The sequence below is a fragment of the Heptranchias perlo genome, chromosome 24, assembly GCF_035084215.1.
Source record: "Heptranchias perlo isolate sHepPer1 chromosome 24, sHepPer1.hap1, whole genome shotgun sequence".
Taxonomy (NCBI): domain Eukaryota; kingdom Metazoa; phylum Chordata; class Chondrichthyes; order Hexanchiformes; family Hexanchidae; genus Heptranchias; species Heptranchias perlo.
In genome coordinates, this window is record NC_090348.1 from 1,264,618 (window position 1) to 1,408,796 (window position 144,179).

General features: G+C 46.2%; 1 protein-coding gene across 1 annotated transcript; it reads right to left on the bottom strand.

The window, feature by feature from the left end:
• Nucleotides 1–4,151: 4,151 nt before the first annotated feature.
• On the bottom strand, nt 4,152–88,623 carry LOC137341491 (DCC-interacting protein 13-beta-like). Its single transcript, XM_068004597.1, has 21 exons — nt 88,491–88,623; nt 70,584–70,682; nt 67,451–67,510; nt 63,841–63,912; nt 58,751–58,838; nt 51,753–51,794; nt 45,312–45,370; nt 43,071–43,217; nt 39,731–39,813; nt 39,297–39,458; nt 30,051–30,239; nt 23,606–23,648; nt 23,450–23,506; nt 23,259–23,350; nt 21,146–21,298; nt 21,003–21,055; nt 11,649–11,823; nt 8,411–8,447; nt 7,993–8,139; nt 7,628–7,675; nt 4,152–4,589 (listed from the first exon to the last, which is right to left on the bottom strand). Exons 1-21 carry the CDS (start codon nt 88,542–88,544, stop codon nt 4,467–4,469), a joined length of 1,983 nt encoding a protein of 660 aa, XP_067860698.1. The 5' UTR covers nt 88,545–88,623; the 3' UTR covers nt 4,152–4,466.
• Between the last annotated feature and the right edge of the window lie 55,556 nt (nt 88,624–144,179).

Consider the following 144,179-nt stretch of genomic DNA (forward strand, 5'->3'; position numbering starts at 1 on the left):
AAATGGTTTGTTTGCATCAGCAGCTTTCAGGCTCATATCAAACTACCAAGCAGATTTATAAAAATAAAACACAGCTTTATTTGGTAACCCTTCATACTGGTGCAATCACTTGTAAATAGAACACATTGCCTGACTCTACATCCGATTACTGCACCTCCCAGGTTAACTGTCCAAGCAAGACCCAAATCCCAGTTACAATCTTTAATTCTGTTGATGTGGAGATGCCGGTGATGGACTGGGGTTGACAATTGTAAACAATTTTACAACACCAAGTTATAGTCCAACAATTTTATTTTTAATCCCACAAGCTTTCGGGGGCTTTCCCCTTCCTCAGGCGGTTCTCCACACCGCCTGAGGAAGGGGAAAGCCCCCGAAAGCTTGTGGGATTAAAAATAAAATTGTTGGACTATAACTTGGTGTTGTAAAATTGTTTTAATTCTGTTCACAGCTGTGGGTCAAAGCCTCTGTGGTGTCTCCTGATTTATATTGTGGGGGGAAAAGAGATTCCATTCTACAATCCAGGGACAAGTTACTTTGATGGGGACTTGCTAAGTTTTCAGGTGGTGTAACTCGGGCGGTGTGATGAACAGAGTAACAAATAGTCAAAGGTATTGTTACCTTCCCAGGATCGGGGAGGGGGAAGAGTGAAATCTCATCTGATCAACAGGTCAGAGGAGAACAGGAGCGAGGTGGATCGGGGGACTTTACAAACTTTAATTGGAAGAGTGGTAAGTTTTCCACTCACTGTAGTGTAATAGATACATGCAGTAGAACATCAAAAGTAGGTGGTAATGCTCATTAAATCTTTATATAATCTTGTGAGCAGGATTGATAGGGGAACAGGCTGTTACTATAGCACTAGCAGTTTAATGTATGTGTATGCATTTGTGTATATGTATATTATGCCTTTCATGACCTCAGGAGGTGCCAAAGTGCTTTACAGTCACTGTTGTAATGTAGGAAATGCAGCAGCCAATTTGTGCACAGCAAGATCCCACAAACAGCAATGTGATAAATAACCAGATGATTTGCTTTTAGTGATGTTGGTTGAGGGATAAATATTGGTTAAGAGAACTCACCAATGGTCCTAATATCTTATGTGAAGCACCTTAGGATGTTTTACTATGTTAAAGGTGCTATATAAGTACAAGTAATAATGCAAGTCAGCTCACAGTCTGACTGTCACCTTCCTCTGTGCCATTCCCTTACTCTCGATTACACTGCCTGCTTCCCTCCACAAACTGGGATTCTTATGTCCACCTGAGGGGTTTAACAGAACATCTGAAAGACGGCACCTCTGACAGTGCAGCACTCCCTCAGTACTGTACTTAAGTGTCAGCCTAGATTTTGTGTTCAAGTCTCTGGAGTGGGATTTGAGCCCATGACCTTCTGACTCAGATCCAGATTATTTACTTGCAAAGTTTCTTCCCTGAAACTAATTATCAAGAGTGTTCTTGGCTTTATTGGTTGTAATTAGTCTCCTGTGGGAGACTGAATCAGTGGACAGATGTCCTGTCCCAGTTTGTGGAGGGAAGCAGGCAGTGTAATCGAGAGTAAGGGAATGGCACAGAGGAAGGTGACAGTCAGACTGTGAGCTGACTTGCATTATTACTTGTACTTATATAGCACCTTTAACATAGTAAAACATCCTAAGGTGCTTCACAGGAGCGATTATCAAACAATCTGACACAGAGTCACATAAGATATTAGGACCATTGAAAGAAGTAGGTTTTAAGGAGGATAGAGGGAGGGAATTCCAGAGCTTCGGGTCTAGGCAACTGAAGGCACGGCCGCCAATTGTGGTGTGAAGAAAACTGAGATGTGCAAGAGGCCAGAATTGGAGGAGCAGAGAGGTGTCCCAGTTGTAAGGCTGGAGAGCCATGGAGGGATTTGGAAACAAGGATGAGAATTTTAAAATAGATACTGGAGATAAATATTCAAAAAGCTAATGGCACTAAAAAATAGACAAGTCACCAAATCCAGATGGGATGCATCTCTGGATAGCAGGTGATTGGGAAGGAAGCACAGTGGAATTGTGAATTGCCCCAAAGGACTGTTCAAGAAAAGAATAGGCCAGTTAATCTTCAGTTGTAGATAAACTTCCAGAGCCCATAAGGGATGAAATTAGAGTAGATGGACAGGCAGCATGGATTTCAAGAGGACAGCTTATGCTCACTACACTTACTCCTCAAAAAGCTGTTAAAGACAAAGGACGTGCAGTGGATATCTGCATTCGTGGATTTTCAGGTGATTAATAAGGTGTCGCATAAGGGACTTGTTACAAAAAGTAAGATGTGGTATTGGGATGTATCTGGGATTGGTGGTGTGCAGCTCGCAGAAAGCCCCAGGGATCTGGGTTCAGTCCTCTTATTGCAGGAGTTGGGACAGTACTCAATTACAGATGGCTGCTGTCCTTCATAACAATTTGCTGTAATCTTAAGCAGGCTTAGTCTTTCACCAACCTCTTATTCCCATTTCTATAAATGGTTGATTTGTAGGCAAAAGATCATTAAAGTTTGCTTTTATTATATAAGGCTGTAGACCAGTGAGTGAAAAGAGCAGATGCAGTGCAGAAAATGTGAAGGAATACATTTTAGGGAAAAGAGGGTTAAGATAGCTTCTAGTGAATTGGTGAGAGGCAGGATAGAGACTGAGGAGAACAAAGCGGGAAATTGGAGGAACTTTGAGTTATTTGAACATGGAATACTTTCCCACAAACAACCACTGAGGCAGAGACTAACATTTAACATGGAATTCAATTGGTATTTGAAAAGATATAGAAGGAAATAGGGTTAGACAGCTCTGGGGCGATCGTACAGAATTCAGCCTGTCATTTCTGAGATTCTATGAACCCTGTCACTTCCATGACCATCTGATTTGGATTAGTTTCCTTCCATCTTGTGCTAGTTGAACATAACTAGGATGTGTTAATGCTAACCAGCAAGTTGTGCTCCAGTCAAGTTAAGAATTGTAATAACTTCCCCTAGTCCTGAAACAAGGCATAAAAGTAGCAAACTGGTATTTGGGATAGGCCCATGCCGACAGGAGCAGGTGGGCTAAGCTGCACAGAGACCTAGGGTCAGGTTCAAGTGCTGTACCAGCGTGGAGTGATTTTGCAGGAGTTGGGACAGTACACAATTACAGGTGGCTGCTGTCCTTCATAACAATTTGCTGTAACTTTTATGCAGGCTTAGTCTTTCACCAACCATAACACAAAAAGGACCTAATAATAGATGATTGAACCCTTCTGCACAGTTGCAAGGGAACCAGAGTCTGGTTAGTGATGGGGCAACTGGGCTTCACATCTAACAGCCTAGAGGTTTTCTATGGTTGACTGGATAGTGATTAAGGAAAGATTGATTAAAGGAAAGATTGATTAAAGGAAGGCAGAGTTATCTGCAGACTGCTATTCTGTGCAGTCTTTCCTCTCAAGGCCCTTGGTGGAGCAGTCCTTGCACCTCATTTTATTTACCCTTAGGCATCGATATGAACATTGAGGAATGTAGGATAACAGAGATTATTGATGCTGTGTCCAACAAGGGTAAAAAAACACGAGCCCACGAGCAAGTTTTCGGCAGAATCATGTCTATGCTTTTCCTTTTTTCCCCCCCCATCATTTTGCTAACTGCAAACAGTGGTGAGAGGGGGATGTGACCATTCCAGGGTCTCATTTACTGTAATGGGAAGAAATGATGCAGATGTGAGAACTTTCTACTGTGATGACTTATGATGCATTAACATTCAGGAACACGTTTAACAAATGTAATGCATGTGGTAATCCAGTAATGGTGTTCGACTTGTGAACGTTAATACTACAGGGGCTGTATTCCAGCTTTGTTCTGAACATGCTTTTCCCCACCGCCATGTACAATTAGAATTTGATGCCAGTAAGGTGCACATTTGCTACTAGTATAGTAATACTTAAAGTTAACAACACTGTTAATATAACTACTACACCAACAGCCCTGACTTTATTTGCCAGTTTGTAACCTTTGCAGTACATCTACTTATTTTCCTACATTACAACAGTGACTACACTCAAGTACTTCATTGGCTGTAAAGCACTTTGAGACGACCTGAGGTTGTGAAAGGCGCTGTAGAAAATCAAGTCTTTCTTTGTCAATAAAGGAAGAACAGCAGGATTCCTCAAAGTTTTTTAAAAGTTTAGGCACTTTAATCTGTTTAGTGAAAGTCAGTTTAATAATTAAGTTATTAATAAGTCAGTTCCAGATTGATTGCCTTTTTGCTTTTGAGTTTGATTGCTGGTGTAAACCAACCCTGAATTATACATTGAACACTGGGATTCACCATCCCTCTGCTGAAAGTACAGCCTTCATCCTTCATACAATTCACCGATAGCTTCATTCGTTTAAAATTCAAGAGAAAAATACATTTTACACAATGAAAAGATTGAACTGGAAATCAAAGAAATGGTTAAAGATTACAAACATTTTTTGCAGCAGATCCTAGGCTTCTGATTCTAAACCCTCTTCAGCCTCCTCTTTGTCTGTCGGTTGACTGAGTAAAAGGAACTTTCCGTCAGAACTGAGTGTTGTCGACTTCATGAGCATAGCTAACGCATCCGGGTCCTGAAACATAATTATTCTGGTATTAAAAAATGAAATTCACTTTTTGGTTCTAACTAGTCAAACTATAGCTTTGCAGCTGTAGTGCGTAGTGTGGTTCGTCCATTTAGCGCATGGCCCTAGTCTGCGTAGTGTGGTTCGTCCATTTAGCGCACGGCCCTAGTCTGCGTAGTGTGGTTTGTCCATTTAGCGCACGGCCCTAGTCTGCGTAGTGTGGTTTGTCCATTTAGCGCACGGCCCTAGTCTGCGTAGTGTGGTTCGTCCATTTAGCGCACGGCCCTAGTCTGCGTAGTGTGGTTCGTCCATTTAGCGCACGGCCCTAGTCTGCGTAGTGTGGTTCGTCCATTTAGCGCACGGCCCTAGTCTGCGTAGTGTGGTTCGTCCATTTAGCGCACGGCCCTAGTCTGCGTAGTGTGGTTCGTCCATTTAGCGCACGGCCCTAGTCTGCGTAGTGTGGTTCGTCCATTTAGCGCACGGCCCTAGTCTGCGTAGTGTGGTTCGTCCATTTAGCGCACGGCCCTAGTCTGCGTAGTGTGGTTCGTCCATTTAGCGCACGGCCCTAGTCTGCGTAGTGTGGTTCGTCCATTTAGCGCACGGCCCTAGTCTGCGTAGTGTGGTTCGTCCATTTAGCGCACGGCCCTAGTCTGCATAGTGTGGTTCGTCCATTTAGCGCACGGCCCTAGTCTGCATAGTGTGGTTCGTCCATTTAGCGCACGGCCCTAGTCTGCGTAGTGTGGTTCGTCCATTTAGCGCACGGCCCTAGTCTGTTCTGATCGATGATTCAAGCTGCATTGACAGTTCAGCTTCGGGAAAAATTTCTCCGGCTAGTCTGTACACAAGCACAAGGTGGGTTACCAGCTTACATCAAACTGAACTCCACCAGCTGGCAGGTGTTTGTTTCAATGACAACTTGCATTTATACAGCACCTTTAATGCAGTAAAACGCTTCACAGGAGTGTAATCAGACAAAAATTGACACCGAGCCAAAGGACATTAGGACAGGTGACAAAGCTTGGTCAAAGAGGTAGGTTTAAGATGCGTCTTAAAGGAGGAGGGAGGTTTAAGGAAGGAATGCCAGAGCTTAGGGCCCAGGCAGCTGAAGGAATGGCCACCACTGGTGGACTGAAGTAGGCAATGTATAAGAGGACAGAATTGGAGGAGCGCAGAGATCTGAGAGGGTGGGGCTGGGGGAGGAGCGCAGAGATCTGAGAGGGTGGGGCTGGGGGAGGAGCGCAGAGATCTGAGAGGGTGGGGCTGGGGGAGGAGCGCAGAGATCTGAGAGGGTGGGGCTGGGGGAGGAGCGCAGAGATCTGAGAGGGTGGGGCTGGGGGAGGAGCGCAGAGATCTGAGAGGGTGGGGCTGGGGGAGGAGCGCAGAGATCTGAGAGGGTGGGGCTGGGGGAGGAGCGCAGAGATCTGAGAGGGTGGGGCTGGGGGAGGAGTGCAGAGATCTGAGAGGGTGGGGCTGGGGGAGGAGTGCAGAGATCTGAGAGGGTGGGGCTGGGGGAGGAGCGCAGAGATCTGAGGGTGGTGGGGCTGGGGGAGGAGCGCAGAGATCTGAGGGTGGTGGGGCTGGGGGAGGAGCACAGAGATCTGAGAGGGTGGGGCTGGGGGAGGAGCGCAGAGATCTGAGAGGGTGGGGCTGGGGGAGGAGCGCAGAGATCTGAGAGGGTGGGGCTGGGGGAGGAGCGCAGAGATCTGAGGGTGGTGGGGCTGGGGGAGGAGCGCAGAGATCTGAGGGTGGTGGGGCTGGGGGAGGAGCACAGAGATCTGAGGGTGGTGGGGCTGGGGGAGGAGCGCAGAGATCTGAGGGTGGTGGGGCTGGGGGAGGAGCGCAGAGATCTGAGGGTGGTGGGGCTGGGGGAGGAGCGCAGAGATAGGGAGGGGCGGGGCCATGGAGGGATTTGAACATGAGGATGAGAATTTTAAAATCTAGGTGTTCCCAGACCAGGAGCCAATGTAGGTCAGTGAGCACAGAGGTAATGGGTGAACAGGACGAGTTAGGGTACAGGCAGCAGATATTTGTTGAGCTGAAGTTTACGGAGGGTGGAAGATGGGAGTCCAGCCAGGAGAGCATTGGAATAGTCGTGTCCAGAGGTAACAAAGGCACGGATGAGGGTTTCAGCAGCAGATGAGCTGAGGCAGGGGCGGAGATGGGCGATGTTACAGGGGTGGAAGTAGGCGGTCTTAGTGATGGAGCAGGTATGTGGTCGGAAGCTCATCTCAGGGTCAAATAGGACGCCGAGGTTATGAACGATCTGGTTCAGCTTCAGACAGTGGCCAGGAGTTTGTGGCGGGGACCGAAGACAATGGTTTCCCAATATTTAGTGGGAGGAAATTTCTGCTCATCCAGTGCTGGATGTTGGACAAGCAATGTGACAAATCAGAGACAGTAGAAGGGTCGAGGGAGATGGTGGTGAGGTAGAGCTGGGTGTCGTCAGCGTACATGTGGAACCTGACTTTGTGTTTTCGGATGATGTCGCCGAGGAGCAGCATGTAGATGAGAAATAGGAGGGAGCCATGGATAGATCGTTGGGGGTCTCCAGGGGTAATGGTGCGGGAGCGGGAAGAGAAACCATTGCAGGAGATTCTCTGGCTACGACTAGAGAGATAAGAGTTTCAGTCATTATCTTAAAATTGACATGTAGCTGAACAGGAACCTCAGGCAGCAGCTGACACCTTGAAGCTGGAGCAGATTCTACTAAATTGAAGTATGGTTAGGGTTGGGAATTGTGTGTAAGATGTAGTTAATAAATATAACCAAAGACTCATTACCATTTGTGTGCTATCTGAAGCACGTGTACAGCTTCTTACATCCAGATATTTGTCTCCGATGCTCAGGTAACATTTCAATCATCGAGGAAAGGTTAGGATTCAAAAACTGAACGGGATGTGGACTGCAACCTTCGCCTAAACGGGAGTGTTCCGACAGTAGTGAGTGTAAAACCGTTCTTTTAAGGTCTGCCTACTCCCAAATTGTAGATCTAAACAGTGCCCTGTAACATACACTCCTTCACTTACTAAAATCAGTTTAACACTCACCTTTTCCGCCTGAGTAATTTTCCTTCCAAGATTTATAACGGAACATATCTGGAAAACAAGAGACACGTGACAGCATACTGTTCATAAAGATGAGCAAACACACACAAACCTGCTGTTTATGATGGAAATAATTAACAGTTAGGGCAGCGTCATCGTGTCTGCCCTCCCACTCCACCCCCAGTTGACGCAGTGTCATCGAGTCTGTCCCCTATCCCAGTAAAAACTGGTTACAGAGCAAAGACCAGGTTTATCTCAATGGTGAATGTGGGGAGAGGAGAAAGAATCAATGGAGGTTCAGACATTGTAATGCAGGCGACAGGTTCTGAGCTTCTATACATAGTGAAATTGTACAGAGACTGATCTACCTTTTCTCCATCATCATTCGTTTCAAAAATGCAGCAGGTGAGTAACGCTTTGCTTTCTGTGTGGGAGTCGGGATCACGAACCACAAACCCAATTAACCTCTGGTTATCTTGATGAGTAGCATGCAGTGTCACGTCACTAAGGGCAAACTGGAAAATAGATGCAATTTTACACATCACCTTCTCTACAGGATTGTAACTTTATATTCCAACCCAGATTACAATTGTTGTTTCTTGCTTACATTGAAAAGGGGAAAAAATTCTTTATTTGCAAAGTGGATCATGAAGTTCCATGTACAAACAATGAGTCAAATGCCATTTGAATTAGAGATGAGGTCAGGACCATTCAATAATATTTGAAGACACAGTAGAGAGTAAACTTGCCCAGAAGGTAGAATAGTAACAGAATATTGTTACTCACACTTATTTTTGTAACTTGCGTTTGTGGATCAACGAACCTGCAATCAAATATAATTATTTATCTACCATCAGTAATCTCTAGTTGACAGCTAGTTACATTAATTACCTATTGCTTTTTATTCTGAATATTACAAAAGAATGGCTTACAGATTAATTAAATGCTCAAATCATGCTACATGTTCACAACTCAAACTATACTTGCTGTAAAATTAATAATTCAATCCTACTTAAAATAGCAGATTTTAGTTATTCCTATGCATACATCCTTTCTAAAAGGTTAAATTTGAAGAAAAATAACAAGTCATTTTAAAATGTTCAATTTGTATTAAAAATCTAGCACATAGTGCTTAATTCCTGTCCACAAATTCCTTCCAGTTACACTGTACGTAAATATTTCTTATGTTCTTATTTTGGACTCTAGGGGAATTGAGGGATATGGGGATCAGGCGGGAAAGTGGATTTGAGGTTGAAGATCAGCCATGATCTGACTGAGTGGCGGAGCAGGCTCGAGGGGCCGAATGGCCTACTCCTGCTCCTATTTCTTATGGTCTTAAAGATTTCAACAAGTAGTTTGTTGATGAACCAATCAAATCTCTCTTTCCTCAGAAATGGAATGAAATAAAAATTTTAAAATTACATATTTCACAACAGGATTAAATTAATCCACTGGATTATTTTTTGTATCTTTTAATATCTTCATTAACGCTTTAATTTGAAGGTCTGGTCTCTCCCAAAAGCATAGGCTTAGACGTGATATTTTTGCCTCGATTTGTGACTATCAACTGAAGGCAGCTTCTACAATCTGAGCTGGTGCAGTGTGTAGAATTTAAATACTACTAATGCATCTTAGGAAACTAGCCAAATGATAGAGAGCTTCACCTTCAGTCTCTAACTACATATATTTGGTTGTATTGCAAAAGATTTATTCAGGTAAAATTTATATATTTTTAAAAACTATACATAAGGAAAAAACATTGAGACTACTGGTTACATACCTGTTGTAACTATAAATTCTCTACCAACTTCAGAAAGCTGACAGATCCAGAGTTTAGGAGGCATGGTTAGTAAGTTTGCAGATGACACCAAGATTGGTGGCATTGTGGACAGTGAAGAAGGTTATCTAGGATTGCAACGGGATCTTGATCAATTGGGCCAGTGGGCCGATGAATGGCAGATGGAGTTTAATTTAGATAAACGTGAGGTGATGCATTTTGGTAGATCGAATCGGGCCAGGACCTACTCCGTTAATGGTAGGGCGTTGGGGAGAGTTATAGAACAAAGAGATCTAGGAGTACAGATTCATAGCTCCTTGAAAGTGGAGTCACAGGTGGATAGGGTGGTGAAGAAGGCATTCGGCATGCTTGGTTTCATTGGTCAGAACATTGAATGCAGGAGTTGGGATGTCTTGTTGAAGTTGTACAGGGCATTGGTGAGGCCACACTTGGAGTACTGTGTACAGTTCTGGTCACCCTATTATAGAAAGGATATTATTAAACTAGAAAGAGTGCAGAAAAGATTTACTAGGATGCTACCAGGACTTGATGGTTTGACTTACAGGGAGAGGTTAGACAGACTGGGACTTTTTTCCCTGGAGAGTAGGAGGTTAAGGGGTGATCTTATAGAAGTCTATAAAATAATGAGGGGCATAGATGAGGTCGATAGTCAAAATCTTTTCCCAAAGGTAGGGGAGTCTATAACGAGGGGACATAGATTTAAGGTGAGAGGGGAGAGATACAAAAGGGTCCAGAGGGGCAATTTTTTCACTCAAAGGGTGGTGAGTGTCTGGAACGAGCTGCCAGAGGCAGTAGTAGAGGCGGGTACAATTTTGTCTTTTAAAAAGCATTTGGACAGTTACATGGGCAAGATGGGTATAGAGGGATATGGGCCAAGTGCAGGCAATTGGGACTAGCTTAGTGGTATAAACTGGGCGACATGGACATGTTGGGCCGAAGGGCCTGTTTCCATGTTGTAACTTCTATGATTCTATCTCAATTTGAGGGATTTTTAAAAGTTGAATTTTGAAAGCGAACAGGCAGTCTCTAATTATCATGAGTATTGTTGAAAAAAACCATTTTAGATTACTGAACATAAGGCATACCCAATCTTTTCTCATGCTACTTTGATGTACAAATGAGACAAGGACCAATCACAAAACAAATTTAACGTTTGCAGAGATATCTTAGATACACTGTCAGGTCTATGCCCATGTCCTGCTGTGCCCCTCCCCTCAGCGCTGACAGACAGCAGGAAGACACTAATTAGCCAGACTCCATTATTATTGTCAGCCGGAGCTCAGTGGGTCACACTCCTACCTCTGAGTCAGGAGGTTGTGGGTTCAGGTCTCACGCCAGAGATTCGAGCCCATAATCCAGGCTGGTACTTCAGTGCAGTACCAAGGGAGTGTTGCACTGTCAGAGGTGCCGTCTTTCGGATGAAATGTTAAACCTCTCAGGTGGATGCAAATGCCCTCTCAGGTGGATGCAAAAGATCCCATGGCACTATTTTGAAGAAGAGCAGGGGAATTCTCCACCGTGTCCTCGTCAATATTTATCCCTCAACCAGCATTACAAAAACAGATTATCAGGTCATTATCACATTGCTGTTTGTGGGATCTTGCTGTGCACAAATTGGCTGCCGTGTTTCTTACAACAGTGACGACACTTCAAAAGTATTTCATTGGCTGTATAGTGAGGTCGTCCTATATAAATGCAAGTCTTTCTTTCTGCTAGTGAGCCAGACCCCACAGCAGCCCCCTCCCGAGATAAACCCCACCGTCCCCTCCCACCCCCCAAAAGTATCACAGCTACTTGAACTAACCAGTTAATAACCTCAGTGATCCCAATCTCTAGCTGCTCATTTCTCCCAATTTGTTCAATGTTTGAGCGATACGTAAAGTGCATAGTAAAGTACTATGTACATACAGGACTACGGATCGAGTGCTGGAAAGTGGGATTGAGCTGGATAGTTCTTTTTCGGCCAGCACGCACACGATGGGCTGAATGGCCTCCTTCTGTGCTATAACTTTCTATGATTCTATAGCCCAAATTCTACAAATGAAAGCACATTGTGTTTTATTATTACTGCTTTTATCTTTAAAAGCAAATCTCAAGCTACAGTGTTTTATTAATCTTTGCACATATTGTATTTAAAGTCTGATGAAACTTCAGTTCCATATTTTCTGGATTGAGAGGAAAGTGAAGAGAGTAAATAAAATCTTTATGCCCAAGCCTTCTATTTACCTCAGGTTCCTGGAGCTGACAACCATCTGAAACTCCGTCATACGGAAAACATTATGGATCGCCCGTGCGGCCAAAACCTGTCTCATTGTCTCATAGATTAACTCATCATTTTGGTCAGTTCTTGCTTCTATGGAGCCTAAAAACCTGACTGTAAACACTTGGTGCAGAAGCAAATCTGTGAAAAGAGTAAATGTGAAATACATTAGAATGTTGCTGCTATAAAGCTTAATAAAAATTAAATTCCGTTCAATCTGTACATCGTCACAGAGAGAGAAACTAAAATCAGTGGCTTCAAAGCTATATCTGTAATACAAAATTGGGCTAAGGGACAGAAAGCAGAGAGTAGTGGTGAACGGATGTTTTTCAGACTGGATGTTTTTGAGAAGTGTACAGTGGTGTTCCCCAAGGGTCAGTATTAGGACCACTGCTCTTTTTGATATACATTAATAATCTGGACTTGGGTATAGAGGGTATAATTTCAAAGTTTACAGATGACATGAAACTCGGAAATGTAGTAAACAATGTGGAGGATAGTGACAGACTGGTGAAATGGTAGATATGTCACAGAGAAGTGTGAAGTGATACATTTTGGTAGGAAGAATGAGGAGAGGTAATATAAACTAAATGGAACAATTTTAAAGGGGGTTCAGGAACAGAGAGACCTGGGGATCATTCATAAATCTTTGAAGGTGGCAGGACAAGTTGAGAAGGCTGTTAAAAAAGCATATGGGATCCTGGGCTTTATGAACAGAGGCGTAGAGTACAAAAGCAAGGAAGTTATGCTAAACCTTTATAAAACACAGCTTAGGCCTCAGCTGGAGTATTGTGTTCAATTCTGGGCACTGCACTTTAGGAAGGATGTCAAGGCCTTGGAGAGGGTGCAGAGGAGATTTACTAGAATGGTGCCAGGGATGAGGGACTTCAGTTATGTGGAGACCCCGGAGAAGCTGGGGTTGTTCTCCTTGGAACAGAAAAGATTAAGGGGAGATTTGATAGAGGTGTTCAAAATCATGAACGGTTTTGCTAGAATAAATAAGGAGAAACTGTTTCCAGTGGCAGGAGGGTCGGTAACCAGAGGACACAGATTTAAGGTGATTGGCAAAAGAGCCAGAGCTGACGTAAGGAAACATTCTTTTACACAGCGAGTTATGATCTGGAATGCGCTGCCTGAAAGGGCGGTGGAAACAGATTCAATAATAACTTTCAAAAGGGAATTGGATAAATATTCGAAGGGAAAAAAATTACAGGGCTATGGGGAAAGAGCAGGGGAATGGGACTAATTGGATAGCTCTTTCAAAGAGCAGCACAGGCACGATGGGCTGAATGGCCTCCTTCTGTGCTGAACCGACTATGATGCCATGATAAATTATGATATAATACACTGCAAATTTTAGCAATAATACGTTACCCTCATGAATGTAGACCCCTCGAACACCTCCCTTCACTGATCTATCCTCCGTTGTCCAAGAAGAGTCAATCTGATCTCAGGACAGTGTCAATGCCATTTTTTGGTTAGCTGCCAGGAAACTAATAGAGCAGACCGCCAGAGACTCTCCGTCTGATTCTAACCTTCTCCCTCCCAGGAAGGCCTCTCAGTGTACCCTTGGGTGCTATATCGAAGTGCGCTAGTTACAGGTTTGAGGCCATTCTTGGATATTCTCTCAGGTATACCAGTGCAAGTTACTCCCGTAAGTGGTGCAGGCATCTTACGTTCAGGAATGTCCCCTTACTGCCCAATCAGATCGCCTTTGTGACCTGAGCTGGATATTGTGTCTTTTGTGCCTGATCTCACGTCCACTTCTCCGGTCTTTCAATAGAGAGACTGAGAAACACTTTAGTGAGACAAAGCCGACGGGAATCATTAAGCTGTTTTATTATACAGACAGCAAGTGTACAAACTGACTAACAGTTTAACCAAACCCACTTCCTTCACTCAATCACAGTCTCTCCCTGATGAACTGAGAACAATTAATAATAACCACGCCCGTCCCTTTCATGGGCAGGCTGACTTATGTTTGGCAAGATGTTTCCTTCTAGACAACTTCTAATTGGAAATACTGCCCCCTCCTGCATGCCCAGGCTCCAGGCCCACTGTTTAATACCTGACTCACTGCTCAAGTGTCTCCTTTTCCCTTTCTGTGATCTCAGCAAACGTAAGAAAAGGAACTGATTTTGAAAAAATTAGCAGACCCCCAAGGTGGGTAAGTCGCCGGGCTGCAGCCCAGTGTTTTCTTCACTACCAAACATCTCCGTAAACCCCTCTCCCCTGCCTCCTCCACCCTCGCCTCCAGTAAGTGCAAGGAGCTCAGGGGCTTCTTTGCCACTAAGATTGAGACCATCCATTCAGCTGCCTCTGCCGCTTCCCTCTCTTCCCCTAGCCCACCGAGCCAAACTTCCCCCTGCCCTAGTTCTGAACAGTTTCTCTAGTTTCTCTCCTATCTCGCCTCATGCCCTCCCCTTGTCCATCAGATCCACCTCCTGCTCCCTCGACCCTATTCCCACTAAACTGCTGCCCACCCAACTTCCCTTCCTGGCCCCCATGTTAGCTGATATTGTTAACTGTTCCTTCTCCTCAGGTACTGCCCCTCCCCCTCAAATCTGCTGTCATCACCCTGCTTCCTCAAAAAACCCACCCTTGACCACTCTATTTATAAACTACTGCCCATCTCCAATGTCTCTGAACGTATTGTCGATTCCCAAATCCGTGCCCATGTTTCCTGCAACTCCATGTTTGAATCCCTCCAATCAGGTTTCCGCCCCTACCGCAGTACTGAAACGGCCCTCATCAAAGTCACAAATGACATCCTCCGTGACTGTGGTAAACTATTCCCCCCCCCCTCATCCTTCTCCACCTGTCTGCAGCCTTTGACATGTTTGACCACACCATCCTCCTCCAATGCCTCTCCTCCATTGTCCAGCTGGGTGGGACTGACCTCGCCTGGTTCCATTCTCATCTGTCCAGTCGTAGTCAGAGAATCTCCTACAATGGTTTCTCTTCCCACTCCTACACCGTTACCTCTGGACTCCCCCAAGGATCTATCCTTGGCCCCCTTCTGTTTCTCATCTACATGCTGCCCCTCAGCGACATCATCCGAAAACATGACGCCAGGTTCCACATGTACGCTGACGATACCCAGCTCTACCTCACCACCACCTCCCTCGACCCCTCCACTGTCTCTGATTTGTCACACTGCTTGTCTAACATCCAGACTTGGATGAGCAAAAATTTCCTCTCACGAAATATTGGGAAGCCCGAAGCCATTGTCTTTGGTCCCCGCCACAAACTCCGTTCCCTCACCCTGGCCACTGTCTGAGGGATGGACCAGACCGTTCGCAATCGTGGCGTCCTATTTAACCCTGAAATGAGCCTCCGAACACATATCCGCTCCATCACCAAGACCCCCGACTTCCACCTCCGTAACATCACCCATCTCCGCCCCTGCCTCAGCTCATCTGCTGCTGAAACCCTCATCCATGCCTTTGTTACCGCTAGACTTGGTTATTCCAATGCTCTCCTGACCGGCCTCCCATCCATAAACTTCAGCTCAATCAAAACTCTGCTGCCCGTATCCTAACTCGCACCAAGTCCTGTTCACCCATCACCTCTGTGCTCACTGACATCAGCTCCCAGTCTGGCAACTCTTCGATTTTAAAATTCTCATCCTTGTGTTCAAATCCCTCCATGGCCTCGCCCCTCCCTACCTCTGTAACCTCCACCAGCCCTACAACCCTCCGAGATCTCTGCACTCCTCCAATTGTGGCATCTTGTCCATCCCCCACTCCCTTTGCCCCACCATTGGCGGCCGTGCCTTCAGCTGCCTCGGCCCTAAGCTCTGGAATTCCCTCCCTAAACCTCTCTCTCCTCCTTTAAGGCCTTCCTTAAAACCTATCTCCTTGACCAAACTTTTAGTCACCCTTCCTAATGTCTCCTCCTTTGGCACAGTGTCAATTTTTGTCTGATTACGCTCTTGGGAAAACTTCCTAAGGCACTTCACAAGTAAAAGGAGCTTATATAAATGTAAACTGTTGTTGTAGCATAGTCAAAGAAGTCGAGGAGATAGCAGAGACTCTGGCCACAATTTTTCAATCCTTCTTAAATATGCAAATTGCGCTGTTGGACTGGAGAGTAGCCAATGTAATACCTTTGTTCAAGAAGGAAGAGAAGGGGAAAAACAGGTAACTAGACTATTAGCCTAATGTCAGTTCTGGGCACATTCTTTGAATGTGTGGGTGAAATGAGTGAGCATTTCTAAGTTCATGAGTTAATCAAGGACGGGTAGCATGGGTCTGTAATGTAAATCATGCTTGACAAATTGAAGAGTTTTTTGACCAGGTGATGGGTTGGGTAAATAAAGAGGATGCAGTAGGTGTCTATGGATTCTCAGGTGTTCGATAAAAGGCTGGTTAGTGATATTTAAGTGAATGGTAGCGGAGGGAATGTATCAGCACGGATAGAGAGCTGGGTGACAGGAAACAAAGAGTTGGGGTAATTGGGTGTTGGAGTGGAGAAGGGTTGAAAGTGATGTAACCCAGGGTCAGGGCTGAGCCTACCTTTTGGTATTGATAGATATTTGGACTTGGGCATAGAGAGTACACTTAGAATTTGCTGATGACACAAGAATTGGAGGTTTGATGAAGAGTGAGGACTGTAAAAGACTTCAGGAAGATATAGATAGGTTGGCAGACAGGTGGCAAATACAACTTGATGTGTAGATGTGTGAGGGAATACATTTTGGGAGGGAAAAAAACAAGGAATGGGAGCATACATTCAATGGAAAGGCACTGAAGGATGTGGATGATGAGAGACACCCAGGGTTCAAATATATCATCTGCTGAAAGTGCGAGTGTAGGTAGTGTAAGAGTGGCTGCAGAACATTCTGGAGGGGGGAGGGTGAACAGCCAGAGGTCGTGGTCCATATCGGTACCAACGACATAGGTAGAAAGAGGGATGAGGTCCTTCAGGCAGATTTTAAGGAGTTAGGAAAGAAATTAAGAAGCAGGACCTCAAAGGTAGTAATCTCCAGATTACTCCCGGTGCTACGCGCTAGTTAGTGTAGAAATAGGAGGATAGAGCAGATGAATGCGTGGCTGGAGAGATGGTGCAGGAGGGAGGACTTTAGATTCCTGGGGCATTGGGACCAGTTCTGGGGGGTGGTACAGGCTGGTTACACCTCAACGGAGCTGGGACCAGTGTCCTCGCGGGGAGGTTCACTGGTGCTGTGGGGGGGGGGTTTAAACTAATTTGGCGGGGGATGGGCACCAGGATGTAGCATTCGAAGGGGGAAACAAGGGGCACAAAGGTTCGGGGGAGAAAGATAGCACTAGAGTAAGTAATAGTACAGTATTAAGTGGGGTCAGACAGAGAGATTACTAGAAAGTCTAGGACTGGTTTGCGGTGCATGTGTATAAATACACAAAGTGTGGTAAACAAGGTTGGTGAGCTGCAGGCGCAAATAGCCACATGGGAATATGATAACGGAGACCTGGTTCAAAAAAGGGCAGGATATTCCTGGATATAAGGTGTTCAGGAAAGGTAGGGAAGGAAAGGAAGGAGTGGGGGGGGGGGGTTGGGGGGGTGGCAGTATTGATTAAGGAGAATATTGCAGTGCTGGAGAGAGAGGATGTCCTGGTGGGGTCAAGGACAGAATCTATTTGGTTAGAGTTAGGGAACAATAGAGGTGCCATTACACTACTGGGTGTATTCTATAGGCCACCAACTAGTGGGAAGGATATAGAGGAGCAAATTTGCAGGGAAATTACAGAAAGGTGCAAAAGCCATAGAGTAGTGATAATGGGGGACTTCAACTATCCTAATATAGACGGGGATAACAATAATAATAAGGCGCAAAGAGGGCGAGGAATTTTTGAAATATGTTCAGGATAACTTTCTTGACCAGTACGTTTCCAGCCCAGTGATGAAGGAGGCATTGCTGGACTTGGTTTTAGGGAATGAGATGGGCCAAGTGGAGCAAGTGTCAGTGGGGGAGCATTTAGGGAGCAGCGATCATAGTATCATAAGGTTTAGAATAGCTATGGAAAAGGACACGGACCACTCAAGTAAAAATACTCAATTGGAGGAGGGTCAATTTCAATGGGATGAGAACAGATCTGGCCCGGGTAAATTGGAATCAAAGATTGGCAGGCAAAACTGTAATTGAACAGTGGGTGGCATTTAAGGATGAGATGGTTCAGGTACAGTCTAGACACATTTCCATGAGGCAGAAAGGTAGGGCAACTAAAGCCAGAGCTCCCTGGATGACAAAAGAGATAGAGAGTAAGATGAAACGAAAAAATGGGGTACACGACAGATGTCAGGTTGATAACTGGTGGCCAGCATAAAAGGGAATCCAAAAGTCTTCTACAGGCATGTAAACAGTGAACGGGTAGTAAGAGGAGGGGTGGGGCCGATTAGGGACCATAAAGGAGATCTACTCATGAAGGCAGAGGGGACGGCCGAGTTATTAAATTTGTATCTGTCTTTACCAAGGAAGATGATGTTGCCAGAATCTCAGTAAAGGAAGATATAGTTGAGATACTGGATGGGCTAAAAATTGATGAAGAAGAGGTACTAGGAAGGCTAGCTGTGCTTAAAGTAGTTAAGTCACCCGGTCCGGATGGGTTGCATCCTAGGTTTCTGAGGGAAGTAAGTGCATTCCAGATCATAACCACAGCTGTGAAAAAAAGTTTTTCCTCATGTCACCTTTGGTTCTTTTGCCAATCACCTTAAATCTATGTCCTCAGGTTCTTGACCCTTCCGCCAATGGGAACAGTTTCTCTCTATCTACTCCATCTAGACCCTTCATGATTTTGAACACTTCTATTAAATCTCCTCGCAACCGTCTCTGCTCTAAGGGGAACAATCCCAGCTTCTCCAGTCTATCCACGTAACTAAAGTCCCTCATCCCTGGAATCATTCTAGTAAATCTCTTCTACACCCTCTCTAAGGCCATCACATCCTTCCTAAAGTGCGGTGCCCAGAACTGGACACAACACTCCAGTTGTGGCCGAACCTCCTTGCTTTTGTACTCTATGTCTTTATTTATAAAGCCCAGGATCCTGTATGCTTTTTTAAACCGCTTTCTCAACCTGCCCTGCCACCTTCAACAATTTGTCTACATATACCCCCAGGTCTCTCTGTTCCTGTACCACTTTTAGAGTTGTCCCCTCTAGTTTATATTGCCTCTCCTCTTTCTTCCTACCGAAATGTATCACTTCGCACTTTTCTGAATTAAATTTCATCTGCCATGTGTCCGCCCATTCCACCAGCCTGTCTATATCCTCTTGAAGTCTATCACTATCCACCTCACTGTTCACTACACTTCCAAGTTTTGTGTCATCTGCAAATTTTGAAATTGTGCCCTGTACACCCAAGTCCAAGTCAAAGTCATTAATATATATCAAGAAAAGCAGTGGTCCCAGCACCGACCCCTGGGGAACACCACTAGACACCTCCCTCCAGTCCAAAAAACAACCGTTCACCACTACTCTGTTTCCTGTCACCAAGCCAATTTTGTATCCATGCTGCCACTGCCCCTTTTATTCCATGGGCTTCAACTTTGATGATAAGCCTATTATGCAGCACTTTATCAAATGCCTTCTGAAAGTCCATATACACCACATCAACCGCGTTGTCCTCATCGATCCTCTCTGTTACATCAAAAAACTCAATCAAGTTGGTTAAATACGATTTGCCTTTAACAAATCCGTGCTGGCTTTCCTTCATTAATCCACACTTGTCCAAGTGACTGTTAATTTTGTCCAGGATTATTGTTTCTAAAAGTTTCCCCACTACAGAGGTTAAACTGACTGGCCTGTAGTTGCTGGGTTTATCCTTACACCCTTTTTTGAACAAGGGTGTAACATTTGCAATTCTCCAGTCCTCTTGCACCATAAGGATGTTTGGAAGATTATGGCCAGTACCTCTACAATTTCCACCCGTACTTCCCTCAGAAACCTAGGATGCAACCCATCCGGACCGGGTGACTTATCTACTTTAAGTACAGCCAGCCTTTCAAGTACCTCTTCTTTATCAATTTTTAGTCCAATTTAAAATTGTCATTAAGAATGAAGAAAGAGGTGAGAAGTTTCTACAGTGTTATTGCAGGATGGATTGCTTTGCTACAGGGAGTGTTTGAGGCAAAGACCATTGCATCATTTAAGGGAAAATTGGATAAATATTTGAAGCAGTGGCTATGGGGCGAGCATGGGGCATGGGGATTGGATTTGGATTGCTCCAGCAGAGACACGATGGGCTAAATGGCCTCCTCCTGGCCGTGGGTTAACGTTATGAAAGGAACGGATGGAGTAAATACGGACAGGATGTTGAAAATGTGTAGTTGAAGTAAGACCAGAGGGTGAGCTGCAAAATACGTAGGCAGAGTCAGGAACGTGAGAGGGCAGGATAGGTAGTTCTTTTCAGGTTACAGGTAGATGGGTAACTTCGGATATATGACCGCCCGGTTAAAAGGGATGCAAGTTCCTGAGAGAAGGGGTCACTGGGCCATGTCAGGGTTAGTTAAAGGGACACTGGGCCATGTCAGGGTTAGTTAAAGGGACACTGGGCCATGTCAGGGTTAGTTAAAGGGACACTGGGCCATGTCAGGGTTAGTTAAAGGGACACTGGGCCATGTCAGGGTTAGTTAAAGGGACACTGGGCCATGTCAGGGTTAGTTAAAGGGACACTGGGCCATGTCAGGGTTAGTTAAAGGGACACTGGGCCATGTCAGGGTTAGTTAAAGGGACACTGGGCCATGTCAGGGTTAGTTAAAGGGACACTGGGCCATGTCAGGGTTAGTTAAGTTTGTCTAGTGATGTGCTACTAGGTTTGCCCTGTAATTTGCTAAATTGTACAAGGGAAGAATTTCCTAGAGCTTTTTCCCCCAATATTGGCCAGAGTTGTTTGTTTTTTTTAAGTCTCGCACAGGTCTTAGCAGTTGGGGGGAGGAGAGTGTTTGAGACTGTGCTGCCGGTGAAAGGGGGGAGTACTGACAGGCCTAATTTTCTCACCTTTCTTTTGTATACTTTAAGGAGGAATGCAATGTTGAAGAAAGGTTGCTTACTTTTTTCTTAATTTGTTCATCCTCAATTTATAATAAAGTTATGCCCACGTGTACAGGAAATTGAGGTGTACAGAGCTGGTATTTAATGTCAAACATTAAGCACCAAATTATGCATCCTTCTGAGTAAAAGAGCAATGTTTGAGAAGAGCTTGGAGCTTTACAGAAACCTGTTTGATGTGCAGTGGCATGCTCTAAACTCACTAGTATTCAATGTTTAACTTTCACCTTTAGTAGAATTATTTTGTGATAAAGACAAACTATTATAAACAACTGTTTCTTCTAAAAGATTTCTTACCCTCTGAAGTAGCAGCTTTGTCATGTTCCGATTCTCCAAATGGGTTTGTGCGTCTGAAAGATATTTAACCAATTGAAGTACACAGGTATATTTTCTGAGACTCAGATTTTTTTTCCCGTTTTTCAAATGTTGAATCCACATACCTGCTGACAGACCTGTCCTGATCAAAGTCTTCACTTGCTGTACACAAGTCAAACTGAATTGGGGTTCCAGGGATTATGAGTGGGTCTGCTGATTCTGGGGCATCGGTCACACTCTTCTCACTGCTTGCAGCTTCTATACGCACACTCTCAGCTCTGTAATGCACAGAAAACAACACTTCACTTGGTACAGATCCAAATCCCAGCAATCTTTCTCACCCTTGAAACTATGGAGAAGAATCAGCATCCTCAGGAATGCTTAGAGGTGGCAGACGGAATGTGATCAGGGTTACTGTGGGCAGGGACAGAATCTCCTGATCATTCAGCAGGGGCACAGGCTATAACATCTCTCTGATTCTTTAAGCACAAATGAAAAGTGACAATTTGGAGCAACAAAATCATATTCACACAAAATGCTACAGTGTGGGTCAGTCAATAACTCATTATTATTTTACACCCGGTGTTCAGTGTGTCTGTTGACTGGGTTCAGCTCACAGGGGGAGAGATCAGCAAAAGCTGCATCAAAATGAACTTGCCCAAGTAGCCCAATAATGAACTTGCCCAAGTAGCCCAATAGGGTACATCAGACACAGGTGGTGGGGGAATGACCTGCCTCACTCAAGGGGGACTTTTAAATGGGCAATTTTGTCCAGTAAGAACTGCAGATATATGGGTTAATTGCATCATTTCGCACCCCCAGTGGGGAGCCGTGTTTGAAGGGAGCATGTATCAGAGACAGGACTACAACACCACAGTCTCAATTCTCCAACGCACACTCCCTATAAACACACAATTCTGGAATTAGCCCAATAAAACTTTGATCTGAATGCGCTCCCTGAAAGGGCGGTGGAAGTAGATTAATAGTAACTTTCAAAAGGGAATTGGATAAATACTTGAAGGGAAAAAAATTACAGGGCTATGGGGAAAGAGCAGGGGAGTGGGACTAATTGGATAGCTCTTTCAAAGAGCCAGCATAGGCACGATGGGCCGAATGGCTGCCTTCTACGTTGTATCATTCTCTGATTCTAAAATTCTGTGAATATAAGAATATACTTAATTTAAATGAGTACAACTTGACTTTTCATGACTGTACGCCAAACTTAAATGTGTTATGGAGAATTGTCACAATTGCCTTTAGAAATTCTCCTGTGGTGACTTTCCTCCAGTAGCAGATTTAGTAAGTTGGACCGAGTCCAGGACAGTGTAAACCATACGTGGTCTCCTTCCATACTTTATGTCCGCTGTTTGTAATGAAATATGCAGAAGCGCAGCTGAACGCTGTGATGATGCAAGCTCGGTGGGCTCGCAGGCCTTTCTGGCCTACGGAGGAGATTCTTACGGCAGTCGGGGGCGTGAGGAACACAGGATGGTAATGTGAAAGGGGTCGAGAATGCTTAATGGGTTTAAGGCAGGGCCTGGTGGGGATACCTGACTCCCCACAAGCTGGGACATGGGTCAAGCAGTGGTGTTGCAGTTTCTGTAATATACAAGCCAAACCCCAGCTTGACCAAACCTCTGTCACCCCACTCCACCCTCAAGTCCAGCTCAACCATCATCCTTATCCTCAGTTACCTCCAGTGGCTCCGTCTCCCAGTGCAACAAGTTCAAAATCCTTGTTCCTTTATGTAAATCCCTCCAGTAACCCTCACTCTACGGTAAAGTTTCCCTGAACCTCTGTCTCATCACTTCTCTGCCAACCTCTAAAAGCCTCCTTCAAACCTGTTTGACCAACACTTTTTGAAAACTCTTCTAATGCTTCCACCAGCACTCGGCCCATTGGGCCTTTATATTACTTTAAAAGTACCATACAAATGCAAAGTATTGTTGTAGTTTTAAAGACTATTTGCGATTTGCATCAGATAAAACTCAATTTTGAATGAAGAAAGCTGATCCTCTGACGTTTTCCCATAAATGTATTAACGATCGACTGCATTTTCCTCACTCAAGAGGATTTAATAAAATCACAAGTCTGAGTTGTACAGACTTTGTTACTTAATGATAATGTGGATTTGAAGTTTCAAACGGGTCAGAGACTGAATGTTTGCAGATGGTTACTGTGCATTAATCACCGTCAGACAGTAACTGATGAACCAATTCATCACACTTCACCTCTTACCTCTCAGGACGAAAACTTTCGTGTTTTTTCTGAAACGTGGATGTAGGTGTCACTGCTTCCACTGCTGTCCGGTTCAGCCTGATTGCAGTCGCCTAGCACACAAGAGAAAGCGAGTGTTAAGGCATGAACCTTGAACTACTGACATTTTAAGGCAAAATACAGCAACATTTATACAACAATAAAAAAGTTACCTCTGGGTTGTCAGTGAGGTAGATCTGTCTGGAAATATTATTGATGGTGCAAATCCACTATGATGGTAATAAACAGAAACAAGAAAAATTATGACAATTCTTACAGAAATCAACATAAAGCAAAGAGAAATTCCTGAATATAATTTAATTTGATACCTCTTCATACTCCTGCTTGCCTTCTGCTTGAAGGATAATGCCCCTAGAATATAACCATTAATGTATGAATGTACTGCACAGTTAAGCCCATTACTGAACAGTCCAATGGTTACACAACAGTGACATCCTCATTAGCACCAGATATGCCCCTGCTTCTTTTTGGTTATAAAATGTAACTCTCCTGCTCCCATTGCTGAGACAAACCTATTTTGGCTTCATCCATGTTGCATTAGTTGGACTAATTGGAAGATGTTGCACAGCCTTACACAACACGATCAGACACTTATCTAGAGTAGACGCTCAGTGACAGGAAATCTGTAATAAGTAGAATATAGTAACAACTAATTTGATACTCGTGTTTGTAGTTGGGTGACAGGACAGTAAAGTAATTCATTCTACAAATGGTAATGCAAAGTGAGGGTGACATTATAACACCGGAGCACGAGTACGTCCACAAGTTCAGCCTCATTTCACCCCCTCTAACCCAGACACATACTGGAACTTTAAATTCAATTTACATCTGTTTCTTTTACAGGATTTTCCACTTTATATAATAGAAATGATTGAAGAAAGTGCTAATGGACTAATGGGTGAGGGCACACCAACTGACACTACACAGGCTGCAAATGTGAATAATAAGATTTTTGCCTCAGTTTTTACCAAGGAGGAGACAGGTAACTTACTTGATCAGGAAAGGGAACTAGAGGCTGTTGCGAAGGTGAGTTGTGACACTATTCACATTACCACCAGCACGGTTACTGAACAGCTATGTAAACTGAAGGTGAACAAATCTCAGGGGCTGGATAAGATGTATCCATGGATCCTTAAGGAAATAAAGGAGGAAATTGAAGGCACAAATCTTCCAGAAATCACTGAGTACTGGAGAGGTGCCTGGGGACTGGAGAAAGGCTGATGTTACTCCATTTTTTAAAAACGGTACCAAAAGTGACCTAGGAAACTACAGACCAGTGAGTATAAATCCTTATTAAAAATAAGATCATGTAGCAGCTGGATAGAAATAAAATCATAAAAGATATGGGTTGCCAATCTAATTTACTAGTTTTCTTCGAGGGTGTGACGAAGGAGCTCAACTGGGGTACGGCAGTGGACGTGGTGTACCTGGATTTCAGATACAATTCCTCTGGAAAGGCTAGTACTGAAAATAAAGAAAGCGGCAATCAGTGGAAATATTTCACAATGGATATGCAACTTGTTGACCAATGGAACCCAGAGGGTGGGGGTCCAGGGATTGTCACCAGCCTGAGAGAATGTTACCAGTGGGGTCCCACAATAAATGATCTGAAGCTAGGAGTCACAAGCACAGTGACTAAATTTGCAGATGATACAAAGCTAATGAAGGTGGTAGAGTCCAAAGCTGCACAGGATAAGCTACAGGAGGATTTCAATATACTCGGGAATTGGGCAGACAGATGGCAGATGGAATTCACTGTCGAGGGATGTAAAATGCTTCACATGGGGACAAAATATCCCCATGTGAAGCTATTACTTAAATGGAAAGAAAATAATCAATGAAAGAAATCTGGGGGTCCTGATTGACAATAAATTGAAGCTACTGCAACAATGCTCGGTGGCAGTGAGTAAAACAAATCAGATATTGAGATGCATTAAAAGGTCAATATTGAGCTGAAGTAGTGAGGTAATCCTGACACTTTATACATCATTGGTGCAAACACACTTAGAACACTGTGTACAGTTCTGGTCACCACAGTACAGAAAGGGTATTGCAGCGACTGAGAGGATGCAGAAGAACGTAACCAGATGTTTGAGGGGATGGAGGGATTGGATTATGAGTGATTATGTAAATTGGGCATGTTCTCACTGGAAAAGAAGGTTGAGAGATGGTATGGTTGCTATTTTTAGGATTCTAAAGGGACTGGATATAGAACAAGTTGTTTCACCTTGTCCAGAGCAGTAGAGCCAGAGGACACGGCCTGTGCTTGAAGGGGAGCATGTACAAAACTAATCCACGGAAACAATATTTCAGTGAACGAGTGGTCAATCTATGGAACAGGCTCCCTGGGGAGACGGTGAAACAGACAGTGTTGATTCATTCAAATGCAAATTAGAAAGGTTCCTTTCAGAAAATAATAGTTTAGGTTACAGTATATGAGTAATTTAAGACTCATGGTGAGTGTAACAGGCTCGGGAGGAACAGGTGACTTTAGACCTCTGGTTCCCAAAGCTCTCCATCACTGGGGGTTTTCCTCACCTCATGTCTGGGTCTGTTGGAGACTCACTGATAGAGATTGATCGCTGTGATTAGTCAACAACTCCATTATCATTGGATCATGTGATTACCAGGATGATAGAAGGTGAACTAGATGGACCTTGGTCTTTTTTCAATTACCAATTTCTATGTTTCTAATTGTACGTGTTCAGCCCTGGTTTGAGGACTTCTACTTCTTCAAAACTGGATGAACAAACATTAGCAGAAACTGAGTAAAAAGTCTTGGTAAAGCTTTGTTAAGGTCATTGATGGTGAAGTCAAGAAAGAAAGAAGAACGAACTTGCATTTATAAAGCGACTTTCACGACCTCAGGACGTCCCAAAGTGCTTTACAGCCAATGAAGTTCTTTTGAAGTGCAGTCACAGTTGTAATGTAGGAAACGGTGCTGCCAATTTTGCACAGCAAGATCCCACAAACAGCAATGCGATAATGACCAGCTAATCTGTTTTAGCGATGTTGGTTGATAGATAAATATTGGCCAGGACATCGGGGAGAACTCCCCTGCTCGTCACTGAAAAGTGCCATGGGATGTTTTACGTCCAGCTGAGGGGGCAGACTGAGCCACAGCTGACACCAAGAAGCATACTCCAGCTCCACAGTCAAACTGAGAAGTGTTTCCTTACTGCATTGCCTTAACAAAACGACAGTGACTATTGTTCAAAATAATTCATTGGTTGTGAAGCTTTGGGATGTCCTGAGGAAGTAAAAGGTGCTATATAAATGCATGTTCTTTCTTACTCTGCCGTAGATTCTTGGCACCACTGAGTTTAATGAAAGGGAAGATTTCCAAGTTACATCACAGCAGTTAAAAGGCGACTTGTACTGGAAAAAACATGGGTATAGTAGGTATATCAGTTTAACAGGACAGGAACGGATTCCCAGAGAGCAGTGGAAGTAAAAACCCTGCAATCTTTAAGAATCAAGTGCATGTTGCAATGGGGGGACTTTTAGGGTCAGTCTGGATGGATGAGCTGAGATGGGGCAGTGGCCTCCCCCATCCACAATTACCTTGTGATCTGTGAATGTGGTCCAGGAGGCTGAGGACACAGAAGATGCACGATTCTCAGGAGGTACTGCCGAGCAGCAGAGGATTGCAGTCAGCCGCCTGGGCACAGGAGAGGGGGAACGTACGAGGTGCCTGGGCACAGGAGAGCGGGAACGTACGAGGTGCCTGGGCACAGGAGAGCGGGAACGTACGAGGTGCCTGGGCACAGGAGAGCGGGAACGTACGAGGTGCCTGCGCACAGGAGAGCGGGAACGTACGAGGTGCCTGCGCACAGGAGAGGGGGAACGTACGAGGTGCCTGGGCACAGGAGAGTGGGAACGTACGAGGTGCCTGGGCACAGGAGAGTGGGAACGTACGAGGTGCCTGCGCACAGGAGAGGGGGAACGTACGAGGTGCCTGGGCACAGGAGAGTGGGAACGTACGAGGTGCCTGGGCACAGGAGAGGGGGAACGTACGAGGTGCCTGGGCACAGGAGAGGGGGAACGTACGAGGTGCCTGGGCACAGGAGAGGGGGAACGTACGAGGTGCCTGGGCACAGGAGAGGGGGAACGTACGAGGTGCCTGGGCACAGGAGAGCGGGAACGTACGAGGTGCCTGGGCACAGGAGAGGGGGAACGTACGAGGTGCCTGGGCACAGGAGAGGGGGAACGTACGAGGTGCCTGGGCACAGGAGAGCGGGAACGTACGAGGTGCCTGGGCACAGGAGAGCGGGAACGTACGAGGTGCCTGGGCACAGGAGAGCGGGAACGTACGAGGTGCCTGGGCACAGGAGAGGGGGAACGTACGAGGTGCCTGGGCACAGCAAGCAGCTTGCGATCTAAGTGTGCTATCTGGTCCATGACGACTTGCAGGTAAATGAATCAAATAACAGGCAGTCACCACCAGCCTCCACTCTGATGTTTAGTTTTGGTAACCGATGTTCTCTTTTCTGCTCAATGACAGACAAGATATATTGAAATGGAGCTTCATGTTTTCAACTTTTTTTGCCCCCCCCCCCCCACCCGCCAAGAGTATTTCCCAGGAATTTTTCAGTCAATCTTTCCAAGTTCACAAAAACATGTGAAAATAGATAAGAAAAGTACGAGACACAAATGTGTGGTGGAAATCAGGGACAGACTGATGCTGCACTTCTATTTAAGTAATGTTAGAATTTAAATAGAGAAATGTTTAAATATTTCATTGTTTTTAAAAGGAGGCCATGAGCAGATTATCTTTGTTGAATCACTCAATCCCCATGATCTTTTCTTGGAGCTGCCCAGGTGGTGCTGGTACAAGTTATTCTTTGTGTTCATTAGAAAACACAGCGTGAGCCTCAGACTGCGCTTATGGACTGAGTCAGCTGGGAGAAAAAGGCCTTGAAAACCCTTCAGAAGATTCTATTTCAAATTGTGTTCCAGTCGCCAACTTTCCTTCGCAATCAATTAGCTGCAAGGGGAAACCATCGGGGCACGCCATTGGCTGATCAGGAAAACCAACGGGGCACGCCATTGGCTGATCAGGAAAACCAACGGGGCACGCCATTGGCTGATCAGGAAAACCATCGGGGCACGCCATTGGCTGATCAGGAAAACCAGTAATGCCCACTGTTGGCTGAATGCTAAAACCAAGAGCAAATGTATTTGGCTGGTTGGGAATTCCTGTGCATGTGATTAACTGAAGTTTTGAACAGCAGCTGTAAGCAACATCTCTACTTTATGAAGCTCATGGAATAAAAGGGGCAGTGGCAGCATGGATACAAAATTGTCGAAGTGACAGGAAACAGAGAGTAGTGGTGAACAGTTGTTTTTCGGACTGGAGGGAGGTGTACAGTGGTGTGCCCCAGGGGTCGGTGCTGGGACCACTGCTTTTCTTGATATATATTAATGACTTGGACTTGGGTGTACAGGGCACAATTTCAAAATTTGCAGATGACACAAAACTTGGAAGGGTAGTGAACAGTGAGGAGGATAGTAATAGACTTCAAGAGGATATAGACAGGCTGGTGGAATGGGCGAACACATGGCAGATGAAATTTAATGCAGCGAAGTGATATATTTTGGCAGGAAGAACAAGGAGAGGCAATATAAACTAGAGGGTACAATTCTAAAGTGGGTGCAGGAACAGAGAGACAAATCTTTGAAAGTGGAAGGGCAGGTTGAGAAAGTGGTTAAAAAAGCATACGGGATCCTGGGCTTTATAAATAGAGGCATCGAGTACAAAAGCAAGGAAGTTATGATGAACCTTTATTAAACACTGGTTCAGCCACAACTGGAGTATTGTGTCCAATTCTGGGCAACTCATTTTAGGAAGGACATGAAGGCCTTAGAGAGGGTGCAGAAAAGATTTACTAGAATGATTCCAGGGATGAGGGACTTCAGTTACGTGGATAGACTGGAGGAGCTGGGGTTGGTCTCCTTAGAGCAGAGAAGGTTGAGAGGAGATTTGACAGAAGTACTTAAAATCATGACGGTTTAGATAAAGTAAATAAAGAGAAACTGTTCCCATTGGCGGAAGGGTTGAGAACCAGAGGTCACGGATTTAAGGTGATTGGCAAAAGAACTAAAGGCGACATGAGGAAAAACTTTTTTTACGCAGCGCGTTATGATGATCTGGAATACACTGCCTGAGGGGGTGGTGGATGCAGATTCAATTGTGGCTTTCAAAAAGGAATTGGATACATATTTGAAGGGAAAAAATTTGCAGGGCTGTGGGGAAAGAGCGGGGCAATGGAACTAACTGGGTTGCTCTTATAAAGAGCCGGCACAGGCTTGATGGGCTGAAAGGCCTCCTTCTGTGCTGCAACGATTCTATGACTAGAAAAGCTGAGGTTTGAAGCAGACAAAGAATTCAGGGTTTGTCACGGGTACAAATAGGCAGCATACATCCATCACACTCCGAACATGACACTTTGGAAAAAAAAGTCAGTCATCTAAGTGCAGCCCAAAATTTACAAACTGTTACAATTACCCTGTGATTGGCAACAGCATATAACTAAAATTACCCGTATTTCCCTATTTAAAGGTTAGCAGCTAAACATCACAACTCTTCTCAAGCCATAAGACTACCCATAAGCAACACCATTGGAGATCCTGCAGTATTAAAGTATAAATATTTAGTGTCATTGGAATAGAATCGGAGGAATGCTAATGCAGTAAAAATGACAACTTCAGTGGGGAACGTGGTGTAGGAGACGGGTTGCAGTAGCGACATACGTTTTGCCTGAAGGTGAAGTGATCTGGAAACAGTATCTTCTGTCCTCACAATCCACGGCCATGACAGAGCAATTGTCCAGGTCCAGGATCAGTCCTCCAGCCACTGCCCCTCGTGGCTGACACATCAGATTACCTCCTTGAGTAAAGAAGTACAACCTTTCCCAGGATGTAGACACCAGGCCTGTTTTACTAATGGGAAAAAGGGACAGAGAGATGGAATTATACCCGAGTTAACACATTGGGTAATATTTAGCAATAAAAATTCATTTTGTTTAAATTACACCAAATCATTATGCCAATCCTGGCAGTTGGTATATAGGTGACAGCTTGGCTCACCCTCAATATTGTACGGCTCGCCCCTTAACTGTAGGGTTGGTGCAAAGTGGGTTCTCTCCCCACTGCTAAATGCAGCCTGAATTCAGAGGCAGCAGCTGACCTGATATCAGAGTGAAGTGAACTGAAACTCCCTACAGGACGCAGTCTCACTCCGGTTCGCTTCAATCAGTTCGGGCCTTCACACCCGATCACGGCTACCATGATTCTCACATCCAGTGACATTCCAACCGTTTCAAACAGATAGAAAGTTAGGTGGAGAGCTCCTGGGGAATTCCAGCTATCATGTTTGACTTTAGCTGGTGACACTTGTTACCATGACAACCAATAGGGTTTAGAAGTGCTATAATGAGGTGCAAACCAAAACCAATGTAATCATTGAGGAGTATTTTGGAGACCTGAAGTACTAACTCTTATTACCTGGATCACTCGTATTTCATTTTGCAGTACACCAGAGATGTCCAAAATAGTCATGGTTTGTCCATAATATCACACTTAGCCTGCAAAGAATCATGTCTGCTCCCAGGATATGACATTAATATTGAAGTGACTCAAGTTAACATCACACAATATCTGCACATTGACTGAGTAATATCCTTCTCTATTTTTGGATGGCATGGCTTGGTCTGACTGAGCTTGAATGGGTACGTGTGGTTTTTAAAAATTTGTTCATGGGATGTGGGCGTTGCTGGCAGGGCCAGCATTTATTGCCCATCCCTAATTGCACTTGAGAAGGTGGTGGTGAGCCGCCTTCTTGAACCGCTGCAGTCCGTGTGGTGAAGGTTCTCCCACAGTGCTGTTAGGAAGGGAGTTCCAGGATTTTGACCCAGCGACGATGAAGGAATGGCGATATAGTTCCAAGTCGGGATGGTGTGTGACTTGGAGGGGAACATGCAGGCGGTGTTGTTCCCATGTGCCTGCTGCCCTTGTCCTTCTAGGTGGTAGAGGTTGCGGGTTTGGGAGGTGCTGTCGAAGAAGCCTTGGCGAGTTGCTGCAGTGCATCCTGTGGATGGTACACACTGCAGCCACAGTGCGCCGGTGGTGAAGGGAGTGAATGTTTAGGGTGGTGGATGGGGTGCCAATCAAGCGGGTTGCTTTGTCCTGGATGGTGTCGAGCTTCTTGAGTGTTGTTGGGAGCTGCACTCATCTAGGCAAATGGAGATCATTCCATCACAATCCTGACTTGCGCCTTGTAGATGATGGAAAGGCTTTGGGGAGTCAGGAGGTGAGTCACTCACCGCAGAATACCCAGCCTCTGACCTGCTCTCGTAGCCACAGTATTTATATGGCTGGTCCAGTTAAGTTTCTGGTCAATGGTGACCCCCAGGATGTTGATGGTGGGGGATTCGGTGATGGTAATGCCGTTGAATGTCAAAGGGTGGTGATCAGACTCTCTCTTGTTGGAGATGGTCATTGCCTGGCAATTATCTGGTGCGAATGTTACTTGCCACTTATCAGCCCAAGCCTGGATGTTGTCCAGGTCTTGCTGCATGCGGGCATGGATTGCTTCATTATCTGAGAGATTGCAAATGGAACTGAACAGTCCTGGGACTGAGAGGATTGGCCTCCAACAACCACTACCATCCTCCTTTCTGCTCGGTATGACTCCAGCCACTGGAGAGTTTTCTCCCTGATTCCCATTGACTTCAATTTTACTTGGGCTCCTTGGTGCCACACTCGGTAAAATGCTGCCTTGATGTCAAGGGCAGTCACTCTCACCTCACCTCTGGAATTCAGCTCTTTTGTCCATATTTGGATCAAGGCTGTAATGAGTTCTGGAGCCGAGTGGTCCTGGCGGAACCCAAACTGAGCATCGGTGAGCAGGTTATTGATGAGTAAGTGCCGCTTGATAACACTGTCGACGACACCTTCCATCACTTTGCTGATGATTGAGAGTAGACTGATGGGGCGGTAATTGGCCAGATTGGATTTGTCCTGATTTTTGTGGAGAGGACAATTTTCCACATTGTCGGGTAGAGTGGAATCGATGATGCTCTGCACCCAACTTTACTATAAGTGATGTGAAAATCCTGGACATACGAAAAGGACTCAAAGTCACTCTATCCTTAGGGTTAGATGGTATTTACCCAAAAGGGCTAAGAGACACTAAGGTGGAGATTTGTGAGGCAGTGATGGTCATTATCAGGGAGACACTGTACAGATACAAATAGATTGGAAACAGGCTAATGTGGTCACCATCTTCAAAAAGGGTGACAAAACAGACACAGGCAACTAGAGGCCCAGTAAGTCTGACTTCCATTCCATGTAAAATAATGGAATCAAATATCAGGAGTAAACTTGACGATTACCTGTACAATGATAACAGCAGTCAGCATGGATTCAGAAAGGAAAGATCTTGCTGACCAACTTCCTTGAGTTATTTGAGGAAGTAACAACACAATTAGACTGTGGAAAGCTCTAAGAAATGGTGCACCGAGATTTCCAAATTTGAAAGACTAGTTGTTAAACTAAGGCCATTAGTTAGTCAAAGCTGTAGGGACCAAAGGAAATGGATAAGAAGATGGCTGAGGATTGAAGACAAATGGGTACATGTTGTAGGTGTTATTTCGGGCTGGGGGGGGGGGGGCGCAATATCTGCAGGGTGCCCCAAGGATCGGTGTTGGGGCCACGAGTTTCTAATTTACGTTAATGATATGGAATCAGAAACTCAATAAAAACTGAACAAATTTGATGATTCCAAACTAGGAAGGATAGTGGAAGTGAAGGAGGCAGCTCAGAAATTATAGAATGAATGGGCAAAACAATGGCAGGTGAGATTTAATGCAGACAAGTGTAAAGTACTGCACATAGGACGGAAAAATGGTGAGACTTGTAGCCCATGACTGGTGTTGAACTAGCTACCGATGAACTTGAAAGAGATCTAGGAGTCAACACGTTCAAACAATCCAGAGCAGTGATCAACAAAGCCAATGGAAGATTGAGCTACATAGCTGAACAGTCAAATACAAGTCAGAGGTAGTCATGATCAAACTGTAGAGAGCTCTGGTCAGACCGTCCTTGAGCACTGCGACCAGTTCTGGTCAGACCGTCCTTGAGCACTGCGACCAGTTCTGGTCAGACCGTCCTTGAGCACTGCGACCAGTTCTGGTCAGACCGTCCTTGACTTCTGGTCACTGTGACACAAGGGAGACATCCAAGAACTCGAGACAGTGAGGAGAAGAGTCACCCGGCTGATCTCTAGTGTCAGGGGTCTGAATTACGCTGAAAGGCTGGAGACATTTGGGCTTTTCAGCCATGAAACGACAAGTCTAAGAGGTGATCTTTTAGCGATATAAGGGAGATGACAGTATGGAAAAAGTAAATTGCATGAATAGGACAAGGAAATGCAGGTTCAAACTAGTAAAAGGCAAATTTAGAACGAATATCAGTAAGTTTTTCTTCCAATAAAGAATGATTAAAACATGGAATGGAGTTGCAGATAGAATAGTGGAGGTGAAACCCTAGAATCGGTTAGATGCTACGATGGGGAGGTTTTGTATGGATGGATGAACAAAGATGGCCTTCCTCATCCACAATCATCTTGCAAAGCCATGCTGCTGTGGCTCAGTGATAAAATACACAGTGAGCGTGCAGCTTCGCACAGCGGCAGTGACAATCTGGATGCATCGATATGTCAAAGAACGACGGACTCCTGTCAAATTCCCCTGAGCAGGTTGAAGAGGTGTGATCATTTTAATGAACAGAGAGTGCTGTACTCATGGTGGATTGCCCTGCAACATCTCCCTGCTGTCACATGCAAGGAGCTGCTCCTCAGGGGTAGATGTATTCCCATAGGTGTATGATGCCAGAGACTGAGGGTTCTGTGCAGTCTGGGCCCCCCGTGTTTATACACTAAATACAATAACAATGCTGCTCACTGTGTGAATTGTGCAGCATTTAATACGCTCCCACTACTTTTACTCCAGTTCAAAGTAAAGGCAAACAATGACTGATTTCAGTAGGAACCTGTGTAGGTTGGTGCCGGTGCTACTGGCCGTTACAAGCTTGAAATTGGCCCCCCAAAATTCCTGCGAACGATTTTAGCTCCAATGGAAAGCCTCCATGCCTGACGATAATTTAAACAAGTTCCAGCCCCACCCTTACCGCTCACCCCATTAAAATCGGGCCTTTTTTTAAGCTGTGATGAAGGAGCTGAACATGCACCCACAGTGACACACTCTGCTGCCGAATCAATGTCTACGGTTCCCTGACAGCAGTGGGCACCAGGACAAGAACCTAGCAGGCAAATTAGCCCCAATATGCTTCTAAATGCCACTTCCAGATTTCCAATGCGTCCGTGTGTCTCACCCCTCCATGTCGCTCCTGATCAGCCTCATAAAATACTGTGGCTCCCACTCTCATGGCTTTCTTTGTACCCTTTAAAACAGTCTATTCCTTTTAGTGGGAACAGACCAATTCTGCACCCAGCAGAAGGCTGGGATAGAACCAGTGCTTCCCAGTGTCAGTCACTAGTTCACTTACTTCCTCTCTCAATGACAGATAGGAGCTGTCAGATCAGGAAAGGCATAGATGGGCAGCAGGCCAAGCATAGGATGGGCATTCTGTCTAATTATATGACAATTACATGGCTTATCATCAAGATTGCGGCCCATGGAATACCATGCAACATGGTACAGAATTGGCTACGGGACAGGAAAGAGTAGTGGTGAACAGTTGTTTTTCGGACTGGAGGGAGGTGTACAGTGGTGTTCCCCAGGGGTCGGTACTAGGACCACTGCTTTTCTGGATATATATTAATGACTTGGGTGTACAGGGCACAATTTCAAAATTTGCAGATGGCACAAAACTTGGAATTGTAGTGAACAGTGAGGAGGATAGTGATAGACTTCAAGAGGATATGGCATGGGCGGACACATGGCAGATGAAATTTAACGCAGAAAAATGCGAAGTGATACATGTCGGTAGGAAGAAAGAGAGGCAATATAAACTAGAGGGCACAACTCTAAAAGGGGTACAGGAACAGAGGGATCTGGGGGTGTACGTGCACAAATTGAAGGTGGCAGGGCAGATTCAGAAAGTGACTAAAAAAGTATACGGGATCCTGGGCTTAATAAATAGAGGCATAAGAACATAAGAACATAAGAAATTGGAGCAGGAGTAGGCCAATCGGCCCCTCGAGCCTGCTCCGCCATTCAATAAGATCATGGCTGATCTGATCCCAACCACAAATCTAAAGAACACAAGAAGTCGGAGCAGGACCCGGCCACATAGCCCCTGGGCCCTCTCCGCCACCCACAGGGCATTGACCGATCCGAACTCAGCTTCATGTCCAATTTCCTGCCCGCTCCCCATAACCCCTAATTCCCTTTACTTCTAGGAAACTGTCTATTTCTGTTTTAAATTTATCTAATGATGTAGCTTCCACAGCTTCCTGGGGCAGCAAATTCCACAGACCTACCACCCTCTGAGTGAAGAAGTTTCTCCTCATCTCAGTTTTGAAAGAGCAGCCCCTTATTCTAAGATTATGCCCCCTAGTTCTAGTTTCACCCATCTTTGGGAACATCCTTACTGCATCCACCCGATCAAGACCCCTCACAATCTTATATGTTTCAATAAGATCGCCTCTCATTCTTCTGAACTCCAATGAGTAGAGTCCCAATCTACTCAACCTCTCCTCATATGTCCGCCCCCTCATCCCCGGGATTAACCGCGTGAACCTTCTTTGTACTGCCTCGAGAGCAAGTATGTCTTTTCTTAAGTATGGAGACCAAAACTGTATGCAGTATTCCAGGTGCGGTCTCACCAATACCTTATATAACTGCAGCAATACCTCCTTGTTTTTATATTCTATCCCCCTAGCAATAAAAGCCAACATTCCGTTGGCTTTCTTGATCACCTGCTGCACCTGCATACCAACTTTTTGATTTTCTTGCACTCGGACCCCCAGATCCCTTTGTACTGCAGTACTTTCCAGTCTCTCGCCATTAAGAAAATAACTTGCTCTCTGATTTTTCCTGCCAAAGTGCATAACCTCACATTTTCCAATATTATATTGCATCTGCCAAATCTCCGCCCACTCACCCAGCCTGTCTATATCCCCTTGCAGGTTTTTTATGTCCTCCTCACTCTCTACTTTCCCTCCCATCTTTGTATCATCTGCAAATTTTGATATGTTGCACTCGGTCCCCTCCTCCAAATCGTTAATATAGATTGTAAAGAGTTGGGGACCCAGCACCGACCCCTGTGGAACACCACTGGTTACTGGTTGCCAGTCCGAAAATGAACCATTTATCCCAACTCTCTGCTTCCTGTTTGATAACCAATCCTCCACCCATGCCAGAATATTACCCCCAATCCCGTGATTTTTTATCTTAAGTAATAATCTTTTATGTGGCACCTTGTCGAATGCCTTCTGGAAGTCTAAATACACTACGTCCACTGGTTCCCCTTTATCCACCCTATACGTTATATCCTCGAAGAACTCAAGCAAATTTGTCAGACATGACTTCCCCTTCATAAAGCCATGCTGACTTTGTCCTATTAAATTATGCTTATCTAAATGTTCCGTTACTGTCTCCTTAATAATAGACTCCAAAATTTTACCCACCACAGATGTTAAGCTAACTGGCCTATAATTTCCAGCCTTCTGCCTACTACCCTTTTTAAATAACGGTGTTACATTAGCAGTTTTCCAATCTGCCGGGACCTCTCCTGAGTCCAGGGAATTTTGGAAAACTATCACCAAAGCATCCACAATCCCTACTGCCACTTCCCTCAAGACCCTAGGATGGAAGCCATCAGGTCCAGGGGATTTATCCGCCTTGAGTCCCATTATTTTACTGAGTACCATCTCCTGAGTGATTTTAATCGTATTTAGCTCCTCCCCCCCGAGAGTCCCCTGTTTGTCCAGTGTTGGGATATTCTTAGTGTCCTCTACTGTAAAGACTGAAACAAAATATTTGTTCAGCATTTTTGCCATCTCCATGTTTCCCACCATTAATTTCCCGGTCTCATCCTCTAAGGGACCTATGTTTGCCTTAGCCACCCTTTTTCTTTTTATATAACTATAGAAACTCTTGCTATCTGTTTTTATATTTTTTGCGAATTTATTTTCATAATCTAACTTCCCTTTCTTAATCAATCCTTTAGTTACTTTTTGCTGTCTTTTGAAGAATTCCCAATCATCTATCCTCCCACTAAGTTTGGCTACCTTATATGTCCTTGTTTTTAGTCGGATACTATCCTTGATTTCTTTACTTAGCCACGGGTGGCTGTCATTTCTTTTACACCCTTTTTTCCTCAGTGGAATATATTTATTTTGAAAGTTGTAAAATAACTCCCTAAATGAACACCACTGCTCATGTACCGTCTTACCCTTTAATCTATTTTCCCAGTCCACTTTAATCAATTCCGCTCTCATACCATCATAGTCTCCTTTATTCAAGCTCAGTACGCTTGTTTGAGAATCAACCTTCTCACCCTCTAATTGGATATGGAATTCAACCATGTTGTGGTCGCTCGTTCCAAGGGGATCCTTAACTAGGACATTATTAATTAATCCTGACTCATTACACAGGACCAGGTCCAAGGTTGCCTGCCCCCTTGTAGGATCAGTTACATACTGCTCAAGAAATCCATCCCTGATGCACTCAATGAACTCGTCCTCAAGGCTGCTCTGCCCAATTTGATTTGTCCAGTTAATATGATAATTAAAATCCCCCATAATTATGGCTGTTCCCTTATTACATGCCCCGACTATCTCCTGATTAATACTTCTTCCAGCAGAGTTGCAACTATTAGGAGGCCTATATACTACGCCCACTAATGTTTTTTTTCCCTTATTATTCCTTATCTCCACCCAAACTGTTTCATTATCTTGATGCTTTGTCCCAATATCATTTCTCTGTATTACAGTGATTCCTTCCTTTATTAACATAGCCACCCCACCTCCCCTTCCTTCCTGCCTGTCCTTCCTGATTGTTAAATACCCTGGCATATTTAATTCCCAGTCGTTGTCACCCTGCAGCCATGTTTCTGTAATGGCCACAAGATCATACCCATACGTAGTTATTTGTGCCGTTAACTCGTCCATTTTATTACGAATGCTACGTGCATTCAGATAAAGAACTTTCAAATCTGTTTTGTGACGCTTAGTTCCTGCTTTTTCCTTTTTTAACACTTTACCTATTACTCCATACCTTCTGTCCCTTCCTGTTACGCTTTCCTCTCTCTCCCTGCTCAGGTTCCCAACCCCCTGCCAAAAGGATGGAAGTCATGATGAACCTTTATAAAATATTGGTTCGGCCACAACTGGAGTATTGTGTCCAGTTCTGGGCACCGCACGTCAGGAAAGATGTGAAGGCCTTAGAGAGGGTGTAGAAGAGATTTACTAGAATGAATCCAGGGATGAGGGACTTTAGTTACGTGGATAGACTGGAGAAGCTGGGGTTGTTCTCCTTGGAACAGAGAAGGTTGAGAGGAGATTTGATCGAGGTGTTCAAAATCATGAAGGGTCTAGACCGAGTAGATAGAGAGAAACTGTTCCCATTGGCAGAGGGGTCAAGAACCAGAGGACATAGATTTAAGGTGAGTGGCAAAAGAACCAAAGGTGACATGAGGAAAAACTGTTTTACCCAGCCAGTGGTTATGATCTGGAATGCACTGCCCGAGGGGGTGGTGGAGGCAAATTCAATCATGGTCTTCAAAAGGGAACTGGATAAATACTTGAAAGGAAAAAATTTGAAGGGCTACGGGGAAAGGGCGGGGGAGCGGGACTAGCTGGATCGCTCTTGCATAGAGCCGGCACGGACTCAATGGGCCGAATGGCCTCCTTCCATGCTGTAACCTTTCTATGATTGTATGACACATGCACGCCCATGCACATATGTAACAGCCTAAAATTTACAAATAAACATCTTTAGGATCAACAAAAGGAAAATGTAATGCCCTTACCTTCGAATATTCAGGTAGCCAGCCTTTTGAAGGAGGTTCCTGTTAGCTGGTTTGGATGCAGCAGTGTTGTTATCAGGGATATAGATGGTCTCATTGGCTAACAGCAGCTCCTGCTGGGCCAATCTCATACTTTCAGCATCCGTGTCCAGTTGCCCTTGGATGCTGTATTAGATAATGTACAACTCTCACATTTAGTGCAGTGGACAGTTTCAACAGGAGACACTATACTTTAAATATTTGACAGTAACTATGAAGGATTCCTCTTTAATAAATGAAAGAAGAAGTTTTGTTACATTCAACAGATTTAAGCCATTTGTTGAATATCTCCTCTCTGAAAACTATAAAACCACCGTGAGGGATAAACCCCTGGAACCAGAAAAGTAAAAACGATTAAACATTATACTTGTAGTTGTCGGAAAGGATAATTTTCTAACCTTTGAACCATGGTTGCAACAGAAGACAAAAATTCCTCCAGTTTCTTAGAAAACATCTCCACTCCCATCTTGAAAAAGTTGATCTGAAATACACAAGAAGGTGAGGGGTGAATTCTCAAGTTTCAAATGTTCTGTGCTTAAAGACTGGATTGGTGAGACCGCACCTGGAATACTGCATACAGTTTTGGTCTCCATACTTAAGAAAAGACATACTTGCTCTCAAGGCAGTACAAAGAAGGTTCACTCGGTTAATCCCGGGGATGAGGGGGTGAACATATGAGGAGAGGTTGAGTAGATTGGGACTCTACTCATTGGAGTTCAGAAGAATGAGAGGCGATCTTATTGAAACATATAAGATTGTGAAGGGGCTTGATCGGGTGGATGCGGTAAGGTTGTTCCCAAGGATGGGTGAAACTAGAACTAGGGGGCATAATCTTAGAATAAGGGGCTGTTCTTTCAAAACTGAGATGAGGAGAAACTTCTTCACTCAGAGGGTGGTAGGTCTGTGGAATTTGCTGCCCCAGGAAGCAGTGGAAGCTACATCATTAAATAAATTTAAAACAGAAATAGACAGTTTCCTAGAAGTAAAGGGAATTAGGGGTTACGGGGAGCGGGCAGGAAATTGGACATGAATTTAGATTTGAGGTTAGGATCAGATCAGCCATGATCTTATTGAATGGCGGAGCAGGCTCGAGGGGCCGATTGGCCTACTCCTGCTCCTATTTCTTATGTTCTTATTAACAGAATAGCTGTTACATTTCCTCTGGTTCCATTCCTCCTAAACACTTCAGGAATCCATACATATAAGGAAGGTTTATTCTAGTAAAAGGTGAATGTAAAGAGGAGTCACAATGATTTTGCCACATTGACAGTACATCTAAAGGTGCGCTTTGGTCTTCACCTACGTGAGCACTGCAGAGGCTCACAGGCCACGTAGATCAAGTTTAAATCCCCGTTCGCACTAATTCCCTTACATCTCCAGCTGCTGATACTAACACATTTTGGTGTTCTGATTTAAGATTTACACGTTAACAGCAGCCAGTTCCAAACTTCCAGGCCCACAAAATTCAAACAGAACAAACCAGGGCAAATGACTGACTGACTTACCCCGGCTGTGAGGCTGGGCATTGTGGCCCACAGGCAGGTTAAGTAGCCCTTGACTACACTGTTTATCTTAAAACCAGATTATAACTTTTACCCTTTACTTGCTTTGTCTAGATTTCACCAAAATGTACAAAAAGAATGAGTATATTAGCATAATCTGTTTCATATACTTATCTACTAAAAATAAAAGTTTTCTTTGGCTTCCGTTTATATCAAGAGATTTGCCAATTCGAGGATCCTGGATAGTATCACTCTGCCGACAGACATTAGTCCATGAGTGAACCAGTTGTGAGCATTGAAGGCTGGTATATGTTGGGTGCCTCACAAGTGGGCTCAGCTGTGTTCAATGTCTCATTAAGTGAGCTTTTTTTGGGTGATGTTAGGCGCATTTTAATTTTTTGTGACTATCATCCCTTTTTGTCAGACCAGCTGGCAGTGGACAACTTGTTTTTCAGTTACTAGTTACTACAGTTTAGATATTGGACAGGTGTAAAAGTTGTGCTTATCGTTCACATCAGCTCTAAGCTTTCAGGTCATGAAAGAAAGTCAGACACAAAGCCTGAAATTCACATTAAGCCAATGTGTTGGGGCCACTGTGAGGGAGCAATGAATGGGTGAGTTTAACTGGACGGTTTGTGGTGAATGGAGCTCTATTCTGAGGTGGATCACATGAAGTGTAATGTTAGATTTTCCTCGCATTTATGAAATCATTCAATGAGTTCAGAGTGTGCTGCTATTTCTTGTAGTTACCAAGGCCGAGTGTAAAAGCATTACTTTTCAGTACTGCAGCCTTGAATATAATTCGCCAATGCTTGCAACAGGCAGAACAGTCACTGCAATAAGTAGTCAATATTTTCTTTATCTATGAATTCATTGGAAGGGGTGTGTTTTATGAATAAATCTTCTTGTGTGGGGTGGGGGTTTAATGAATAGTTATGGTTTTTGTCTTTTTTATATATATTCCACGGTGGGGGGCCTGACCCGCTGCACGGGGGGGGGGGGGGGCCTTGACCCGCTGCACGGGGGGGGGGGGGGGCCCTTGACCCGCTGCACGGGGGGGGGGCCCTTGACCCGCTGCACGGTGGGGGGGGGGCCCTTGACCCGCTGCACGGTGGGGGGGGGGCCCTTGACCCGCTGCACGGTGGGGGGGGGGCCCTTGACCCGCTGCACGGTGGGGGGGGGGGGGCCTTGACCCGCTGCACGGTGGGGGGGGGGGGCCTTGACCCGCTGCACGGTGGGGGGGGGCCCTTGACCCGCTGCACGGGGGGGGGGGGGGGCCCTTGACCCGCTGCACGGGGGGGGGGGGGCCCTTGACCCGCTGCACGGGGGGGGGGGGCCCTTGACCCGCTGCACGGGGGGGGGGGGGGCCCTTGACCCGCTGCACGGGGGGGGGGGGGCCCTTGACCCGCTGCACGGGGGGGGGGGGGCCCTTGACCCGCTGCACGGGGGGGGGGGGGGCCCTTGACCCGCTGCACCGGGGGGGGGGGGGGGGGGGGGAGGGGGGCCTTGACCCGCTGCACGGGGGGGGGGGGGGGGGGGAGGGGGGCCTTGACCCGCTGCACGGGGGGGGGGGGGGGGGAGGGGGGCCTTGACCCGCTGCACAGGGAGGGGCCTTGACCCGCTGCACAGGGAGGGGCCTTGACCCGCTGCACAGGGAGGGGCCTTGACCCGCTGCACAGGGAGGGGCCTTGACCCGCTGCACAGATGGGGGGTGGGGGGCCTTGACCCGCTGCACCGGGGGGGGGGGGGGGGGGGGGGGGGGGGCTTGACCCAGTTTTAAACACTGTTAACTAGTTGTAAGATTGTGCATATCATTGTACAGATTACCCTGGGACCTGTGCTGCAATGGAACATTATCAGCCTGCCAGCATCTACTGAAGGTACGATTCTTTATTATTTATAATTCTGTGCGCTAGTTTATTATTTTCCTGCCTCTAACGTTCTCAGGACACAGGAATTACAGATGCCTCATCAACACAGAAGAGTACATGGTGGGTTTAATCACTGTATGGATAATAAACTCTGATACTCTGGCTTCACTCTGAAGCTGAGATGCCAATACTTCAGGGTCTCTGATTGTTTGAAATTAGGTTCAGAGTGTAAAGTTCAAAATTCAAATCAGAATCCAGTTCTGGAGCATCCAAGTTGCACGTGAGGTCTATGTTCAGTTGTTCGTTCATTCCCAATTTAGGGACCCAGCAGATATTCCACATGTTGAGCCAACAGATTCACTAACCTGACCCTGTGTGAAGCCAAGCAACGGATCCAGCATCGCCACCCGTTTCCTGTACTGTAACGCGTTTAAGGCACAATAGTACTGTAAGGAAGACTGATGCTGTCTTTTCCTTGCAGCAGCTACTTCTGCTACTGCCTCCGCCTTCAACTGAAAAACAGAAGCAGCAAGAACAAGTTGGGTTATTGTTCCAATAAATGCTTAAAACCTTTTCCTTGCAAGTATACATTGGTAAAACATGAATTACCTACCACGCAAGCCTGACCTTTAAATTAAGTTACCTTACGGATACTGGAGGTTTGCCAGGTTAAGGGGAGGACTGATGCGCCTGTCCTTCAATGACATTCCCCCTTTATATGATGTGACCAGGATATCTATCATTTAAACTAAAGGCAGATAGAAAACATAAGGTTGCAAGAGAAAACCTAGGAAAGAAAATTAATTTAAACTAATAAAAACTTGTTAGATTAATATTAATTACATTTATAATTATAATGAAGTTTTTTTTCCAATGGACAAACCTAGATACACAAAGGATAATGAATTGACTATATGAAGTAACAGTTACTAGAGGTGAGTTCTGTTTATCCCATTCATTTAATATCGTAAACTATCATACACTTTAATTAGTTTAAATGGGGACTTTAAATGCAAAAGGAGCTTTCACACTCCCCATCATAACTAGTTGTCTGGCGGGATAGCTAGTAATAACACTTCTCCATTGCAGCAAGTTTTTTTTAAATATTGGTTTTATGAATGTACGGGGCAGATTACTAAATTTCAATGTGTGTTATTGAGTTATGAAACTAAAAAGTGCTCGAGTTCAGTGACTCCCCAGGAAACCAAGTACTGTTTGACCTGTGAATTTTTATGTGTAATCTTTATTTTGGACATTTCCAAGTTTGCACCCAAATCTGGAAAAAGGTGAAAACTGTATTCCCATATCCACCGTGAGCTCAGGCAACCCGGCCCAGGGATTCTCACCCCCATATCCACCGTGAGCTCAGGCAACCCGGCCCAGGGATTCTCACCTCCATATCCACCCTGAGCTCAGGCCACCCGGCCCAGGGATTCTCACCTAGGACCTTCCTGGTCGGTATGGATCAGCCCCTCACTGCCTTAACCACCCAGGAGCCTCGATACACACTCTACTCAACAGCACAAAAATTAACAACATTATTGAGAAATGCTTCTCTCCCTCGTGGAAGTAGCAGCAAGCAAATGATAGATAAATAACTGAATAAAGGGGCTTATAAAAAGCAGTGCAAGAAGAGGAAGCTGCAGTCTGTAGGTTTATACTCTTTAAGAGACAGGCACCCCATGTCATTTTCTCCATCAGATTATCCAATTTATTCAGGAAAATAATAAATGAACCACTGCATCATTTTAAAAATAGAAATTCAGTCGACCACAGTAACTAATTGCTTCAGTTATTAACTAAATTAAGCCTGTTCTTTACATTTACAAAAGCATTTTCAGTTGCAAAATATTTCATATTGCTCCTGGTCAGTGTAGTTGACAGCTTGTCCTCAATATCTCTGCAGTCCCACAGCAGCCCCTTCCCCACTTGTTCTGCTCAAGCTCCCTTCATGTTCAGCTTGCTAACTTGCGCACTCTGGATTTTGTATTCAGGAAAATGCTAACTTTTTGGATTTTCCTAAAGAGAAGGGAAAACATGCAGAAAAACAGATTCTGCCGCAGAATTACGGTAAAAATCTTCAGAGAATTCTGCAGCACAGGAGGCCATTTGGCCCATCACACCAGCTCTCTGATATAGCCATCCCTTTAGTCCCTTTAGCCCCATTCCCCCGCACTTCTCCATAACCTTTTAAACTTCTTTTTCCATTTCCCTTCTAAAAGCTGTTGAGGATTTTACTCCGCTGCTATTTCTAGTAGGACATTCCATTTTCTAACAACTCTCTGCATTAAAATCCATTCCATACCTCTCTCAACATCCTTTGATAATGATCTTAAACTTAGGCCTTCAGGTTACTGACTCACCGACAAGTAGAAACAGTTTTTCCCTTGTTTTAAACAATCCACCAAGATGTTTAACATCTTGTGTTGTGAATTATGTAAAGTTGAGGGGGTAGAAGTTGGTCTTGATGGGTAGTGCAAGCGGACGGTATTGTCTGGGCCGTCCGTTGTACTCCCCGCACGATATCCACTTCCATGCGATCTCACCCGTTTAGTATCACCACCCAAGTCACATTTCATCCCCATGGTGTGTAAAACATGGTGTACCTTTTCATTTTCTCTCTTCTTGGGCAGCTTGCTGTATTTTGCCATTGCTGCATCGTGGTCTACAAAAAATAGATACCAGCAATTTAATTCAGACATTGAATGGTTTAAAAAAAGTACAAAACATTGTGAGGATGGAATATTCATGTTTCACCCAATTAATAATCACTTAGTTACAGATTTATTCTGAATTCTTACACAAGAAACTACTTAAACATTGTTCTAACAAACACAGAAAAAGCTTAAAACACACAGCAGGTCAGTGAGCATCTGAGAAGAGAACGTTTGAGTCAACATTTCAGGCTTGGACCCTTCAGAACCCAAACCTGAAATGTCATCCGCCTGTTCTCTCCACACTTTTCTGCTTATATTTTAGATTTCCAGCATGTGTGGTATTTTGCATTATATTTGTGACTATTACTAAGTCCTGGCTTTCCCAGGTTATAAAATACCCACCAACGACAGGAAGTGGGTGTGGTGCTCGGAGTGATCGCTGGGTGATGTCATTGGAGCAGGGGGGCTCAGTTCTTTAAGCACAATAAATACTTTCAGAGCTCAGTGGAGGAACCATTAAAATTTCATTTCTGCTATCCTCACCCTGGAACAACTGCACATAAATACTTTCTCTTACAGTAACTTTACCCTTGCAGTGAACAAACCAATGCCAGTTCAGAGATTATAGCAAAGCCTCTTAGATCTACTAATTTTTGGCATCGTTCTATGTACTGGAACTGAAGTATTACCCAGAAGAAATTCAGTCTGACCCCTCACTTAACGAGCTATCCAATGGTCACATTTTGTATCATTACTCAGTAGGTTCACAAACAATTTGTATTTATATAGTGCCTTTAACATAGGAAAAACATCTGGAAGAAGGACCTACATTTATATAGCGACTTTCACGACCTTGATGTAGTCACTGTTATGTAGGAAATGAGGCAGCCAATTTGTGCACAGCAAGGTTTCACACACAGCAATGAGTTGAGGGGTGCAATTAAAAAAATGGATGCCAAGCCAAAGAAGATATTAGATGGAGTGACCAAAAGCTTGGTCAAAGAGGTAGGTTTTAAGGAGGGTCTCAAAGGGGGAAGAGGTGGAGAGGCGAAAGGATTTAGGGAGGGAATTCCAGAGCATGGGGCCTAGTTGTCAGCCGTAGCTCAGTGGTAGCACTCTCACCTCTGTCATCAAGAAGGTCACGGGTTCAAGCCCCACTCCAGAGACTTGAACCCATAATCCAGGTTGGCACTTCAGTGCAGTACTGAAGGAGTGCTGTGCTGTTGGAGGTGCCGTCTTTCCGATGAGATTTTAAAACAAGACCCTGTCTGCGCTCTCAGGTGAACACACAGGATCCCACGGACACTATTTGAAGAGCAGGGAATTCTCCTAGTGTCTTGGCTAACATTTATCTCTCAATTAATACCACCAAAAACAAATTTATCTCATTGCTATTGTGGGAACTAGCTCTGTGCAAACTGGCTGTCCAGATCACAAAAGTGACTTCATTTCATAGTATCATAGTATGTTACAGCACAGAAGGCGGCCATTAATATATTGGTGGCTTTTCTCTGCAATCTTTCAGCGTTAGTTATTGAACAGTGTGGCTACAATGTAAAATTTTACAAAAGAGTACTCGCAGGATGTTCTTTACACAAAGTGGTAAAATTGCCACAATCACCCTTACCCACATAAATGGAGAGTGGAATTTGAGTAGCAGAAGGAACTGTTCAATATATCCTCTGATTAATTACACATTTATTTTACAAAAGGCATCCCAGATAGCTCCAGGCATATTCTGGCTCTCCAGGAATGGAGGAAAGTGCACAAGGATGGGTACAGTTCGCAAAACTCCTACTTACAATATGCTATGAACAAATTGGTACCGAAAAAGGTGCAGAACCCATGACACAAGGCACAGGCAAAATATGGTGTTGCCAGTTCTGTACTCTTGGATGTGCATACATTTTGTGTTTTCTCAAATCCAGATCAATTCTATAAAAGTATCTCTTACCAGACAGGAAATGCCTTCCAGGAATATTATTTTAAAGCTACATATGCATGAGAAAAAGTCTACACACCAAACGCCTCCCCTGCCTTTCCTTCATCTTTAAGGGTCTTGAGGCATGTTCAATGGTCCTGCGATCCGGGGGGGGGGGGGAAATGAAGCCTTGAGGGGAGTGCGGGTCAGAGACTTGGCACTATGGGAAGACGACCTACCTCTGATCACCGCTCCTTTACAGGGTGGCATCGCTGAATTCACACAGCTATTTCTTTAAGGCACTTAATACAAACCATTAAAAGAATATGGAAATTTTATTCCTCACTAGAATCATAGAAAATTACAGCGCACACACACGCACACGTACACGTACACGCACACGCACACAGCCATTTGATCCATCACACACGTACTGGTGTTTATTTTTGACCTGTCTACTCTAATTCCATTTCTCTGCTCTTTCCCTATAAAACTCAACATTTTCTTGTTTTTCCAAGAGGGATGAATCATGTTTCCACTTCACTGAAAGGGAGACTAGAATTTTAATGTAATCTCTTATCAGTTCACCAGGAGCAGGTTGATAACAGCAATTAACTGAAAGATTATGAACTTGTACACTGAGCCCGAGGTTGGGCTTCAGCCTTATGCTGCAGTTAAAGCTGGAACCTCGGTATCGTTCTCAGATCAGAGCATAACCGTATCAGCCTCTGTTTCTACAGCTGGGACACAGACAAGAAGTGTACGTTTCTGGATCAATCACAAGTAGAGAAATCTACATAGGTCACATCACAAAAAGGTCATGTACAAAAAATGTTCCATTAATTTGAGGTAATGTACAAATATGTGGTAGGGAGGAGGGATAAATAATCTGTTAAAGAAGGGTGGATAAGGGAAATACTTTCAACAAAGCAATTGTAAACAATTTTACAACACCAAGTTATAGTCCAGCAATTTTATTTTAAATTCACAAGCTTTCGGAGGCTTCCTCCTTCGTCAGGTGAACGATGTGAAAATGACGAAGGAGGAAGCCTCCGAAAGCTTGTGAATTTAAAATAAAATTGCTGGACTATAACTTGGTGTTGTAAAATTGTTTACAATTGTCAACCCCAGTCCATCACCGGCATCTCCACATCATTCAACAAAGCAGTTTATAAATGGAACTGTTTTTCTTTTACCTGCTAAGGAAATACCTTTATGAGTGACATTGTCCCACCTGCGGAGACCCAGTATTCTGGGCTGCGTTGCCACTGGAGTTGCTCAGATGCTGTGGTTTGTGGGAGAAACCTGAACACGCCCCACAGCTTGGAGTCGGCATTTCGTACAGGTCTCGAGGATATTGTAAATACTGGATGTGTAATGTTGTACCCTCGGCTGGTACCAGTGTTTTCTGCTTCAGACACCTTCGGATTGGACTGAAGTGTCATCTCCCATAAACCACATCATTATTACAGAAATAGCACATAAAAAAAGAGATGAGGGTCTCGTTAAAAAAAATTATAACCTGGAAACCTTGAGGTGCAAGTGGTACTCTGTATGATTGCTGTTTCTCCAGACAGCTTTCCAGTGTAAATGGATTAGGCACGGCTTTTACAGACGTATTACCAGTGCAATGGATTTTTTACAGCACAGTCTGTTTAACTTGTGTTGTAGACATGGTGCAGTTTTAAAAAATCCAGCAGAGATTTTAAATAGATCTTTCATCACAAATCATTTCTGCCAAAGCAGCAGGGATATTTGTGAAATACAGTGCAGCAATCAGTGGCGAGCAGACCAGCTAATGGACTTTGTGGGATGCTGACATAACATGCACCTCATTGCAGTACTGCAACTGAAATTTTTGAGCAGTTTACATTAAAACCAATAGACTCAGCTACGTATTTATTAAACTCACTGCTTTGTGTGGGCCCAGAATGTTATATATTTCCTTGTTTAAAAGAAAATCACAGGTTGCCACATTTAGAATCATACAACTGACCAATAAGAGATCCTTGGCACATTCCTATCCAAACATTCACTGAAGAGACCAGTGCTCCAGCAACACAATTCTAATAAGTGCAGAAGAGTTAAGTGCTGGGAAGAGAGGCAATAATTTACTGCACGGCCCCACTTTTCCCATTCTAATAGCTAAAAAGGAATGTCTGTGATGCTGGAAACACATTGTGGGCTTGCTGTTGATGAATAAATTGTGGTAGTTTAGTCGAGGTCAAACCAGAACACTGAACGAAAAGCTGTTTAAGAAATGCAGAGCTGAGAAATTCCCCCTCCCATAGTTACCACATGGAATATTTACAGCTAGAGATTAGTCCTGGCCCATTCTCAGACCTAGACTCAGAGCAGCGGAAACAGCACACGGCAAATGCAAGAGGCCCGAGGATCGCTGGAAATTGGTCCTCAGGCCTCATCTGAATAATTGGGTGAGCTGCCCGGCACTGGCTGCACCTCCACAGGCAGCTCGCTCAAGTGGAGGCATCAATGTCGAACTGCCTGACTTGCTGGCCTCAGGTATGTCCCGGGAGCGAAGGGAATTGGAGCGGGCAACAGAGGAGGGGAGGGGGGGGAGGGGCGGTCATGACACCTGTGGAATCGAGGAACACTCCTGCACCCCCTGACTCGACAGGATGGTGTTTTCAAGAAACAAATTGCAGAAACTCACAATAGTTGGCACTGAAATAGCCTGAGTGGGTCAAGCATTGGGCCCCTTGAATATTTACATAAATATGCCTAAAAATGGGCCCCACAAAGTTAGCCGAGGGACAAACACCAGTGCAGATTGGGCTCACATCACCCCACTGCTAAATTGGTCTGCCTTTCACACCTGAAAAATGAGTGCAATGCACACCTTTTTCTAAACCTTAGTATTTTTATTTTTTTTAAAAACGATATTATATATATATACACACACATATAGGTTTAAATATGTTTAGAAAATTGGGATCCAAAATAAATGCGTAATTTGTGTCAGAATTCTATTCTTTTGGAAGACCAGAGACTTACACAGGCAACAATTTTAATCTATTTTATAATAATCTGGTAAAAGTTTTCTGACCCAGAGCACTGGGTGCTCAGGTCATACTGAAGCATCCCATAAAAATCTGATGGGCTACATAATATTTATACAGAGGGAATCATTTTGCATGTGGAGCCCTTAAAGTGATGAGTTAGTGTCATTGACAATAGGGGTGAGATCAGACAATGTCTTTCACACATTCATCCTAATGACACGTGTGCCCACTGTTGAAGTGAAGGTTTTATTAGCTCTGAACTTTCCTACATTTTACTACAAACAAAAGCAACAAAACTGCCAGGTCCCGCCTCATTGATCTTCATCGGCTCCCGTTCCCCTAATGCCCCAGATTTAAAATTCTTATCAGTGTTTAAATCCCTCTATAGCCTCACACCCTCCCTATCTCTAACCTTTTGCAGCCCTCACAAACTCCCCATTACTCTCACTCCAGCCTCTTGTGCAACCCCCCTTTGGCCCACCATTGGCAACCATGTCTTCAGCTATCTAGGCCCACACTCTGGAATTCCCTCCCTAAACCCCTCTGCCTCTCCACGTTCCTCTGCTCTTTAAGATCCTTCTTAAACCCACCTCTTTGACCAAGATTCTGGTCACCAATCCCAATACCTTTTTCTTTGGCTCAGCATCAACGGAGCCCATAACTGGAACCACAATGTTTTGAAAATGCTATATCTCTCCGATTACACATCCTGGTGACAGAAGGAAAAGTCCCAATCTTACAAAAATTCTTGTCAAGACTACATCAACTAATAATCACAGGGAAGAAATTTGTTTTTTGATCTGAAGTGGGAGTGACTGGGGGGGAAGAATTCCCCCAGCCCGGGACAGTATTAAACATCAGAGAAAGGACAGATAATGCACAAAGCTCACCCTACCTTATTCCACACTCAGTTATATAACTGGATCATTGCAATATTCCTATTTTCTATATGCTACAACCTCATATCTCCAAACAAAAAAAGGTAGATTAGCAATTAAAAACATAAATTCTATTTATGAACTCAGCTCCTGTAGGAATTGGACTGAAAGATAAAACATATTGTACATAGGAACCTTCAGAGCCACGAACAGATTCAATTCCATATTACTTGAGATGGATTAGAGTACAAGTACCAAAGGTGCATGACAACATTATAGAACATGACCTCAACCAGTCCTGAACTAATAGTAAACATGCCACATGTTAGCGAATGCTTCAAATGGCAAAAAACATCATCTTTTCATCCACGGAAGGTTGTTTGAATTCATCTTAAGATGGACAGAATGAGGGTCTCCCCTTCCTGGTGGCTGTGAAGGATTTTGTACGTGAGTGGTGCAGCTTGTGTACATGTGTGATAGAGACAGACCCATTTCCAAAAAAAAAACCATGGCTCAATATGTAAGCAATTAAAAATTAACAACTAGAAATGAAAAAAATTATACATACCATTACTAGCAAGAAGAAACAAATCTTTTAAAGTGCTTACTTCTGCAAATGATAAAAACAGTAATGTTCAGTGTAAGATACTTAAAAAGAAATTTTAAAAATACGCTCAGACAGATACCCATGTATTAAAATAATATTCAACATTCAGTCCTTGACTGACACAAATACTAAGATGCATTAACCAGCTGTATGTTTTGCCTGGTTTAATGCAATCAATAAAATGTTTCCCTTACATAAGACTGTATAAATTAATGGCAATTAATTGCAACAGGTGCAATTCAAAGGGGAGAGAGGAAATCAGTAAACTAAAACAAGGAACCATCAAATTAGTGTTTAATCCATTTTATGGTTAAAGGTAACTGTTTTAGGTTTCTTTTTCCTGATTTGCAAGGTGTAGTCTCACTAAAAGAAATAAAATCCACTTTAACTGCATTCCACTTGCTATCTGTAATGAAGTGATGATCACACACCAATCAGCGATTGCTTTAAAAGGACTCCAACAATGTGAAGGGGCTGAGTTTACCTCAGGAGCGTATCAATAATCCAGGATGCTTTAATGATCTGCTTATTTCAGTTGTATGTGTCAGTTCAGCTTTCATGCTGCATTGTGCAGCGTAACTCCTCCTAGCCACAGAGACTCAGTTTACACAGGCACAAAACAGTTGACATTAACCTTTGGTTAAATAATTTAAAAGATACCAATGAGGCATCTCCCTGTCCACCATGTTAGCTTGGTTTATCAAAGGTTATAAAGTTAAGCTGTTGTAATATTAGTAGAAAGCAAAACAATTATTTGTCCATATGTAGCATGGTCACCCTGCAGCTAGAGTTCAGGCAGAGAGGGAGTGGGTGACCACCAGCCAGACTAGGAGGAACAGGCAGGCAGTGCAGGAGTCCCCTGGGAGTGTGGCACTCACAAACTGGTATTCCAGTGTTGAATACCAGTGAGGGTGTTGACACCTCGGGAGAGTGCAGTCAGGAGCAAATCCACGGCATCGTGGGAGACTCAGCTGCACAGGGGGGCAAAAGAAAGTGTAGAAATGCAGTTATAGGGGATTCGATAGTGAGGCTTTTCTGCAACTGCAGACGTGAGTCCCGAATGGTGTGTTGCCTCCCTGGTGCCAGAGAAAAGATCACTGAATGGATGCAGAACCTTCTGTGGGGGGAAAAGGGGAACAGCCAGAAGTCGTGGTCCATGTGGGAACCAATGACATAGAAAGGAAAAGGGTTGAGGTCCTGTAGTCAGAGTTTGAGGAGCAAGGGAGGAAGTTAAAAAGCAGGATCTCAAAGGTGGTAATCTCTGGATTACTCCCAGAGCCACACGATAGTGAGTATAGGAATAGTAGGATAAGATAGGTAAATGTGTGGCTGGAGCAATGGTGCAGAGGGAGGGCTTCAATTCCTGGGGCATTGGAACCAGTTCTGGGGCAGGAGGGATCTGTTCAAGATGGACGGGTTGCATCTCAAGAGAGTTGGGACCAGTGTCCTCACGGGGAGGTTCACTAGTGCTGTGGGGGAGGGTTCAAACTAATTTGGCAGAGGGATGGGCACCAGGATGAAACATTAAAGAGGAGAAACAAGGTGCACAGAGGACTGGGAGGGACAAATATCACTGGAGTAAAGAATAGTTCAGAAATAGGAGAGATCAGACACGGGGCAAATGCAAGGCAATCTAAGATGAGATTGGAGTGCATGTGTGTAAATATACGGAGCGTGGTGAATAAGGCTGGTGAACTGCAGGTTCAAGTCACCACATGGGACTATGATATAGTGGCAATAACAGAGACCTGGCTCAAAAAAGGAGAGGATTGGATACTTAATATTCCTGGCTACAGGGTATTCAGGAAAGATAGGGAAGGAAAGAAAGGAGCGGGGGCAGTATTGATCAAAGAAACTATTATAGCATTGGAAAGGGATGATGTAGTTGAGGGGTCAAAGACAGAATCTATTTGGTTAGAATTAGGGAACAATAGAGGAGCTATTACACTACTGGGTGTATACGATAGGCCACCAAATAGTGGGAAGGAGATAGAGGAGTAAATTTGCCAGCAAATTACAGAAAGATACAAGAACTATAGAGCAGTGATAATGGGGGACTTCAATTATCCCAATATAGACTGGGACATTAACAGTGCAAAGGGCAAAGAGGGGGAGAACTTCCTTGATCAGTGTATTTCCAGCCCAACAGGGAAGGAAGCTGTGCTGGATCTAGTTCTGGGGAATGCAGTGGGGCAGGTGGAGCATGTTTCAGTGGGGGGAGCATTTGAGGAATAGCGATCATATCATCATCAGGTTTAGAATGCTATGGAAAAGGAACAACGAAGCATAAAAACACTTAACTGGAGGAGGGCTAATTTCAATGAGTTAAATAGGGATCTGACCCAGGTGGATTGGAATCAAGAATTGGTGGGCAAAACAGTAATTGAACAATGGGCGGCCTTCGAAAGGAGATGGTTCGGGTACAGAGTAGACACATTCCCACGAGGGGGTAAGGAAGGGCATCCAAAGCTAGAGCTCCCTGGATGACTGAAGATACAGAAATTAAAATGAAACAGAAAAAGGAGGCTTATGATAAATGTAAGATTCATAATATAGTAGAGAACCAGGCTGAAAGTACAGAGGAGATCTAAAAAAGGGAATAAGAGGGGCAGAGAGAGTATGAGAATAGATTAGCGGCTAACATGAAAGGGAACCCAAAAGTCTTTTATAAACATATAAATAGTAAAAGGGTAGTCAAAGGAAGGGTGGGACCGATTAGGGACAAAAAAGATCTTGTGGAGGCAGGGGGCATGAGAGACACTAAATGAATACTTCACATCGGTCTTCACTAGAGAAGAGGATGCTGCCACTGTAGCAGTAAAGGAGGAGGTAATAGTGATATTGGATAGGATAAAAATAGATAAAGAGGGGGTACTTAAAAGATTGGCAGTACTCAAAGTCGAAAAGTCACCTGGTCCGGATGAGATGCATCTTCGGTTACTGAGGGAAGTGAGGGTGGAAATTGCGGAGGCTCTGGCCACAATCTTCCAATCCTCGTTAGATATGGGGACGGTGCTGGAGGACTGAAGGATTGCAAATGTCATACCCCTGTTCAAAAAAGGGGAGAGGGATAAACCCGGCAATTACAGGCCAGTCAGTCTAATGTTGGTGGTGGGGAAACTTTAGAGACAATAATCCGGGACAAAATTAATTGGCACTTGGAGGGGCAAAGAAAATAGATTAGTGGCTAACATAAAAGGGAACCCAAAAGTCTTTTATAAACGTAAGTAGCAAAAGAGTAGTCGAAGGAAGAGTGAGACCGATTAGGGACAATAAAGGAAATCTTCTTGTGGAGCCTGGTGGCATGGCTGAGGTATTAAATGAATACTTTGCATCGGTCTTCACTAGAGAAGAGGATGCTGCCATTGCAACAGTAAAGGAGGGGGTAATAGCGATATTGGAGAGGATAAAAATAGATAAAGGAGGTACTCAAAAGATTGGCAGTACTCAAAGTAGAAAAGTCACCCGGTCCAGATGGGATGCATCCTCGGTTACTGAGGGAAGTAAGGGTGGAAATTGTGGAGGCTCTGGCCACAATCTTCCAATCCTCCTTAGGTATGGGAATGGTGCTAATTACAAATGTGACACCCTGTTCAAAAAAGGGGAGAGGGATAAAGCCGGCAGTTACAGGCCAGTCAGTCTAACGTCGGTGGTGGGGAACCACTTCGAGACAATTATCCGGGACAAAATTAATTGGCATTTGAAAAAGTATGGGCTAATAAATGAAAGTCAGCACAGATGTGTTAAAGGAAAATTGTGGTTGACTAACTTGATTGAAGTCTTTGTTGAAGTAACAGAGAGGGTAGTGCAGTTGATGTGTATATGGACTTTCAAAATGCATTTGATAATGTACCACATAATAGACTTGTTAGCAAAATTAAAGCCCATGGGATTAAAGGGACAGTGGCAGTATGGATACAAAATTAGCAAGGGACAGAAAACAGAGTAGTGGTAAACGGTTGTTTTTCAGACTGGAGGGAAACATACAGTGGTGTTCCCCAGGGTCAGTATTAGGACCACTGCTCTTTTTGATATATATTAATGATCTGGACTTGGGTATAGAGGGTATAATTTCAAAGTTTGCAGATGACATGAAACTCGGAAATGTAGTAAACAACGTGGAGGATAGTAATAGACTTCAGGAGGACAGAGACAGACTGGTGAAATGGGCAGACACATGGCAGATCAAATTTAACGCAGAGAAGTGTGAAGTGCTGCATTTTGATAGGAAGAATGAAGAGAGGTAATATAAACTAAATGGAACAATTTTAAAGAGAGTGCAGTAACAGAAAGACCTGGCAGTGTGTTTATACAAATCTTTGAAGGTGGCAAGACAAGTTGAGAAGGCGGTTAAAAAAGCATATGGGATCTTTGGCTTTATTAATAGAGGCATAGAGTACAAAAGCAAGGAAGTTGTGCCAACCCTTAATAAAACACTGGTTAGGCCTCAGCTGGAGTATTATGTTCAATTCTGGGCACCATATTTTAGGAACGATGTGAAGACCTTAGAGAGGGTGCAGTGGAGATTTACTAGAATGTTACCAGGGATGAGGGACTTCAGTTATGTGAAGAGACTGGGGTTGGTCTCCTTAGAGTAGAAAAGGTTAAGAGGAGGTTTGATAGAGATGTTCAAAATTAATGAATTTAAAATAAAATTGCTGGACTATAACTTGGTGTTGTAAAATTGTTTACAAAATTAGGAAAGGTTTTGATAGAGTAAATAAGGAGAAACTGTTTCCAGTGGCAGACAAGTTGGTAACCAGAGGACACAGATTTAAGGTGATTGGCAAAAGAACCAGAGACAACATGAGGAAACATTTTTTTAAGCAGCGAGTTGTAATGATCTGGAATGCACTGCCTGAAAGGGTGGTGGAAGCAGATTCAATAGTAATTTTCAAAGGAGAATTGGATAAATACTTGAAGAGAAAAAAATTACAGGGCTATGGGGAAACAGCAGGGGATTGGGACTAATTGGATAGCTCTTTTAAAGAGCTGGCACAGGTACGATGGGCTGAATGGCCTCCTCTGTGTTGTACTATACTAGTACTACGATAGAACTGAGGGTTATAGCCCTCCAAAAATGGATTAAGGAACCATTCGTAAAATATCCACCAAATCTACATTTTTTTTAAATGAGAGGGGATTTGCACATGCTGCTGACTGTCTCACTGTGCACACCAGACATAGTTCCTATCTGTTGACATATTAGACTCTGCCTTGTGCATGTGTGGTGATTTGGGACACAAGATAATAATCGATACAAAAGGCCAAGTCTGCTATAATGGAGTACCTTTTATAACAAAGAGAGTCTCTGAGATTAAAATGATACCCAGGGAATGGCAGATCTCGCAAGAGCCATCATCAAAAATTAACTAGATCAAACATTTGTACGGATTAAGTTCTCAACTACATTAGCTTCAGTTCAGTTGACCTTTTCCTCAGAGTTTAATAATTGCACGGAGAACTTTATTTCACGTGGATAATATAGATTTTTTTTAAATGTAAATAGTTTCAGATGCTGAGGTGCAGAAGCTGCCATTTGTTTTTCTACGTTATTCTTGAACTATCCTCGGCTTATGACAAATTGAAACACTGACCGCAAATAAATTTGAATAAATTGTATGGGAGAAAACACAAATTAAATCTATTCACTATAACAGAAACGAACAAATACATTTCAAATCTTCATGACTGCATTGGTAATGTTCCCCTTGTCATTTCTGCTACGTTTTACTCCATGTGCACAACACCCACAATCTCATCCAGTAATGTACACATTATGGGATTGACCAAGTTAATCCAATAAAAGAATTAACATGGTGTTTGGTGCATAACAAAAGTCAGTGGAGTAAAATAGGGTACAATGCTGTCTAGGCCCGATAGTACATAGTCCTTTATTTGCGCACAAACAAACTTCAAATTGTCCAGAAATTCAAATTAACCAATGCAATAAGTGCAAAACAATTTTTGAATTATCCAGTAATATGAACGAACCAACTTCAAGTTAAGGGTAGTCTGTACTTAAAAGAAGTGTCAGTAAATCAATTAGCAAGTAACAGCAGACAGCTTTAGTATGGCAATAGCTACAGGCATAATGCTGTATTCTCTTTTAGGAATGGCACTTGTTTTGTTTGTAATGTGATTAAATGTGTTTTTAATATACAATTATTATGAATTTTCCATTAACTGTCTTGAATTACTGGTCATCATTGAAGTGGAGGTTAGTATGTTCTAAAAGTAAAACTGATTGTCTAGGCAGGTTTTTTATAATATCCAGGGGAATACACATGCAGAGATTCATGGGTAAAGCAAGATTTTCACAACTTGCCCTGGAGCCGATCAGAAACATTGTGCACTTGGAACAACAAACTTTCCAAGTGACTTACTGGCTGCTTGAGAAGCACTGATGGGTCATTCTTATAGGTGCTCCGTGACTGGCTGTTAATTTTAATTACTTCTAATGAAATCGCATTCTCAGGAAACGCAGCTTTCCCTGTCAGTGAATGAAAAAGAACAGGGGGTTTTCTCCAACCAGAGAACACACCCCGTAATGATGTGGTATGATGGCCATTGTAACAAAGAACCATAAAACCAGCAGCAAGTGCAATGGATCGACAGGCAACACCCATACCCGACATTATACCATGGGATGCTAGTGTATAAGGCGTTAATCTCGACTGAAGTGATGGGAAGAATTTCACAGAAATGTACTAAATGTTCATTTTCTAGTATCACATGGTGAATTTTAAGGTTAGGTTCACTAGTTGAAAGGATCTTGTGTTAAAATGGTTCTGATAGTGTTTTCACTCAAGACAGGTAAATAAGGCTCCTTGCAATATTTGCATATCCAAATGATGCCAGTGTCAAATGCTGCCAGGCCAAGCAATGCAACATATTAAATATTATGCATTCCTAAGGTGAATCTAACAGTCCAAGAAATAGCTGATGTTCAACAATACCTGTGAGATCCCTTTCCCTGAACTGTATCATTGGGAATATCATTGTGTCAGCAACCTGTTTAGCTAGCTCTGTATGAAGAGAATTTAGCTGTGAAAAAAATAAGTGATTTTATTAGTTACTCACTGCCATTCAGTAATGAACTGACCAGTCAAATTACAGTTCTATTAAGTAGCAGGTTAACTTTATGCTGGAGGGATCACAGTGCACATTGCCAGTCATACACAAGGACCAAACATCTCAGCACAACACGGACCCAGCTTTCAAGTCCAGTCACCCAGTTGTATGTGCAGATCTCTCCTATCAACCAACACAGAAAGAGAATTTTCACCCTAAGCACACGTGCATCAAAGGTATTTTAATCAGCTGTGTGACTGCAGTTGTGGCTATTAATATGTACTGAAAATATACGGGAAGTGTTCATCATACACCCGATTCACAGAACAAGACAGAGAAAAGCTCCGGTCACTCTCAATGTAGAAAATGGGACTTTTTTGTTTGCGGCCCCCCCCCACCCCACCAAAAGATAAATGAGTTTTTTTTTTAAATCTTCATTTCTGGTGGGTGCAACTAATGCCCAGCTGTTAACCGGCCACAGAAGCCAAGCCCATGCACGTTGAAAGAAGTGCATTTTATTCTGTCTATCGATGCATCACAGCCCCTAAAGTAAATCACAGGTTGTACCCACACCAAAGCCTGGAGACGGCACCAAGGTACACAGGCTAACTGCAGAGTTAGCCTCGAGTTTCCTAGGCACAAAGAAAAGTTTCAAATCAACTGTTTAAAAAGCTGTAGAATTCAGCTCTTGCACAATGCAGTCAAATTCAATTGTAGATTCCAGTCCTTAAGGCTCAGAAATTGTGTCCTTGATGTTTATTTGGGTCTGTTGCACTCAACGTCAGGGTTCGGACAGAAAGGTCATTGACCTGAAACGTTAACTCTTTCTTTCTCCACAGATTCTGCCTGACTTACTGAGCTTCTCCACCATTTTCTGTTTTTATTACATTCAACTAGTGGCTGTTTTAGCAGATTGATTGTTTCAAGTATTGCACATTGGGCAAAATAAGGAAGGATTTACAACTTGTTAATCTCCTTGCATTTCACACCTTATATACTTACCTTCTAAACTGGACTCAGAGTTTCTGCAAAATCAGCTGATTGAGGAGCTGAGGTCATTGGGGTCACTTAATCCATGCACACTTCAGATACAGGTGAATTGTGCAAAATACAAAATTCAGAGAATTCACAAAGTGCACATCAATGGGGATTGAATGGTTGGTATCACCGGACACCATTTGGAATCAGAACACCAGGTATGGGCACATCAGCCACTGGTTCCAATACATTTACAGTGGAGAAACTCTAGGGGAATGAAGGGATACGGGGATCGGGCAGGAAAGTGGAGTTGAGGTCGAAGATCAGCCATGATCTTATTGAATGGCGGAGCAGGTTCGAGGGGCCCTGTGGCCTACTCCTGTTTCTGTTTCTTATGTTCTTAAACCTGGGGAAGGGAAACAACCAGAGTGCTAAATTCTGTGGCTCTTTCCATAGGCACAAAGTACTAGGAGCCCTAGCTGTGAAGAATCATAGAATCATAGAAAATTTACGGCACAGGAGGCCGCCATTCGGCCCATCGTGTCCGCGCTGGCTGAGAAACGAGCCACCAGCCTAATCCCACTTTCCCGCATTTGGTCCGTAGCCCTGCAGGTCACGGCTCTTCAAGTGCACATCAGATATTTTTTTTAATGAGTTGAAGGTTTCTGCCTCTACCACCCTCTCAGGCAGTGAGTTCCAGACCCCCACCATCCTCTGGGTGAAAAAAATATTCCTCATTTCTACTCTAATCCTTCTACCGATCACTTTAAAATCTATGCCCCCTGGTTATTGACCCCTCCGCTAAGGGAAATAGGTCCTCCTTATCCACTCGATCAAATCACCCTTCAGCCTCCTCTGTTCCATGGAAAACAACCCCAGCCTATCCAATCTTTCCTCATAACTAAAATTCTCCAGTCCTGGCAACATCCTCATAAATCTCCTCTGTACCCTCTCCAGTGCAATCACATCCTTCCTGTAATGTGGTGACCAGAACTGTGCGCAGTACTCTAGCTGTGGCCTAACTAGTGTTTTATACAGTTCCAGCATAACCTCCCTGCTTTTATATTCTATGCTTCGGCTAATAAAGGAAAGCATTCCATATGCCTTTTTAACCATCTTATCTACCTGTCCTGCTACCTTCAGGGATCTGTGGACATGCACTCCAAGGTCCCTCACTTCCTCTACACCTTTCAGTATCCTCCCATTTATTGTGTATTCCCTTGCCTTGTTTGCTCTCTCCAAATGCATTACCTCACACTTCTCCGGATTGAACTCCATTTGCCACTTTTCTGCCCATCTGACCAGTCCATTGATATCTTCCTGCAGTCTACAGCTTTCCTCCTCACTATCAACCACACAGCCTATCTTTATGTCATCCGCAAATTTCTTAATCATGCCCCCTACGTTTAAGTCCAAATCGTTAATGTATACCACAAAAAGCAAAAGACCTAGTACTGAGCCCTGCGGCAGCCCACTGGAAACAGCCTTCCAGTCGCAAAAACACCCGTCAACTATTACCCTTTGCTTCCTGCCACTGAGCCAATTTTGGATCCAATTTCCCACATTCCCTTGGATCCCATGGGCCTTTACTTTTTTGACCAATCTGCCATGTTGAACCTTGTCAAAAGCCTTGCTAAAATCCATGTAGACTACATCAATCACGCCACCATCATCGATCCTCCTTGTCACCTCCTCAAAAAATTCAATCAAGTTAGTCAGACATGATCTTCCCTTAACAAATCCGTGCTGACTGTCCTTGATTACTCCGTGCCTTTCTAAGTGAGAGTTTATCCTGTCCCTCAGAATTGATTCCAATAATTTGCCCACCACCGAGGTTAGGCTGACTGGCCTGTAATTACTCGGTCTATCCTTCGCTCCCTTTTTAAACAACGGTACAACGTTAGCAGTCCTCCAATCCTCCGGCACCACGCCTGTATCCAGTGAAGTTTGGAAAATGATTGTTAAAGCCTCCGCTATTTCCTCCCTGGCTTCTTTTATCAGCCTGGGATACATTTCATCCGGCCCTGGTGATTTATCCACTTTCAAAGATGCTAATCCCCTTAATACTTCCTCTCTCACTATGTTTATCCCATCCAATATTTCATACTCCTCCTCCTTAACTTCAATCCCTGTTTAACAGTGCACACAGCTTGCTACAGACAGTCAGGCAGTGGTTTGCCTTTGACCAAAGCAGAGGCCATTCTGGAGGGACAGTGCGCTGAAGCTGCACACCAGGAAAGGAAAGAGAATCATAAACTGGCAATCAGACTGCATCAACATACCTTGAATTCACCTGTCCTAAATGTGATTGCATCTGCCTCTCACATATCAAACTAGCAACTCATTCAAAAACTCAGATGAGGAGCATCATCATTGGTATGTGTATCAGGTCATAGCCTATGTCATTCTGGTTCACGATCAACTAACATATTGGTGAAGGGACAGGGAAATAGAACAGAAATAATTCCACGTGTAAAGGGGAACACCATAAGGTAAGGGAACGCAAAATATTACTTCAAGGGAAGGTATTGCAGGATATTACTTCAAGGTACAATTAGCGTGTCCCAGCCCAGGGTTTTACTTCCATTGACTGGTATTAGTCACCTTCATCACACGACCCTCTAACTGCTCCCCTTTGTTATCTTCCTTCAATGATCTACCACAATGCTCTACTGCATCTTTGTTCTTCCCTCTAATTTAATTTAGATTTTGGTTCATTGGATCACTTTTTGTATAGAATCCACAGCACAGACACAGGCCATTCGACCCAACTGGTCCCTGCTGGTGATTATACTCCACACGAGCCTCCTTCCACCCTGCCCCCCAATTCCGCTATTCCATTCTCCCTCATGTATTCATCAAACCTCCCCTTAAATGCATCAATGCTCTCTGCTTCAACCACTCCAAGTGGCAACAAAATCCACACTCTCCATCCAAACCCCCCCCACTCCAAACTCGCCATTTGATCTGTTGGTGGCCATCCATTTATGTGCCCTTGTTCCGGGTCCCCCACAAGTGGAAGCCTCTCCACATCCACCCCATCAAACCCCTCCACAATTCTACACACCTCTATAAGGTCTCCTCTTATTCTTCTCTTTTCCGTAACTTATCCCAAATCTTGTACCTTACACCCAGAGCAATTTGCTGGGACATTTTAATATCTTCAGTTTCTCACAGCAGGCATGCTTGGATTTCTCAGAGATTCGCAACCATTTTGCAATGTCAAAGGAACTGGCTGTCCTCTCATCTCCGCATTCTAATTATCAAGAACTTATGACGTTCAGTTGCTTCACTTACAACTTTAGTTTCTCACAAGTGAGCTCCATGCTCTAGTTTCACACATTCAACATTCTCACATATAATTGCCACTGTATCAATAATAAGTTACACAGGATAATCTAACCAGAACCTAAATCAGATCAGTGAAATCAATAACCAAACTGCACAACTGGACTCAATAGGAAACATTAGTCATTTAATTGTAAAACACAGCTCGCCTTGTACATATTTTTGCAAAAATTCCAATTCTTGATGCAACACAGTCTTATATTCCCAACAGAAAAATCTACTTTCTTGATAATTGACGTGGAGTATATCTGGAATATATGTGTGCCATTTTCATCCAAAACAAATATAAACGTGAAATGATTCCACTATTTGAAATACACCAGCTCCCAAAGCTGCACTTATTGTCCACCACTAGTCACCCAGCTTGCTAGGCCACTTCAGAGGGCAACCATGTAGCGTGGACTAGTCACACATTGGTCAGCCGATAAGAGTGGTAGTTTCCTTTCCCTGTAGGACATTAGTGAACCAGCTGGGTTTTTACAACAATCTGGCAGCTTTCATTACCAGATTTATTGAATTCAATTTCACACCTTGCGATGGTGGGATTTGAACTCCTCACCTGAGTTGCTAATCCAGCTGCAGGATCACTACACTACCATAACACCACTGTACTCAACAGGTTAAAAAGCATATCATTTTCATGTATTACCTCATCTACAACTCTGGCAAAACGCTGAAGGGTAGAAATCACTTCATCGTCCCCTTTGCTCAAGGCGAAATTCTAAAAAGTGACAAAGCATTTCAGAGTTAGATATACACAGCTATTTGAATTATTTTTTTTGCAGATTTCTGCTTTTTCTACCCTCCTTTGCAGAAGGGAACAACAGCTGGAGTCCAGTTCCAGGTGTGCCAGATGTCTTCCAGTACCACGTCCAATTGGCCGATCTACATTTGAGATGCTAGGTAACAGGGATAGATTATCCTCGTTACTAATTCTAGTGAAAAGGTAGGCACAGGTATAAGGGGTTATTCCCCATTTGGTACTCGCACCTACTTTTTCACTGAATTAGTGATCTGGTGGGAAAAGATGGTCTTGTCAGCAGGGTAATTGATGGAGCACAATTCCTGACCTCACCTGTACACCTCTGCCCAGTTTCAGGTGGATGTCAGGGATATCGATCAGGAGTGGGAATGTTAGCTGACTTTCCTCTCCATGGCTAATGAGGCCAAGGTTGGCCTTTCTACTGCTGCCCCAGTGACGCAGAACAGGCGGGCCTTTTGTGGGGCTCTGTGACATTTCCTTTACCTACTCTGCCAACAGGCAAGCTTATTTAAGTTTATTAGCGCACTGAAATTAGGAATACAAATACTAAACGAGTTTGCCTAAATTTTTTCTCTGGGTTTTTAATGGTCTAATGTAGACTACAGAAAAGAATTCCAGCTGAACACTTAAATATTTGTATCCTAAAAATCCATGGTATGATTTCAGGTTCCAAATCTATTAACTATAAAACAAACTTTGGTATGAAACACTCATTTTAAGATGCATTTGTATCAAGAAAATATTTGCATATTAAGTTTTTCAATGAAAAGATTGGCAAGAATATATTACATTATAATGTTACTGTATTGATTGGAGACCCTCTAAAGGTGCATGATTGGTTTGTGCTGCTGAAGCCCGAGATTGAGATTCTCTGTGTTTACGTTACGATTTGGTTCAAGTGCAAAAAAATGTAATTGGTGCTCAGCTATTAGCAGAAATATCATTTCTTTTGAGGTAGGACTGCTCAAGACTGCATCAGCTCAAAGTCATACATATGAAATAGGAGCAGGAGTAGGCCATACTGCCCCTCGAGCCTGCTCCGCCATTCAATCAGATCATGGCTGATCTTCCATCTCAACTCCACTTTCCTGCCCGATCCCCATATCCCTGATTCCCCTAGTGTCCAAAAATCTATCTATTTCAGCCTTGAATATATTCAACGACTCAGCATCCACAGCCCTCTGGGGTAAAGAATTCCAAAGATTCACAACCCTGAGTGAAGAAATTCCTCATCTCAGTCTTAAAATGTCCGACCCCTTATCCTGAGACTATGCCCCCTTGTTCTAGACTCTCCAGCCAGGGGAAACAATCTCTCAGCATCTACCCTGACAAGCCCCCTCAGAATCTTACACGTTTCAAATGAGGTCACCTCTCATTCTTCTAAACTCAAAAATATAGGCCCATTCTACTCAATCTCTCATCATAGGACAACCCTCTCATCCCAAGAATCAATCTAGTGAACCTTCGTTGCACCGCCTCCAAGGCAAGTATATCCTTCCGTAGATAAGGAAACCAAAACTGTACACAGTACTCCAGGTGAGGTCTCACCACACGACTAATCTACATTGACAGTAAAGCTGTGAAATCAGTTGTTTGTCATTCTTCTGTAATCAGTGAAGGTAGTATGTCCACAGTGGGTAGCACTCTCCCCTCTGAGTCAGACGGTTATGGGTTCAAGCCCCACTCCAGAGTCTTGAGCACACATCTGGGCCCACACTCCCGGTGCAATACTGAGGGAGTGCTGCACTATTGGAGGTGCCGTCTTTTCAATGAGACGTTAAACCGAGGCCTTGTCTGCCCTCTCAGGTGGATGTAAAAGGTCCCATGTCACTATTTCAAAGAGGAGCAGGGGAGTTCCCCCCGGTGTTCTCGTCAATATTTATCCCATAACCAACATCACTAAAACAGATTATCTGGTCATTTATCTCATTGCTGTTTGCTGTGTGTAAATTGGCTGCCACATTTGTCTAAACAACTGTCACTGGAAAGCAACTGATGATTATGCAATTGTGATGACAGGATGGGATACTGTATAAACATGTACCTTTTCTCATAACTGAACGTACCAATCTCTACACATAGACTAGTTGTTAATTTGACATCTTTAAAAGACAGCAATATGGATGTGTCTTCCGTCACCTCCTCCTCTTCTCCAAGCGGCAGGAGGCAACCTATTTCTTCCACTATTTTACATCCAGCAGATGGGTTGTTTCTGTAACAGAGACCCCTTTTACGTGGACAGGTTGTTAGTCTGACTCTCAGCCCCCTACCAAAAGGTCGACTAGATACGATTGTGGGGGGCGGTCACCACTCCACTCCCACCGGATGAGAGTACCTCGCTGGATGTCAACCAGTATTCAGAGACCAGAGCTCTAGTCTCCGCTTGCTGGGGCTCCATTACCACAAGGATGATGGTTGAGGATACTGCCCAGACTATTCTACAATCTTAATACTTCTCCACAGGATGAATTGATGGAAATGTAGAGACAATCTACCGGACATATTTGTCCCCCTCACCAAAAATAATGAGAAATAACAGCTGAGAAACAATTCAACACATTGGAGCGAAGTTTTTAACAGGAACCACAACAAAGATTTTCGATCTGAGACTTCAACAATACAAACCAAACATGGTACGGGCCCCGTCACCCACAGTACGGGCCCCGTCACCTTATAACTGTAAGTAATTACTATAAAGCCCCAGGTTCATGTTGTACTTCACTGGGTAATATTTAACTGTGAAGTTAACTAACAGCATATAAAAGACTGGATTTGGATAAATATCAATTGACTACACCCTAGAATAATAGTGGAATCTGATGATAGATTGATTCGACCAATAGTGATAATCAGTATACCAGAAAGCAGCGATCCACAGTGTAATTGAATGAAAGGAATTAGTTGCTTGAAAGAGGAATATTAAAAGGTGCGGGGAGTGAGCAGGAAAGTGACATCAGACTAGGTGGCTTGTGAGTGCTCGGCAATGCTGCTCCACACTCAGACACTTTAAACAGATGATTAATCAGCTGCTCTGCCCTGATCTCCAATGGGCTGTTATGTTATTGATATAAAAGGAATACGGCCACTTTTATTTTCTTCTAGTCATTTGAGCAGCATGCTGAACAGTGCTTACCAGCACTTCCATTAGATGAGTGGTGTCTCACTCGGTGTCAGTTTGCGAGCACTGAGTAGTGTAGCATTAATAGCAGCATATCCGGGAGGAGAGGCAGAGCAGCTGGTTAACAGCACTGCAATGAGTCATCCTCACGATCCTTTACAGTTAACCAGTTAGCAGCTTCTTAATGTAATAACCATTCATATGCTAGATCATTGAGATTACAACTATTTTAAATTCACAGGTTTTAAAACAGAGGAATTTTTCTGCCCTTCTGGTAGATTATCACAGTGGACTGTTATCTATCTGGCACGACTTGAGCTGCTTCAGAAAGTAACCAAGAAAGGAACATTAGAATAAAAATCTCTACCACGTTCTTACCTGTTTCTCATATGCAAGAAGCTGTTTGGACAGCTGTTGAGTTGCGATACTCATTTCATTCTGCAAAAACAAAAAGCTAACACATCAGCAACTTTCTGAGGTATAAAACATTCGGCTAGAGACAATACAATAGAATGTTTTCAGATAATTTGGCAAGAGGTTTGTGAAGTGCCTCAGTGCTCCATAATCTGCAGCCTGCAGAACGCAAACCCATCAAAACAACCATCAGTAAGATCAAACTATCAGTAAAAGCTCCCTTAGACTATGCATTAATTATAATTGGTCACTACACTATGACAATTAATGACATTACTCTTAATTCCAATCACTGGAATTAAGAATTTGTTTAACTTTTTGCTGTTATTTACGTTGCTTAATTCAAATTATTGGATAATTCACGTTCTTATCCATTTTTGTAATATCTGTAGTAGGCTGTACACAATCAAAACACACTGACAAAATCAATGTTGGCCTTTTTGCGTCATCTTTACAACCCCTGCATGTTTAATAGCTGTAAATACATTTGATCAGCTGAAGCCTCATAAGAACTTTGCTTTGGTGGGTATCAATGTTGCAATAAAACTGCAATGATATTTGTATATTTAATTTTATGCGCTTCCATTGTATCCTGTTTTTTAAAAATGAAACCTACCAATAAAGAATTTAGTGGCTATCTCTGCCTAAAAGACAACATTGATGATTTTTTTAAAATCTCATAGGACTCCAGTGCTGTGCAAGTACAGCAAAAAAGTATTTACCACAAACTTAAGCAGTCTTCCAGTAACCCAACATTCTTTAGTTGCACAACACTGTACAAATAGAAGTGTATCGCAGAGACTGGGGGGGGGGGGGGGGGTGAGGATTGTGATGTGCAGATGGGCTTGGAGCATTGCATTGCTGAAATGCTTATGGCCAATGTTCTCAGGAAAAGGGATTGGCCTGTGAAAGCACAGGAGCTAGTGCTACATTAGTGTTAAGTGAAACACATTTGTTATACGTGCATATTTGCTAAGAGATCGCCAAACATATGTAGAATAGGCTCCAAGTTCCTCAGCTGCTCCTGTGCAGTCAAGGAGTAGACAGCAAGGGCATCAAAGAGCTTTATTCCCAAAGAACCATGTTACTAAACTCTGCACAAAGGTCAGTGTTAGAAGTTGCACAATATCAGTAGGCGTGGGATCTGGGTGTTGGTAGTTAAAATAGGTGCATGGCATTTAATACAAATCTTGACACTGGGTGCCAAATAAACCAATGCCGAGGTTAAGGTGACCAAGAAGATTGAAAGGTAAAGAATCAATATGCTGTTATAGGAACACTTGGTAAATGTACATCGGCAAGTGTTGATGACTAAATATAACTTTTCTAATTATAATGGAAGTTTTAAAGCTTCTAAAAAAAAAACTTAAGGACTTTTGAAAGGCAAAGAACTAGTATCAAAATAGAAAAAGTGCAGACGACTTGTGTGTGCAAACAACAGCATGCAACTGCTGCTGATAATGGGAGCATACAGCTGACAGTGAGGCTTTATATACAAGGATAGTGAAAGAGCAACTCATGCAAGCATGGCAAGAAAGGGGCTGTGTCCCTAGTGCCCATAGGGTGACAGCACTTGTTATATGTGGAACTGAATGAATGAGGAGTAAGTTGGACTGATGTGAGGTCAAAGGTAAAGGATGGGTACATACCAGACTTTAAAATATTTAGAAGAGGAAGGGAGATGTATCATTGTCAGAAAGGAAGCACCTGGCAATCATTAGTACAGTATCCTTCACCGAAGAAAAGTAGAGGTCCAAACCAATTTGAACCAAAACCTGTTATCAATTACCAGTGTTAAATATTGGGACAAAAAAAGGAAACTAACATGGAGTTATGTGAAAATATAAGAAAATCATTAAGGAAGGATTTGGGGGAGCTTTAGTTACACTGAATTAGTGAAAGAGATTCAGTAATGGGAGATCGAATTATATGAATGAATGGCCATGCAGATTTAACATTGAAACCAGTACTAATCCGTACATGAGGCAGGAAGTGGGAATGGAATAAAGAAATTTCAGAAAAACTGAGCAAAAATTAGACAGTTTTAAAAAGATATTGGAGAGGATGAAAGTGCAATTAAGTTTTCTACAATACAAAGTGGATGGTACTTCAGGAGCATGTTTCAAGTTTTTTAAAAATTAATTGTTTCAAAAAATTTTCAAATTTGCAGGACTTTCCATCAAACCCTTTATGCTCTCCATTTTGTCAGTAAAACATTGGAGTCGATCAGCCAAGGGAATTCTCCTTAAATCACCCAACACTGTGCTCAGTCCCAAGCAGATGTTCCCAACCCGACTCATTCCCTGTTGAGTCTTTGCTATGTTCTAACCACAAACATCATCAATGTGAATTCAATCGAGGCATTCAAAAAGGAAAGACATATTTCAGATTCACCAACAAGTAAAGGGATATTGAAAAGGTTTGTAGAGATTGGACTCACCTATTTTTGTGTTATTTTTCTCTCTTCTCAAGTATTAAAAAAAAAATCACATATTGCTCCAGTAATTGTTCTGACTGACTTTTTATTATTTGACAATCTAATCCTAAAGGCATTTCTCATATAGAATTATACAACACAGGAGGCCATTTGTCCCATCATGCCTGTGCTGGCTCTTTGAAAGAGCTATCCAATTAGTCCCACTCCCCTGCTCTTTCCCCATAGCGCTACAAATTTCTTTTCAAGTATACATCCAATATGTACTCTGCTTTACAATGTATAATGGGAATGTGCATCCAAGTCAGTCAAGTGGTACTTTTCCTGTATTCCTGAGCTCCCATTATTATTGGGAGTGTGTGAATGCGTAGCCTCATTCTTTGACTCAGGCTGGTTTTGGCAGTATGCTATATACTGCTATCTACTACTAGGGAGTGGTTGGATGAGTCTTAACTCAAATATTTGTGTGCTTTACAATAACTTAACCTATTTTTGGAGAGAAAGGCCATGCATTACATTCGTACCTTTTCAGTAATTAGATTGCAATGTGACTGAGTCATGAAAGATGTGAGATATTGAATTATAGGTTAATCAGGCTGAAAATTCTTACTCATTACAAACAGATATAAATCAACAAGACAGTAGTAACCATGGTGTACCTACTTGTGCACCATATACCCTCTGCATGGCCTGCAGCAGCTGGTTTGTATATTCGGTTAGGGTGCCCGCATCTTCCTCAAACACACTCAGCAGGGAACGTGTCTAAAACAAGAAATACAATACACTAAGTTCATGCAAATACGCAAAAGATAGATTTTATAGATTTGGTAGAACATTTGAAATGATCAAAACTATCTTTCACAAATGCGCTCACTTTGCGAGGAGCATTAGTTCAATATTAACATCCAATATATGTCCAACAGTTTTGATACTTTACTGCCATACGAGGTCCCGCACGACAGACAGTGCCCTGTCACAGTACGAGGTCCCGCACGACAGACGGTGCCCTGTCACAGTACGAGGTCCCGCACGACAGACGGTGCCCTGTCACAGTACGAGGTCCCGCACGACAGACAGTGCCCTGTCACAGTACGAGGTCCCGCACGACAGACGGTGCCCCGTCACAGTACGAGGTCGTGCACGACAGACAGTGCCCTGTCACAGTACGAGGTCGTGCACGACAGACAGTGCCGTCACAGTACGAGGTCGTGCACGACAGACGGTGCCCCGTCACAGTACGAGGTCGTGCACGACAGACAGTGCCGTCACAGTACGAGGTCGTGCACGACAGACGGTGCCCCGTCACAGTACGAGGTCCCGCACGACAGACTGTGCCCCGTCACAGTACGAGGTCCCGCACGACAGACTGTGCCCCGTCACAGTACGAGGTCGTGCACTACAGACGGTGCCCCGTCACAGTACGAGGTCGTGCACTACAGACGGTGCCCCGTCACAGTACGAGGTCGTGCACTACAGACGGTGCCCCGTCACAGTACGAGGTCCCGCACGACAAACTGTGCCCCGTCACAGTACGAGGTCGTGCACTACAGACGGTGCCCCGTCACAGTACGAGGTCGTGCACTACAGACGGTGCCCCGTCACAGTACGAGGTCGTGCACTACAGACGGTGCCCCGTCACAGTACGAGGTCGTGCACTACAGACGGTGCCCCGTCACAGTACGAGGTCGTGCACTACAGACGGTGCCCCGTCACAGTACGAGGTCGTGCACTACAGACGGTGCCCCGTCACAGTACGAGGTCGTGCACTACAGACGGTGCCCCGTCACAGTACGAGGTCGTGCACTACAGACGGTGCCCCGTCACAGTACGAGGTCCCGCACGACAGACGGTGCCCCGTCACAGTACGAGGTCCCGCACGACAGACTGTGCCCCGTCACAGTACGAGGTCGTGCACTACAGACGGTGCCCCGTCACAGTACGAGGTCGTGAACTACAGACGGTGCCCCGTCACAGTACGAGGTCGTGAACTACAGACGGTGCCCCGTCACAGTACGAGGTCGTGCACTACAGACGGTGCCCCGTCACAGTACGAGGTCGTGCACTACAGACGGTGCCCCGTCACAGTACGAGGTCGTGCACTACAGACGGTGCCCCGTCACAGTACGAGGTCGTGCACTACAGACGGTGCCCCGTCACAGTACGAGGTCGTGCACTACAGACAGTGCCCCGTCACAGTACGAGGTCGTGCACTACAGACCGTGCCCTGTCACAGTACAAGAGTGAAAATAATATGTTAGTATCCAGTTCTCCAACACATTCAGTATACAAGGGAAGAATACACTTCCCTTAAAGCAGTGCCCAGTGTAAGTATTTCTGCACTTGGTGTTGTAAACACAGGAGTTTGAAAATGATGAATTCGGCAGGTTTATACTCAAGGTGAAACAAAGTATCTTGTAATTTATACTCTAAATATAGCCCACTATGCAGAAAAATAAACATAGTTTTAGCAGCTAATAGAGGGCACAATAAAGGGGAGAAGAATTGGAAAAGGTAGATTGACCAAATGTTAGAAATAACCAAGATGATCCGTTTTAGAATCAGATCTTCCCCTTGCTGCACAATACAAGAATGTCACTAAGTGTCACCTTTAGTTCTTTTATCACTGAAAACGTAAACACGAGATCACCAAGTGGCCCCAAACAGGGTCAGTAATAAGTGACTCCAGAGGTTTGATGAACAGCTCAGCCGAGGGTCTGTTAAGGGAGATTTGTCATCTTATAGTTTAAACCACAGATTTTCAAACCAGGATCCATGAACCCCACAAAGTGGGGTGGGGGCTGCAAGATCATCCGCCTTCTTCCCAAAGCTACAAGCAAAATTCCAGAATATACCAGAACCAGAGAGAAATGTTGCCAATTATAAAAGCTATCCTTACACTCAGCATCTGTTAAAATAAGCAGAGTTACTGCCTGCTTTTAGCAGCAAGGTTTTGTGGGAACCTCGGTCCCTGCTCTACCTGCCATGTAGGACATCATGGGGGGGGTGGAGGGAATCGGGCAATTCAGGATGACTGGGTCCCCGGCACAAAGTCACCTATTGCAACAAACCCAAAGATGTTAGCAAGAGATGGCCAAAAGTGCTGGGCCACGTGGAGTGGTGTTTACTGAAAAAAACACCTCTTACTTTCGTGGTTTGTAAAGCTCAGATACTCCTGGGATAAAAGTACTAAGTACATTGGGACAGCCCCATCAATAACTCCAGAAATTCAAGACATTTTATTGATGGAATTGTTTAAACTCTTCACTGTTGAAATTATTATTCTTTGATGAAACTGTTGAAAGGTACTTAAGACATTTTGAGATGCATATTTTTTCCCCGATTGTGTTAAAGTATGTTTTTAACATTAATTGTAGCATCCACTAGTGCATATCAAGGGAACATAATTATACGTTAAAGTTAAATACCATGTAAAATAATAGGTTGCCTCCAATTCCATGCGCTCTCTTGTTAAGGTTCCACATTACAAAAATGACTTATTGAATGCCTTCTGGAAGTCCATATAAATAACATCCATAGACATTCCCTTATCACCACTGGCCTAAACACGTCATGTCTAATGAACTTAGTTGAATTTTTTGAGGAGGTCACTAATGTGATAGATAAGGGAGTGTCTATGGATGTTATTTATATGGACTTCCAGAGGCATTCGATAAGGTTCCACATTACAAAAATGACTTAACAAGAGAGCGCATGGAATTAGAGGCAACCTATTGGCTTGGATAGGGAATTGGTTAGGAGGTAGGAGACAGAGAGTGGGGATAAAGGGTATGTACTCCAATTGGCAGGATGTGACGAGTGGTGTCCCCCAGGGATCTGTACTGGGGTCTCAGCTTCTCACTATATTTATAAATGACTTGGATGAAGGAATAGAGAGCCGTATATCTAAGTTTGCTGATGACACTGAGTTAGGTAACACAGTAAATAGTGTAGATGGGAGCAGAAATTGGAAAGGGCCACCGATCAATTAAATGAGTGGGCAAAACTGTGGCAGATGGAGTTCAATGTGGGGAAGTGAGAGGTCATCCACTTTCGACCTAAGAAAGAGAAATCAGAGTATTTTCTAAATGGTGAGAAGCTCGGAACTGTGGGGGAGCAGAGAGATTTAGGGGTCCAAGTACAGAAATCACTAAAAGCTCGTGGACAGATAGTAAAAATAATTTAAAAGGCTAATGGAATGTTACAGTTGTACAGAGCTGTGGTTAGACCCCATCTGGGAACTTCATTCAGTCTGGGCACCGCACCTCAGGAAGAATGGAGGGGGTGCAGTGCAGATTCACCAGAATGATACCGGGCCTAAAAGGGTTAAATTATGAGGACAGGTTGCATAGACTAGGCTTGTATTCCCTTGAATATAGACGATTATGAGGAGATATAATTGAGGTGTTTAAGATGATTTCATAGGGTAGATAGAGAGAAACTATCTCCTCTGGTAGGAGAGTCCAGAACAAGGGGGCAAACAAAGCAAGGGAATATACAATAAATGGGAGGATACTGAGAGGTGTAGAGGAAGTGAGGGACCTTGGAGTGCATGTCCACAGATCCCTGAAGGTAGCAGGACAGGTAGATGAGGTGGTTAAGAAGGCATATGGAATACTTTCCTTTATTAGCTGAGGCAGAGAATATAAGAGCAGGGAGCTTATGCTAGAACTGTATAAAACACTAGTTAGGCCACTGCATACAGTTCTGGTCACATTACAGGAAAGACATGATTGCACGAGAGTGGGTCCAGAGGAGATTTACGAGGATGTTGCCAGGAACGGAGAAATTTAGCTGTGAGGAAAGATTGGATAGGCTGCGGTTGTTTTCTTTGAATCAGAGGTGGCTGAAGGAAGATTTGATTGAGGTATATAAAATTATGAGGGGCCTAGAGTGGATAGGAAGGACCTATTTCCCTTAGCGGAGGGGTCAATAACCAGGGGGCATAGATTTGAAGTAATTATAGGAACAGGAGTAGGCCATTCAGCCCCTCGTGCCTGCTCCGCCATTTGATAAGATCATGGCTGATCTGTGATCTAACTCCATATACCTGCCTTTGGCCCATATCCCTTAAGACCTTTGGTAGAAGGATTAGAGGGGAGCTGAAGAGAAATGTTTCCACCCAGAGGGTGGTGGGGGTCTTGAACTCACTCCCTGAAAGGGTGGTAGAGGCAGAAACCCTCAACTCATTTAAAAAGTACTTGAATTATACACTTGAAGTGCCGTAACCCACAGGGCTATGGACCAAGAGCTAGAAAATGGAATTAGGCTGGATAGCTCTTTTTTTGGCCAGCAGACATGATGGAGTGAATGGCCTCCTTCTGTGCCATAGGATTTCTATGATTCTATAACCTTAAAATTGGAGGTAGGCCATTGAAGGGTGATGTCAGAATGCACTTCTTCACACAAAGGGTAGCAGAAATCTGGAACTCTTCCCCCAAAAAGCTGTTGAGGCTGAGAGTCAATTGAAAATGTCAAAACTGTGATTGATAGATTTTTGCTAGGGAAGCGTATTGAGGGTAACGAACTGAGGCGGGTAGATAGAGTTAAGATACAGATCAGCCATGATCTAATTGAATGGTGGAACAGGCTCGAGGGGTTAAATGGCCTCCTCCTGTTCCGATGTTCATCTGAAGGATATACCTACCAGACAGGGTCTGCATCAGGTGGTGAGGGAGCTAACACAAGGCAGTAACCTACGTGGCCTCATCTTCCCCAACCTCCTTGTTGCAGACATAGCTGCCCATGAATCACAGTCTGTGTACATCATCTCCAGCCTCCATCGTGTAGTGTGGCACTACCACCATACCAAGATCTACTACATAGAGTTACTTGCATGCCAAACACAAATAGCAGCAGGCGATACACAACCAATGGATCAGAACAAAGCTCTGTAGCCCTACAACATCCAGTTGAGAATGGACAATCAGACAACTAACAGGAGCAGGCTCCTGGTGGAGCTCAGCACATGAATGCAAGAGACAGAGCTGAGGTGTCAAGCACCATCAGCCAAAAGTATCAAGTGAACGACCCCACTCAGCCTCGTCCCGACGTCTCCACCATCGTAAATGCTAGTGTCCAAACAATTCTGTTTATCCATGTGATATTAAACAGCAGCTAAGTGCATGTGCTATTGGCCATGACAACATCCTGGCTGTCACGTTGAAGACCAACACACCAGAGCTAACCACTCGCCTAACCAAACTGTTCCAGTACAGCTACGATACTAGCATCTACCTGCCAATGTGGAAGATTGCCCAGGTATGTCCTAACCACAAAAACCAGGATAAATCTAACCTGGCCAATTACCACCCCATCAGCCTCCTGCCAACCATCAGTAAAAAGATGGAAGGAGTCACCAATAGCATCTACGCATTAATAACCTGCTCACCATCCTTTAATTCGGGTTCTAACAAAACCATTCAGCTCCAAACATGGACTTAAGAGCTGAATGCGAAAAGAGAAGGCAGGATAGTTGCCCTCAATCTCAAGGCAGCATTCAACCATGTATGCCACTGAGGAGCCTCAGCAAGACGGAGCTAAACATGGGTCAAGAAAGTTACCCTGCGATGGCTGTTGTCATGCCTGATGCACAAGATGGCTGTGGTTGCCACAAGAGTTCCTCAAGACACTGTCATTGGCCCAGTCATCTTTAGCTGCCTCGTTAATGACCATTCCTCCATCATGAGTTCAGCAGTGGGGCTGTTCACTGATGATTCCAGCATTCAGCTCCATTCACAACTTCTCTAATAATGAAACAGTCCATGCTCAGGAGTTCTATTTTACCACAGATTTATATTAAAACGTTATTCATTAAATTTAGCTCTCAAAGGGTTAAATTCTCTGAACAGGAGTGATGGAGGGTGTGCATTAAAGGTAGACAAACCAGTTTGTGGAATGATACCTCTTAGATACATTTGGTTTAGACAATAAGATTCATTAACCCAACCCAGACAGGAGTTTGGATGATTATACTGGTAGGACTTCTTTCCCATGAGCTCAGCAGAGAGTGCTTCCTACTTTGGGGTGGAAGGGCCAAAGGGAGCAAGTAGTCAGTATAATTGACAGCCCAACTGTCCAGTCACTGGACACATGGAGCTAAGAACGCCAGAGGTCAAGTCCTTGGCTTCTTATCCAGCTATGGAAAAAAGGACAGAAGCTCACAGTCTATAGTCAGTTCACTAAGATCTGGAGAGAGAAGGTTCTCTCATGTTAAGCTTAGAACCGCATCACACAGACTGCAGCGGTTCAAAGAGAAGGCACACCACCTTATGTTTCTCGGGACAACTAGCAATGAGCAATAAATGCAGTCTTGCCATCGTTGCCCACATCCTGAAAACAAATATAGTCCCTCAACTGGCCTTTACCTTGTCCCTCATGCACTTATTTAGCCTTCCCTTAAATGCATCTATGCTATTTGCCTCAACTAATCCTTGTGGTGGTGAGTTCCACATTCTTACCACTCTTTGATAAAGAGCTTTCTCCTGAATTCCCTATCGGATTTATTAATTACTATCTTCAGTTTAATCAGCTAAACCACCTAATTTACCAGCACAGAGCACTGATAAGCTTCTTGTTGCTGTCCAGCTGTGACCAATCTGTGTATGAGATTGGTCAGCCTGATGCTGCCATACCCAATGTCCACATATCGACACTCCCAGCTCAAGGCACGAGCAGCAATCTAGAAAGGCAACCATGGCCAATTTTCCTCTCTCCACCCTGGACACTTGGATAAATTATAGAGCCGTTACCAGCACTTAACTAACTCAGCATCAGAGATCAACTAACTCAGCACAGACCAGGGGTTGAATCTGGGAGCTCCCTAGTCAGTATAGCTCTGCTGCGCACAGATGAACAAAGCAACCATTCCAGTTTATTAAGAATAGAGCACCATACACATTATGATAAAAAATTAACATCTCTTATAAATACAGTGTCTTTAGACAACCTTGGACTACGTAAGATAATAGTTACTATATAAAAACGTGCTGAGAAACATTCATTAAATGGTCATTTTAAATCATGATTTCAAGATGTTTTTAGAACACATTTTGTTATAGTGAATCAGAAACTTAATTGATACATTTTTTAAATTCTTGTATTTATATTGAGAAAAAGAATTGTACACTTGCTGGGTGAAATGTGTGGAGGAGGTGCCCCTGTTCCTGCCTCAGTGTCCTTTTGGCTCACAGCTCCAAGCAGATTAAGTACATATTGGAGCATTTTATTTCATAGGAACAAGTGTCCTCTCCGGCACTGGTGCACTGAGGCATCAGCTTTGTCATTCTTTTCCTACACCAGCACTCAACGCGAAGGAGGGTATCTGTTTCTATATCTGCTACCAATGCACAGCCTCACTCAGCAGGAGCACAGCTCACTGAATCGGGATGCAAAGGTCAGCCTGCCCTATTTTTGGTCCTCCGGATTTTCCAGCAATTACAACTAATCACAAGAAAACTGCGAGTGCCACAAATCGGACACACTGATCTCCATGTCCAAATCTCTGATCTTCACTTCACTGCTAAATTCACCCTATATTACAAACCATTTATATGAGAATATTAAATGAATTATACCCTCCTGCAAGTGGTGGTATTGCAGCCATTCCACAGGGGGAGGGCGGGTATAATGACAGCGTGACAACTTTACATAGGCAGTGTCCATTCCAAGTGCGGACACAGCAATTTATAATGGAAATATTAAAAAAGACAGGGTAGACAATTTCAAAATGGCGAGTGAATTATGTCTGCATGCCCTCGTCCAATGATCTCAGCTGAAGACTACACTTGGGCTTTGACTCCATGTGTTCATCACCAGAGACCGACCAGTGTTCTACATCCGCAGTCCGTTCTGAGCCAGCTTCTCTGGTGTGGTCAAAACTCAGGTTATGTTTCCTTTCAATTACATGCCAGTTAATGAGACAAAGCTCAATAACTAAATGCACATTCAATCTTATGTCATTCTGATACATAAATATATGAATCAACAATGTAGAAGAGTCTTGGGGGCAGTTCTCTTCCACTGAGAATTATTTGGAGATCTACAAATCATGCATTTAAGGTAACAGTAACACTTTGTGATGACAACAAAGTCTAAATTTGAAACTAATTGTAGATAGTTAGGTGAGTTATTTCATTTATGATAGTATCTCTCCAATGAGCAAAGGTAAAATAAACCTTCACATAGTACTGTCTTTGATTATTTCAATGTAGAACAGTTCATACACGGTTTGTAACAGGTTTTGCTTATCTGACTGGCAACGAAACATTCAAACAGCAACTAGTTACACGTGAAACTCAAACATATTTCTGAAGAACGAGGAGCTGCTGTATGATTCAATTTACATCAAATGACAACACGGAAAGAGGCCTTCAGCCTAACCAGTCCACGTTGCTATTTATCCTCCACATGAACAGTAGTCCTGTTCCCATATCCCTTTATTCACAGTTCCTTCACTCACCTGTCTAATCTATTCCTGAATGTTGACATGGTCTCTGCTTCAATCACTAACTCCGGTCGTACTTTCCACATCCTCAGAACCCTGGCTGTAAAATAGTCTCTCCTGCTCCCTCTCCTAAAACTCTTACAGTCAAGCTTCTATCTAAGCCCCCTCAATCGTTGGAAACAACTGTTTTTATCGACTCTTCATAATTACAAACACCCCAATCAAATCACCTCTTAATCTCCGCTTTTCTGATGAAACAGCCCCAATTTTCAAGTCACTCTTTGTATTTGTATTTCCTCATATCAGGCAGCTTCCTGGTGAATCTGTGTTGTACCCTCTCTATTGTCTCAACATCCTTCCTATAGTGTGGGGCCCAAAACTACACACACTGCTCTCACTGTACACACTGCTCCCACTGTAAGGTTTATAGATTCACCTCTACATCCCCACTTTTACTTTCGAAACCTCTTGTCATAAAACCCACGTTTCCATTTGCTTTGTATGACCTTCTCCACTTGAGGAGCTGCTTTTCAGGTCTTGTGAAACTGAACCCCCAAATCTCTCTGCTCTTCCACATCACCCAGCCTTCACCATTTATTTATTCGTTCTTGCCTGTGGGCGTCGCTGGTAAGACCAGCATTTATCGCCCATCCCTCGTTGTCCTGATGACTTGAGTGACTTGCTCGGCCACTTCAGAGGGCAGTTAAAAGTCAATCGCGTTGGTGTGGGACTGGAGTCACATATAGGCCGGACTGGATAGGGACGGCAGGTTTCCTCCCCTAAAGGACATCGGTGAACCAATGGGTTTTTTGATAATCCAACAGCTTTGTGGTCACTTTTACTGATACCAGGTTTGTTTCTTCAATCCGTGATTATTTTTAAACTGAATCCCAATTCTCAAACTGGCATATTGGGATTTGAACTTGTTCTCTGGATTATTAGTCCAGGCCTCTGGGTTACTAATCCAGTAACATAACCAATACACAACTTGCTGGCAAGGAGCTAGTCAAAAAGGGTGTTTCTCTCCCCCCACCCCTCCCTGTTAGATCATTCTTGTAACCTCAGTTATAGGTAGTGCGGTTCCATTAAAAATTTTGGGGAAGGAGAGATTTTGGAGCAGCCCGCAGAGAGACCGACTCTCCCCGACCCCCCGCAGAGAGACCGACTCTCCCCGACCCCCCGCAGAGAGACCGACTCTCCCCACCCCCCCGCAGAGAGACCGACTCTCCCCACCCCCCCGCAGAGAGACCGACTCTCCCCGACCCCCGCAGAGAGACCCGACTCTCCCCGACCCCCCGCAGAGAGACCCGACTCTCCCCGCAGAGAGACCCGACTCTCCCCGCAGAGAGACCCGACTCTCCCCGCAGAGAGACCCGACTCTCCCCGCAGAGAGACCCGACTCTCCCCGCAGAGAGACCCGACTCTCCCCGCAGAGAGACCCGACTCTCCCCGCAGAGAGACCCGACTCTCCCCGCAGAGAGACCCGACTCTCCCCGCAGAGAGACCCGACTCTCCCCGCAGAGAGACCCGACTCTCCCCGCAGAGAGACCCGACTCTCCCCGCAGAGAGACCCGACTCTCCCCGCAGAGAGACCCGACTCTCCCCGCAGAGAGACCCGACTCTCCCCGCAGAGAGACCCGACTCTCCCCGCAGAGAGACCCGACTCTCCCCGCAGAGAGACCCGACTCTCCCCGCAGAGAGACCCGACTCTCCCCGCAGAGAGACCCGACTCTCCCCGCAGAGAGACCCGACTCTCCCCGCAGAGAGACCCGACTCTCCCCGCAGAGAGACCCGACTCTCCCCGCAGAGAGACCCGACTCTCCCCGCAGAGAGACCCGACTCTCCCCGCAGAGAGACCCGACTCTCCCCGCAGAGAGACCCGACTCTCCCCGCAGAGAGACCCGACTCTCCCCGCAGAGAGACCCGACTCTCCCCGCAGAGAGACCCGACTCTCCCCGCAGAGAGACCCGACTCTCCCCGCAGAGAGACCCGACTCTCCCCGCAGAGAGACCCGACTCTCCCCGCAGAGAGACCCGACTCTCCCCGCAGAGAGACCCGACTCTCCCCGCAGAGAGACCCGACTCTCCCCGCAGAGAGACCCGACTCTCCCCGCAGAGAGACCCGACTCTCCCCGCAGAGAGACCCGACTCTCCCCGCAGAGAGACCCGACTCTCCCCGCAGAGAGACCCGACTCTCCCCGCAGAGAGACCCGACTCTCCCCGCAGAGAGACCCGACTCTCCCCGCAGAGAGACCCGACTCTCCCCGCAGAGAGACCCGACTCTCCCCGCAGAGAGACCCGACTCTCCCCGCAGAGAGACCCGACTCTCCCCGCAGAGAGACCCGACTCTCCCCGCAGAGAGACCCGACTCTCCCCGCAGAGAGACCCGACTCTCCCCGCAGAGAGACCCGACTCTCCCCGCAGAGAGACCCGACTCTCCCCGCAGAGAGACCCGACTCTCCCCGCAGAGAGACCCGACTCTCCCCGCAGAGAGACCCGACTCTCCCCGCAGAGAGACCCGACTCTCCCCGCAGAGAGACCCGACTCTCCCCGCAGAGAGACCCGACTCTCCCCGCAGAGAGACCCGACTCTCCCCGCAGAGAGACCCGACTCTCCCCGCAGAGAGACCCGACTCTCCCCGCAGAGAGACCCGACTCTCCCCGCAGAGAGACCCGACTCTCCCCGCAGAGAGACCCGACTCTCCCCGCAGAGAGACCCGACTCTCCCCGCAGAGAGACCCGACTCTCCCCGCAGAGAGACCCGACTCTCCCCGCAGAGAGACCCGACTCTCCCCGCAGAGAGACCCGACTCTCCCCGCAGAGAGACCCGACTCTCCCCGCAGAGAGACCCGACTCTCCCCGCAGAGAGACCCGACTCTCCCCGCAGAGAGACCCGACTCTCCCCGCAGAGAGACCCGACTCTCCCCGCAGAGAGACCCGACTCTCCCCGCAGAGAGACCCGACTCTCCCCGCAGAGAGACCCGACTCTCCCCGCAGAGAGACCCGACTCTCCCCGCAGAGAGACCCGACTCTCCCCGCAGAGAGACCCGACTCTCCCCGCAGAGAGACCCGACTCTCCCCGCAGAGAGACCCGACTCTCCCCGCAGAGAGACCCGACTCTCCCCGCAGAGAGACCCGACTCTCCCCGCAGAGAGACCCGACTCTCCCCGCAGAGAGACCCGACTCTCCCCGCAGAGAGACCCGACTCTCCCCGCAGAGAGACCCGACTCTCCCCGCAGAGAGACCCGACTCTCCCCGCAGAGAGACCCGACTCTCCCCGCAGAGAGACCCTACTCTCCCCGCAGAGAGACCCTACTCTCCCCGCAGAGAGACCCTACTCTCCCCGCAGAGAGACCCTACTCTCCCCGCAGAGAGACCCTACTCTCCCCGCAGAGAGACCCTACTCTCCCCGCAGAGAGACCCTACTCTCCCCGCAGAGAGACCCTACTCTCCCCGCAGAGAGACCCTACTCTCCCCGCAGAGAGACCCTACTCTCCCCGCAGAGAGACCCTACTCTCCCCGCAGAGAGACCCTACTCTCCCCGCAGAGAGACCCTACTCTCCCCGCAGAGAGACCCTACTCTCCCCGCAGAGAGACCCTACTCTCCCCGCAGAGAGACCCTACTCTCCCCGCAGAGAGACCCTACTCTCCCCGCAGAGAGACCCTACTCTCTCCGCCCCCCCCGCAGAGAGACCCGACTCTCCCCGCCCCCCGCAGCGAGAGCCCCGACTGACCACGCCCCCGCACCCCCACCCAGAGACCCCCTATTCTTCTCCCCTCAGAAAGATTCTACCCATCCCCCCGGCCGACACAGGAGGGGCCCCGCCCTCCCCCCCCCAGCCGACACGGGAGGGGCCCTCCCCCCCCAGCCGACACGGGAGGGGCCCCGCCCCCCCAGCCGACACGGGAGGGGCCCCGCCCCCCCCAGCCGACACGGGAGGGGCCCCGCCCTCCCCCCCCAGCCGACACGGGAGGGGCCCCGCCCTCCCCCCCCCAGCCGACACGGGAGGGGCCCCGCCCTCCCCCCCCCAGCCGACACGGGAGGGGCCCCGCCCTCCGCCCCCCCAGCCGACACGGGAGGGGCCCCGCCCTCCCCCCCCAGCCGACACGGGAGGGCCCCCGCCCTTCCCCCCCCAGCCGACACGGGAGGGGCCCCGCCCCCCCCAGCCGACACGGGAGGGGCCCCGCCCTCCCCCCCCCAGCCGACACGGGAGGGGCCCCGCCCTCCCCCCCCCCAGCCGACACGGGAGGGGCCCCGCCCTCCCCCCCCAGCCGACACGGGAGGGGCCCCGCCCCCCCAGCCGACACGGGAGGGGCCCCGCCCCCCCAGCCGACACGGGAGGGGCCCCGCCCCCCCAGCCGACACGGGAGGGGCCCCGCCCCCCCCAGCCGACACGGGAGGGGCCCCGCCCTCCCCCCCCCAGCCGACACGGGAGGGGCCCCGCCCTCCCCCCCCCAGCCGACACGGGAGGGGCCCCGCCCTCCCCCCCCCAGCCGACACGGGAGGGGCCCCGCCCTCCCCCCCCCAGCCGACACGGGAGGGGCCCCGCCCTCCCCCCCCCAGCCGACACGGGAGGGGCCCCGCCCTCCCCCCCCCAGCCGACACGGGAGGGGCCCCGCCCTCCCCCCCCCAGCCGACACGGGAGGGGCCCCGCCCTCCCCCCCCCAGCCGACACGGGAGGGGCCCCGCCCTCCCCCCCCCAGCCGACACGGGAGGGGCCCCGCCCTCCCCCCCCCAGCCGACACGGGAGGGGCCCCGCCCTCCCCCCCCCAGCCGACACGGGAGGGGCCCCGCCCTCCCCCCCCCAGCCGACACGGGAGGGGCCCCGCCCTCCCCCCCCCAGCCGACACGGGAGGGGCCCCGCCCTCCCCCCCCCAGCCGACACGGGAGGGGCCCCTCCCTCCCCCCCCCAGCCGACACGGGAGGGGCCCCGCCCTCCCCCCCCAGCCGACACGGGAGGGGCCCCGCCCTCCCCCCCCCAGCCGACACGGGAGGGGCCCCGCCCTCCCCCCCCCAGCCGACACGGGAGGGGCCCCGCCCTCCCCCCCCCAGCCGACACGGGAGGGGCCCCGCCCTCCCCCCCCAGCCGACACGGGAGGGGCCCCGCCCTCCCCCCCCCAGCCGACACGGGAGGGGCCCCTCCCTCCCCCCCCCAGCCGACACGGGAGGGGCCCCGCCCTCCCCCCCCCAGCCGACACGGGAGGGGCCCCGCCCTCCCCCCCCCAGCCGACACGGGAGGGGCCCCGCCCTCCCCCCCCCAGCCGACACGGGAGGGGCCCCGCCCTCCCCCCCAGCCGACACGGGAGGGGCCCCGCCCTCCCCCCCAGCCGACACGGGAGGGGCCCCGCCCTCCCCCCCAGCCGACACGGGAGGGGCCCCGCCCTCCCCCCCAGCCGACACGGGAGGGGCCCCGCCCTCCCCCCCAGCCGACACGGGAGGGGCCCCGCCCTCCCCCCCAGCCGACACGGGAGGGGCCCCGCCCTCCCCCCCAGCCGACACGGGAGGGGCCCCGCCCTCCCCCCCCAGCCGACACGGGAGGGGCCCCGCCCTCCCCCCCCCAGCCGACACGGGAGGGGCCCCGCCCTCCCCCCCCAGCCGACACGGGAGGGGCCCCGCCCTCCCCCCCCAGCCGACACGGGAGGGGCCCCGCCCTCCCCCCCCCAGCCGACACGGGAGGGGCCCCGCCCTCCCCCCCCCAGCCGACACGGGAGGGGCCCCGCCCTCCCCCCCCCAGCCGACACAGGAGGGGCCCCGCCCTTCCCCCCCCCCCCAGCCGACACGGGAGGGGCCCCGCCCTCCCCCCCAGCCCAGAGAGGCCTTACCCTTCAACCAACTGGAGAGACCAGAACTGTGCACAGTACTCCAAGTGTGGTCTAACGATGGTTCTATACAAGTTTAACATAACTTCTTTGCTTTTAGAAATGAACCCCAGTGCTTGATTTGCTTTTTTATGGCCTATTAACCTGCATCGCTACTTTTAGTGATTTGTGTATCTGTATTGAGATCCTTCTGTTGCTCTACCCCATTTAGACTCTTATCATCAAAGCAGTATGTGGCCTCCTTATTTGTCCTACCAAAATGCACCAACTCACACTTATCTATATTAAAATTAATTTGCCAATTACATGCCCATTCTGCAAGTTTATTAACGTCCTCTTGCATTTTGACGCATTTTTCCTTTGTATTAACTGCACCCCACAATTTGGTGTCGTCCCCAAATTTTGAAATTGTACTTCTGATTCCCAAATCCAAATAGTTAATGTCATTTGTGATCAACAGTTGTCCCAGCACCGATCCCTGTGGAACACCACTTCCCAACTTTTACCAGTCTGTGTAGCTACCCTTAACCCCCACTCTCTGTTTTCTGTTTTGTAGCCAACTTGCCATCCATTGTTACCTGCCCCGACCTCAGTCATGAGTCTACAATGCACTACCTTATCAAAGGCCTTTTGAAAATCCAAATATATTAGATCTACTGCATCACCCTTGTCTACTTTTTCTGTTACTTCTGTAAAGAATTCAATAAGGTTGGTCAAGTAAGACTTTCCCTTCTGAAAACTGACTATTCTTTATCATATTTTCATTCTCTCGATGTCTTTCTGTTACACCTTTGAACAAAGATTCCATTATCTTTCCTACCACCAACATTAGGCTAACTGGTCGATAATTCCCTGGACTTATTCTAGCTCCCTTTTTAAATATAGGAATAATATATGCTGTCCGCCAGTCCTCTGGCACTACTCCTTTCTCTAATGATTTTTTATATATATGTATCTCCTCCTGCAATCTCCTCCGTAACTTATTTTAATATTCGTGGATGCAATCCATCTGGACCAGGGGTCTTATCCTCCCTAAGTTTAATTAGTTTTTCAATTATCTCCCCCCTTTCTATCTTAAATGTTTTAATATCTTTTGCGATCTCCTCTTCTACTTTCCGGCCCACCTTGTTTGCCTCCATATTTACCAGGGAGACTAAGTAACTAATCAGTATTTCTGCCATTTCGCTGTCGTTACCTGTGAGTTTATCGTGTGTACCCCTTAATGGCCCTATCCTGGTTTTTCTTTTGTTATTTATGTGTCTGCAGAATACTTTACTATTTCTTTTTATATTCCTTAATAATTTAATCTCATAGTTCCTCCTTGCTCTCAATTGTTTTTCTGACTTCTTTCCTATCCTTTTTGTACTCCCTCTTATCATCCTCTCCCTTATTGTCTATGTAGAGTATTCCTTTTTCTTTAGTTTCAATTTTACCCTTATTTCTTTATTCATCCATGGTGTTTCATTATTGACTAGTTTGTTCTTGTTTTTTTAGAGAATATATTTCTCCTGAACTCTATTGATCACTTTTTAAAATATTTCCCACTGCTGTTCTATTTCTTTGTCAATTTCTTCTTCCAGTTTACCTCCCCTAGTTCCATTCTTATCCCCCCAAAAATCAGCTTTTTTTCCAAACTATTACTTTGGTCTTTGTCTTACTTATGACTTTCTCAATCATTATCTTAAACCTCATTATGTTATGATCGCTATTGCCTAGATGTTCCCCTACACTCACTTCTCTTATCTGCCCTGGTTCATTTCCCATTACTAGATCCAGCAGTGATTCCTCTTGTTGGGCTTCTCATACTGGGTAAGAAAGGAGTCCTGTACACACTGTAAAAACTCCATTCCCCTTTCCTTACCTCTTCTTGCCAGTTTATTTGGGGGTGGTTAAAATCTCCCATGATTATTATTCAGTGTTTTTTACTCATTTCATAGATTTGCCTATATATTTCATCCTCCACTTCCCGTCCACTATTAGGTGGTCTATAGAATACCCCTATTAACGTGATCGATCCCTTCTTATCCTTTGCCTCAATCCATAGGGATTCGGTTTCTACCTTAATGTTACTTATGTCCCTTTTTTCTAAATACATTATATCCTGCAATATTTAACTGCCAGCCCTATTCCTTATGTAACCATATTTCAGTTCTCCTGACTGCATCTGGCTCCTCGCTACGAGTTATTGCTTCCAGTTTCCCTGTTTTGTTTCGGATACTGTGCACACAGGCAATTTAATTTGTTTTTAGTAATTGTTCCCCTCACTTTGTACTTATGTTCTATAACTGTATTTGTTCCCTTGCAGTGTGTTACCCTCATTCCTTAACTTGGTCTGACCTTGACTCTCATTTCCTATTTCTTTTTTCTTCACACTTGTTCTCCTCCCCAAATCCCTCCACCCATCTTATTAGTTTCAAGTCCTATCCACAGCCCTATTTATCCTTTCCACTCAGACTCCGGTCCCATTCCGGTTCAGGTGGAGCCCGTCCCAGGGGTACAGCTCCTTCCTGTCCCAGTACTGGTGCCAGTGTCCCATGAAGTGGAACCCCTCCTCCCCACACCAGTCTTCCAGACCCTACGCTCCCTCTCTCTCCTCTCCCCCACCCCCCCCCCCCCACACAGACACAGACCCCACTCCCCACAGACCCGACTCTCCCTCCCCCCCCCAGAGACCCGACTCCCCCCCCCACAGACACAGAGAGACCCTACTCTCCCCGGGAGGCGAGCGTTGAGTTACGGGCCCCGCTCTCCCGGAGACCGCAAACAGGCCGGTGGCGACTCGCGGGGTTCCGTAAGCGAAAAAGTGCAGAGGATCAAAATTTGGTCCGGGCCGGGGCCGGGGGAGCGGACGCTCGGGCCGGGGCCGGGGGAGCGGACGCTCGGGCCGGGGCCGGGGGAGCGGACGCTCGGGCCGGGGCCGGGGGAGCGGACGCTCGGGCCGGGGCCGGGGGAGCGGACGCTCGGGCCGGGGCCGGGGGAGCGGACGCTCGGGCCGGGGCCGGGGGAGCGGACGCTCGGGCCGGGGCCGGGGGAGCGGGGGGCCAGGGCCGTGGCCGGGCCGGGGTAGCGGACGCTCGGGGCCGGGGGAGCGGAGGGCCGGGGCCGGGGGAGCGGGGGGCCAGGGCCGGGGGAGCGGACGCTCGGGCCAGGGCCGGGGGAGCGGGGGGCCAGGGGGCCAGGGCCGTGGCCGGGCCGGGGGAGCGGAGGGCCGGGGCCGGGGGGCCAGGGCCGTGGCCGGGCCGGGGGAGCGGGGGGCCGGGGGGCCAGGGCCGGGGGAGCGGACGCTCGGGCCCGGGGGGTGGGTCGGTACCTGCGGGCTATCCTGCAGCGCCTCCTCCAGCAGCAGTTTATCCACAGGCGGCATCTTCACTCCGGAGACTCCGTGTGTCCGGCCCGCGATACCGCAGCTCCCGCACAGCGTCCGAGGACCCGCCGTGCCCGTGCTCGCCGTGCCCCGTGCTCGTGCCCGCTCCGCCACCGTGCTCGTGCCCGTCTGAGGCGACGATAGACAAACGGGAGCGCGGACGCGTGCCTCCAAATTGCGGGAGCTCAGGAGCGGGGATACAATGGATGGAAGAGTGAGTGAGGATATGGGGATTGGACACACTGGGGGATATATATAATATTATATTTGTTCACGGGATGTGGGCGTCGCTGGCGAGGCCGGCATTTATTGCCCATCCCTAATTGCCCTTGAGAAGGTGGTGGTGAGCCGCCTTCTTGAACCGCTGCAGTCCGTGTGGTGACGGTTCTCCCACAGTGCTGTTAGGAAGGGAGTTCCAGGATTTTGACCCAGCGACGATGAAGGAATGGCGATATATTTCCAAGTTGGGATGGTGTGTGACTTGGAGGGGAACGTGCAGGTGGTGTTGTTCCCATGTGCCTGCTGCCCTTGTCCTTCTAGGTGGTAGAGGTCGCGGGTTTGGGAGGTGCTGTCGAAGAAGCCTTGGCGAGTTGCTGCAGTGCATCCTGTGGATGGTGCACACTGCAGCCACAGTGCGCCAGTGGTGAAGGGAGTGAATGTTTAGGGTGGTGGATGGGGTGCCAATCAAGTGGGCTGCTTTATCTTGGATGGTGTTGAGCTTCTGGAGTGTTGTTGGAGCTGCACTCATCCAGGCAAGTGTATTCCATCACACTCCTGACTTGTGCCTTGAAGATGGTGGAAAGACTTTGGGGGAGTCAGGAGGTGAGTCACTCGCCCAGAATACCCAGCCTCTGACCTGCTCTTGTAGCCACAGTATGGCTGGTCCAGTTAAGTTTCTGGTCAATGGTGACCCCCAGGCTATTGATGGTGGGGGATTTGGCGATGGTAATGCCGTTGAATATCAAGAGGAGGTGGTTAGATTCTCTCTTGTTGGAGATGGTCATTGCCTGACACTTGTCTGGCACAAATGTTACTTGCCACTTATGAGCCCAAGCCTGGATGTTGTCCAGGTCTTGCTGCATGCAGGCTCGGACTGCTTCATTATCTGAGGGGTTGCGAATGGAACTGAACACTGTGCAATCATCAGCGAACATCCCCATTTCTGACCTTATGATGGAGGGAAGGTCATCGATGAAGCGGCTGAAGATGGTTGGGCCTAGGACACTGCCCTGAGGAACTCCTGCAGCAATATCCTGGGACTGAGATGATTGGCCTCCAACAACCACTACCATCTTCCTTTGTGCCAGGTATGACTCCAGCCACTGGAGAGTTTTCCCCCTGATTCCCATTGACTTCAATTTTACTGGGGCTCCTTGGTGCCACGCTCGGTCAAATGCAGTCACTCTCACCTCACCTCTGGAATTCAGCTCTTTTGTCCATGTTTGGACCAAGGCTGTAATGAGGTCTGGAGCCGAGTGGTCCTGGCGGAACCCAAACTGAGCATCGGTGATCAGGTTTGGTGAGTAAGTGCCACTTGATAGCATTGTTGACGACACCTTCCATAACTTTGCTGATGATTGAGAGTAGACTGATGGGGTGGTAATTGGCCGGATTGGATTTGTCCTGCTTTTTGTGGACAGGACATGCCTGGGCAATTTTCCACATTGTCGGGTAGATGCCAGTGCTGTAGCTGTACTGGAACAGCTTAGCTAGAGGCGCGGCTAGTTCTGGAGCACAAGTCTTCAGCACTATAGCCGGGTTGTTGTCGGGGCCCATAGCCTTTGTTGTATCCAGTGCACTCAGCCGTTTCTTGATATCACGTGGAGTGAATCGAATTGGCTGAAGACTTCCTTCTGTGATAGCGGGAGGAGGCCGAGATGGATCATCCAGTCGGCACTTCTGGTTGCAAACGCTTCAGCCTTTTCTTTTGCGCTCACATGCTGGACTCTGGCATCATTGAGGATGGGGATGTTCACAGAGCCTCCTCCCTCGTTGGAGGGGATTACACCATTTGTGGGGATACAATAGATTGTACAGTCAGTGGGAATAGAGGGGATTATACAGTCAGAAGGGATATAGGCGATTATACAGACTGTGGGGATACCGGGGATTATATAGTCAGTGGGGATAAAGGGGATTATATAGTCAGTGGGGATATAGGGGATTATACAGTCAGTGGGGATATAAAGGATAATTCAGTCCATGGGAATATGGGGATTATACAGTCTGTGGGGATTCAGGGGATTTTGCAGTCAGTGGGGATATAGGGAATTGGACAGTGAATGGCATATGGGGGATTATACAGTCAATGGGGATAGGGGGGATTATATAGTCTGTGGGGATGCAGGGGATTACACAGTCGGTGGGGATATAGGGGATTATACAGTCAGTAGGGATACAGTGGCTGACACTGTCATTGGGGTACAGGGAATTATACAGTCTGTGAGGATATAGGGGGTTATACAGTCATTGGGGAAATAGGGGATTATACAGTCAGTGTGGATACGGGGGATTATACAGTCAGTGGGAATACAGGGGATTATACAGTCAGTAGGCTAGAGGGGAATATACAGTCAGTAGGCTAGAGGGGATTGTACAGTCAGTGGGGATACAATCGATTGTACAGTCAGTGGGAATACGGGGATTATACAGTCAACTGGGATAAAGAGGATTTTAGCGACAGTGGGGATGCAGTGGATTGTACAATCAGCGGGGATATAAGGGAAATAATGTCTGGGAATATGGGGGGTTATACCATATGTGGGGATATAGGAGATTATACTGTAAATGGGGATATGGGGGATTATACAGTCAGTGGAGATTGGGGGATTATACAGTCAGTGGGGATTCAGGGGATTATATAGTCAGTGAGGAAATGGCGGTTTATACAGTCTGTGGGGATTCAGGGGATTATGCAGTCAGTGGGGTATAGAGGATTATAGAATCAGTGGGGATATAGGGGGATTAGGTCGTCAGAGGGGATATAGGGGATTATACTGGCGGTGGGGATATAGGGCATTATACAGTCAATGGGGATATAGCAGGATTGTGTAGTCAGTGGGGATACAGGCGATTACACCGTCAGTGGGGATATAGGGGATTATACGGTCAATTTGGATATGGGGGGATTAAATCAATGGGGATACAGGGGATAATACAGTCAGTGAGGATATAAAACAAATACAGTCTGTGGGAATGGGGGGGGTTATACCGTCTGTGGGGTTATAGGAGATTATACTGTAAATGGGGATATAGGAGATTATACTGTAAATGGGGATATGGGGATTATACTGTAAATGGGGATATAGTGGAATATGCGGTGCTAAATTGGGCCATGGAGCGCCCATTGTTACAGCGCTACGCGGCCTCGCAAACATCCAAGATGGCGGCTTGGCTGTGCACGTATGTTTCCAGCATGACGTGTGCCGGACGCCATCTTGGTATAGGAGTTAGCACATGCGCAAATACCGAACGCTGGAAGCATGTAAAGTAGGGAGAAAATGGATACAATCGGTGTGCAACGCTGATTTAAAGTTGGCATCATTTTGGCACTTAACGCTCAACTCAACGCACAGTCTTCACAACGACCATCTGAACGTGTCTTAGAGTGCCTGCAGGACCCCCCCCCCACCGGTGCTATTTAAAGGGACCATGCAGGATTTACAAGTTAGCGGCTGGATGATTGCTTCTGGCTGCCGAGACATTTGTAACTGTTTTTGGACATAGCATAACATTTAGAGCCAGGACATGCAGGAGTGAAATTAGGAACTGCTTCTACACACAAAGGGTGGGAGACGTTTGGAATGCTCTTCTGCAGACGGCAGTTGATGCTAGCTCACTTGTGAAAGTTAAATCTGAGATTGATAGATTTCTGTGAACCAAGGGTATTAAGGGATATGGGGCTAAGGCGGGTACATGGAGTTAGGTCACAGGTCCACCATGATCTCATTGAATGGTGGAACAGGCTCGAGGGGCTAAATACCGCTGCCACTTGCTGCCTCCTGTTATGCGCCACTTTCTTCTGCAAGAAAGCAGCATGTGTGTCTGGGTGATGTGCCTGGAAAGGTTGAATAGCTGCCAGTGTGTGTGGCCTGTGAGTTGTGGTTGGGCGGCTTGCAACAGTGGTAATGTGTAAGGGTGAGAGGAAGCATCTGATTGGCAGAGTTGAGTACTGATGGAAAGAGTTTATTGGTATGTGGGTGATGGGGGTGTAGTGTGTGGTGCAGTTAGTAGGAGACACCACTTGACAGTTGACCTCACTCACCTTGACCACTCGTGTCAAAGCATTGAATTTCTTTCTGCACTGCAACCATGTGCTGTGCACCTGGCATGGACTTCATCCCCTGCTGCTTCCCACTGCCTTTTGGGGCCATATGTCTGGAGGGCCACTTGCCCCCCCCTCCCCCCACAGATATAGGATGTCTCTCCTTCTGTCCATCTCTTGCACCAAGGTCTCCAGTGCATCAGCAGAGAACCTTGGTGCATGCACTCTCACAGGTCTGGTACCAACTCAGATTGGCAGATTGGTGAGGTCTGGCACACAGATTGCAGGATGGAGAGTTAGTAGTGCTCAACCTTTATTCAATGTCTTAATATAACTCATCAGTGTGTAAACATAGGGTCATGACCTGCATCTGTGTTTTACATGTGCAATGTCTGATCTCTGTTTGGACTCTACGCAACAGCAGACTGTTATTTTTAGCAAATAACAGGTACCAGCTACCTTTAAGAGATATGAAGAGACATCCTCCCTTTAAGAGATTGCCCCCCCGCCCCCCCCCCAACTGGTGGCAAGTGTGCATTTACTTGAATCGATCGCAAGGCCGAGATTTCAACGCAGATTGACGGTGAGTACTAAGGCCGGATGAAGTTCTTGTCCTGCCTGCGCAGGGCCTTTGGGCGCGGGTTATTCGCGGAGAACACTGCCTACGCCCAGTAATAGGCCCTATCGAGTTTTTTTCCCCAGACAGTCAGTGTGGGTATAGGAGGACTATACAGTCAGTGGGGGTACAGGAGGATTATACAGTCAGTAGGGGTATAGGAGAATTATACAGTTAGTGGGGGTCTAGGGGGATTATACAGTCAGTGGGGGTATAGGAGGATTATACAGTCAGTGGGGGTATTGGAGGATTATACAGTTAGTGGGGGTATAGGGGGATTATACAGTCAGTGGGGGTATAGGAGGATTATACAGTTAGTGGGGGTATAGGAGGATTATACAGTTAGTGGGGGTATAGGGGGATTATACAGTCAGTGGGGGTATAGGAGGATTATACAGTTAGTGGGGGTATAGGGGGATTATACAGTTAGTGGGGGTATAGGGGGATTATACAGTCAGTGGGGGTATAGGAGGATTATACAGTCAGTGGGGGTATAGGGGGATTATACAGTCAGTGGGGGTATAGGAGGATTATACAGTCAGTGGGGGTATAGGAGGATTATACAGTTAGTGGGGGTATAGGGGGATTATACAGTCAGTGGGGGTATAGGAGGATTATACAGTCAGTGGGGGTATAGGAGGATTATACAGTCAGTGGGGGTACAGGAGGATTATACCGTCAGTGGGGCGAAAGGAGGATTATACCATCAGTGGGGGTACAGGAGGATTATACAGTCAGTGGGGGTATAGGAGGATTATACAGTCAGTGGGGGTATAGGAGGATTATAAAGTCAGTGGGGGTATTGGAGGATTATTCAGTCAGTGGGGGTATAGGGGGATTATACAGTCAGTGGGGGTATAGGAGGATTATTCAGTCAGTGGGGGTATAGGGGGATTATTCAGTCAGTGGGGGTATAGGAGGATTATACAGTCAGTGGGGGTATAGGAGGATTATACAGTCAGTGGGGGTATAGGAGGATTATACAGTCAGTGGGGGTATAGGAGGATTACACCATCAGTGGGGGTACAGGAGGATTATACAGTCAGTGGGGGTATAGGAGGATTATACAGTCAGTGGGGGAATAGGAGGATTATAAAGTCAGTGGGGGTATAGGAGGATTATACAGTCAGTGGGGGTATAGGAGGATTATACAGTCAGTGGGGGTATAGGAGGATTATAAAGTCAGTGGGGGTATTGGAGGATTATTCAGTCAGTGGGGGTATAGGGGGATTATACAGTCAGTGGGGGTATAGGAGGATTATTCAGTCAGTGGGGGTATAGGGGGATTATTCAGTCAGTGGGGGTATAGGGGGATTATACAGTCAGTGGGGGTACAGGTGGATTATACAGTTAGTGGGGGTATAGGAGGATTATACAGTCAGTGGGGGTATAGGGGGATTATACAGTCAGTGGGGGTATAGGAGGATTATTCAGTCAGTGGGGGTATAGGGGGATTATACAGTCAGTGGGGGGAGAGGGGGATTATACAGCTCGTGGGGGTATAGGAGGATTATACAGTCAGTGGGGGTATAGGGGGATTATACAGTCAGTGGGCGGACAGGGGGATTATACAGTCAGTGAGGGTATTGGAGGATTATACAGTTAATGGGGGTATAGGAGGATTATACAGTTAGTGGGGGTATAGGTGGATTATATCATCAGTGGGGGTATAGGAGGATTATACAGTTAGTGGGGGAAAAGGCGGATTATACAGTCAGTGGGGGTATAGGAGGATTATACAGTCAGTGGGGGTATAGGGGGAATATACAGTCAGTGGGGGTATAGGGGGATTATACAGTCAGTGAGGGTATAGGGGGATTATACAGTCAGTGGGGGTATAGGAGGATTATACAGTTAGTGGGGGTACAGGAGGATTATACAGTCAGTGAGGGTATAGGAGGATTATACAGTCAGTGGGGGTATAGGAGGATTATACAGTCAGTGGGGGTATAGGAGGATTATACAGTTAGTGGGCGTATAGGGGCATTATACAGTGAGTGGGGGTATAGGTGGATTATTCAGTCAGTGGGGGTATAGGGGGATTATACAGTCAGTGGGGGTAGAGGGGGATTATACAGTCAGTGGGGGTATAGGACGATTATTCAGTCAGTGGGGGTATAGGGGGATTATACAGTCAGTGGGGGGAGAGGGGGATTATACAGCTCGTGGGGGTATAGGAGGATTATACAGTCAGTGGGGGTACAGGGGGATTATACAGTCAGTGGGGGGAGAGGGGGATTATACAGTCAGTGGGCGGACAGGGGGATTATACAGTCAGTGGGGGTATAGGAGGATTATACAGTTAGTGGGGGTATAGGAGGATTATACAGTCAGTGGGGGAATAGGAGGATTATACAGTTAGTGGGGGTATAGGAGGATTATACAGTCAGTGGGGGTATAGGGGGAATATACAGTCAGTGGGGGTATAGGGGGATTATACAGTCAGTGAGGGTATAGGGGGATTATACAGTTAGTGGGGGTATAGGAGGATTATACAGTCAGTGGGGGGAAAAGGAGGATTATACAGTCAGTGGGGTATAGGAGGATTATACAGTCAGTGGGGGTATAGGGGGAATATACAGTCAGTGGGGGTATAGGGGGATTATACAGTCAGTGAGGGTATAGGGGGATTATACAGTCAGTGGGTGTATAGGAGGATTATACAGTTAGTGGGGGTATAGGAGGATTATACAGTCAGTGGGGGTATAGGAGGATTATACAGTTAGTGGGGGTATAGGAGGATTATACAGTCAGTGGGGGTATAGGGGGATTATACAGTCAGTGGGGGTATAGGGGGATTATACAGTCAGTGGGGGTATAGGAGGATTATACAGTTAGTGGGGGTATAGGAGGATTATCCAGTCAGTGGGGGTATAGGAGGATTATCCAGTCAGTGGGGGTATAGGAGGATTATACAGTTCGTGGGGGTATAGGAGGATTATACAGTCAGTGGGGGTATAGGAGGATTATACAGTCAGTGGGGGTATGGGAGGATTATGCAGTCAGTGGGGGTACAGGAGGATTATAACGTCAGTGGGGGTATAGGAGCATTATACCATCAGTGGGGTGAGAGGGGGATTATACAGTCAGTGGGGGTATAGGGGGATTATACAGTCAGTGCGGGTACAGGAGGATTATTCAGTCAGTGGGGGTATAGGGGGATTATACAGTCAATGGGGGGAGAGGGGGATTATACAGTCAGTGGGCGGATAGGGGGATTATACAGTCAGTGAGGGTATTGGAGGATTATACAGGCAGTGGGGGTATAGGAGGATGATACAGTTAATGGGGGTATAGGAGGATTATACAGTTAGTGGGGGTATAGGGGGATTATACAGTTAATGGGGGTATAGGAGGATTATACAGTCAGTGGGGGTATAGGAGGATTATACAGTTAATGGGGGTATAGGGGGATTATACAGTCAGTGGGGGTATAGGAGGATTATACAGTTAGTGGGGGTATAGGGGGATTATACAGTTAGTGGGGGTATAGGGGGATTATACAGTCAGTGGGGGTATAGGAGGATTATACAGTCAGTGGGGGTATAGGGGGATTATACAGTCAGTGGGGGTATAGGAGGATTATACAGTCAGTGGGGGTATAGGAGGATTATACAGTTAGTGGGGGTATAGGGGGATTATACAGTCAGTGGGGGTATAGGAGGATTATACAGTCAGTGGGGGTATAGGAGGATTATACAGTCAGTGGGGGTACAGGAGGATTATACCGTCAGTGGGGCGAAAGGAGGATTATACCATCAGTGGGGGTATAGGAGGATTATACAGTCAGTGGGGGTATAGGGGGATTATACAGTCAGTGGGGGTATAGGAGGATTATACAGTCAGTGGGGGTATAGGGGGAATATACAGTCAGTGGGGGTATAGGGGGATTATACAGTCAGTGAGGGTTTCGGGGGATTATACAGTCAGTGGGGGGAAAAGGAGGATTATACAGTCAGTGGGGGTATAGGAGGATTATACAGTCAGTGGGGGTATAGGGGGAATATACAATCAGTGGGGGTTTCGGAGGATTATACAGTTAGTGGGGGTATTGGGGGAATATACAGTCAGTGGGGGTATAGGAGGATTATACAGTCAGTGGGGGTATAGGAGGATTATACAGTCAGTGGGGGTATAGGAGGATTATACAGTTAGTGGGGGTATAGGGAGAATATACAGTCAGTGGGGGTATAGGAAGATTATACAGTCAGTGAGGGTATAGGAGGATTATACAGTCAGTGGGGGTATAGGAGGATTATACAGTTAGTGGGGGTATAGGAGGATTATACAGTCAGTGGGGGTATAGGGGGATTATACAGTTAGTGGGGGTATAGGAGGATTATACAGTTAGTGGGGGTATAGGGGGATTATACAGTTAGTGGGGGTATAGGAGGATTATACAGTTAGTGGGGGTATAGGGGGTTTATACAGTCAGTGGGGGTATCGGAGGATTATACAGTCAGTGGGGGTATCGGAGGATTATACAGTCAGTGGGGGAAAAGGGGGATTATACAGTCAGTGGGGGTATTGGAGGATTATACAGTTAGTGGGGGTATAGGAGGATTATACAGTCAGTGGGGATATAGGAGCATTATACAGTCAGTGGGGGTATAGGAGGATTATACAGTTGGTGGGGGAATAGGAGGATTATATAATCAGTGGGGGTGTTGGAGGATTATACAGTTAGTGGGGGTATAGGAGGATTATACAGTCAGTGGGGGTATTGGAGGATTATACAGTCAGTGGGGATATAGGAGGATTATACAGTCAGTGGGGGTTTCGGAGGATTATACAGTTAGTGGGGGTATTGGGGGAATATACAGTCAGTGGGGGTATAGGAGGATTATACAGTCAGTGGGGGTATAGGAGGATTATACAGTCAGTGGGGGTATAGGAGGATTATACAGTTAGTGGGGGTATAGGGGGAATATACAGTCAGTGGGGGTATAGGAGGATTATACAGTCAGTGAGGGTATAGGAGGATTATACAGTTAGTGGGGGTATAGGAGGATTATACAGTCAGTGCGGGTATAGGAGGATTATACAGTCAGTGGGGCTATAGGAGGATTATACAGTTAGTGGGGGTACAGGAGGATTATACAGTCAGTGGGGGTATAGGAGGATTATACAGTCAGTGGGGGTATAGGAGGATTATACAGTTAGTGGGGGTATAGGGGGATTATACAGTCAGTGGGGGTATAGGAGGATTATACAGTCAGTGGGGGTAGAGGAGGATTATACAGTCAGTGGGGGTATAGGGGGATTATACAGTCAGTGGGGGTATAGGAGGATTATACAGTTAGTGGGGGTATAGGGGGATTATACAGTCAGTGGGGGTATAGGAGGATTATACAGTTAGTGGGGGTATAGGAGGATTATAGAGTTAGTGGGGGTATAGGAAGATTATACAGTTAGTGGGGGTATAGGAGGATTATAGACTTAGTGGGGGTATAGGAGGATTATACAGTTAATGGGGGTATAGGAGGATTATACAGTTAGTGGGGGTACAGGTGGATTATATCATCAGTGGGGGTATAGGAGGATTATACAGTCAGAGGGTGTGTAGGGGGATTATACAGTCAGTGGGGGTATTGGAGGATTATACAGTCAGTGGGGGTATAGGAGGATTATACAGTTAGTGGGGGTATAGGAGGATTATCCAGTCAGTGGGGGTATAGGAGGATTATACAGTTAGTGGGGTTATAGGAGGATTATACAGTCAGTGGGGGTATAGGAGGATTATACAGTCAGTGGGGGTATAGGAGGATTATACAGTCAGTGGGGGTATAGGAGGATTATACAGTCAGTGGGGGTATAGGAGGATTATACAGTCAGTGGGGGTGTTGGAGGATTATACAGTCAGTGGGGATATAGGAGCATTATACAGTCATTGGGGTTTTGGAGGATTATACAGTTAGTGGGGGTATAGGAGGATTATACAGTCAGTGGGGGTATTGGAGGATTATACAGTCAGTGGGGATATAGGAGGATTATACAGTTAGTGGGGGTGTCGGAGGATTATATAATCAGTGGGGGTATAGGAGGATTATATCATCAGTGGGGGTACAGGAGGATAATATCATCAGTGGGGGTACAGGAGGATTATGCAGTCAGTGGGGGTATAGGAGGATTATGCAGTCAGTGGGGATATAGGCGGATTATACAGTCAGTGGGGGAAAAGGAGGATTATATCATCAGTGGGGGTATAGGAGGATTATACAGTTAGTGGGGGTATAGGAGGATTATATCATCAGTGGGGGTACAGGAGGATTATATCATCAGTGGGGGTATAGGGGGATTATGCAGTCAGTGGGGGTATAGGGGGATTATACAGTTAGTGGGGGTATAGGAGGATTATATCATCAGTGGGGGTATAGGAGGATTATACAGTCAGTGGGTGGAAAGGGGGATTATACAGTTAGTGGGGGTATAGGAGGATTATACAGTTAGTGGGGGTATAGGAGGATTATATCATCAGTGGGGGTACAGGAGGATTATACAGTCAGTGGGGGTATAGGAGGATTATACAGTCAGTGGGGGTATAGGAGGATTATACAGTCAGTGGGGGTATAGGGGGATTATACAGTCAGTGGGGGTATAGGGGGATTATACAGTCAGTGGGGGTATAGGGGGATTATACAGTTAGTCGGGGTATCGGAGGATTATACAGTTAGTGGGGGTATAGGAGGATTATACAGTCAGTGGGGGTATAGGGGGATTATATCATCAGTGGGGGTATAGGGGGATTGTACAGTTAGCGGGGGTATAGGGGGATTATACAGTTAGTGGGGGTATAGGAGGATTATACAGTCAGTGGGGGTATAGGGGGATTCTACAGTCAGTGGGGGTATAGCAGGATTACACAGTTAGTGGGGGTATAGGAGGATTATACAGTCAGTGGGGGTATAGGGGGATTATACAGTCAGTGGGGGTATAGGAGGATTATACAGTCAGTGGGGGTATAGGGGGATTATACAGTCAGTGGGGGTATAGGGGGATTATACAGTTAGTGGGGGTATAGGAGGATTATACAGTCAGTGGGGGTATAGGAGGATTATACAGTCAGTGGGGGTATAGGAGGATTATACAGTCAGTGGGGGTATAGGGGGATTATACAGTCAGTGGGGGTATAGGGGGATTATACAGTCAGTGGGGGTATAGGGGGATTATACAGTCAGTGGGGGTATAGGGGGATTATACAGTCAGTGGGGGTATAGGGGGATTATACAGTTAGTGGGGGTATAGGAGGATTATACAGTCAGTGGGGGTATAGGAGGATTATACAGTCAGTGGGGGTATAGGAGGATTATACAGTCAGTGGGGGTATAGGGGGATTATACAGTCAGTGGGGGTATAGGGGGATTATACAGTTAGTCGGGGTATCGGAGGATTATACAGTTAGTGGGGGTATAGGAGGATTGTACAGTCAGTGGGGGTATGGGGGGATTCTACAGTCAGTGGGGGTATAGGAGGATTACACAGTTAGTGGGGGTATAGGAGGATTATACAGTCAGTGGGGGTATAGGGGGATTATACAGTCAGTGGGGGTACAGGGGGATTATACAGTCAGTGGGGGTATAGGGGGATTATACAGTCAGTGGGGGTATAGGGGGATTATACAGTCAGTGGGGGTATTGGTGGATTATACAGTTAATGGGGATATAGGAGGATTATACAGTTAGTGGGGGTACAGGAGGATTATACAGTTAGTGGGGGAATAGGAGGATTATATCATCAGTGGGGATACAGGAGGATTATATCATCAGTGGGGGTATTGGAGGATTATACAGTTAGTGGGGGTATAGGTGGATTATATCATCAGTGGGGGTATTGGGGGATTATACAGTCAGTGGGGGTATCGGAGGATTATACAGTTAGTGGGGGTATAGGAGGATTATACAGTTAGTGGGGGTATAGGAGGATTATACAGCGAGTGGGGGTATCGGAGGATTATACAGTTAGTGGGGGGAAAAGGGGGATTATACAGTTAGTGGGGGTATAGGAGGATTATACAGTTAGTGGTGGTATAGGAGGATTATACAGTTAGTGGGGGTATAGGGGGATTATACAGCTAGTGGGGGTATAGGAGGATTATACAGTTAGTGGGGGTATAGGGGGATTATATCATCAGTGGGGATACAGGAGGATTATATAATCAGTGGGGGTATTGGAGGATGATACAGTTAGTGGGGGTAGAGGAGGATTATACAGTTAGTGGGGGTATAGGTGGATTATACAGTTACTGGGGGTATTGGAGGATTATACAGTTAGTGGGGGTATAGGGGGATTATACAGTTAGTGGGGGTATAGGAGGATTATACAGTTACTGGGGGTATTGGAGGATTATACAGTTAGTGGGGGTATAGGGGGATTATACAGTTAGTGCGGGTATAGGAGGATTATACAGTTAGTGGGGGTATGGGAGGATTATACAGTTAGTGGGGGTATAGGAGGATTATACAGTTAGTGGGGGTATAGGAGGATTATACAGTTAGTGGGGGTATAGGGGGATTATACAGTTAGTGGGGGTATAGGAGGATTATACAGTTAGTGGGGGTATAGGAGGATTATACAGTTAGTGGGGGTACAGGGGGATTATACAGTTAGTGGGGGTATAGGAGGATTATACAGTTAGTGGGGGTATAGGAGGATTATACAGTTAGTGGGGGTATAGGAGGATTATACAGTTAGTGGGGGTATAGGGGGATTATACAGTTAGTGGGGGTATAGGGGGATTATACAGTTAGTGGGGGTATAGGAGGATTATACAGTTAGTGGGGGTATAGGAGGATTATACAGTTAGTGGGGGTATAGGGGGATTATACAGTTAGTGGGGTTATAGGGGGATTATACAGTTAGTGGGAGTATAGGAGAATTATACAGTTAGTGGGGGTATAGGAGGATTATACAGTTAGTGGGGGTATAGGGGGATTATACAGTTTGTGGGGGTATAGGGGGATTATACAGTCAGTGGGGGTATCGGTGGATTATACAGTTAGTGGGGGTATAGGAGGATTATACAGTTAGTGGGGGTATAGGGGGATTATACAGTTAGTGGGGGTATAGGAGGATTATACAGTCAGTGGGCGGACAGGGGGATTATACAGTCAGTGAGGGTATTGGAGGATTATACAGTTAATGGGGGTATAGGAGGATTATACAGTTAGTGGGGGTATAGGTGGATTATATCATCAGTGGGGGTATAGGAGGATTATACAGTTAGTGGGGGAAAAGGCGGATTATACAGTCAGTGGGGGTATAGGAGGATTATACAGTCAGTGGGGGTATAGGGGGAATATACAGTCAGTGGGGGTATAGGGGGATTATACAGTCAGTGAGGGTATAGGGGGATTATACAGTCAGTGGGGGTATTGGAGGATTATACAGTTAGTGGGGGTATAGGAGGATTATACAGTCAGTGAGGGTATAGGAGGATTATACAGTCAGTGGGGGTATAGGAGGATTATACAGTCAGTGGGGGTATAGGAGGATTATACAGTTAGTGGGCGTATAGGGGCATTATACAGTGAGTGGGGGTATAGGTGGATTATTCAGTCAGTGGGGGTATAGGGGGATTATACAGTCAGTGGGGGTAGAGGGGGATTATACAGTCAGTGGGGGTATAGGACGATTATTCAGTCAGTGGGGGTATAGGGGGATTATACAGTCAGTGGGGGGAGAGGGGGATTATACAGCTCGTGGGGGTATAGGAGGATTATACAGTCAGTGGGGGTACAGGGGGATTATACAGTCAGTGGGGGGAGAGGGGGATTATACAGTCAGTGGGCGGACAGGGGGATTATACAGTCAGTGGGGGTATAGGAGGATTATACAGTTAGTGGGGGTATAGGAGGATTATACAGTCAGTGGGGGTATAGGAGGATTATACAGTTAGTGGGGGTATAGGAGGATTATACAGTCAGTGGGGGTATAGGGGGAATATACAGTCAGTGGGGATATAGGGGGATTATACAGTCAGTGAGGGTATAGGGGGATTATACAGTTAGTGGGGGTATAGGAGGATTATACAGTCAGTGGGGGGAAAAGGAGGATTATACAGTCAGTGGGGTATAGGAGGATTATACAGTCAGTGGGGGTATAGGGGGAATATACAGTCAGTGGGGGTATAGGGGGATTATACAGTCAGTGAGGGTATAGGGGGATTATACAGTCAGTGGGTGTATAGGAGGATTATACAGTTAGTGGGGGTATAGGAGGATTATACAGTCAGTGGGGGTATAGGAGGATTATACAGTTAGTGGGGGTATAGGAGGATTATCCAGTCAGTGGGGGTATAGGAGGATTATCCAGTCAGTGGGGGTATAGGAGGATTATACAGTTCGTGGGGGTATAGGAGGATTATACAGTCAGTGGGGGTATAGGAGGATTATACAGTCAGTGGGGGTATGGGAGGATTATACAGTTAGTGGGGGTATAGGAGGATTATCCAGTCAGTGGGGGTATAGGAGGATTATCCAGTCAGTGGGGGTATAGGAGGATTATACAGTTCGTGGGGGTATAGGAGGATTATACAGTCAGTGGGGGTATAGGAGGATTATACAGTCAGTGGGGGTATGGGAGGATTATGCAGTCAGTGGGGGTACAGGAGGATTATAACGTCAGTGGGGGTATAGGAGCATTATACCATCAGTGGGGGGAGAGGGGGATTATACAGTCAGTGGGGGTACAGGGGGATTATACAGTCAGTGCGGGTACAGGAGGATTATTCAGTCAGTGGGGGTATAGGGGGATTATACAGTCAATGGGGGGAGAGGGGGATTATACAGTCAGTGGGCGGATAGGGGGATTATACAGTCAGTGAGGGTATTGGAGGATTATACAGGCAGTGGGGGTATAGGAGGATTATACAGTTAATGGGGGTATAGGAGGATTATACAGTTAGTGGGGGTATAGGGGGATTATACAGTTAGTGGGGGTATAGGAGGATTATACAGTCAGTGGGGGTATAGGAGGATTATACAGTCAGTGGGGGTATAGGGGGATTATACAGTTAGTGGGGGTGTAGGAGGATTATACAGTTAGTGGGGGTATAGGAGGATTATACAGTTAGTGGGGGTATAGGTGGATTATACAGTTACTGGGGGTATAGGGGGATTATACAGTTAGTGGGGGTATAGGGGGATTATACAGTTAGTGCGGGTATAGGAGGATTATACAGTTAGTGGGGGTATGGGAGGATTATACAGTTAGTGGGGGTATCGGAGGATTATACAGTTAGTGGGGGTATAGGAGGATTATACAGTTAGTGGGGGTATAGGGGGATTATACAGTTAGTGGGGGTATAGGAGGATTATACAGTTAGTGGGGGTATAGGAGGATTATACAGTTAGTGGGGGTACAGGGGGATTATACAGTTAGTGGGGGTATAGGAGGATTATACAGTTAGTGGGGGTATAGGAGGATTATACAGTTAGTGGGGGTATAGGAGGATTATACAGTTAGTGGGGGTATAGGGGGATTATACAGTTAGTGGGGGTATAGGGGGATTATACAGTTAGTGGGGGTATAGGAGGATTATACAGTTAGTGGGGGTATAGGAGGATTATACAGTTAGTGGGGGTATAGGGGGATTATACAGTTAGTGGGGTTATAGGGGGATTATACAGTTAGTGGGAGTATAGGAGAATTATACAGTTAGTGGGGGTATAGGAGGATTATACAGTTAGTGGGGGTATAGGGGGATTATACAGTTTGTGGGGGTATAGGGGGATTATACAGTCAGTGGGGGTATCGGTGGATTATACAGTTAGTGGGGGTATAGGAGGATTATACAGTTAGTGGGGGTATAGGGGGATTATACAGTTAGTGGGGGTATAGGAGGATTATACAGTCAGTGGGCGGACAGGGGGATTATACAGTTAGTGGGGGTATAGGTGGATTATATCATCAGTGGGGGTATAGGAGGATTATACAGTTAGTGGGGGAAAAGGCGGATTATACAGTCAGTGGGGGTATAGGAGGATTATACAGTCAGTGGGGGTATAGGGGGAATATACAGTCAGTGGGGGTATCGGGGGATTATACAGTCAGTGAGGGTATAGGGGGATTATACAGTCAGTGGGGGTATTGGAGGATTATACAGTTAGTGGGGGTATAGGAGGATTATACAGTCAGTGAGGGTATAGGAGGATTATACAGTCAGTGGGGGTATAGGAGGATTATACAGTCAGTGGGGGTATAGGAGGATTATACAGTTAGTGGGCGTATAGGGGCATTATACAGTGAGTGGGGGTATAGGTGGATTATTCAGTCAGTGGGGGTATAGGGGGATTATACAGTCAGTGGGGGTAGAGGGGGATTATACAGTCAGTGGGGGTATAGGACGATTATTCAGTCAGTGGGGGTATAGGGGGATTATACAGTCAGTGGGGGGAGAGGGGGATTATACAGCTCGTGGGGGTATAGGAGGATTATACAGTCAGTGGGGGTACAGGGGGATTATACAGTCAGTGGGGGGAGAGGGGGATTATACAGTCAGTGGGCGGACAGGGGGATTATACAGTCAGTGGGGGTTTCGGAGGATTATACAGTTAGTGGGGGTATAGGAGGATTATACAGTCAGTGGGGGTATAGGAGGATTATACAGTTAGTGGGGGTATAGGAGGATTATACAGTCAGTGGGGGTATAGGGGGAATATACAGTCAGTGGGGGTATAGGGGGATTATACAGTCAGTGAGGGTATAGGGGGATTATACAGTTAGTGGGGGTATAGGAGGATTATACAGTCAGTGGGGGGAAAAGGAGGATTATACAGTCAGTGGGGTATAGGAGGATTATACAGTCAGTGGGGGTATAGGGGGAATATACAGTCAGTGGGGGTATAGGGGGATTATACAGTCAGTGAGGGTATAGGGGGATTATACAGTCAGTGGGTGTATAGGAGGATTATACAGTTAGTGGGGGTATAGGAGGATTATACAGTCAGTGGGGGTATAGGAGGATTATACAGTTAGTGGGGGTATAGGAGGATTATACAGTCAGTGGGGGTATAGGGGGATTATACAGTCAGTGGGGGTATAGGGGGATTATACAGTCAGTGGGGGTATAGGAGGATTATACAGTTAGTGGGGGTATAGGAGGATTATCCAGTCAGTGGGGGTATAGGAGGATTATCCAGTCAGTGGGGGTATAGGAGGATTATACAGTTCGTGGGGGTATAGGAGGATTATACAGTCAGTGGGGGTATAGGAGGATTATACAGTCAGTGGGGGTATGGGAGGATTATGCAGTCAGTGGGGGTACAGGAGGATTATAACGTCAGTGGGGGTATAGGAGCATTATACCATCAGTGGGGGGAGAGGGGGATTATACAGTCAGTGGGGGTATAGGGGGATTATACAGTCAGTGCGGGTACAGGAGGATTATTCAGTCAGTGGGGGTATAGGGGGATTATACAGTCAATGGGGGGAGAGGGGGATTATACAGTCAGTGGGCGGATAGGGGGATTATACAGTCAGTGAGGGTATTGGAGGATTATACAGGCAGTGGGGGTATAGGAGGATTATACAGTTAATGGGGGTATAGGAGGATTATACAGTTAGTGGGGGTATAGGGGGATTATACAGTTAATGGGGGTATAGGAGGATTATACAGTCAGTGGGGGTATAGGAGGATTATACAGTTAATGGGGGTATAGGAGGATTATACAGTTAGTGGGGGTATAGGAGGATTATACAGTCAGTGGGGGTACAGGAGGATTATAATGTCAGTGGGGCTACAGGAGCATTATACCATCAGTGGGGGTACAGGAGGATTATACAGTCAGTGGGGGTATAGGGGGATTATACAGTCAGTGGGGGTATAGGAGGATTATTCAGTCAGTGGGGGTATAGGGGGATTATACAGTCAATGGGGGGAGAGGGGGATTATACAGTCAGTGGGCGGATCGGGGGATTATACAGTCAGTGAGGGTATTGGAGGATTATACAGGCAGTGGGTGTATAGGTGGATTATACAGTCAGTGGGAGTATAGGAGGATTATACAGTCAGTGGGGGTATAGGAGGATTATACAGTTAGTGGGGGAAAAGGCGGATTATACAGTCAATGGGGGTATAGGAGGATTATACAGTCAGTGGGGGTATAGGGGGAATATACAGTCAGTGGGGGTATAGGGGGATTATACAGTCAGTGAGGGTTTCGGGGGATTATACAGTCAGTGGGGGGAAAAGGAGGATTATACAGTCAGTGGGGGTATAGGAGGATTATACAGTCAGTGGGGGTATAGGGGGAATATACAATCAGTGGGGGTTTCGGAGGATTATACAGTTAGTGGGGGTATTGGGGGAATATACAGTCAGTGGGGGTATAGGAGGATTATACAGTCAGTGGGGGTATAGGAGGATTATACAGTCAGTGGGGGTATAGGAGGATTATACAGTTAGTGGGGGTATAGGGAGAATATACAGTCAGTGGGGGTATAGGAGGATTATACAGTCAGTGAGGGTATAGGAGGATTATACAGTCAGTGGGGGTATAGGAGGATTATACAGTTAGTGGGGGTATAGGAGGATTATACAGTCAGTGGGGGTATAGGGGGATTATACAGTTAGTGGGGGTATAGGAGGATTATACAGTTAGTGGGGGTATAGGGGGATTATACAGTTAGTGGGGGTATAGGAGGATTATACAGTTAGTGGGGGTATAGGGGGTTTATACAGTCAGTGGGGGTATCGGAGGATTATACAGTCAGTGGGGGTATCGGAGGATTATACAGTCAGTGGGGGTATAGGGGGATTATACAGTCAGTGGGGGTATAGGAGGATTATACAGTTAGTGGGGGGACAGGTGGATTATATCATCAGTGGGGGTATAGGAGGATTATACAGTCAGAGGGTGTGTAGGGGGATTATACAGTTAGTGGGGGTATAGGAGGATTATACAGTTAGTGGGGGTATCGGAGGATTATACAGTTAGTGGGGGTATAGGAGGATTATACAGTCAGTGGGGGTGTTGGAGGATTATACAGTAAGTGGGGGTATAGGAGGATTATACAGTCAGTGGGGGTATTGGAGGATTATACAGTTAGTGGGGGTATAGGAGGATTATACAGTCAGTGGGGATATAGGAGCATTATACAGTCAGTGGGGGTATAGGAGGATTATACAGTTAGTGGGGGTATAGGAGGATTATATAATCAGTGGGGGTGTTGGAGGATTATACAGTTAGTGGGGGTATAGGAGGATTATACAGTCAGTGGGGGTATTGGAGGATTATACAGTCAGTGGGGATATAGGAGGATTATACAGTCAGTGGGGGTTTCGGAGGATTATACAGTTAGTGGGGGTATTGGGGGAATATACAGTCAGTGGGGGTATAGGAGGATTATACAGTCAGTGGGGGTATAGGAGGATTATACAGTCAGTGGGGGTATAGGAGGATTATACAGTTAGTGGGGGTATAGGGGGAATATACAGTCAGTGGGGGTATAGGAGGATTATACAGTCAGTGAGGGTATAGGAGGATTATACAGTTAGTGGGGGTATAGGAGGATTATACAGTCAGTGCGGGTATAGGAGGATTATACAGTCAGTGGGGCTATAGGAGGATTATACAGTTAGTGGGGGTACAGGAGGATTATACAGTCAGTGGGGGTATAGGAGGATTATACAGTCAGTGGGGGTATAGGAGGATTATACAGTTAGTGGGGGTATAGGGGGATTATACAGTCAGTGGGGGTATAGGAGGATTATACAGTCAGTGGGGGTAGAGGAGGATTATACAGTTAGTGGGGGTATAGGAGGATTATAGAGTTAGTGGGGGTATAGGAGGATTATACAGTTAGTGGGGGTATAGGAGGATTATAGAGTTAGTGGGGGTATAGGAGGATTATACAGTTAATGGGGGTATAGGAGGATTATACAGTTAGTGGGGGTACAGGTGGATTATATCATCAGTGGGGGTATAGGAGGATTATACAGTCAGAGGGTGTGTAGGGGGATTATACAGTCAGTGGGGGTATTGGAGGATTATACAGTCAGTGGGGGTATAGGAGGATTATACAGTTAGTGGGGGTATAGGAGGATTATCCAGTCAGTGGGGGTATAGGAGGATTATACAGTTAGTGGGGTTATAGGAGGATTATACAGTCAGTGGGGGTATAGGAGGATTATACAGTCAGTGGGGGTATAGGAGGATTATACAGTCAGTGGGGGTATAGGAGGATTATACAGTCAGTGGGGGTGTTGGAGGATTATACAGTCAGTGGGGAGAGAGGAGCATTATACAGTCATTGGGGTTTTGGAGGATTATACAGTTAGTGGGGGTATAGGAGGATTGTGCAGTCAGTGGGGGTATTGGAGGATTATACAGTCAGTGGGGATATAGGAGGATTATACAGTTAGTGGGGGTGTCGGAGGATTATATAATCAGTGGGGGTAAAGGAGGATTATATCATCAGTGGGGGTACAGGAGGATAATATCATCAGTGGGGGTACAGGAGGATTATGCAGTCAGTGGGGGTATAGGAGGATTATGCAGTCAGTGGGGATATAGGCGGATTATACAGTCAGTGGGGGAAAAGGAGGATTATATCATCAGTGGGGGTATAGGAGGATTATACAGTTAGTGGGGGTATAGGAGGATTATATCATCAGTGGGGGTACAGGAGGATTATATCATCAGTGGGGGTATAGGGGGATTATGCAGTCAGTGGGGGTATAGGGGGATTATACAGTTAGTGGGGGTATAGGAGGATTATATCATCAGTGGGGGTATAGGAGGATTATACAGTCAGTGGGTGGAAAGGGGGATTATACAGTTAGTGGGGGTATAGGAGGATTATACAGTTAGTGGGGGTATAGGAGGATTATATCATCAGTGGGGGTACAGGAGGATTATACAGTCAGTGGGGGTATAGGAGGATTATACAGTCAGTGGGGGTATAGGAGGATTATACAGTCAGTGGGGGTATAGGGGGATTATAAAGTCAGTGGGGGTATAGGGGGATTATACAGTCAGTGGGGGTATAGGGGGATTATACAGTTAGTCGGGGTATCGGAGGATTATACAGTTAGTGGGGGTATAGGAGGATTATACAGTCAGTGGGGGTATAGGGGGATTATATCATCAGTGGGGGTATAGTGGGATTGTACAGTTAGTGGGGGTATAGGGGGATTATACAGTTAGTGGGGGTATAGGAGGATTATACAGTCAGTGGGGGTATAGGGGGATTCTACAGTCAGTGGGGGTACAGCAGGATTACACAGTTAGTGGGGGTATAGGAGGATTATACAGTCAGTGGGGGTATAGGGGGATTATACAGTCAGTGGGGGTATAGGAGGATTATACAGTCAGTGGGGGTATAGGGGGATTATACAGTCAGTGGGGGTATAGGGGGATTATACAGTTAGTGGGGGTATAGGAGGATTATACAGTCAGTGGGGGTATAGGAGGATTATACAGTCAGTGGGGGTATAGGAGGATTATACAGTCAGTGGGGGTATAGGGATTATACAGTCAGTGGGGGTATAGGGGGATTATACAGTCAGTGGGGGTATAGGGGGATTATACAGTCAGTGGGGGTATAGGGGGATTATACAGTCAGTGGGGGTATAGGAGGATTATACAGTCAGTGGGGGTATAGGAGGATTATACAGTCAGTGGGGGTATAGGAGGATTATACAGTCAGTGGGGGTATAGGGGGATTATACAGTCAGTGGGGGTATAGGGGGATTATACAGTTAGTCGGGGTATCGGAGGATTATACAGTTAGTGGGGGTATAGGAGGATTGTACAGTCAGTGGGGGTATGGGGGGATTCTACAGTCAGTGGGGGTACAGGAGGATTACACAGTTAGTGGGGGTATAGGAGGATTATACAGTCAGTGGGGGTATAGGGGGATTATACAGTCAGTGGGGGTATAGGGGGATTATACAGTCAGTGGGGGTATTGGTGGATTATACAGTCAGTGGGGGTATAGGAGGATTATACAGTCAGTGGGGGTATAGGGGGATTATACAGTCAGTGGGGGTATAGGGGGATTATACAGTTAGTGGGGGTATAGGAGGATTATACAGTCAGTGGGGGTATAGGAGGATTATACAGTCAGTGGGGGTATAGGAGGATTATACAGTCAGTGGGGGTATAGGGGGATTATACAGTCAGTGGGGGTATAGGGGGATTATACAGTCAGTGGGGGTATAGGGGGATTATACAGTCAGTGGGGGTATAGGGGGATTATACAGTCAGTGGGGGTATAGGGGGATTATACAGTCAGTGGGGGTATTGGTGGATTATACAGTTAATGGGGATATAGGAGGATTATACAGTTAGTGGGGGTACAGGAGGATTATACAGTTAGTGGGGGAATAGGAGGATTATATCATCAGTGGGGATACAGGAGGATTATATCATCAGTGGGGGTATTGGAGGATTATACAGTTAGTGGGGGTATAGGTGGATTATATCATCAGTGGGGGTATTGGGGGATTATACAGTCAGTGGGGGTATCGGAGGATTATACAATTAATGGGGATATAGGAGGATTATACAGTTCGTGGGGGTATAGGAGGATTATACAGTTAGTGGGGGTATAGGAGGATTGTACAGTTAGTGGGGGTATAGGTGGATTATACAGTTACTGGGGGTATTGGAGGATTATACAGTTAGTGGGGGTATAGGGGGATTATACAGTTAGTGGGGGTATAGGAGGATTATACAGTTACTGGGGGTATTGGAGGATTATACAGTTAGTGGGGGTATAGGGGGATTATACAGTTAGTGCGGGTATAGGAGGATTATACAGTTAGTGGGGGTATGGGAGGATTATACAGTTAGTGGGGGTATAGGAGGATTATACAGTTAGTGGGGGTATAGGAGGATTATACAGTTAGTGGGGGTATAGGGGGATTATACAGTTAGTGGGGGTATAGGAGGATTATACAGTTAGTGGGGGTATAGGAGGATTATACAGTTAGTGGGGGTATAGGAGGATTATACAGTTAGTGGGGGTATAGGGGGATTATACAGTTAGTGGGGGTATTGGGGGATTATACAGTTAGTGGGGGTATAGGAGGATTATACAGTTAGTGGGGGTATAGGAGGATTATACAGTTAGTGGGGGTATAGGGGGATTATACAGTTAGTGGGGTTATCGGGGGATTATACAGTTAGTGGGAGCATAGGAGAATTATACAGTTAGTGGGGGTCTAGGAGGATTATACAGTTAGTGGGGGTATAGGGGGATTATACAGTTTGTGGGGGTATAGGGGGATTATACAGTCAGTGGGGGTATCGGTGGATTATACAGTTAGTGGGGGTATAGGAGGATTATACAGTTAGTGGGGGTATAGGGGGATTATACAGTCAGTGGGGGTATAGGAGGATTATATCATCAGTGGGGGTATAGGAGGATTATACAGTTAGTGGGGGTTTTGGAGGATTATACAGTTCGTGGGGGTATAGGGGGATTATACAGTTAGTGGGGGTATAGGGGGATCATACAGTTTGTGGGGGTATAGGGGGATTATACAGTCAGTGGGGGTATAGGAGGATTATACAGTTAGTGGGGGTATAGGAGGATTATACAGTTTGTGGGTGTATAGGGGGATTATACAGTCAGTGGGGGTATAGGGGGATTATACAGTCAGTGGGGGTATAGGGGGATTATACAGTCAGTGGGGGTATAGGGGGATTGTACAGTCAGTGGGGGTATAGGAGGATTATACAGTTAGTGGGGGTATAGGAGGATTATACAGTCAGTGGGGGTACAGGGGGATTATACAGTCAGTGGGGGTATCGGGGGATTATACAGTCAGTGGGGGTATCGGGGGATTATACAGTCAGTGGGGGTATAGGAGGATTATACAGTCAGTGGGGGTATAGGGGGATTATATCATCAGTGGGGGTATCGGAGGATTATCCAGTTATTGGGGGTATCGGAGGATTATACAGTCAGTGAGGGTATAGGGGGATTATACAGTCAGTGGGGGTATAGGAGGATTATACAGTCAGTGGGGGTATAGGGTGATTATGCAGTCAGTGGGGGTATCGGGAGATTATACAGTCAGTGGGGGTATAGGAGGATTATCCAGTTAGTGGGGGTATAGGAGGATTATACAGTTAGTGGGGGTATAGGAGGATTATACAGTTAGTGGGGGTATAGGTGGATTATACAGTTAGTGGGGGTATAGGAGGATTATAGAGTTAGTGGGGGTATTGGAGGATTATACAGTTAATGGGGGTATAGGAGGATTATACAGTTAGTGGGGGTATCGGAGGATTATACAGTTAGTGGGGGTATAGGGGGATTATACAGTTATTGGGGGTATAGGAGGATTATACAGTTAGTGGGGGTATAGGGGGATTATACAGGCAGTGGGGGTATAGGAGGATTATACAGTTAGTGGGGGTATAGGTGGATTATACAGTTAGTGGGGGTATAGGAGGATTATACAGTTAGTGGGGCTATAGGGGGATTATACAGTTAGTGGGGGTATAGGGGGATTATACAGTTAGTGGGGGTATAGGAGGATTATACAGTTAGTGGGGGTATAGGGGGATTTTACAGTTAGTGGGGGTATAGGGGGATTATACAGTCAGTGGGGGTATAGGAGGATGAAACAGTCAGTGGGGGTATAGGAGGATTATACAGTTAGTGGGGGTATTGGGGGATTACACATTCAGTGGGGGTATCGGGGGATTATACAGTCAGTGGGGGTATAGGAGGATTATATCATCAGTGGGGGTATTGGAGGATTATACAGTCAGTGGGGGTATAGGAGGATTATATCATCAGTGGGGGTATTGGAGGATTATACAGTCAGTGGGGGTATAGGAGGATTATACAGTTAGTGGGGGTTCAGGAGGATTATACAGTCAGTGGGGTTATAGGAGGATTATACAGTCAGTGGGGGTATAGGAGGATTATACAGTCAGTGGGGGTATAGGAGGATTATACAGTCAGTGGGGGGAAAAGGAGGATTATACAGTCAGTGGGGGTATAGGGGGATTATACAGTTAGTGGGGGTATAGGAGGATTATACAGTCAGTGGGGGTATAGGGGGATTATACAGTCAGTGGGGGTATAGGAGGATTATTCAGTCAGTGGGGGTCTAGGGGGATTATACAGTTAGTGGGGGTATGGGAGGATTATACAGTCAGTGGGGGTATGGTAGGATTATACAGTTAGTGGGAGTATAGGAGGCTTATACAGTCAGTGGGGGTATAGGGGGATTATACAGTTAGTGGGGGTATAGGAGGATTATACAGTCAGTGGGGGTATAGGAGGATTATACAGTCAGTGGGGGTATAGGGGGAATATACAGTTAGTGGGGGTATGGGAGGATTATACAGTAGGTGGGGGTATAGGGGGATTATACAGTCAGTGGGGGTACAGGGGGATTATACAGTTAGTGGGGGTATGGGAGGATTATACAGTAGGTGAGGGTATAGGAGGATTATACAGTTAGTGGGGGTATAGGAGGATTATACAGTCAGTGGGGGTATAGGAGGATTATACAGTCAGTGGGGGGATGGGAGGATTATACAGTAGGTGGGGGTATAGGAGGATTATACAGTCAGTGGGGGTATAGGAGGATTATACAGTCAGTGGGCGTATAGGAGGATTATACAGTCAGTGGGGGGATGGGAGGATTATACAGTTAGTGGGGGTATAGGAGGATTATACAGTTACTGGGGGTATTGCAGGATTATACAGTTAGTGGGGGTATAGGGGGATTATACAGTTAGTGCGGGTATAGGAGGATTATACAGTTAGTGGGGGTATAGGAGGATTATACAGTTAGTGGGGGGATAGGAGGATTATACAGTTAGTGGGGGTATAGGGGGATTATACAGTTAGTGGGGGTATAGGAGGATTACACAGTTAGTGGGGGTATAGGAGGATTATACAGTTAGTGGGGGTATAGGGGGATTATACAGTTAGTGGGGGTATAGGAGGATTATACAGTTAGTGGGGGTATAGGAGGATTATACAGTTAGTGGGGGTATAGGAGGATTATACAGTTAGTGGGGGTATAGGGGGATTATACAGTTAGTGGGGGTATAGGGGGATTATACAGTTAGTGGGGGTATAGGAGGATTATACAGTTAGTGGGGGTATAGGGGGATTATACAGTTAGTGGGGTTATAGGGGGATTATACAGTTAGTGGGAGTATAGGAGAATTATACAGTTAGTGGGGGTATAGGAGGATTATACAGTTAGTGGGGGTAGAGGGGGATTATACAGTTTGTGGGGGTATAGGGGGATTATACAGTCAGTGGGGGTATCGGTGGATTATACAGTTAGTGGGGGTATAGGAGGATTATACAGTTAGTGGGGGTATAGGGGGATTATACAGTCAGTGGGGGTATAGGAGGATTATATCATCAGTGGTGGTATAGGAGGATTATACAGTTCGTGGGGGTATACGTGGATTATACAGTTAGTGGGGGTATAGGAGGATTATACAGTTAGTGGGGGTTTTGGAGGATTATACAGTTAGTGGGGGTATAGGGGGATTATACAGTTAGTGGGGGTATCGGGGGATCATACAGTTTGTGGGGGTATAGGGGGATTATACAGTCAGTGGGGGTATAGGAGGATTATACAGTTAGTGGGGTTATAGGAGGATTATACAGTTTGTGGGTGTATAGGGGGATGATACAGTCAGTGGGGGTATAGGGGGATTATACAGTCAGTGGGGGTATAGGGGGATTATACAGTCAGTGGGGGTATAGGGGGATTATACAGTCAGTGGGGGTATAGGGGGATTATACAGTCAGTGGGGGTATAGGGGGATTATACAGTTAGTGGGGGTATAGGAGGATTATACAGTCAATGAGGGTATAGGGGGATTATACAGTCAGTGGGGGGAGAGGAGGATTATAAAGTCAGTGTGGGTATAGGGTGATTATGCAGTCAGTGGGGGTATCGGGAGATTATACAGTCAGTGGGGGTATAGGAGGATTATCCAGTTAGTGGGGGTATAGGAGGATTATACAGTTAGTGGGGGTATAGGAGGATTATACAGTTAGTGGGGGTATAGGTGGATTATACAGTTAATGGGGGTATAGGAGGATTATACAGTTAGTGGGGGTATAGGAGGATTATACAGTTAGTGGGGGTATAGGGGGATTATACAGTTAGTGGGGGTATTGGAGGATTATACAGTTAATGGGGGTATAGGAGGATTATACAGTTAGTGGGGGTATCGGATGATTATACAGTTAGTGGGGGTATAGGGGGATTATACAGTTAGTGGGGGTATAGGGGGATTATACAGTTAGTGGGGGTATAGGAGGATTATACAGTTAGTGGGGGTATAGGAGGATTATACAGTTAGTGGGGGTATAGGAGGATTATACAGTTAGTGGGGGTATAGGAGGATTATACAGTTAGTGGGGGTATAGGAGGATTATACAGTTAGTGGGGGTATAGGAGGATTATACAGTTAGTGGGGGTATAGGGGGATTATACAGTTAGTGGGGGTATAGGTGGATTATACAGTTAGTGGGGGTATAGGAGGATTATACAGTTAGTGGGGGTATAGGAGGATTATACAGTTAGTGGGGGTATAGGAGGATTATACAGTTAGTGGGGGTATAGGGGGATTATACAGTTAGTGGGGGTATAGGAGGATTATACAGTTAGTGGGGGTATAGGGGGATTATACAGTCAGTGGGGGTATAGGGGGATTATACAGTCATTGGGGGTATAGGAGGATTATACAGTTAGTGGGGGTATAGGAGGATTATACAGTTTGTGGGGGTATAGGGGGATTATACAGTCAGTGGGGGTATAGGGGGATTATACAGTCAGTGGGGGTATAGGGGGATTATACAGTCAGTGGGGGTATAGGGGGATTATACAGTCAGTGGGGGTATAGGAGGATTATACAGTTAGTGGGGGTATAGGAGGATTATACAGTCAGTGGGGGTATTGGGGGATTACACAGTCAGTGGGGGTATCGGGGGATTATATCATCAGTGGGGGTATAGGAGGATTATATCATCAGTGGGGGTATTGGAGGATTATACAGTCAGTGGGGGTACAGGAGGATGATATCATCAGTGGGGGTATTGGAGGATTATACAGTCAGTGGGGGTATAGGAGGATTATACAGTCAGTGGGGGTATAGGAGGATTATACAGTCAGTGGGGGTATAGGAGGATTATACAGTCAGTGGGGGGGAAAAGGAGGATTATACAGTCAGTGGGGGGAAAAGGGGGATTATACAGTCAGTGGGGGTATAGGGGGATTATACAGTCAGTGGGGGTATAGGAGGATTATACAGTCAGTGGGGGTATAGGAGGATTATACAGTCAGTGGGGGTATAGGAGGATTATACAGTCAGTGGGGGTATAGGAGGATTATACAGTCAGTGGGGGTATAGGAGGATTATACAGTCAGTGGGGGTATAGGGGGATTATACAGTTAGTGGGGGTATGGGAGGATTTCCAGTCAGTGGGGGTATAGGAGGATTATACAGTTAGTGGGGGTATAGGAGGATTATACAGTTAGTGGGGGTATAGGGGGATTATACAGTTAGTGGGGGTATAGGGGGATTATACAGTTAGTGGGGGTATAGGAGGATTATACAGTTAGTGGGGGTATAGGAGGATTATACAGTTAGTGGGGGTATAGGAGGATTATACAGTTAGTGGGGGTATAGGAGGATTATACAGTTAGTGGGGGTATAGGGGGATTATACAGTTTGTGGGGGTATAGGGGGATTATACAGTTAGTGGGAGTATAGGAGGATCATACAGTTAGTGGGGGGACAGGAGGATTATATCATCAGTGGGGGTATTGGAGGATTATACAGTCAGTGGGGGTATAGGAGGATTATACAGTTAGTGGGGGTTTAGGAGGATTATACAGTCAGTGGGGGTATAGGAGGATTATACAGTCAGTGGGGGTATAGGAGGATTATACAGTCAGTGGGGGTATAGGAGGATTATACAGTCAGTGGGGGGAAAAGGAGGATTATACAGTCAGTGGGGGTATAGGGGGATTATACAGTTAGTGGGGGTATAGGAGGATTATACAGTCAGTGGGGGTATAGGGGGATTATACAGTCAGTGGGGGTATAGGAGGATTATTCAGTCAGTGGGGGTCTAGGGGGATTATACAGTTAGTGGGGGTATGGGAGGATTATACAGTCAGTGGGGGTATGGTAGGATTATACAGTTAGTGGGAGTATAGGAGGCTTATACAGTCAGTGGGGGTATAGGGGGATTATACAGTTAGTGGGGGTATAGGAGGATTATACAGTCAGTGGGGGTATAGGAGGATTATACAGTCAGTGGGGGTATAGGGGGAATATACAGTTAGTGGGGGTATGGGAGGATTATACAGTAGGTGGGGGTATAGGGGGATTGTACAGTCAGTGGGGGTACAGGGGGATTATACAGTTAGTGGGGGTATGGGAGGATTATACAGTCGGTGGGGGTATAGGAGGATTATACAGTCAGTGGGGGTATAGGAGGATTATACAGTCAGTGGGGGTTTCGGAGGATTATACAGTCAGTGGGGGGATGGGAGGATTATACAGTAGGTGGGGGTATAGGAGGATTATACAGTCAGTGGGGGTATAGGAGGATTATACAGTCAGTGGGCGTATAGGAGGATTATACAGTCAGTGGGGGGATGGGAGGATTATACAGTTAGTGGGGGTATAGGAGGATTATACAGTTACTGGGGGTATTGGAGGATTATCCAGTTAGTGGGGGTATAGGGGGATTATACAGTTAGTGCGGGTATAGGAGGATTATACAGTTAGTGGGGGTATAGGAGGATTATACAGTTAGTGGGGGGATAGGAGGATTATACAGTTAGTGGGGGTATAGGGGGATTATACAGTTAGTGGGGGTATAGGAGGATTACACAGTTAGTGGGGGTATAGGAGGATTATACAGTTAGTGGGGGTATAGGGGGATTATACAGTTAGTGGGGGTATAGGAGGATTATACAGTTAGTGGGGGTATAGGAGGATTATACAGTTAGTGGGGGTATAGGAGGATTATACAGTTAGTGGGGGTATAGGGGGATTATACAGTTAGTGGGGGTATAGGGGGATTATACAGTTAGTGGGGGTATAGGAGGATTATACAGTTAGTGGGGGTATAGGGGGATTAGACAGTTAGTGGGGTTATAGGGGGATTATACAGTTAGTGGGAGTATAGGAGAATTATACAGTTAGTGGGGGTATAGGAGGATTATACAGTTAGTGGGGGTAGAGGGGGATTATACAGTTTGTGGGGGTATAGGGGGATTATACAGTCAGTGGGGGTATCGGTGGATTATACAGTTAGTGGGGGTATAGGAGGATTATACAGTTAGTGGGGGTATAGGGGGATTATACAGTCAGTGGGGGTATAGGAGGATTATATCATCAGTGGTGGTTTCGGAGGATTATACAGTTCGTGGGGGTATACGTGGATTATACAGTTAGTGGGGGTATAGGAGGATTATACAGTTAGTGGGGGTTTTGGAGGATTATACAGTTCGTGGGGGTATAGGGGGATTATACAGTCAGTGGGGGTATCGGGAGATTATACAGTCAGTGGGGGTATAGGAGGATTATACAGTTAGTGGGGGTATAGGGGGATTATACAGTCAGTGGGGGTATAGGAGGATTATATCATCAATGGGGGTATCGGAGGATTATCCAGTTATTGGGGGTATCGGAGGATTATACAGTCAATGAGGGTATAGGGGGATTATACAGTCAGTGGGGGGAGAGGAGGATTATAAAGTCAGTGTGGGTATAGGGTGATTATGCAGTCAGTGGGGGTATCGGGAGATTATACAGTCAGTGGGGGTATAGGAGGATTATCCAGTTAGTGGGGGTATAGGAGGATTATACAGTTAGTGGGGGTATAGGTGGATTATACAGTTAATGGGGGTATAGGAGGATTATACAGTTAGTGGGGGTATAGGAGGATTATACAGTTAGTGGGGGTATAGGGGGATTATACAGTTAGTGGGGGTATTGGAGGATTATACAGTTAATGGGGGTATAGGAGGATTATACAGTTAGTGGGGGTATCGGATGATTATACAGTTAGTGGGGGTATAGGGGGATTATACAGTTAGTGGGGGTATAGGGGGATTATACAGTTAGTGGGGGTATAGGAGGATTATACAGTTAGTGGGGGTATAGGAGGATTATACAGTTAGTGGGGGTATAGGAGGATTATACAGTTAGTGGGGGTATAGGGGGATTATACAGTTAGTGGGAGTATAGGAGGATCATACAGTTAGTGGGGGTATAGGAGGATTATACAGTTAGTGGGGGTATAGGGGGATTATACAGTCAGTGGGGGTATAGGGGGATTATACAGTCATTGGGGGTATAGGAGGATTATACAGTTAGTGGGGGTATAGGAGGATTATACAGTTTGTGGGGGTATAGGGGGATTATACAGTCAGTGGGGGTATAGGGGGATTATACAGTCAGTGGGGGTATAGGGGGATTATACAGTCAGTGGGGGTATAGGGGGATTATACAGTCAGTGGGGGTATAGGGGGATTATACAGTCAGTGGGGGTATAGGAGGATTATACAGTTAGTGGGGGTATAGGAGGATTATACAGTCAGTGGGGGTATTGGGGGATTACACAGTCAGTGGGGGTATCGGGGGATTATACAGTCAGTGGGGGTATAGGAGGATTATATCATCAGTGGGGGTATTGGAGGATTATACAGTCAGTGGGGGTACAGGAGGATGATATCATCAGTGGGGGTATTGGAGGATTATACAGTCAGTGGGGGTATAGGAGGATTATACAGTCAGTGGGGGTATAGGAGGATTATACAGTCAGTGGGGGTATAGGAGGATTATACAGTCAGTGGGGGGGAAAAGGAGGATTAGACAGTCAGTGGGGGGAAAAGGGGGATTATACAGTCAGTGGGGGTATAGGGGGATTATACAGTCAGTGGGGGTATAGGAGGATTATACAGTCAGTGGGGGTATAGGAGGATTATACAGTCAGTGGGGGTATAGGAGGATTATACAGTCAGTGGGGGTATAGGAGGATTATACAGTCAGTGGGGGTATAGGAGGATTATACAGTCAGTGGGGGGAAAAGGAGGATTATACAGTCAGTGGGGGTATAGGGGGATTATACAGTTAGTGGGGGTATGGGAGGATTTCCAGTCAGTGGGGGTATAGGAGGATTATACAGTTAGTGGGGGTATAGGAGGATTATACAGTTAGTGGGGGTATAGGGGGATTATACAGTTAGTGGGGGTATAGGGGGATTATACAGTTAGTGGGGGTATAGGAGGATTATACAGTTAGTGGGGGTATAGGAGGATTATACAGTTAGTGGGGGTATAGGAGGATTATACAGTTAGTGGGGGTATAGGAGGATTATACAGTTAGTGGGGGTATAGGGGGATTATACAGTTTGTGGGGGTATAGGGGGATTATACAGTTAGTGGGAGTATAGGAGGATCATACAGTTAGTGGGGGTATAGGAGGATTATATCATCAGTGGGGGTATTGGAGGATTATACAGTCAGTGGGGGTATAGGAGGATTATACAGTTAGTGGGGGTTTAGGAGGATTATACAGTCAGTGGGGGTATAGGAGGATTATACAGTCAGTGGGGGTATAGGAGGATTATACAGTCAGTGGGGGTATAGGAGGATTATACAGTCAGTGGGGGGAAAAGGAGGATTATACAGTCAGTGGGGGTATAGGGGGATTATACAGTTAGTGGGGGTATAGGAGGATTATACAGTCAGTGGGGGTATAGGGGGATTATACAGTCAGTGGGGGTATAGGAGGATTATTCAGTCAGTGGGGGTCTAGGGGGATTATACAGTTAGTGGGGGTATGGGAGGATTATACAGTCAGTGGGGGTATGGTAGGATTATACAGTTAGTGGGAGTATAGGAGGCTTATACAGTCAGTGGGGGTATAGGGGGATTATACAGTTAGTGGGGGTATAGGAGGATTATACAGTCAGTGGGGGTATAGGAGGATTATACAGTCAGTGGGGGTATAGGGGGAATATACAGTTAGTGGGGGTATGGGAGGATTATACAGTAGGTGGGGGTATAGGGGGATTATACAGTCAGTGGGGGTACAGGGGGATTATACAGTTAGTGGGGGTATGGGAGGATTATACAGTAGGTGGGGGTATAGGAGGATTATACAGTCAGTGGGGGTATAGGAGGATTATACAGTCAGTGGGGGTATAGGAGGATTATACAGTCAGTGGGGGGATGGGAGGATTATACAGTAGGTGGGGGTATAGGAGGATTATACAGTCAGTGGGGGTATAGGAGGATTATACAGTCAGTGGGCGTATAGGAGGATTATACAGTCAGTGGGGGGATGGGAGGATTATACAGTTAGTGGGGGTATAGGAGGATTATACAGTTACTGGGGGTATTGGAGGATTATACAGTTAGTGGGGGTATAGGGGGATTATACAGTTAGTGCGGGTATAGGAGGATTATACAGTTAGTGGGGGGATAGGAGGATTATACAGTTAGTGGGGGTATAGGGGGATTATACAGTTAGTGGGGGTATAGGAGGATTACACAGTTAGTGGGGGTATAGGAGGATTATACAGTTAGTGGGGGTATAGGGGGATTATACAGTTAGTGGGGGTATAGGAGGATTATACAGTTAGTGGGGGTATAGGAGGATTATACAGTTAGTGGGGGTATAGGAGGATTATACAGTTAGTGGGGGTATAGGGGGATTATACAGTTAGTGGGGGTATAGGGGGATTATACAGTTAGTGGGGGTATAGGAGGATTATACAGTTAGTGGGGGTTTTGGGGGATTATACAGTTAGTGGGGTTATAGGGGGATTATACAGTTAGTGGGAGTATCGGAGAATTTTACAGTTAGTGGGGGTATAGGAGGATTATACAGTTAGTGGGGGTAGAGGGGGATTATACAGTTTGTGGGGGTATAGGGGGATTATACAGTCAGTGGGGGTATCGGTGGATTATACAGTTAGTGGGGGTATAGGAGGATTATACAGTTAGTGGGGGTATAGGGGGATTATACAGTCAGTGGGGGTATAGGAGGATTATATCATCAGTGGTGGTTTCGGAGGATTATACAGTTCGTGGGGGGATACGTGGATTATACAGTTAGTGGGGGTATAGGAGGATTATACAGTTAGTGGGGGTTTTGGAGGATTATACAGTTAGTGGGGGTATAGGGGGATTATACAGTTAGTGGGGGTATCGGGGGATCATACAGTTTGTGGGGGTATAGGAGGATTATACAGTCAGTGGGGGTATCGGGGGATTATACAGTCAGTGGGGGTATAGGGGGATTATACAGTCAGTGGGGGTATAGGGGGATTATACAGTCAGTGGGGGTATAGGGGGATTATACAGTTAGTGGGGGTATAGGAGGATTATACAGTCAGTGGGGGTATAGGGGGATTATACAGTCAGTGGGGGTATCGGGGGATTATACAGTCAGTGGGGGTATAGGAGGATTATACAGTCAGTGGGGGTATAGGGGGATTATATCATCAGTGGGGGTATCGGAGGATTATCCAGTTATTGGGGGTATCGGAGGATTATACAGTCAATGAGGGTATAGGGGGATTATACAGTCAGTGGGGGGAGAGGAGGATTATACAGTCAGTGTGGGTATAGGGTGATTATGCAGTCAGTGGGGGTATCGGGAGATTATACAGTCAGTGGGGGTATAGGAGGATTATCCAGTTAGTGGGGGTATAGGAGGATTATACAGTTAGTGGGGGTATAGGAGGATTATACAGTTAGTGGGGGTATAGGAGGATTATACAGTTAGTGGGGGTATAGGAGGATTATACAGTTAGTGGGGGTATAGGAGGATTATACAGTTAGTGGGGGTATAGGGGGATTATACAGTTAGTGGGGGTATAGGGGGATTATACAGTTAGTGGGAGTATAGGAGGATCATACAGTTAGTGGGGGTATAGGAGGATTATACAGTTAGTGGGGGTATAGGGGGATTATACAGTCAGTGGGGGTATAGGGGGATTATACAGTCATTGGGGGTATAGGGGGATTATACAGTTAGTGGGGGTATAGGAGGATTATACAGTTTGTGGGGGTATAGGGGGATTATACAGTCAGTGGGGGTATAGGGGGATTATACAGTCAGTGGGGGTATAGGGGGATTATACAGTCAGTGGGGGTATAGGAGGATTATACAGTTAGTGGGGGTATAGGAGGATTATACAGTCAGTGGGGGTATTGGGGGATTACACAGTCAGTGGGGGTATCGGGGGATTATACAGTCAGTGGGGGTATAGGAGGATTATATCATCAGTGGGGGTATTGGAGGATTATACAGTCAGTGGGGGTACAGGAGGATGATATCATCAGTGGGGGTATTGGAGGATTATACAGTCAGTGGGGGTATTGGAGGATTATACAGTCAGTGGGGGTATAGGAGGATTATACAGTCAGTGGGGGTATAGGAGGATTATACAGTCAGTGGGGGGGAAAAGGAGGATTATACAGTCAGTGGGGGGAAAAGGGGGATTATACAGTCAGTGGGGGTATAGGGGGATTATACAGTCAGTGGGGGTATAGGAGGATTATACAGTCAGTGGGGGTATAGGAGGATTATACAGTCAGTGGGGGTATAGGAGGATTATACAGTCAGTGGGGGTATAGGAGGATTATACAGTCAGTGGGGGGGAAAAGGAGGATTATACAGTCAGTGGGGGGAAAAGGGGGATTATACAGTCAGTGGGGGTATAGGGGGATTATACAGTCAGTGGGGGTATAGGAGGATTATACAGTCAGTGGGGGTATAAGAGGATTATACAGTCAGTGGGGGTATAGGAGGATTATACAGTCAGTGGGGGTATAGGAGGATTATACAGTCAGTGGGGGGAAAAGGAGGATTATACAGTCAGTGGGGGTATAGGGGGATTATACAGTTAGTGGGGGTATGGGAGGATTTCCAGTCAGTGGGGGTATAGGAGGATTATACAGTTAGTGGGGGTATAGGAGGATTATACAGTTAGTGGGGGTATAGGGGGATTATACAGTTAGTGGGGGTATAGGGGGATTATACAGTTAGTGGGGGTATAGGAGGATTATACAGTTAGTGGGGGTATAGGAGGATTATACAGTAAGTGGGGGTATAGGAGGATTATACAGTTAGTGGGGGTATAGGGGGATTATACAGTTAGTGGGGGTATAGGGGGATTATACAGTTAGTGGGAGTATAGGAGGATCATACAGTTAGTGGGGGTATAGGAGGATTATACAGTTAGTGGGGGTATAGGGGGATTCTACAGTCAGTGGGGGTATAGGGGGATTATACAGTCATTGGGGGTATAGGAGGATTATACAGTTAGTGGGGGTATAGGAGGATTATACAGTTTGTGGGGGTATAGGGGGATTATACAGTCAGTGGGGGTATAGGGGGATTATACAGTCAGTGGGGGTATAGGGGGATTATACAGTCAGTGGGGGTATAGGGGGATTATACAGTCAGTGGGGGTATAGGAGGATCATACAGTTAGTGGGGGTATAGGAGGATTATACAGTCAGTGGGGGTATTGGGGGATTACACAGTCAGTGGGGGTATCGGGGGATTATACAGTCAGTGGGGGTATAGGAGGATTATATCATCAGTGGGGGTATTGGAGGATTATACAGTCAGTGGGGGTACAGGAGGATTATATCATCAGTGGGGGTATTGGAGGATTATACAGTCAGTGGGGGTATAGGAGGATTATACAGTCAGTGGGGGTATAGGAGGATTATACAGTCAGTGGGGGTATAGGAGGATTATACAATCAGTGGGGGGAAAAGGAGGATTATACAGTCAGTGGGGGTATAGGGGGATTATACAGTCAGTGGGGGTATAGGGGGATTATACAGTCAGTGGGGGTGTAGGAGGATTATACAGTCAGTGGGGGTATAGGAGGATTATACAGTCAGTGGGGGTATAGGAGGATTATACAGTCAGTGGGGGTATAGGAGGATTATACAGTCAGTGGGGGTATAGGAGGATTATACAGTCAGTGGGGGGAAAAGGAGGATTATACAGTCAGTGGGGGTATGGGGGGATTATACAGTTAGTGGGGGTATAGGGGGATTATACAGTTAGTGGGGGTATAGGGGGATTATACAGTTAGTGGGGGTATAGGAGGATTATACAGTTAGTGGGGGTATAGGGGGATTATACAGTTAGTGGGGTTATAGGGGGATTATACAGTTAGTGGGAGTATAGGAGAATTATACAGTTAGTGGGGGTATAGGAGGATTATACAGTTAGTGGGGGTAGAGGGGGATTATACAGTTTGTGGGGGTATAGGGGGATTATACAGTCAGTGGGGGTATCGGTGGATTATACAGTTAGTGGGGGTATAGGAGGATTATACAGTTAGTGGGGGTATAGGGGGATTATACAGTCAGTGGGGGTATAGGAGGATTATATCATCAGTGGTGGTTTCGGAGGATTATACAGTTCGTGGGGGTATACGTGGATTATACAGTTAGTGGGGGTATCGGAGGATTATACAGTTAGTGGGGGTTTTGGAGGATTATACAGTTAGTGGGGGTATAGGGGGATTATACAGTTAGTGGGGGTATCGGGGGATCATACAGTTTGTGGGGGTATAGGGGGATTATACAGTCAGTGGGGGTATAGGAGGATTATACAGTTAGTGGGGTTATAGGAGGATTATACAGTTTGTGGGTGTATAGGGGGATTATACAGTCAGTGGGGGTATAGGGGGATTATACAGTCAGTGGGGGTATAGGGGGATTATACAGTCAGTGGGGGTATAGGGGGATTATACAGTCAGTGGGGGTATAGGGGGATTATACAGTTAGTGGGGGTATAGGAGGATTATACAGTCAGTGGGGGTATAGGGGGATTATACAGTCAGTGGGGGTATCGGGGGATTATACAGTCAGTGGGGGTATAGGAGGATTATACAGTCAGTGGGGGTATAGGGGGATTATATCATCAGTGGGGGTATCGGAGGATTATCCAGTTATTGGGGGTAGCGGAGGATTATACAGTCAATGAGGGTATAGGGGGATTATACAGTCAGTGGGGGGAGAGGAGGATTATACAGTCAGTGTGGGTATAGGGTGATTATGCAGTCAGTGGGGGTATCGGGAGATTATACAGTCAGTGGGGGTATAGGAGGATTATCCAGTTAGTGGGGGTATAGGAGGATTATACAGTTAGTGGGGGTATAGGAGGATTATACAGTTAGTGGGGGTATAGGAGGATTATACAGTTAGTGGGGGTATAGGAGGATTATACAGTTAGTGGGGGTATAGGAGGATTATACAGTTAGTGGGGGTATAGGGGGATTATACAGTTAGTGGGGGTATAGGGGGATTATACAGTTAGTGGGAGTATAGGAGGATCATACAGTTAGTGGGGGTATAGGAGGATTATACAGTTAGTGGGGGTATAGGGGGATTATACAGTCAGTGGGGGTATAGGGGGATTATACAGTCATTGGGGGTATAGGGGGATTATACAGTTAGTGGGGGTATAGGAGGATTATACAGTTTGTGGGGGTATAGGGGGATTATACAGTCAGTGGGGGTATAGGGGGATTATACAGTCAGTGGGGGTATTGGGGGATTACACAGTCAGTGGGGGTATCGGGGGATTATACAGTCAGTGGGGGTATAGGAGGATTATATCATCAGTGGGGGTATTGGAGGATTATACAGTCAGTGGGGGTACAGGAGGATGATATCATCAGTGGGGGTATTGGAGGATTATACAGTCAGTGGGGGTATTGGAGGATTATACAGTCAGTGGGGGTATAGGAGGATTATACAGTCAGTGGGGGTATAGGAGGATTATACAGTCAGTGGGGGGGAAAAGGAGGATTATACAGTCAGTGGGGGGAAAAGGGGGATTATACAGTCAGTGGGGGTATAGGGGGATTATACAGTCAGTGGGGGTATAGGAGGATTATACAGTCAGTGGGGGTATAGGAGGATTATACAGTCAGTGGGGGTATAGGAGGATTATACAGTCAGTGGGGGTATAGGAGGATTATACAGTCAGTGGGGGTTTCGGAGGATTATACAGTCAGTGGGGGGAAAAGGAGGATTATACAGTCAGTGGGGGTATAGGGGGATTATACAGTTAGTGGGGGTATGGGAGGATTTCCAGTCAGTGGGGGTATAGGAGGATTATACAGTTAGTGGGGGTATAGGAGGATTATACAGTTAGTGGGGGTATAGGGGGATTATACAGTTAGTGGGGGTATAGGGGGATTATACAGTTAGTGGGGGGAAAAGGAGGATTATACAGTTAGTGGGGGTATAGGAGGATTATACAGTTAGTGGGGGTATAGGAGGATTATACAGTTAGTGGGGGTATAGGGGGATTATACAGTTAGTGGGGGTATAGGGGGATTATACAGTTAGTGGGAGTATAGGAGGATCATACAGTTAGTGGGGGTATAGGAGGATTATACAGTTAGTGGGGGTATAGGGGGATTCTACAGTCAGTGGGGGTATAGGGGGATTATACAGTCATTGGGGGTATAGGAGGATTATACAGTTAGTGGGGGTATAGGAGGATTATACAGTTTGTGGGGGTATAGGGGGATTATACAGTCAGTGGGGGTATAGGGGGATTATACAGTCAGTGGGGGTATAGGGGGATTATACAGTCAGTGGGGGTATAGGGGGATTATACAGTCAGTGGGGGTATAGGAGGATCATACAGTTAGTGGGGGTATAGGAGGATTATACAGTCAGTGGGGGTATTGGGGGATTACACAGTCAGTGGGGGTATCGGGGGATTATACAGTCAGTGGGGGTATAGGAGGATTATATCATCAGTGGGGGTATTGGAGGATTATACAGTCAGTGGGGGTACAGGAGGATTATATCATCAGTGGGGGTATTGGAGGATTATACAGTCAGTGGGGGTATAGGAGGATTATACAGTCAGTGGGGGTATAGGAGGATTATACAGTCAGTGGGGGTATAGGAGGATTATACAATCAGTGGGGGGAAAAGGAGGATTATACAGTCAGTGGGGGTATAGGGGGATTATACAGTCAGTGGGGGTATAGGGGGATTATACAGTCAGTGGGGGTGTAGGAGGATTATACAGTCAGTGGGGGTATAGGAGGATTATACAGTCAGTGGGGGTATAGGAGGATTATACAGTCAGTGGGGGTATAGGAGGATTATACAGTCAGTGGGGGTATAGGAGGATTATACAGTCAGTGGGGGGAAAAGGAGGATTATACAGTCAGTGGGGGTATAGGGGGATTATACAGTTAGTGGGGGTATGGGAGGATTATACAGTCAGTGGGGGTACGGGAGGATTATACAGTTAGTGGGAGTACAGGAGTCTTATACAGTCAGTGGGGGTATAGGAGGATTATACAGTCAGTGGGGGTATGGGAGGATTATACAGTCAGTGGGGGTATAGGGGGATTATACAGTTAGTGGGGGTATGGGAGGATTATGCAGTCAGTGGGGGTATGGGAGGATTATACAGTTCGTGGGAGTATAGGAGGCTTATACAGTCAGTGGGGGTATAGGAGGATTATACAGTCACTGGGGGTATGGGAGGATTATACAGTCAGTGGGGGTATAGGGGGATTATACAGTCAGTGGGGGTATAGGAGGATTATACAGTCAGTGGGGGTATAGGAGGATTATACAGGCAGTGGGGGTATAGGAGGATTATACAGTCAGTGGGGGGAAAAGGAGGATTATACAGTCAGTGGGGGTATAGGGGGATTATACAGTTAGTGGGTGTATGGGAGGATTATACAGTCAGTGGGGGTATGGGAGGATTATACAGTTAGTGGGAGTACAGGAGGCTTATACAGTCAGTGGGGGTATAGGAGGATTATACAGTCAGTGGGGGTATGGGAGGATTATGCAGTCAGTGGGGGTATAGGGGGATTATACAGTTAGTGGGGGTATGGGAGGATTATACAGTCAGTGGGGGTATGGGAGGATTATACAGTTAGTGGGAGTATAGGAGGCTTATACAGTCAGTGGGGGTATAGGAGGATTATACAGTCAGTGGGGGTATGGGAGGATTATACAGTCAGTGGGGGTATAGGGGGATTATACAGTCAGTGGGATTATACAGTCAGTGGGGGTATAGGAGGATTATACAGTCAGTGGGGGTATGGGAGGATTATACAGTTAGTGGGAGTATAGGAGGATTATACAGTCAGTGGGTGTATAGGGGGATTATACAGTTAGTGGGGGTATGGGAGGATTATACAGTTGGTGGGAGTATGGGAGGATTATACAGTCAGTGGGGGTATAGGGGGATTATACAGTTAGTGGGGGTATAGGGGGATTATACAGTTGGTGGGGGTATGGGAGGATTATACAGTCAGTGGGGGTATAGGGGGATTATACAGTTAGTGGGGGTATGGGAGGATTATACAGTAGGTGGGGGTATAGGGGGATTATACAGTCATTGGGGGTACAGGGGGATTATACAGTTCGTGTGGGTATAGGAGGATTATACAGTCAGTGGGGGTATAGGAGGATTATACAGTCAGTGGGGGGATGGGAGGATTATACAGTCAGTGGGGGTGTGGGAGGATTATACAGTTAGTGGGAGTATAGGGGGATTATACAGTTAGTGGGGGTATAGGGGGATTATACAGTTAGTGGGGGTATAGGAGGATTATACAGTTAGTGGGGGTATAGGAGGATTATACAGTTAGTGGGGGTATGGGAGGATTATACAGTTCGTGGGGGTATAGGAGGATTATTCAGTTAGTGGGGGTATAGGGGGATTATACAGTTAGTGGGGTATAGGAGGATTATACAGTTAGTGGGGGTATAGGAGGATTATACAGTTAGTGGGGGTATAGGGGGATTATACAGTTAGTGGGGGTATAGGAGGATTATACAGTTAGTGGGGGTATAGGAGGATTATACAGTTAGTGAGGGTATAGGAGGATTATACAGTTAGTGGGGGTATAGGAGGATTATACAGTTAGTGGGGGTATAGGAGGATTATACAGTTAGTGGGGGTATAGGGGGATTATACAGTTAGTGGGGGTATAGGGGGATTATACAGTTAGTGGGGGTACAGGAGGATTATACAGTTAGTGGGGTATAGGAGGATTATACAGTTAGTGGGGTTATAGGAGGATTATACAGTTAGTGGGAGTATAGGAGGATTATACAGTTAGTGGGGGTATAGGAGGATTATACAGTTAGCGGGAGTATAGGAGGATTATACAGTTAGTGGGGGTATAGGAGGATTATACAGTTAGTGGGGGTATAGGAGGATTATACAGTTAGTGGGGTTATAGGGGGATTATACAGTCAGTGGGGGTATAGGAGGATTATACAGTTAGTGGGAGTATAGGAGGATTATACAGTTAGTGGGAGTATAGGAGGATTATACAGTTAGTGGGAGTATAGGAGGATTATACAGTTAGTGGGGGTATAGGAGGATTATACAGTTAGTGGGGGTATAGGAGGATTATACAGTTAGTGGGGTTATAGGGGGATTATACAGTTAGTGGGGGTATAGGAGGATTATACAGTCAGTGGGGGTATCGGTGGATTATACAGTTAGTGGGGGTATAGGAGGATTATACAGTTAGTGGGGGTATAGGGGGATCATACAGTTTGTGGGGGTATAGGGGGATTATACAGTCAGTGGGGGAAAAGGGGGATTATACAGTCAGTGGGGGTATAGGAGGATGATATCATCAGTGGTGGTATAGGAGGATTATACAGTTCGTGGGGGTATACGTGGATTATACAGTTAGTGGGGGGATAGGAGGATTATACAGTTAGTGGGGGTTTTGGAGGATTATACAGTTAGTGGGGGTATAGGGGGATTATACAGTTAGTGGGGGTATAGGGGGATCATACAGTTTGTGGGGGTATAGGGGGATTATACAGTCAGTGGGGGTATAGGAGGATTATACAGTTAGTGGGGGTATAGGAGGATTATGCAGTTTGTGGGGCTATAGGGGGATTATACAGTCAGTGGGGGTATGGGGGGATTATACAGTCAGTGGGGGTATAGGGGGATTATACAGTCAGTGGGGGTATAGGGGGATTATACAGTCAGTGGGGGTATAGGTGGATTATACAGTTAGTGGGGGTATAGGAGGATTATACAGTCAGTGGGGGTATAGGAGGATTATACAGTCAGTGGGGGTATCGGGGGATTATACAGTCAGTGGGGGTATAGGAGGATTATACAGTCAGTGGGGGTATAGGGGGATTATACAGTCAGTGGGGGTATAGGAGGATTATACAGTCAGTGGGGGTATAGGGTGATTATACAGTCAGTGGGGGTATCGGGAGATTATACAGTCAGTGGGGGTACAGGAGGATTATCCAGTCAGTGGGGGTATAGGAGGATTATACAGTTCGTGGGGGTATAGGAGGATTATACAGTTAGTGGGGGTATAGGAGGATTATACAGTTAGTGGGGGTATTGGAGGATTATACAGTTAGTGGGGGTATCGGAGGATTATCCAGTTAGTGGGGGTATAGGAGGATTATACAGTTAGTGGGGGTATAGGAGGATTATACAGTTAGTGGGGGTATTGGAGGATTATACAGTTAATGGGGGTATCGGAGGATTATACAGTTAGTGGGGGTATAGGAGGATTATACAGTTAGTGAGGGTATAGGGGGATTATACAGTTAGTGGGGGTATTGGAGGATTATACAGTTAATGGGGGTATAGGAGGATTATACAGTTAGTGGGGGTATCGGCGGATTATCCAGTTAGTGGGGGTATAGGAGGATTATACAGTTAGTGGGGGTATAGGAGGATTATACAGTTAGTGGGGGTATTGGAGGATTATACAGTTAATGGGGGTATAGGAGGATTATACAGTTAGTGGGGGTATAGGAGGATTATACAGTTAGTGGGGGTATTGGAGGATTATACAGTTAATGGGGGTATAGGAGGATTATACAGTTAGTGGGGGTATAGGAGGATTATACAGTTCGTGGGGGGAAAGCTGGATTATACAGTTAGTGGGGGTATCGGAGGATTATACAGTTAGTGGGGGTATAGGAGGATTATACAGTTAGTGGGGGTATAGGTGGATTATACAGTTAGTGGGGGTATAGGAGGATTATACAGTTAGTGGGGGTATAGGAGGATTATACAGTTAGTGGGGGTATAGGGGGATTATACAGTTAGTGGGGGTATAGGGGGATTATACAGTTAGTGGGAGTATAGGAGGATCATACAGTTAGTGGGGGTATAGGAGGATTATACAGTTAGTGGGGGTATAGGGGGATCATACAGTTTGTGGGGGTATAGGGGGATGATACAGTCATTGGGGGTATAGGAGGATTATACAGTTAGTGGGGGTATAGGGGGATTATACAGTCAGTGGGGGTATAGGGGGATTATACAGTCAGTGGGGGTATAGGGGGATTATACAGTCAGTGGGGGTATAGGGGGATTATACAGTCCGTGGGGGTATAGGAGGATTATACAGTTAGTGGGGGTATAGGAGGATTATACAGTCAGCGGGGGTATTGGGGGATTACACAGTCAGTGGGGGTATCGGGGGATTATACAGTCAGTGGGGGTATAGGAGGATTATATCATCAGTGGGGGTATTGGAGGATTATACAGTCAGTGTGGGTATCGGAGGATTATATCATCAGTGGGGGTATTGGAGGATTATACAGTAAGTGGGGGTATAGGAGGATTATATCATCAGTGGGGGTCTTGGAGGATTATACAGTCAGTGGGGGTATAGGAGGATTATACAGTTAGTGGGGGTTTAGGAGGATTATACAGTCAGTGGGGGTTTAGGAGGATTATACAGTCAGTGGGGGTATAGGAGGATTATACAGTCAGTGGGGGTATAGGAGGATTATACAGTCAGTGGGGGGAAAAGGAGGATTATACAGTCAGTGAGGGTATAGGGGGATTATACAGTTAGTGGGGGTATAGGAGGATTATACAGTCAGTGGGGGTATAGGGGGATTATACAGTCACTGGGGGTATAGGAGGATTATACAGTCAGTGGGGGTATAGGAGGATTATACAGTCAGTGGGGGTATAGGGGGATTATACAGTTAGTGGGGGTATGGGAGGATTATACAGTCAGTGGGGGTATAGGGGGATTATACAGTTAGTGGGGGTATGGGAGGATTATACAGTCAGTGGGGGTATTGAAGGATTATACAGTCAGTGGGAGTATAGGAGGATTATACAGTCAGTGGGGGTATAGGGGGATTATACAGTTAGTGGGGGTATGGGAGGATTATACAGTAGGTGGGGGTATAGGAGGATTATACAGTCAGTGGGGGTACAGGGGGATTATACAGTTAGTGTGGGTATAGGAGGATTATACAGTCATTGGGGTTTAGGGGGTTAATACAGTTAGTGGGGGTACAGGAGGATTATACAGTCAGTGGGGGTATAGGAGGAGTATACAGTTAGTGGGGGTATAGGAGGATTATACAGTTAGTGGGGGTATAGGAGGATTATACAGTCAGTGGGGGTATAGGAGGATCATACAGTCAGTGGGGGTATAGGGGGATTATACAGTTAGTGGGGGTGTAGGAGGATTATACAGTTAGTGGGGGTATAGGAGGATTATACAGTTAGTGGGGGTATCGGAGGATTATACAGTTAGTGGGGGTATAGGAGGATTATACAGTTAGTGGGGGTATAGGTGGATTATACAGTTGGTGGGGGTATAGGAGGATGAAACAGTCAGTGGGGGTTTCGGAGGATTATACAGTTGGTGGGGGTATGGGAGGATTATACAGTCAGTGGGGGTATGGGAGGATTATACAGTTGGTGGGGGAATAGGAGGATTATACAGTTAGTGGGGGTATAGGGGGATTATACAGTTAGTGGGGGTATGGGAGGATTATACAGTTAGTGGGGGTATAGGAGGATTATACAGTTGGTGGGGGAATAGGAGGATTATACAGTCAGTGGGGGTATAGGAGGATTATACAGTCAGTGGGGGTACAGGAGAATTATACAGTCAGTGAGGGTATAGGAGGATTATACAGTTAGTGGGGGTATAGGGGGATTATACAGTTAGTGGGGGTATAGGGGGATTATACAGTTAGTGGGAGGATAGGAGGATCATACAGTTATTGGGGGTATAGGAGGATTATACAGTTAGTGGGGGTATAGGGGGATCATACAGTTTGTGGGGGTATAGGGGGATTATACAGTCATTGGGGGTATAGGAGGATTATACAGTGAGTGGGGGTATAGGAGGATTATACAGTTTGTGGGGGTATAGGGGGATTATACAGTCAGTGGGGGTATAGGAGGATTATATCATCAGTGGGGGTATTGGAGGATTATACAGTCAGTGGGGGTATAGGAGGATTATATCATCAGTGGGGGTATTGGAGGATTATACAGTCAGTGGGGGTATAGGAGGATTATACAGTTAGTGGGGGTTTAGGAGGATTATACAGTCAGTGGGGGTATAGGAGGATTATACAGTCAGTGGGGGTATAGGAGGATTATACAGTCAGTGGGGGGAAAAGGAGGATTATACAGTCAGTGGGGGTATAGGGGGATTATACAGTCAGTGGGGGGAAAAGGAGGATTATACAGTCAGTGGGGGTATAGGGGGATTATACAGTTAGTGGGGGTATGGGAGGATTATACAGTCAGTGGGGGTATTGAAGGATTATACAGTTAGTGGGAGTATAGGAGGATTATACAGTCAGTGGGGGTATAGGGGGATTATACAGTTAGTGGGGGTATGGGAGGATTATACAGTCAGTGGGGGTACAGGGGGATTATACAGTAGGTGGGGGTATAGGAGGATTATACAGTCAGTGGGGGTACAGGGGGATTATACAGTTAGTGTGGGTATAGGAGGATGGGGGTATAGGAGGATTATACAGTTAGTGGGGGTTTAGGAGGATTATACAGTCAGTGGGGGTATAGGAGGATTATACAGTCAGTGGGGGGAAAAGGAGGATTATACAGTCAGTGGGGGTATAGGGGGATTATACAGTTAGTGGGGGTATAGGAGGATTATACAGTCAGTGGGGGTATAGGGGGATTATACAGTCAGTGGGGGTATAGGAGGATTATACAGTCAGTGGGGGTATAGGAGGATTATACAGTCAGTGGGGGTATAGGGGGATTATACAGTTAGTGGGGGTATGGGAGGATTATACAGTCAGTGGGGGTATAGGGGGATTATACAGTTAGTGGGGGTATGGGAGGATTATACAGTCAGTGGGGGTATGGGAGGATTATACAGTTAGTGGGAGTATAGGAGGATTATACAGTCAGTGGGGGTATAGGGGGATTATACAGTTAGTGGGGGTATGGGAGGATTATACAGTCAGTGGGGGTATGGGAGGATTATACAGTTCGTGGGAGTATAGGAGGATTATACAGTCAGTGGGGGTATAGGGGGATTATACAGTTAGTGGGGGTATAGGAGGATTATACAGTTAGTGGGAGTATAGGAGGATTATACAGTCAGTGGGGGTATAGGAGGATTATACTGTTAGTGGGGGTATAGAGGGATTATACAGTTAGTGGGGGTATAGGAGGATTATACAGTCAGTGGGGGTATAGGGGGATTATACAGTTAGTGGGGGTATAGGGGGATTATACAGTTAGTGGGGGAAAAGGAGGATTATACAGTCAGTGGGGGGATGGGAGGATTATACAGTCAGTGGGGGTATAGGAGGATTATACAGTTAGTGGGGGGATGGGAGGATTATACAGTCAGTGGGGGTATAGGAGGATTATACAGTTAGTGGGGGTATAGGAGGATTATACAGTTAGTGGGGGGATGGGAGGATTGTACAGTCAGTGGGGGTATAGGGGGATTATACAGTTAGTGGGGGTACAGGGGGATTATACAGTCAGTGGGGGTATAGGAGGATTATCCAGTCAGTGGGGGTATAGGAGGATTATACAGTCAGTGGGGGTATAGGAGGATTATACAGTCAGTGGGGGTATAGGAGGATTATACAGTTAGTGGGGGTATAGGAGGATTATACAGTTAGTGGGGGTATAGGAGGATTATACAGTCAGTGGGGGTATAGGAGGATTATACAGTCAGTGGGGGTATAGGGGGATTATACAGTTAGTGGGGGTGTAGGAGGATTATACAGTTAGTGGGGGTATAGGAGGATTATACAGTTAGTGGGGGTATCGGAGGATTATACAGTTAGTGGGGGTACAGGAGGATTATACAGTTAGTGGGGGTATAGGTGGATTATACAGTTGGTGGGGGTATAGGAGGATGAAACAGTCAGTGGGGGTTTCGGAGGATTATACAGTTGGTGGGGGAATAGGAGGATTATACAGTTAGTGGGGGTATGGGAGGATTATACAGTCAGTGGGGGTATGGGAGGATTATACAGTTGGTGGGGGAATAGGAGGATTATACAGTTAGTGGGGGTATCGGGGGATTATACAGTTAGTGGGGGTATGGGAGGATTATACAGTTAGTGGGGTATAGGAGGATTATACAGTTGGTGGGGGAATAGGAGGATTATACAGTTAGTGGGGGTATAGGAGGATTATACAGTTAGTGGGGGTATAGGGGGACTATACAGTTAGTGGGGGTGGAGGAGGATTATACAGTTGGTGGGGGTATAGGGGGATTATACAGTTAGTGGGGGAATAGGAGGATTATACAGTCAGTGGGGGTATGGGAGGATTATACAGTCAGTGGGGGTAAAGGGGGATTATGCAGTTAGTGGGGGTATAGGAGGATTATACAGTCAGTGGGGGTATAGGGGGATTATACAGTTAGTGGGGGTATGGGAGGATTATACAGTCAGTGGGGGTATAGGGGGATTATACAGTTAGTGGGGGTATTGGGGGATTATACAGTCAGTGGGGGTATCGGGGGATTATACAGTTAGTGGGGGTATAGGAGGATTATACAGTTGGTGGGGGAAGAGGAGGATTATACAGTTAGTGGGGGTATAGGGGGATTATACAGTCAGTGGGGGTATAGGTGGATTATACAGTTAGTGGGGGTATAGGAGGATTATACAGTTAGTGGGGGTATAGGGGGATGATACAGTCAGTGGGGGTATAGGAGGATTATATCATCAGTGGGGGTATAGGAGGATTATACAGTTCGTGGGGGGAGAGGTGGATTATACAGTTAGTGGGGGTATAGGAGCATTATACAGTTAGAGGGGGTATAGGGGGATCATACAGACAGTGGGGGTATAGGGGGATTATACAGTTAGTGGGGGTATAGGGGGATTATACAGTCAGTGGGGGTATAGGGGGATTATACAGTCAGTGGGGGTACAGGGGGATTATACAGTCAGTGGGGGTATAGGAGGATTATACAGTTAGTGGGGGTATAGGAGGATTATACAGTCAGTGGGGGTATTGGGGGATTATACAGTCAGTGGGGGTATCGGGGGATTATACAGTCAGTGGGGGTATAGGAGGATTATCCAGTTAGTGGGGGTGTAGGGGGATTATATCATCAGTGGGGGTATCGGAGGATTATCCGGTTCGTGGGGGTATAGGAGGATTATACAGTTAGTGGGGTTATCGGAGGATTATACAGTTAGTGGGGGTATAGGTGGATTATACAGTTAGTGGGGGTATCAGAGGATTATACAGTCAGTGGGGGTATAGGAGGATTATATCATCAGTGGGCATATTGGAGGATTATACAGTCAGTGGGGGGATAGGAGGATTATATCATCAGTGGGGGTATTGGAGGATTATACAGTTGGTGGGGGTATAGGAGGATTATACAGTTAGTGGGGGTATCAGAGGATTATACAGTCAGTGGGGGTATAGGAGGATTATATCATCAGTGGGGGTATTGGAGGATTATACAGTCGGTGTGGGTATAGGAGGATTATACAGTCAGTGGGGGTTTAGGAGGATTATACAGTCAGTGGGGGTATAGGAGGATTATACAGTCAGTGGGGGTTTAGGAGGATTATACAGTCAGTGGGGGTATAGGAGGATTATACAGTCAGTGGGGGTATAGGAGGATTATACAGTCAGTGGGGGAATAGGAGGATTATACAGTCAGTGGGGGTATAGGAGGATTATACAGTCAGTGGGGGTATAGGGGGATTATACAGTCAGTGAGGGTACAGCAGGATTATACAGTTAGTGGGGGTATAGGAGGATTATACAGTTAGTGGGGGTATAGGAGGATTATACAGTCAGTGGGGGTATAGGAGGATTATACAGTTAGTGGGGGTATAGGAGGATTATACAGTTAGTGGGAGTATAGGAGGATTATACAGTCAGTGGGGGTATAGCAGGATTATACAGTTAGTGGGGGTATAGGAGGATTATACAGTTAGTGGGAGTATAGGAGGATTATACAGTCAGTGGGGGTATAGGTGGATTATACAGTTAGTGGGGGTATAGGAGGATTATACAGTTAGTGGGAGTATAGGAGGATTATACAGTCAGTGGGGGTATAGGAGGATTATACAGTTAGTGGGGGTATAGGGGGATTATACAGTTAGTGGGGGTATAGGAGGATTATACAGTCAGTGGGGGTATAGAAGGATTATACAGTTAGTGGGGGTATAGGGGGATTATACAGTCAGTGGGGGTATAGGAGGATTATACAGTCAGTGGGGGGATGGGAGGATTATACAGTCAGTGGGGGTATAGGAGGATTATACAGTTAGTGGGGGGGTGGGAGGATTATACAGTCAGTGGGGGTATAGGAGGATTATACAGTTAGTGGGGGTATAGGGGGATTATACAGTTAGTGGGGGGATGGGAGGATTATACAGTCAGTGGGGGTGTGGGAGGATTATACAGTCAGTGGGGGTATAGGAGGATTATACATTCAGTGGGGGTATAGGAGGATTATACAGTCAGTGGGGGTATAGGAGGATTATACAGTCAGTGGGGGTATAGGAGGATTATACAGTCAGTGGGGGTATAGGAGGATTATACAGTCAGTGGGGGTATTGGAGGATTATACAGTCAGTGGGGGTATAGGGGGATTATACAGTTAGTGGGGGTACAGGGGGATTATACAGTCAGTGGGGGTATAGGAGGATTATACAGTCAGTGGGGGTATCGGAGGATTATACAGTCAGTGGGGGTATAGGAGGATTATACAGTCAGTGGAGGTATAGGAGGATTATACAGTTAGTGGGGGTACAGGAGGATTATACAGTTAGTGGGGGTATAGGAGGATTATACAGTCAGTGGGGGTATAGGGGGATTATACAGTTAGTGGGGGTGTAGGAGGATTATACAGTTAGTGGGGGTATAGGAGGATTATACAGTTAGTGGGGGTATCGGAGGATTATACAGTTAGTGGGGGTATAGGAGGATTATACAGTTAGTGGGGGTATAGGTGGATTATACAGTTGGTGGGGGTATAGGAGGATGAAACAGTCAGTGGGGGTTTCGGAGGATTATACAGTTGGTGGGGGAATAGGAGGATTATACAGTTAGTGGGGGTATGGGAGGATTATACAGTCAGTGGGGGTATGGGAGGATTATACAGTTGGTGGGGGAATAGGAGGATTATACAGTTAGTGGGGGTATCGGGGGATTATACAGTTAGTGGGGGTATGGGAGGATTATACAGTTAGTAGGGGTATAGGAGGATTATACAGTTGGTGGGGGAATAGGAGGATTATACAGTTAGTGGGGGTATAGGAGGATTATACAGTCAGTGGGGGAAGAGGAGGATTATATCATCAGTGGGGTTATAGGAGCATTATACAGTTAGTGGGGGTATAGGGGGATTATACAGTTAGTGGGGGTGTAGGAGGATTATACAGTTGGTGGGGGTATAGGTGGATTATACAGTTAGTGGGGGAATAGGAGGATTATACAGTCAGTGGGGGTATGGGAGGATTATACAGTCAGTGGGGGTATAGGGGGATTATGCAGTTAGTGGGGGTATAGGAGGATTATACAGTCAGTGGGGGTATAGGGGGATTATACAGTTAGTGGGGGTATGGGAGGATTATACAGTCAGTGGGGGTATAGGGGGATTATACAGTTAGTGGGGGTATAGGAGGATTATACAGTTGGTGGGGGAATAGGACGATTATACAGTGAGTGGGGGTATAGGGGGATTATACAGTCAGTGGGGGTATAGGTGGATTATACAGTTAGTGGGGGTATAGGAGGATTATACAGTTAGTGGGGGTATAGGGGGATTATACAGTCAGTGGGGGTATAGGAGGATTATATCATCAGTGGGGGTATAGGAGGATTATACAGTTAGTGGGGGGAGAGGTGGATTATACAGTTAGTGGGGGTATAGGAGGATTATACAGTTAGTGGGGGTATAGGGGGATCATACAGACAGTGGGGGTATAGGGGGATTATACAGTCAGTGGGGGTATAGGGGGATTATACAGTCAGTGGGGGTATATGGGGATTATACAGTCAGTGGGGGTATAGGAGGATTATACAGTTAGTGGGGGTATAGGAGGATTATACAGTCAGTGGGGGTATTGGGGGATTATACAGTCAGTGGGGGTATTGGGGGATTATACAGTCAGTGGGGGTATCGGGGGATTATACAGTCAGTGGGGGTATAGGAGGATTATCCAGTTAGTGGGGGTGTAGGGGGATTATATCATCAGTGGGGGTATCGGAGGATTATCCGGTTCGTGGGGGTATAGGAGGATTATACAGTTAGTGGGGTTATAGGAGGATTATACAGTTAGTGGGGGTATAGGTGGATTATACAGTTAGTGGGGGTATCAGAGGATTATACAGTCAGTGGGGGTATAGGAGGATTATATCATCAGTGGGCGTATTGGAGGATTATACAGTCAGTGGGGGTAGAGGAGGATTATACAGTTAGTGGGGGTATCAGAGGATTATACAGTCAGTGGGGGTATAGGAGGATTATATCATCAGTGGGGGTATTGGAGGATTATACAGTCAGTGGGGGTTTAGGAGGATTATACAGTCAGTGGGGGTATAGGAGGATTATACAGTCAGTGGGGGTATAGGAGGATTATACAGTCAGTGGGAGAATAGGAGGATTATACAGTCAGTGGGGGTATAGGAGGATTATACAGTCAGTGGGGGTATAGGGGGATTGTACAGTCAGTGGGGGTACAGCAGGATTATACAGTTAGTGGGGGTATAGGAGGATTATACAGTTAGTGGGGGTATAGGAGGATTATACAGTCAGTGGGGGTATAGGAGTATTATACAGTCAGTGGGGGTATAGGTGGATTATACAGTTGGTGGGGGTATAGGAGGATGAAACAGTCAGTGGGGGTTTCGGAGGATTTCCAGTTGGTGGGGGAATAGGAGGATTATACAGTTAGTGGGGGTATGGGAGGATTATACAGTCAGTGGGGGTATGGGAGGATAAAACAGTTGGTGGGGGAATAGGAGGATTATACAGTTAGTGGGGGTATCGGGGGATTATACAGTTAGTGGGGGGGTGGGAGGATTATACAGTCAGTGGGGGTATAGGAGGATTATACAGTTAGTGGGGGTATAGGGGGATTATACAGTTAGTGGGGGGATGGGAGGATTATACAGTCAGTGGGGGTGTGGGAGGATTATACAGTCAGTGGGGGTATAGGAGGATTATACAGTCAGTGGGGGTATAGGAGGATTATACAGTCAGTGGGGGTATAGGAGGATTATACAGTCAGTGGGGGTATAGGAGGATTATACAGTCAGTGGGGGTATTGGAGGATTATACAGTCAGTGGGGGTATAGGGGGATTATACAGTTAGTGGGGGTACAGGGGGATTATACAGTCAGTGGGGGTATAGGAGGATTATACAGTCAGTGGGGGTATCGGAGGATTATACAGTCAGTGGGGGTATAGGAGGATTTTACAGTCAGTGGAGGTATAGGAGGATTATACAGTTAGTGGGGGTACAGGAGGATTATACAGTTAGTGGGGGTATAGGAGGATTATACAGTCAGTGGGGGTATAGGGGGATTATACAGTTAGTGGGGGTGTAGGAGGATTATACAGTTAGTGGGGGTATAGGAGGATTATACAGTTAGTGGGGGTATCGGAGGATTATACAGTTAGTGGGGGTATAGGAGGATTATACAGTTAGTGGGGGTATAGGTGGATTATACAGTTGGTGGGGGTATAGGAGGATGAAACAGTCAGTGGGGGTTTCGGAGGATTATACAGTTGGTGGGGGAATAGGAGGATTATACAGTTAGTGGGGGTATGGGAGGATTATACAGTCAGTGGGGGTATGGGAGGATTATACAGTTGGTGGGGGAATAGGAGGATTATACAGTTAGTGGGGGTATCGGGGGATTATACAGTTAGTGGGGGTATGGGAGGATTATACAGTTAGTGGGGTATAGGAGGATTATACAGTTGGTGGGGGAATAGGAGGATTATACAGTTAGTGGGGGTATAGGAGGATTATACAGTCAGTGGGGGAAGAGGAGGATTATATCATCAGTGGGGTTATAGGAGGATTATACAGTTAGTGGGGGTATAGGGGGATTATACAGTTAGTGGGGGTGTCGGAGGATTATACAGTTGGTGGGGGTATAGGTGGATTATACAGTTAGTGGGGGAATAGGAGGATTATACAGTCAGTGGGGGTATGGGAGGATTATACAGTCAGTGGGGGTATAGGGGGATTATGCAGTTAGTGGGGGTATAGGAGGATTATACAGTCAGTGGGGGTATAGGGGGATTATACAGTTAGTGGGGGTATGGGAGGATTATACAGTCAGTGGGGGTATAGGGGGATTATACAGTTAGTGGGGGTATAGGAGGATTATACAGTTGGTGGGGGAATAGGACGATTATACAGTGAGTGGGGGTATAGGGGGATTATACAGTCAGTGGGGGTATAGGGGGATTATACAGTCAGTGGGGGTATAGG

Coding starts and splice junctions, on each gene's coding strand:
- LOC137341491 (XM_068004597.1), bottom strand. CDS start 88,544: ATGCCGCCTGTGGATAAACTGCTGCTGGAGGAGGCGCTGCAGGATAGC. Junction 63,913..67,450: donor TTCTTGCATATGAGAAACAG/GTAAGAACGTGG, acceptor GTCACTTTTTAG/AATTTCGCCTTGAGCAAAGG. Junction 51,795..58,750: donor CAGGGAAAGGGATCTCACAG/GTATTGTTGAAC, acceptor TATCATTTGCAG/AAGTAAGCACTTTAAAAGAT.